Consider the following 144,179-nt stretch of genomic DNA (forward strand, 5'->3'; position numbering starts at 1 on the left):
AGAAACCAGTGATCAATGTAAAAGATCAGTGTGTGCAGTGTTATAGGTCCCTATAGGGGCTATAACACTGCAAAAAAAAGTGAATAAAGATCATTTAACCCCTTCCCTAATAAAAGTTTGAATCACCCCCCTTTTCCCATTTAAAAAAAACCCTGTGTAAATAAAAACAAACATATGTGGTATCGCCACGTGTGGAAATGTCCGAATTATAAAAATATATCGTTAATTAAACCGCACGGTCAATGGCGTACGCGCAAAAAAATTCCAAAGTCCAAAATAGTGCATTTTTGGTCACTTTTAATATCATGATCAATAAGTCCTATCAATGCAAAAATGGTACCCCATAAACTTCAGATCATGGCGCAAAAAATGAGCCCTCATATCGCTCCATACGCGTAAAAATAAAAAAGTTATAGGGGTCAGAAGATGACAATTTTAAACGTATACATTTTCCTGCATGTAGTTATGATTTTTCCAGAAATACGACAAAATCAAACCTATATTGGTAGGGTATCATTTTAATCGTATGGACGTACAGAATAAAGAGAATGCGTCATTTTTTCCAAAAAATGTACTGTGTAGAAACGGAAGCCCCCAAAAGTCACAAAATGGCGTTGAAAAAAAACCATTTGGTTTCACAATGAATTTTTGGGTAAAATGACTGACGTCAATACAAAATAGAATTGGTGGCGCAAAAAATAAGCCATCATATGGATTTTTAGGTGCAAAATTGAAAGAGTTAGGATTTTTTAAAGGTAAGGAGGAAAAAACGAAAATGCAAAAACGGAAAAACCCCGGGTCCTTAAGGGGTTAACTGAACATTTCCAATAACATTCCCAAGGTACAGCAGATAATCTGAGCAAAGTGGTGACATGTAGAAATGTAATTACATCTGACAGACAAAGGCCGTCCGGGCATGCTAGGAGTTGTAGTTTTGTAACAGCTGGAGGCACCCTGGTCGGGTAACACTGCTATAGGAGTAGTGTTGCTCGCGAATATTCGCAATACGAATTTTATTCGCGAATATCGCATATTTGCGGATTCGCGAATATAGCGCTATATATTCGTAATTACGAATATTCGTTTTTATTTTTCACAGTACACATCACAGTGATCATCCCTCTCTGCTTCCAGCTTGTGTGGTGTAAAGAAGGCTGTAATACTACTGTGTGAGACTGGTGTACGAATTTTCGCATATGCTAATTTTCGCATATGCGAATTTTCGTTTATGCAAATTTTGCAAAAATAAAACGCGAATAATACGAATATGCGAATTTAGCGAATATATGACGAATATTCCTCCATATATTCGCGAAATATCGCGAATTCGAATATGGCCTATGCCGCTCAACACTATATAGGAGGTGCAAAAATTGCTATTTCGCCCTTGCCCTGGTGGCTGACGGGGCCCCCTTTTTCATAAAAAAGGTGCACATGCTATATTAAAAAGTTTGCACAGGGTCACAGGAGCTCCTTCTGAATATCTCTGGGCTGAAATACAAAGAAACATGTGAACAAAATGTAACAATCGGTGAAATAAAAACAAACAACTCAAGAAGAAGAAGGAGAAGAAGAAGGAGAAGGGAGTTTATTTATATCAGACATTAAACAGTCAGGATGTGTCAAACAATAGAGCAGAAGGGAACACTGAGCAGAGATGTCTTCTGTAAACCCTCCTCCTCCTCCAAGGGAGGTACCAGAGATAATAGTAGGAGAGCAGCTTGTTCTGCCAGGACTGACACAGCCTGCACTTCATCCCCTACATACACATCACACAAGGAACCCTGAGACCATCACACAACCCTACAACACAACACACAAACGACTTACACCCTACAACACAACACAACACACAAACGACTTACACACTACAACACAACACACAAACGACTTACACACTACAACACAACACAACACACAAACGACTTACACACTACAACAACACACAAACGACTTACACAACACACAAACGACTTACACACTACAACACAACACACAAACGACTTACACACTACAACACAACACACAAACGACTTACACAACACACAAACGACTTACACACTACAACACAACACACAAACGACTTACACTCTACAACACAACACACAAACGACTTACACACTACAACACAACACACGAACGACTTACACTCTACAACACAACACACGAACGACTTACACACTGACTACAACTTCTTCTAAAGTTTCTAGAAGTTTTTCAAAAGTTTCTCAGAAAAAGTCTAAACTTTCCCACATAGTCATCAACCCATCAGAGGATGCCCAGGAGCCCCTGAGCCAAGCATGGAGCCCCTGGGAGAGCAGTGTAGCCCCCTGAGACCAGCTCGCAGGACCCAGTGGCTAGTAAGTGCCCTCGCCCATCACTACGGGCTGGACCAAGGGCTGGACAATGAGATCATCGTCTTGGCCACCGGCTTGGACCAGTACCTTCAGGAGGTCTTCCATCACCTGGACTGGCAGGCGCAGGGCACTATCTCCAGGGAAGAGTTCCGGACTCTGTGCAGGGTCCTGGGGCTGGAGCCCGGTATAGAGGAGTGTGAGGAGCTGCTGGAGGATCTCCCGGAGAGGGTCAGCTTTAGGCAGTTCCATGCCAGGCTGTGCGGGTACTTCAGCTCCAGAGCGGGCAGTGCCAGGCTGCCAGCGGGGCGGGAGAACGAGCAGATCCAGGACGAGGTCCGCCTGAGGAGCCCGCGGGTGTCAAGGAGGGAAAACCCCAGAAGTCGTGCAAGATCCGCGGGTGAAAACGAGCTCCTGAGGCTGCAGGATGAGAACCAGCATCTGAGACAAGTGCTGGAGGACCTGAAGGGGGCGCTCCAGAGCAGTGATGCCCGCTGCCTGGCATTGCAAGTAAGTGCCAGGGTTAGCAGGATAATTGGAGAGTGGGCCATAGCAGCAAGATCCAGCTTTTATGTGACATGTGTTGAGGTATATCAGTGTTTTCCAAACAGTGTGCCTCCAGCTGTTGCAAAACTACAACTCTCAGCATGCCTGGACAGCCGAAGGCTGTCCAGGCATGCTGGGAGTTGTAGTTTTACAACAGCTGGAAGCACACTGTTTGGAAAACACTGATGTATATCCTGACCACCTACAGCAGTAGTCTCTTAACTTTGCAAAACTACAACTCCCAGCGTACCCATACACCAGAAGGCTGTTCAGTTATGCTGGGTATCGTAGTTTAGCAACAGCTGGAGGCACACTGTTTGGAAAACACTGATGTATATCCTGACCACCTACAGCAGTAGTCTCCAAACTTTGCAAAACTACAAGTCCCAGCGTACCCGTACACCAGAAGGCTGTTCAGTTATGCTGGGTATCGTAGTTTAGCAACAGCTGGAAGCACACTGTTTGGAAAACACTGATTTATATCCTGCCCACCTACAGCAGTAGTCTCCAAACTGTGCAAAACTACAAGTCCCTGCGTGTCCGGACAGCCAAGGGCTATCCAGGCAGGCTGGGAGTTGTAGTTTTGCAACAGCTGAAGGCACACTGTTTGGAATACACTGATATATATATAACCTGACCACTTACACCAGTAATCTCTACACTATGCAAAACTACAGTTGTTGGCTGTCCAGGCATGCTGGGAGTTGTAGTTTTGCAACCGCTGGACATCCAGAGTTTTGAGACCACTGACCTGTGGATTGCTAATTTATAGGATTTTGTTTGTGGACTATTGTCTACTAACATTTGGACAACACATGCACCTATATTTTAATATTTGCATCAATGCTAGCCTATTTTAAAGCACTTTTTTTTTTACGTGCTGAAAGTTTTAGGGGTGACTGTGGCACTATCCCAGCATGTCACCACTATATCTTCCTTTTATTTTTAACAAGTTACTATTGTTGGGTGTCTGAACATTGACTAATGCCTGGAGCAGTGTTTCCCAACCAGGGTGCCTCCAGCTGTTGCAAAACTACAACTCCCAGCATGCCCGGACAGCCGTCCGGGCATGCTGGGAGTTGTAGTTTTGCAACAGCTGGAGGCACCCTGGTTGGGAAACACTGGCCTGTAGTCTTTAGTCTACAACAGTGTTTCCCAAGCTATTGTAAAACCACAACTCTCATCATATGCTGTAGACCAGCAGATGGAAAACTACATCTCCCATCATGCCCCCACAACCGCAGACCAGTGTTCCCCAACCTGTGGCTCTCTACTACAGTAAAACTACATCTCCCATCATGCATCCACAACTGCAGACTAGTGTTACCCAACCTGTGGCTCTCTACTACAGCAAAACTACATCTCCCATCATGCCCCCACAACCGCAGACCAGTGGTCCCCAACCTGTGGCTCTCTACTACAGCAAAACTACATCTCCCATCATGCCCCCACAACCGCAGACCAGTGGTCCCCAACCTGTGGCTGTCCAGAAGCTGTAAAACTACATCTCCCATCATGTCCTAACAACCTTAGACATGATGATGTGAAATATAGTTTTTCAGCAGTTGGAAAGCACTGGTCTGCAGCATTTTCTTCATCCCTAGTAAAGGGCATATGGTAAGGTGGTACCAGTGTCAGACTGGAATACCTTGAGAGACAACCCCACTTTAAACAATTACAGAGCAAGTGGTGGCGTAAACTCTCCAATTGTCATTGCACACACAAAAAACATGTCATCAATTTTAACTTAAAGGGTAGCTCCCATCATCCTTTTTTTTTTTTGCTAGGCCCCCCCCCCCCCCGCTACGGCACTAGCCCGTTCCCTCCTCTCCCCCCCGCCCCGCATACCCCGTTCCCTCATTACACTTGCAGTTACTGCAGAGTCCGGCAGCGGGCGTGCAGGGACAGCGGCGGCAACGAGGCGGCGGCGATGTGCGGGAGGAGTGGCCTCCCAGCCAGTGGCCGGGGAGCCAATGCGCTCGCTCCCGCCTGTCTGATTGACAGGCAGGGAGCGAGTGCAGCCTAACTGAAAAAGGACTGATTGCCACTCCAAGATCAGTCCTTTTTCAGTGGCCGGTTTTTAAATGTAAATTAAACCTTTTTAATGAAAAAAATAATAATAAAAGTATATTAGAGATATGTTGTAGTACATAAGTACTACAACATATCAAAAAATAAAGTTGGTGACAGTGCCCATTTAAAGGGTATTTGTAAAGTGACCCCCCATAAACAGATTTTATAGCGCACACAGATTCTGTAGCGCTGTACACTGTTCACTCAAATTGGTTCCCTTTCCCCATTTGGGCTCAAAATCTAAATTCCCCTATTAGAGTGTGGCCATGTTCACACAGCCAAAGTTTTCCGGGCAGACATTTCACAGACAGCGGATTCCGCAGAAAGAATAGACAAGCCAGTTCTGTCTGCAGATGCCGGATATGGGATGTTTTTGCCGTGGAAATTCTCCCAACTCTGCTGCAGCAAAATTCCATGCAGACATTCTGCCATGTGAAAATGGCCTGTCGAAGGAAATTGGAGTACGCAGAGGAAACACAGGAGAACATTCAGACTCATTGTAGATGTTGTCCTTGGTGGGATTTGTACCCAGGACCCCAGCACTAATCACTGAGCCACCGAGCCATGACTTATGGGCCACTCTCTTAAAGAGCGCCATTATCTTTAGAGACCAACCTCAAGAGCGTCAGTCCAGCCCTGTATGGGACTTATTTGGGAGACAGAATAGGACAAGTATAATTTCGGTAGTCATATTCTATACTAGTGTTTCATGCTTAAAGCGGTTCTCCGCCCCTAGACATCTTATCCCCTATCCGAAAATAGGGGATAAGGTATCTGATCGTGGGGATCCCGCCGCTATGGACCCTTGCGATCTCGGCTGCGACACCACAGACAACTGGTGCACGGAGGGAACTTCGCTCCATGCCGGATAACTGCCGATGCTCCGTGCCGGATAACTACCAAGCTCATGATGTCACGGCCGTGCCCCCTCAATGCAAGTCTATGGAAGGGGGCGTGACTGTGACATCACGAGCCTCCGGCGCTGCACCCGACGCTCTAAACGAACACCGGATGCAGCAGGGAGATCGTGGGGGGTCCCCAGCGGCGGGACCCCGGCGATCTGACATCTTATCCCCTATCCTTTGGATAGGGGATAAGATGTCTAGGGGTGGAGTACCCCTTTAAAGAGCCTTTTACACAGCTCATTAATTGTGTAGGCAGAGTCACATACAAGGGTACGCTGGATGGTTCATGACGCCCTCACATCATTGTTGAACAGACAAACACAGGGAGATGTGCGGCCAACTAACAATGATTTCTATGGCTGAATGATCCCAGCGATCAGCTGACAATAAAGTGATTGCCTGTTCATTGGCTGATCGCTGGGTTCAGCCCATAATTGACTCAATTCAACCTTCCTGTGAAAAATGTAAATGATGGAGTTCTAAATCCTTTTAACTATGGACACCAACAGTGACCAAAGGACTGCTTGACATAAAATGGGCTCTGCCATAATTTCCCTTGTTTTCATTTGAAAACCATATCTGCATGCTGCACTATTCCTATTGATTTGCAGAATTCCTGTTAGAGGCTTCAACTGGAGCCTCTGATTGTAGTGTGAACATAGCCTAAAGACATAGTATAACAAGAATGATTGGACTCAGAATTTAATGAACATTGGATGTCAAAGTGTAATTCCTGTTTCCTGGAACTTTTGCCATGTCATGGAGAAGTCTTTGGATGAAGGTTGGTTGTAGACTTTAATGTGTACAAATAGCCCATCATTACCTCTTCTGAGTGAATTTTGGACAGGCTTATTCATTAAGTGATTGGTCAGATGAAAACAGTTATTGGTAACTGAAGTTACACTGTAAGATTAGGGCTACATGGCAATCTCGGGTTGTTTGACCAAAAATTGGGCCGCCATGATTGTGTAACATCACGAATGGGGTGCGTTCCACAGTTTCAAGAAATCCATCCAAGATCGCATGTGTTGAGATCATGTCAGTCATTGCCATGTCAGCGACAATAGAATCTACTCTTGTAGAACGGCTGCCTTTTTCCATTTTCTCACAGAGAATGGGTCCCTAGTCTACGTGCTTTAATAGGGTATATTGATAGTGTTGTCTTTATGAAATAAACCCATTTAGTGTAAGGTTTATACACAAAAATGTAAAAACAAAGGCCAATGCTATTTAGATATCACTGCAGCCTTTTGGAAAAAGAGAAAGGATTTCAACAATTTATTTGGGTTCTTATTTGTTACTTTCAGTAACAAATGAAAACTTTGGTCCAGATAATCTCTATAAACTCCGAGAAGGAGAAAACAATATGTTTACAAACTTGTTTTGACAGCAGTTGTGTTGTATGGCTCATCTTATAGGGCATAACTAACTATAGGTGGTGCAGAGGGGGCATTTGCTTCTGTTACTAGCGCCTGAAGGACCCAAAAGATCTTTTTCCTATAAGAGTACACAATTACTATAAATAATGCCCTTTGAGACACGGCTACAGATTTTGCATTGAGACACAGTAGTTTCAGGTTACGTCTCTGCCTGGCATAACCTCTTGCATTATGCAATCTTTGGTCCTTATATAACAATATATGGAAATAAATTATATAGAATTTAAAGCTTAGCTGGTGAGATTATTACATAAAGTTATTTGATTTCAGATTGTGTTGGCAGAGAATGCTCCAAGTTGACCTGGTGCCCTTCTAGTGCTTCTTATTGTCAGCCCCCCCATCTTCTGACATCTGGATTGAATAGAATCTCAAGGCTCTTGACTGGTTTTTGCTTTATAGAGCTGTATTGCCAGTTTTAGGGTCAGGAGAATAAAACGTAGAGAAATTGTATTCCATATGGTACAGATTATATGCCGGAATACTGGCTCCGTACAGAAGAAGACAATTACTTGCAGTCACAATTCTGATATTGTAATAGTTTATGTGTTTACCATATGGAGGAAAAACCAGAAAATTCAAAGACAAAGCTAAACATGTGCAAAATCGAACCACACATATGGAATCTAGGAAACATTGTAATGAGCTGATAATGCAGCATATCTGCTGCTGTATATACTTGGCAAAGCATATTGTTACAGTGGGGCCTGGCCCAAATAGCACCTCTGAATTTAGTCTCTAAATACAAAGCACTATAGCTCACAGTACTTAAACAGTGTTGGTTTACAGTTGTGTTTGAAAGTTTGTGAACCCTTCAGAATTTCCTATATTTCTGCATAGATTTGACCTAAAACTACATCAGATTTTTACACAAGCCCTAAAACTAGATAACGAGAACCAAATCTAACAAATCAAAAATACCAGACTTGGTTGTTAATTGAGGAAAATTATCCAATATCACATGTCAATTGGACAGCTGGTATGAATTGGTGACCTGAAGTCTGTTCTTCAAAACACATTTATGGCACAAACAAAGGAGATTTCTGGGGACCTCAGAAAAAAAGATTTACTTATGCTCATTATGCTGAAAAAGGTTACAAAACTATGTCTAAAAATGTTTGACTCCTCCAATCCACAGTCAGATTGGAAACAAATGGAGGAAATTCAAGACCATTATTACCCTCCCCAGGAGTGGTTGACCAACAAAAATTATACCAAGAGCAAGGGGTAAAATAGTCTGCAAGGTTGCACAGGAACCCAAGTTAACCTTTAAGAAACAAAAGACCTTTCCCCCATTGTCTATCAACAGAAGGACACTGAACAACTATGATGTGCAAGGCAGGATTGCAGGGAGAAAGTAGCTGCTCTTGAAAAAGAACATTGTTGCCCATCTGCAGTTTGCTTAAGATCGCCTGGAGAAACCAGAAGACTATAAGAACAAAACTTTGTGGATAGATGAGACCAAAAGAGAGCTTTTTGGTTTAAATGAGAAACATTTTGTTAAAAGAAAACACTGCATTCAAGTGGTGTTAATTGCATGGGTTAGGCCTGAATTTAATGGAGATACCTGGTGGATGTTTTTTTATTTTTATCTATTGTGCCCAGGCTGAAAAAAAAAAAAACGAACTGTAACTCGCCTTCCGTCGCTCCCCCGATGTGCTGGTATAGTTTTTCTGTCTTCTGGGCCCTGTCTTCTTCCGCATTTTGGAGCCCTACGCGTCATACTGTGATCAGCTTACCACTGGTCTCAGCGATGTCCCGCCCCAGCCGGTAATACTCAGAGCATAGTGTTATTTAAGGAGCCTGGGCATCGCCTTCTCCCTGCTGCTTTGGCCTGTTACATGACACTGCGTTTAGCCTATCAACGATCGAGGCAAGCCATTGCGACCCCCGGCCAGGGGCCTCGGCATATAGCCTGCTAGGCTATGAAACCTTTACATCCCATGATCAAAGTCGATTGTGGGACCTAAAGCTAGATACTGTGTGGGCGCATAGTTGGTATTGCTGTTCCGGACCACTGCAAGGCAATCGCTTGGTCCCAATTAGCTTACATGATGGCTGGAGGGTCCCTACCTGCCTCTGTGCCATCTGATCTCAACTCTGCTGCTCCAGCCGGAGCAGCAGAGCTCAAATAGCAATCTAAGTAATACAGGTTAAAGTCCACTATGAGAACTAAAAAAAAAAGTATAACAAATAATAATGATAAAAAGGTAATACATGTGAATTAATCCCCCCTAATAAAAGTTTGACTCACCCCCTTTTCCCATTTTTCTAATAAAATAATGCAAACAAAAAAAAAATATGCGTAAACATATGTGGTGCGGAAATGTCTGAACAGTAAAATATAGTAAAATATAATATTTATTAAACCACATGGTAAATTGCATAGACATAAAAAAAAAAAAAAATTCAAGAATTGCTGATTTTTTATATACCATAAAAAATAAAAAATAAAAGCAATTAAAAAGTTCAATTGAAGAAAAAATGGTACCAATAAAAACAACAAATCACGGTGCAAAATAGGGGCCCTTACAAAGGTCCATATACAAATAAACAAAAGCGTCATTGAGGTCAAAATGGGACAACGTAAATTTTTTTTACAAAAAGTTATAATTTTTTTAAACTAATGAAATAAAACAAAACCGGGTATCGTTGTAATCTTTTGGACTTACAGAATAAAGATAACTTTATAATTTTACCGTGAAGTGTACTGCGTAAAAACTAAACCCCCTAAAATGCCTAATGGTATATTTTTTCAATTTTGCCGCACAAATACTTTTTTGGGCTTCACCATAAATTTTGTGGTAAAATGAGTGATGTCGTAGCAAAGAACAGTTAGTCCCACAAACAACAAGCCCTATAGACGGAAAATTGGAAGATTTATTGATTTTAAAGGGGTACTCTGCCCTTAGACATCTTATCCCCTATCCAAAGGATAGGGAATAAAATGTCAGATCGTCGGGGTCCCGCCGCTGGGGACCCCTGCAATATAGCAAGCAGCACCCACCTGTAACTGCTTCCGGAAGCGCTGGAGGATCTAAGGCTAATTCCTCCTGACCACTGGGACAGAAGATCGTGATGTCAGGACTCCGCCCCCATGTGACATCACTTCCCGCCCCCTCTGTACAAGTATATGGGAGGGGGCGTGACACACCCCCTCCCATAGACTTGCATTGAGGGGGCGGGACGTGACATCATACGGGGGAGGAGGCCTGACATCACGATCTTCTTCCGCATTTTATTTTATTTCCTATCCTTTGGATAGGGGATAAGATGTCTAGGGGCGGAGTACCCCTGTAAAATGCAAGGAGGAAAAAATGAAAAATAAAAATTGCTGCGTCATTAAAAGTTAAAGGGAACCAATCATCAGATTTTACCCTATATAACGCTTGGTAAAGCGTTATATAGGGTAAAATCTTTATTTTCACCATTCCCGGGGAACGCCCCTGCCCCCAGGGATGGTGAAGATATGAAGTTATAAACTAGTCACCGCCGCGGCCGTAAGTAGTCACCTGGGCAGGGAGCTCTTCTCATCTACTCCCGTTCTTCGGCCGGGAGCGACGCCCCCTCCGCTTGATTGATGGGCCGCGTCATCGCTCTGCTCCGTCTGTTCAGTGAGCGGAACAATGACGCGGCCCATCAATCAAGCGGAGGAGGCGTCACTGCCGGCCGAAGAACGGGAGTAGATGAGAAGAGCCCCGCCCAGGTGACTACTTACGGCGGCGGCGGTGACTAGTTTATAACTTCATATCTTCACCATCCCTGGGGGCAGGAGCGTCCCCCGGGGATGGTGAGGACAACAATTTTACCTTATATAACGCTTTGCCAAGCATTATATAGGGTAAAATCTGATGATTGGTTCCCTTTAAGAGTTAAAGAAAGGCTAACTAATCAGAATGTGCTACTCTAAACTAGGCCTGAGAACAAACAGTGCAGATGTAAATCCAGTATTATTAGTAAAACCCGGATGATACTGGGATATGAGTCCATAATAAGCAAAAAAACTAAACAAAAAAAACAATGCTAATCTAGCTATAAAATGAGGATCTTAGTTAAACAGTTTAAGTGAAAACACAGCACTTATTACATGTTTTATTGGAGAAAAGACTACAGCAATTTTCCAAGAATTACTACATCGTATTTCAGTAGTATTCCGTTTGCAATAAAAGGCCTTAGGCTTTAGCTGCACAATATAATGTAAGATTCATTGCATCTCTAAGTACAAGTACATTTTATTTTACAATAAATAAGACATGATGGGTATAAAATAACTAGAAAGTCAAAGGTAAATCAAGTCCACATTAAAAACATATTGGGCCTCATTTACTAAGCTGAAAATGACCAGTTTTGGTTTGGTTTTTCTAAGTTATTTTGGTGGATAGTGTCTGAGACAGTGTGCGACAGTGTGCACCAGGAAAATCCAACTAACCCGACAATGCACTGTGAAAAGCCAAAAAAGGGGCGCGGTCTGTCGCAGAGGGGACATGGCCGACCCAGAAAGGGGCCTGGTTTCACAACCCCACCTATTTACTATTGAATTCACAGAATCCTGTGGATAAATAACTGTAAATTTCAACCTAGAAAAAGCTGGTCAGAAAATGTTCCCGACTTTTCCCTACAGTATATAAAGAGGAATTCTGCAAGTCTGAAACAACTTTTCCCACTAGTAAAAACCCGACCCTCTTAGTAAATGAGGCCCATTATGTTATATGTCATTATACAGTCAACATCCTAACACTAGTGTGAACATGCCTCTAAATGACATACAGTATATATATATATATATATATATATATATATATATAAATACTGTGTGTGTATATATATATATATATATATATATATATATATATATACAGTGGTCCCTCAAGTTACATTATTAATTGGTTCCAGGATGACCATTGTATGTTGAGACCATAACTCTATGGAAACCTGGTAATTGGTTCTGAAGCCAAATGTCATAGAAAAATAGGAAAAAGTGAGGATTAAAGAAAAATAAGTAGATAACTAATACAGATAAAGCAAATGCTTACATATAAAAGTAAGAAAGAGCTGCTGGGAGCTGTAAAAAACTGTCTATGTAAAGGACGGGAGCTTCTTCAGGGTCCTGTACAGTACATACAGTGTCCTAAAAAAAGTAACATGGAGCTGCCCTCACCTGGAGCAGCTATCCCTGGCACAGGTAAAGAGTAGTACAGAACATGTAGTGCCTCCCTGTACTGTAGGGGGCGCTACCAGACAGCCAGTCAGTGCATGCACTTCAGTAATACAGTTGTTTTACCAGTAAAGTGCCCATTCTGATTGGTCAGTTCCTCCAGGCATTGACACAGCTTTTTATGCTTTATGTTTTTCTAGGTTGGCCTGTATAGAAGTCGTGCATCACAACCAACTGAGCTGACTGCTACCACTGCTAACAGAAGGGTTTTATCGGAGAGTTACACAGTGACAACCAGATGTGTCCAGAGAGAGATCAATGTGATACAGAGCACCGAAGATGGACAAATAGAGGAAGTGATCAAAGTGAAAAAAGACTTTGAAGAGAAGTTAAGCAAGACCCAGAAAGTTCTGGTTTACTTGGAGGAATCAAACCAGCAGCTGTTGAAAGAACAGGCAGAGATGAGAAGGAAGGTGGAAGACGCCCGTCAAGCAGTCCTGGCATCTTATAGTAAAGTGAAGGACTTGGAAGAGAAATCACGTAACGTTCCTGTTCTCCAGATGCATATAGACCAGCTTGAGACTCAACTACAGTATTATAGGTAAGTGAGAAAATCTCTATAATAATGGGTTAATGCAGGGGTTATCCTACCAGAGCAAGTTATGGAATATCATTATGAAAGACTATATATAACATACTACTAAGGCTAGGTTCACACAGCCGTTCTCTCCCGTCCCTCTAGTCTCCCGTCATTGCTGCTAAATTGACCATACTAACTAACGGATGCAAACTAATGCAAAAGGATGCCACCCCTAGACTCCACCCCTAGACAATTAATCCGCCATCCAAGGGATAGGGGATAAGATGTCTGATCGCGGAGGTCCCGCCGCTGGGGACCCCCGCAATATAGCATGCAGCACCCACCTGTATCTTCTTCCGGCAGCACTGGAGGTTCTGGCTCCCCACCACGGGAACGGAAGATCGTGACGTCACGACTCCGCCCCCATGTGACGTCCCCCTGTCACTTTTTTGTCATATTTACAGATCTGTAGGTGATCCCTTTGGTTGTTTTTCTGCACATTGCCACCTCCAACCAGGCACTTTCAATAGAACTAAAGCACTGCCCCATGTAGGTTTTCTGCATTATATTACTACTGTGGCCAATTCATTCTAGGAATTGGTGAGGTTAAAACCCCACAGATCAGTACGATATAGTATACAGATGTAGCAAGCCTTATCTTTATTCCTTGCATGTCAGGATAACATCCTAACTTCAGGAGTGCAGTACAATATCATAATAGGTAATAATAATATAATAGGCTAATCTTTAACATTACTCAATGACTGGCCTTATCTTGATCCATGATGCTTTAGGACAGTGGTCTTCAACCTGCGGACCTCCAGATGTTGCAAAACTACAACTCCCAGCATGCCCGGACAGCCAACGGCTGTCCTGGCATGCTGGGAGTTGTAGTTTTGCAACATCTGGAGGTCCACAGGTTGAAGATCACTGCTTTAGGATAATCCAAACACAACACAATAGTGTGTGTGGGCTTAAAGGGTACCTCTCATCAAAAAAACTTTTGATATATTATAGATTAATGTATGCAGAATAACTTTACAATTGCATGTTATTAAAAAATATGTTTCTTTCTATTTAATTTTCCACTTTGAAGAAATGACCACTAGGGGTCTCCCTACCAGTCCCGGCAGCAAGCATTTCAGACTCATGCTGGAGTCCTAAACACTACGAGCTGCCAGTCTGCTTTGTTCACAAAGGAGAACACTCAGAGCTGCCAGCCTGCTTTGTTCACAGCCTGTTTGGCTGTGAACAAAGCAGGCTGGCAGCTCTGAGTGTTTAGGACTCCAGCATGAGTCAGATATGCTTGCTGACAGGACTGATCGGGAAAAATACAATAGAAAGAAGCATATTTTTCATTAACATGCTATTGGAAAGTTATTCAACATTCATTAATCTAAAATATATCAAACGTTTATTTGATGAGAGGTACCCTTTAAAACACTCAACATAACCATCTTACAGCTGTACCTTATCTTTTTTTCAATATGTCACAACTTATTGTGGTGAAAAAATCTGTTATTAGGGTTATCTGGTTATAGTCCCTTACGCTGTCACTGTGAAGGTGCTGGTTTCCTCCCCCAACACCTTAAAATGTATTTTTCACATGTTGCACAACCCCTTTACAAAGTTATTCCCTTTAAAATGACAAAGGTCACCATGAAAAAATTATTCCTTCTGTCATGTTGATGAATAATTTTCTTCAGCTTTTTCTTAGTTATATTTGCTTTTGATAACCATTAGAGCTTCCACAGGGGTATTCATTTTGATTTTCAGGTTCCTGAAGGGAAAATCCCCCTAGTAGGGCTGTGCACATAGGCAGTAGGTTTGTGCACATAGGCAGCACTGGGTTAGGCATCCCTGCTGAGCATTTTCTTATATAAAATGAATGAATAGTGTGTAAGGCTCGCATGGTACTGTAAGGCCAGGTTCACACTTGAGAAGTTGCAAACCGAAAACTTCCGTCCAGAACTTCCGAGCGCTAGTACAGGGCAGGCATTGCCATCCATATAGACAGCAATGTATGTCGAGCAGAAATCCACGAGAACATCAAACAAGTCCAACTTTCTGGCGGAATTTTTCAAGTGAATTTTCTGTGTGAAAAGTCCGCCTCGAAAACTCTGCAGTGTGCACTGTGCATCGGAATCCCATTGCCAGCAATGGGACTCTTCTGCACTAGAATTTCTGAGTGGAATTCAAAACGGAATTCAGGTCACAAATTCCGTACTGTGAAAACAGCCTAAGGACTCTAGGAAGATTCCACTCAGATTCCTCTTGCAGCAGCCTCCCATTGATCTCAATGGGATTCTGCTGCTCTTTTCACACTTTATAAGTTCCACAACAGAACTTTTCATGAGGAGTTAGATTCTGTCAGAAGATTGAATAGAAGAGAATTTCTGTCTGTCAATGGGAGAGCACTTATGAATATCAGCGCTGAATCTGGGGGAACCACGGTGAAAACTCACCCTAGGGCTATTTCCACATGGCACAAAATCTGCGGAATGTCCACCCAGACAACATGGGCAGACATTCCGCACATTTCAATATTCCGGCGGTCTTAGGACTGCACATAAATGCGCCATCTCCATAGAAGGAAACGCATTTCCGAGCCTAATCCGCATAAACATTGAACAGGTTCATTGTTTCTGCTGACGCTGGAATCATTATTTCTGCCATTTATTTGCTGAGAACAAACAAACATGATGTAAGTAAGATGTGGCCTACATGATGGACGTCTAAGGCAGCAGACAATTTGTGCCTACAGGCTCCTGAGATGTAGATTTGGTTCTGCTCACCTAGTTATATCATGATATTGTGCCAAAAACCCAGAAATCCTAAAGACGACTAAAGGACTTCCTGTATTTACTGGTGATTTCTCAATTTTAGAGGAAAAATGCTGTTTATGTTTATGTATCGCAAATTGTGTGTTTCCTGATATTACCGAACACTAACTCAGGCTGGCTATTTCATAGGCATCAAAGAAAATACAAAAAAGTGCCACTAGCTAAATCTAGAAGGCTTTAAAACACCTCAATTAAGAACCATTATTAATGCTTTCTGGCTCTTTATGCCTATGGGAGTTAAAATGTTCTCAAGCAAAAGAAAGAAATCAATAACTGTTTTATCTGCAGCAGATTCCTGCCATGGGCGCCGCCGCCATAAAATTAATCTGTAAATTATAGCCTTACGCAAGGAGAGGCATTACACCTAAAGATGTGCTGTTTAAATGCGAAGAAATCCAAGAGTTGCTAAATGTAAAATATTTACGTAGCTGTGATATTCCTATGAGAGCTCCGCATGCTAAGAAATTAATTCTCTAAGGCAGTATTTACCAACCAGGGTGCCTTCAGCTGTTGCAAAACTACAACTCCCAGCATGCCCTAACAGCCTTTGGCTGAGTGATTCCATTCTGTGTCCTGACCTCCGTCTGCATTATAGCTTATTATTTTGACTGGACTGCCCTCACTTATTGTAAGTAGGGACCGTCACCATGGTTACGGACCCGCTACCTAGGGCGGGTAAGTAAGTAGGCAGGGATAGGGGGAGTGGGCGAGAATAGTGTGCACTCCTTCCCTGCCCAGTCGTGACAATTTAGCAGGCCTAAAATACCTGCATTGCCTTGTTCCTGCATTATGGAAGCTATGTCTGCTTTGGTGGAGCAAATGCAGGGCTTGACTTAGCTGGTCCATGATTTATCTGAAAGACCTCAGCAATATGAGTCTTCTCAGTCTCAGTCAGTATTAGTCCAGACCTTGATGTTTGATGTTTATCTCTATTTTATTGATTTTCAATAATAATACACAGTGTGCACAAAATAATACAGATCATACATAATGGTATTCCACCATTAAAATACACATTCATTCCCAAATACCCAACATATCACACTCTATCAACTACTCACATACTTAGTCCCTCCTCACTTCCTCCCCAACAGAAGGCTACTGTATCTATTCCTCAGATCACAAAATACTAGCGTTCAGGTATTCTAAACTCCCGCATTCTGAATTCTATCATTCTCACATTCTCCCTTCATATATATATTCTGACCTTTCAACAGTCCAACCTCTTCCCCTCCCCTCCTCATAGCTAATTTACTTTTTAGATCTGTATTTTCTTTAACCTCTCCATGCATAGTTCCCACATTTCATATTTCCTTAATTTATCTTTTGTTTTTTCCATTCTCTCTACCAATAGTCTTTGCATTGTAATTGATTGCTTAAGGGGTATCGTCACCTGGGTTATAGCTGGTATTTCTTGTTTTTTCCAAGCTCTTGCGACGGCATTCCTTGCCGCCGAAAGAACATGGAAAGTCAATATACTATCTATATGTGGGACATTTTCCAAGCCAAGTGAGAGAAGTACTAATCCTGGGCCCCAATTGATATTTGTATCTTCCCCTAGTATCTTCATCAATAACCCTAAAATTGTCCTCGACCACTTTTGTATCTTTTCACATTCCCACCAGATATGCATTAATGTCCCTCTCTCCTTTTTACATCGCCAACAGATTGGTGAGTTAGTAGGATTATATTTAACTAACTTATCAGGGGTTAGGTACCATCTGTATATTAATTTACGGGAAGCTTCTAAATGTCCTAGGCAATGTGAAGCTTTTGTTGGAGTCAAAAATATATTATGCCATATTTTATCTGGTATATAATACCCTAAATCTCTTTCCCATTCCTTTTGGTACCTCCATTTAACATGTACCTCTTTTAATTGTAAGGCTTTGTATGCTCTTGTTATTCCACCATCCCCCTCGTTAGACTTAAAGTATTTATCATATTTCTTTTCTTCTTTAACTTCTCCCCAAGTATAAGAGTTCATCCAATGCCGAATTTGAAGATGCTTAAAAAAATCTTTAGATTCTATTCCAAAAAGTTTAGATATTTTTTCAAATGGTATTAGTTGATCCTTCTCAGTAATATCACCCAAATTTACTATGCCTCTATTAATCCAATTGGAGAGGTCAGTCGCTGAAAGCAAATGTTGTAACATATCTATAGAGACATCGTTACAGTCTGGGGAACCAAGAATCTGATTTTTTAAGGCATATAGCCATACCTCTAATCCTGCTTTTAATGTTGCACTCCCATAGTTTATTACCTTTCCTGAAACTGCAGTTTCCCACAGTAACAGTCTTGGGATTTTGGTTTGACCTATTTCCATTTCTATTGGGACCCAGTGTCTATCCAGTTTATTCTGCCATATTTTCTGAACCTAAGATAGTAATGTCGCTTGATGGTAAAGATAAAGATCCGGGTACCCTAATCCCCCCTCCTCTATTGGCCTTGACAGAATTCGAGATGCAATTCTTGGTCTTTTCCCTTGCCAAACAAATCTCGAAATAATCGTCTGTAACGTTTTTATTTGAGTTTTAGGAAATCTAATAGGCAAATTCGGAAATAAATATATAATCTGGGGCAACAGTACCATCTTTATTATCGCTATCCTTCCCATCATGGATAAAGGCAATTTCAAATATCCTTTAATAGATGCATTGAGCCGGTGTTTAAGTGCTTCTAAATTTACTTTCACTAGCTTTTCTGGAGAAGCCATCAGTTTAAATATTTACCCAAATATACCAGGGATTCTGTTACCCATGAAAAGCAGTATTTCACTTGTAATTCTTGTCTCAATTCTTCGCTTATTTTTAAAGGGAGTATAACTGATTTGACAGTATTCATTTTATAGTAGCTTACTACTCCGTATTCCAACAAGACCTCTGTTACACCCTGTAGGGACTGAACCGGATCAGTACAGGAAATCAGAATATCGTCTGCAAAGAGAATTATCTGGTGTTCCTCCCCACCTACCTGGATGCCCCCTATTCCCACTGAGTCTCTAATTCGCTGTGCCAGTGGTTCAATTACTAAAACAAACAACAGAGGGGACAGGGGGCATCCTTGTCGTGTACCATTAGAAATATCAAATCCCCTGGATATAGCTCCAAATGAAAAAACCTTAGCTGTCGGGGACGAATATAAACCCATTATTGCTGATATCATTATAGAAAGGAACTTAAATTTCTCCAATACTGCCTTCAGATAGCCCCAATGCACACGGTCGAATGCCTTCTCCGCATCCAACCCTAGGAGGAGGGAGGGCATCCGACCGCGTGCCGCCTGCTTTATAATATTCAGGATTCTCCTGGTTCCATCAGATGTTTGACAACCTTTTATAAACCCAACCTGGTCCATATGTACCTGGTTAGGAAGAATACCCGACAGTCTAGCTGCCAGTACTTTTGCATATATTTTAATATCTCCATTTAAGAGAGAAATTGGTCTATAATTTTCTGGGTTCACGTGATCTTTTTCTTCTTTTGGAAGTGTTATTATTGTCGCCTCTAGCATTTCCTTCCTCACTGTACCCAATTATCTTATTTCATTAAACAATCTTGTAAGATGTTGACTTAAACTATCTTTGTGGGTCTTGTAGAGTTCATTTATTAAACCATCTGGTCCTGGTGCTTTAGATGATTTGAGAAGACTAATGTGTTTCTTTACTTCTTCCACCAAAAAAGATACCGAAAGGGCAATTTTTTCAGCTTCGGTTAGAGTTGGCAATTAAACTTTAGAGAGAAAACTCTCTACAAGTTCCCCAGTAGGCTGTACTGTATTTGAATCTCTATTCAGATTGTATAGACTCTCATAATATTTGACAAAAACCTCTACCATCCCTTTCGGATCGTAAACTCTTAAGCCAGATGGGGAAGTCATATAGGAGTCCCTCTCTGTCTATTTCTATTTTTAAGTTGTCTCGCCAAATATGCACCAGGTTTATTTGCCAACCAGTACTTATCTAATTTTTTTCCCTTAGTGCGTATTCAAATTTAAAGAGATCTATATTGTGTAGCTCTTGTGTAATATACCCAATACGTTTAACATTTTCTGCGGTGTGGTGTGCCTTATTTTTCCTGTGTAGCTCTGTAAGTTCCATCAGAAGTGATGTTTTAGTCTTGTTATATTCTTTTCTCTGATGAGCCATTTGACTTATTAAATGTCCTCTAAGTGAGGCTTTAAAGGCACACCACATCACAGATCTTGTAGATACCGACCCTTCATTTATCTGAAAAAAAGCCTCTATAAAAGATGCCGTGTCTATTGCATACTTTTCCCCCTGTACTATATTGGAATTCGCTCTCCAAATCCCTTGTGGCTTCATCATACTAGGTTTCCCTAATGTCAAAACAATTGGTGCATGGTCTGACCAAGATATTGTTTTAATTTCTGCAATAATTGTTTGCTCCAGGAGTACTCTATTTATGAGGAAGTAGTCTATTCTACTGTACGTTTTATGTACATGTGAAAAAAAATTTAAGTCTGCGTCAGTCGGGTGAAGCACTCTTAATATATCGTATAAATCCTGCTGTGACATTATTTTTGATATAGTTATAGGTTCTTTTAGAGGATTTCTTGCAGTGGAGTCTACTGATGGCCAGATGGTCTGATTAAAATCTCCCATTGTTACCGCTCTATCTCTACCAGAGAAAGCTGCTTTACGTATAATTGAGCATAGAAATTTATCCTGTTTATTATTGGGTGCATATATGCCAACAATTACATATTTTACGTTACTGATTAAACACTTCAAAATAATATATCTTACTTCCTTATCTGTCTCTATAGAGGGATTGTACTGGTACTGATTTGTTAATAGCTAAAGCTACTCCTCTCTTCTTTTGGGGTGGTGATGCGTGATAAATTATAGGGAATGATTTATTATATAGCCTAAAAGAGTCTTTTCCTCTAAGGTGTGTTTCTTGCAAACATAATATATCTGCTCTGAGGTCCTTTGCCTCCGCCCAGACCTTACTTCTTTTAAAAGCAGAATTTAGCCCTTTACAATTTAATGATACTAACCTTAATTCCATGGAGTGCTATACTGACTTTACTTGTTACACATTTCTTTCTTTCTATTGAGAGAGATGGATGGAAAGGTCAGAGTGAGGATCCACACATATACATTCTTCAACATCACCATTTTATTCCTGTCTGCTGTTCTTACATAGCCCAAACTTACATAACCCTTAGTAGCGTTTGATTTGTAACGCCAAACGGTATGTATGTCTTATATCTTCAGACATAGTTAGAAGTGGCTATACCGGCCTTGAGAAAGTAGTTCCACAGTGTTCAATTTTCAGTGTTCAATCCCTTCAACCCCTTCCCACAGTCCTCAAATCTACCCCACGTGAACTAACAACTTTATGCCTCTATTTTCCATAGTATTTAACATAGCCTCCCTGACCCTGAGCCTCCATGAGTAATATGCCGTCATCTTCTTCAGATTTTTTTTTAGACCTTATCCGAGTCGTGTACGGGTTTTTTGAGCAGGGGGCTTTGTTGAGCCGGGGAAGTGAGATCCGGGTTCCAAATAAAGTTTACTTAATTCCCATCTATGGATGCTGCGGTGAGCCGTGTAGGACCGGTAGTTCAGCGGAGCTTACACGCGCACCGCCATGCATGTCCAGCCAGTATTAGTCCAGACCTTGACTCAGAGGTTGCAAGATCAGGAGCAGTTAGTTTAGAGCTTGCTAGCCAGAATTCAGGAGCTGGAGTCCGCCCAAACTCAGGTGTCATTTGTTCTTCCTTCAGGTCCTGTGGAGCCACAAGTTAGTCTCCCTGACCGATTTTTTGATAACCGCAAAATGTCCAAAACCTTTTGTGAGAGCTGCAAATTGTACTTCAGGTTAAGGCCTTACACATCTGTTACTGAGGCCCAGAGAGTGGGTATTATGGGTTATGTCTCTTGTTCAAGGGGGTCCCCAGGAATGGGTATTTTCCCTTGGTCCCGATGCTCCGGAGTTGTCCTCAATAGTCGCCTTATTTGTGGGATTGGGTCTCTTGTACGCTGAACTGAACCATTAAAGCAAGGTCGCAGACCAGTAGAGGAATACTGTGCAGATTTTAGAAAGTGGTGCGTGGCTTCCTCGATCAAGCCATGACTTTAGCTGTGTGTTTGGATTGAGAATGCAAACGGGAGTGTTCTTCATCCTCTGTCTCTCCTGTCCTGCTTGATTCCTCCCCTGTCTCTAAATCTGTGCTAGAGGATGAACCTATGCAGCTAGGGTCCATTCGTACCCCGGAAGAACGCAGGAGGTTTAGCCAACTCTATGGCCTATGTTTTTACTGTGGAGACGACACTCATTTCATTAGATCCTGTGTTAAATGGTAATCGGGGTGGCCACTTGGGTGCACAGGTATGTCATGTCCCTCAGAGAACTACATCTGGCAAAGTTCTTCTGGGGGCATTGTTTCATTGTTTTAGAACCAGTTTTGCAGCAGCCTCTGACTAAATCTGTGCGTTGTGATATCTTAAGCAATAAATGTTTGGAGAATAATCATGGGGATTTGGAGTAAGAAAAGAGTGAAGAGGATTGTGAGGACACCAATGAGTGGTGTAACATTGAGGATGAGGATACTGATGTAGAAATTTATGATTCATCCGTACCTCTTTACTCTCAGATTGTGAAGGGTCCAGCCCTTCTAAAACGGGGAGGGGGACTGTCAGAACCTGTTGGGTTAAACGGTTCTGACAGTTCTCTCTGTTTTGGTTTTGGTTTGGGCTACGCCCGGCTGTCTAGACTGGCCAGCTGACCTGTTCTGGCTCCATATAAGCTGGCAATCTACTCCCAATCCTTGCCTGCTATAGAGTTCTGTGTACTCTCAGCTGGCATTTATATTGTATCTGTTATATCTGGCATTGTGATCCTTTGCCTCCGTGCTCTGACTCTTCTCCTGGCTTTGCGAATTGGCTTATCTGTAACCTTGTCACGATGCCGGCTGGCAGGTAGTGGATCCTCTGTGCCAGAGAGGGATTGGCGTGGACCGTGCTAGTGGACCGGTTCTAAGCCACTACAGGTTTTCACCAGAGCCCGCCGCAAAGCGGGATGGTCTTGCTGCGGCGGTAGTGACCAGGTCGTATCCACTAGCAACGGCTCACCTCTCTGGCTGCTGAAGATAGGCGCGGTACAAGGGAGTAGGCAGAAGCAAGGTCGGACGTAGCAGAAGGTCGGGGCAGGCAGCAAGGATCGTAGTCAGGGGCAACGGCAGAAGGTCTGGAACACAGGCTAGGAACACACAAGGAACGCTTTCACTGGCACAATGGCAACAAGATCCGGCAAGGGAGTGCAGGGGAAGTGAGGTGATATAGGGAAGTGCACAGGTGAAAACACTAATTGGAACCACTGCGCCAATCAGCGGCGCAGTGGCCCTTTAAATCGCAGAGACCCGGCGCGCGCGCGCCCTAGGGAGCGGGGCCGCGCGCGCCGGGACAGAACAGACGGAGAGCGAGTCAGGTAGGGGAGCCGGGGTGCGCATCGCGAGCGGGCGCTACCCGCATCGCGAATCGCATCCCGGCTGGCAGCGGAATCGCAGCGCCCCGGGTCAGAGGACGTGACCGGGGCGCTGCAGCGGGGAGAGTGAAGCGAGCGCTCCGGGGAGGAGCGGGGACCCGGAGCGCTCGGCGTAACAGTACCCCCCCCCTTGGGTCTCCCCCTCTTCTTAGAGCCTGAGAACCTGAGGAGCAGACTTTTGTCTAGGATGTTGTCCTCAGGTTCCCAGGATCTCTCTTCAGGACCACAACCCTCCCAGTCCACTAAAAAAAAATTTTTTCCTCTGACCTTTTTGGCAGCTAAGATTTCTTTGACCGAGAAGATGTCCGAGGAGCCGGAAACAGGAGTGGGAGGAACAGATTTGGGAGAAAAACGGTTGAGGATGAGTGGTTTGAGAAGAGAGACGTGAAAGGCATTAGGGATACGAAGAGAAGGAGGAAGAAGAAGTTTATAAGAGACAGGATTAATTTGAGACAAAATTTTGAAAGGACCAAGATAGCGTGGTCCCAACTTGTAGCTAGGGACACGGAAGCGGACATATTTAGCGGAGAGCCATACCTTGTCTCCAGGGGAAAAAACGGGAGGAGCTCTTCTTTTCTTATCCGCGAACTTCTTCATGCGTGATGAAGCCTGTAAGAGAGAATTTTGGGTCTCTCTCCATATGATGGAAAGGTCACGAGAAATTTCATCCACAGCGGGCAGACCAGAGGGCAAGGGGGTAGGGAGGGGAGGAAGAGGGTGACGGCCGTACACCACGAAAAATGGGGATTTGGAGGAAGACTCAGAGACCCTGAAGTTATACGAGAATTCAGCCCATGGGAGGAGATCTGCCCAGTCATCCTGGCGGGAGGAAACAAAATGTCGCAAATAATCACCCAAGATCTGGTTAATTCTTTCTACTTGTCCATTGGACTGGGGATGATATGCAGAAGAAAAATTTAATTTAATCTTGAGTTGTTTACAGAGAGCCCTCCAGAATTTGGATACGAATTGGACGCCTCTATCCGAGACAATCTGCGTAGGCAACCCGTGAAGACGAAAAATGTGTACAAAAAATTGTTTAGCCAACTGAGGCGCAGAAGGAAGACCAGGAAGAGGGATCAACGACCACCCAAATAACAGTGTTGCCACGGGAAGGGGGTAAATCAGTAATAAAATCCATACCAATCAGAGACCAAGGCTGTTCGGGGACAGGCAGAGGATGAAGAAAACCAGCGGGCTTCTGGCGAGGAGTCTTATCCCGGGCACAGATAGTGCAGGCTCGCACAAAGTCCACAACATCCGTCTCCAGAGTCGGCCACCAATAGAAGCGGGAGATGAGTTGCACAGATTTCTTGATACCCGCATGACCTGCGAGATGGGAGGAGTGGCCCCATTTGAGGATTCCGAGGCGTTGGCGAGGAGAAACAAAGGTCTTTCCTGGAGGAGTCTGCCTGATGGAGGCAGGAGAAGTGGAGATCAGGCAGTCAGGTGGAATGATGTGTTGCGGAGAGAGTTCAACTTCTGAGGCATCCGAGGAACGAGAGAGAGCATCGGCCCTAATGTTCTTATCGGCAGGACGAAAGTGAATCTCAAAATTAAATCGGGCAAAGAACAGAGACCACCGGGCCTGGCGAGGATTCAGCCGTTGGGCAGACTGGAGGTAGGAGAGGTTCTTGTGGTCGGTGTAGATAATAACAGGAGAACTTGATCCCTCCAGCAGATGCCTCCATTCCTCAAGTGCTAATTTAATGGCTAGAAGCTCTCGATCCCCGATGGAGTAGTTCCTCTCCGCTGGAGAGAAGGTCCTAGAGAAAAAACCACAAGTGACAGCATGCCCGGAATAATTTTTTTGTAGAAGAACAGCTCCAGCTCCCACTGAGGAGGCATCAACCTCCAATAGGAAGGGTTTGGAAGGGTCAGGTCTGGAGAGGACGGGAGCCGAAGAAAAGGCAGACTTGAGTCGTTTAAAGGCGTCTTCTGCTTGAGGAGGCCAGGACTTGGGATCAGCATTTTTTTTGGTTAAAGCCACGATAGGGGCCACAATGGTAGAAAAATGTGGAATAAATTGCCTGTAATAATTGGCGAACCCCAAAAGCGTTGGATAGCACGGAGTCCGGAGGGGCGTGGCCAATCTAAGACGGCAGAGAGTTTGTCTGGATCCATCTGTAGTCCCTGGCCAGAGACCAAATATCCTAGAAAAGGAAGAGATTGGCATTCAAACAGACATTTCTCAATTTTGGCATAGAGTTGGTTGTCACGAAGTCTCTGAAGAACCATACGGACATGCTGGCGGTGTTCTTCTAGATTGGCAGAAAAAATTAGGATATCGTCCAGATATACAACAACACAAGAGTATAACAGATCACGAAAAATTTCATTGACAAAGTCTTGGAAGACGGCAGGGGCGTTGCACAGGCCAAAGGGCATGACCAGATACTCAAAGTGTCCATCTCTGGTGTTAAATGCCGTTTTCCACTCGTCCCCCTCTCTGATGCGGATGAGGTTATAGGCGCCTCTTAAGTCCAATTTAGTAAAGATGTGGGCACCTTGGAGGCGATCAAAGAGTTCAGAGATGAGGGGTAAGGGGTAGCGGTTCTTAACCGTGATTTTATTAAGACCGCGGTAGTCAATGCAAGGGCGTAGGGAGCCATCTTTTTTGGACACAAAAAAAAATCCGGCTCCGGCAGGAGAGGAGGATTTACGGATAAAGCCCTTTTTTAGATTCTCCTGGACGTATTCGGACATGGCAAGAGTCTCTGGGGCAGAGAGAGGATAAATTCTGCCCCGGGGTGGAGTAGTACCCGGGAGGAGGTCGATAGGGCAATCATAAGGCCTGTGAGGAGGTAGAGTCTCAGCTTGTTTTTTGCAGAAAACATCCGCGAAGTCCATATAGGCCTTAGGGAGACCGGTTACTGGAGGAACCACAGAGTTACGGCAAGGGTTACTGGGAACCGGTTTTAGACAGTTCTTGGAACAAGAGGACCCCCAACTCTTGATCTCCCCAGTGGACCAATCCAGGGTTGGGGAATGAAGTTGAAGCCAGGGAAGTCCAAGGAGAATTTCCGAGGTGCAATTGGGGAGGACCAAAAGTTCAATCCTCTCATGATGAGATCCGATGCTCATAAGAAGGGGCTCCGTGCGGAAACGTATGGTACAGTCCAATCTTTCATTATTTACACAATTGATGTAGAGGGGTCTGGCGAGACTGGTCACGGGAATGTTGAACCTGTTGACGAGAGAGGCCAAAATAAAATTTCCTGCAGATCCAGAGTCCAAGAAGGCCACTGTAGAGAAGGAGAAGGCAGAGGCAGACATCCGCACAGGCACAGTAAGACGTGGAGAAGCAGAGTAGACATCAAGGACTGTCTCACCTTTGTGCGGAGTCAGCGTACGTCTTTCCAGGCGGGGAGGACGGATAGGACAATCCCTCAGGAAGTGTTCGGTACTAGCACAGTACAGGCAGAGGTTCTCCATACGGCGTCGTGTCCTCTCTTGAGGTGTCAGGCGAGACCGGTCGACCTGCATAGCCTCCACGGCGGGAGGCACAGGAACAGATTGCAGGGGACCAGAGGAGAGAGGAGCCGAGGAGAAGAAACGCCTCGTGCGAACAGAGTCCATATCTTGGCGGAGTTCCTGACGCCTTTCGGAAAAACGCATGTCAATGCGAGTGGCTAGGTGAATAAGTTCATGTAGATTAGCAGGAATTTCTCGTGCGGCCAGAACATCTTTAATGTTGCTGGATAGGCCTTTTTTGAAGGTCGCGCAGAGGGCCTCATTATTCCAGGACAATTCTGAAGCAAGAGTACGGAATTGTACGGCATACTCGCCAACGGAAGAATTACCCTGGACCAGGTTCAACAGGGCAGTCTCAGCAGAAGAGGCTCGGGCAGGTTCCTCAAAGACACTTCGGATTTCCGAGAAGAAGGAGTGTACAGAGGCAGTGACGGGGTCATTGCGGTCCCAGAGCGGTGTGGCCCATGACAGGGCTTTTCCGGACAGAAGGCTGACTACGAAAGCCACCTTAGACCTTTCAGTGGGAAACAGGTCCGACATCATCTCCAGATGCAGGGAACATTGGGAAAGAAAGCCACGGCAAAACTTAGAGTCCCCATCAAATTTATCCGGCAAGGATAAGCGTATCCCAGGAGCGGCCACTCGCTGCGGAGGAGGTGCAGGAGCTGGCGGAGGAGATGACTGCTGAAGCTGTGGTAGTAACTGTTGTAGCATAACGGTCAGTTGAGACAGCTGTTGGCCTTGTTGCGCTATCTGTTGTGACTGCTGGGCGACCACCGTGGTGAGGTCAGCGACAACTGGCAGAGGAACTTCAGCGGGATCCATGGCCGGATCTACTGTCACGATGCCGGCTGGCAGGTAGTGGATCCTCTGTGCCAGAGAGGGATTGGCGTGGACCGTGCTAGTGGACCGGTTCTAAGCCACTACAGGTTTTCACCAGAGCCCGCCGCAAAGCGGGATGGTCTTGCTGCGGCGGTAGTGACCAGGTCGTATCCACTAGCAACGGCTCACCTCTCTGGCTGCTGAAGATAGGCGCGGTACAAGGGAGTAGGCAGAAGCAAGGTCGGACGTAGCAGAAGGTCGGGGCAGGCAGCAAGGATCGTAGTCAGGGGCAACGGCAGAAGGTCTGGAACACAGGCTAGGAACACACAAGGAACGCTTTCACTGGCACAATGGCAACAAGATCCGGCAAGGGAGTGCAGGGGAAGTGAGGTGATATAGGGAAGTGCACAGGTGAAAACACTAATTGGAACCACTGCGCCAATCAGCGGCGCAGTGGCCCTTTAAATCGCAGAGACCAGGCGCGCGCGCGCCCTAGGGAGCGGGGCCGCGCGCGCCGGGACAGAACAGACGGAGAGCGAGTCAGGTAGAGGAGCCGGGGTGCGCATCGCGAGCGGGCGCTACCCGCATCGCGAATCGCATCCCGGCTGGCAGCGGAATCACAGCGCCCCGGGTCAGAGGACGTGACCGGGGCGCTGCAGCGGGGAGAGTGAAGCGAGCGCTCCGGGGAGGAGCGGGGACCCGGAGCGCTCGGCGTAACAAACCTCTTGGTATCGAATCGGACTGTGGACAGTGACTTATTGGGTGTATGTTTAGATATTTTTCTGTTAGTCTGAGTGATTACATTCTGTGTCCCAACCTCTGTCTGCATTATAGTTTATTATTTTGACTGGACTGCCCTCACTTATTGTACGTAGGGACCGTCACTGTGGTTATGGACCCGCTACCTAGGGCGAATACATAAGTAGACAGGGATAGGGGGAGTGGGAGAAAATAGTGTGCACTCCTTCCCTGCCCAGACTTCACAGTTATCCTGAAACTTTCCCCACAAAACTATATATCAATCTGCTCAGCTCCTCCCCAAACTTTGGCTAGTCATGTGATGCATTTGTTTGTTTTTTCAGCTGATAACAGACAAAAAAAAAAGAAAAAGCACATCCTGGCCAATATTATTTTTGGCAGACATAAGTCTACTGTCAGTCATCTTGAAGGATCATTCATGTGTAATTTACAGGTGATTTTTGACAACCTTTTTCTAATTTCTTAATAAAGAAAAATAAGTGGCACCGATACCTTGTGGACTCAGTCCCACGAGATGGATGGTGTAATACCAGGTCAGGTAACCAGCTTTATCCAGCCGCGGAGGTGCTAGGACAAATTCAATAGCTGTCAATAATGTACAAAACAAAGAGAAGACAGGCCGGAAGACCTGCATACCTATGCGTGAAACCGCCGGCAGTCGCCTCTGAGTGCCCCATGCTACCTTGACTACCTTACCGGAGGAGCAGCCGAGATGGGAGCCGATTGACCAGAACATGAGCGGTGAGTGCAGGATGCCTGTCTTCTCTTTGTTTTGTACTTTATCTCATTTCTATGTCATATATATTTAGGCTGAATTCACAGTGCGTTCCAGATTTCGTTTGGTGAGACCATTTGAAATGGCCAATGGACACTGACCGCCAGTAATAATAAAAGGTACACCACCAAACATATTAATCTTTGCATAATAACACAGTTAGGGCTGCTGAATCCCATTTGTAAGAGTTCCAGTTCCAGTTCTAATAGCATTCTGTGGTCATAGACAAAGGAGAAACAACATTTCTGCTCACCCCTCCTCGTTGTGTATTCCATAAGTCCGACTGGCCAGGTGCACATGGCGTAGCTGCTGTAAGCTTGATGAGATTGAACTGGAAAGATTCCAAATAGGAAAGATACCAGCACTCCAGTCTTTAGTCGGAAATATGTTAAAACATAAAGGCCTGTTTTTAGATCCCTAAAAATCATTTACAAAAAGGGGGAGATAAAAATACCACAGAAACCACTGACGCATTGATAAAGGGTCCCCCCCGAAATGCGCCACTGTTTTCCATGCTATTTTTTTTATCTCCCCACTTTTTGTACAAGATTATAAAGGATCTAAATAGAGCCTTCAAATTTTACTATATTTCCGACTGAAGACCGGAGTGCTGCTTTCTTTCCTGTTTGGAATCTTTCCTGTTCAGCCTTCTGTGGTGACATTAGTAAAAGCTAATTCTGATCTACTAAGACCCAACAATCCTATCATGCAATTGTTTGATTAAACAATTGATCGCTGTATGTAACAAACAATGTGAAAGTAGAATAGAGCCATTACCCAGTAGGAGTCACATATGACACTATATTAGGTTATCCAGACACATAAAATGTAATAGAAGCCTCCATTTGTATTCATCGCCGTATTAGCTTGTAATAAATGTGATTGCTGCATCAGATCCATACACTATACACAGACCATATGTTGCGTATCTGAAGATTAATACATGTTTGACTCCATGCGTTCACTTAGTGTCTGACTTCCAGGTCACATCTGCTCACTTGTGTAATTAACATCCCATTTCTTACAATTTTTTCGAGCTCAGTGAGAATGAATGGTGACGGCTTTGTTCTATAGATCACAGCCACATCCATCATCGGTATAATAACATGCTGCTTATGTTGGCAAGAACAAAATGAAAATCTTTCTGGGACACTATCCTAAAGACTAAATGTCAGTAATATACATATTATTTTGTGTTCTTTGTGCAAATACCTGGTCAATAATGCACTGTATATATTTGTGTTAGAATGAAAAGCAAATATGAAGCAAGATATTCAGGCTCCAGAGGAGAGCAGTGCCTAAGTGCCTATCTCTTCTCACTGGTGCTAAAGGAAAAGTGCTGGTAACTACCAATAGACTGGATTTTTAGGGGCCACCAGTAATACACTGCTCAAAAATATAAAGGGAACACTAAGATAACACATCCTAGATCTGAATGAATGAACTAATCGTATGAAATACTTTTGTCTTTACATAGTTGAATGTGCTGACAACAAAATCACACATAAATTATCAATGGAGATCAAATTTATCAACCCATGGAGGTCTGGATATAGTGTCACACTCAAAATCAAAGTGGAAAACCACACTACAGGCTGATCCAACTTTGATGTAATGTCCTTAAAACAAGTCAAAATGAGGCTCAGTAATGTAGGTGGCCTCCATGTGCCCGTATGACCTCCCTACAGCGCCTGGGCATGCTCCTGATGAGGTGGCGGGTGGTCTCCTAAAGGATGTCCTCCCAGACCTGGACTAAAGCCTCCGCCAACTCCTGGACAGTCTGTGGTGCAACGTGACATTGGTGGATGGAGCGAGACATGATGTCCCAGATGTGTTCAATCGGATTCAGGTCTTGGGAACGGGCGGGCCAGTCCATAGCATCAATGCCTTCCTCTTGCAGGAACTGCTGAAACACTCCAGCCGCATGAGGTTTAGCATTGTCTTGCATTAGAAGGAACCCAGGGCCAACTGCACCAGCATATGGTCTCACAAGGGGTCTGAGGATCTCATCTCGGTACCTAATGGCAGTCAGGCTACTTCTGGCAAGGACATGGAGGGCTGTGCAGCCCCCAAAGAAATGCCACCCCACACCATTACTGACCCACCGCCAAACCAGCCATGCTGGAGGATGTTGCAGGCAGCAGAACGTTTTCCTCAGCGTCTCCAGACTCTGTCATGTCTGTCACATGTGCTCAGTGTGAACCCGCTTTCATCTGTGAAGAGTACAGGGCGCCAGTGGTGAATTTGCCAATCTTGGTGTTCTCTGGAAATGCCAAACGTCCTGCATAGTGTTGGGCTGTAAGCACAACCCCCACATGTGGATGTCGGGCCCTCATACCACCCTCATGGAGTCTGTTTCTGACCATCTGAGTGGACACATGCACATTTGTGGCCTGCTGGAGGTCATTTTGCAGGGCTCTGGCAGTGCTCCTTCTGCTCTTCCTTGCACAAAGGCGGAGTTAGCGGTCCTGCTGCTGGGTTGTTGCCCTCCTATGGCCTCCTCCATGTCTCCTAATGTATTGGCCTGTCTCCTGGTAGCACCTCCATACTCTTTACACTATGCTGACAAACACAGCAAACCTTCTTGCCACAGCTCGCATTGATGTGCCATCCTGGATGAGCTGCACTACCCGAGCCACTTGTGTGAGTTGTAGACTCCATCTCATGCTACCACTCCACTAGAGTGAAAGCACCGCCAGTATTCAAAAGTGACCAAAGCATCAGCCAGGAAGCATAGGAACTGACAAGTGGTCTGTGGTCACAACCTGCAGAATAACCACTCCTTTATTGGGGTGTCTTGCTAATTGCCTATAATTTCCACCTGTTGTCTGTTCCATTTCCACAACAGCATGTGAAATTGATTGTCAATCAGTGTTGCTTCCTGAGTGGACAATGTGATTTCAAAGAAGTGTGATTGACTTGGAGTTATATTTGCCCTCATTTACTATTGCAAACCCGACATGTTTTGTCGGGTTGTGCGCCTGATTCTGTTGCATTGCGCCAGAAATTCTGTCTGCGCCAGATATTGCACCAGAATTTGTGCCAGAAACGAAAAAACCTGACTAACTCCCTATTTTGCAAAGAAAACCCGAAAATGGGGCGTGGCCGCTACGAAAAGGGGCATGGTCTCTGAAAAGGGGCGTGTTCCCGACATAAAACAAAAAAAAAAAAACAACATATTTACTAAGGTTTCCAAAGGAAATGTGGCGGATTTGAGCTGAGAAAAACACGACAGATCAGAGCATGTGTAAAAAAAGTAAAGTGTAGGGAAAGTGGAAAATGTAGGGAAACCTTAGTTAATACTGTGGAAAATAAATTGTAGGGAATTAAAACCCAGAAAGAAACCTACACAACACTCTTAGTAAATAAGGGCCAATGTGTTGTTTAAGTGTTCTCTTTATTGCTCACACATGGTAGATTTTTTTTAGCCTTGTTTGGATCAAGAGAAAAAAGACAATTACGGCAATTGTTTGTTGATATATTTTCACTTCTAAGGCTACGTTCACACTAGCGGATTTTCTGCTGCAGTCAACGGCCAGCAAAACCTGCAGCAGCAAACATACACACATGTGAATGTATCCTAAGGGTACGATCCCACATATGCTCATTGAAGAATATCCAGCGTATTTACCGCTGCGCAGCATGAAATACGCTGCACAAGTGCTACGTTGGACCGTACCCTAAAAGTGTTTCCCATAGTGCTGCCATTCAGATGGTGCCTGGTAGAGATGAGCAAATCAATCGGACGAATCCAAATTCATTCCAAATTTCATGAAAAATTAGATTCGGACTGAATCCGAACTTCGACTCGATTTGAAATGACAAATTTATTCATTCACTCCATTTTTTTATTACTCTAAAAAAAGTTAAATATATACGCACTCAGCAGTTCTACATTAAGGGAATCAGGATGCGGGGAAGGGAATCAGGATGCAGGTGTGTATTCAATTCCCTGAATATATATATACTATTGTATGCTACTAGTGGTCCCCAATTAGACCTATATACACCTCCTTTATGCAACGATATTTCCCAATGGTCACATCTACTGATACTGCGATATAATGCACATCACAAACTTCCAACACTCCATATACAGTCATGGCCGTAAATGTTGGCACCCCTGAAATTTTTCTAGAAAATGAAGTATTTCTCACAGAAAAGGATTGCAGTAACACACGTTTTGCTATACACGTTTATTCCCTTTGTGTGTATTCTAGAGAGAGGGAGGAAGGCGCCTCATGTGCGGGATCAGTAGATCTTGCAGGTGGGGGTAGGGGACGGTAATTCCCAAGCCGCTTACCAAAGTTGGTTGTGCGCCCACACACAACAAGGTTAAGAACAGAAGAGATATAGAAGAAGGTCCACTGCAGCCCTCCTGGGTAAGAGTAAAATCAAAACCGAATGACCAGGGAGTCAGGAGTTTGTCTGGCGCAGAGAGGAACCATCAGGCAGCCAAGTAAAATCAATGGATTTATTAGATGCAAAGCGTTTCGCTGCGCATGCGCAGCTTCATCAGGCATGACAGGGGAAGGCTGGTAACAGATATATATACCTCCAGGGATTAACCATTAGAGTACTTTTTGAAAGAGTTGTTACATAAAATTACATATCCACATATAAATGTGACATTGTATGAAAAATATGAAAAATATATAAATAGATACAAATAAATATAAATAGGCAAACAAAAGTCACAAAAATAATAATAAAACAACAATATAAAAGCACAATGCAATCTTATAAACATATATATATATATATAATATAATTATCGCATGTGGTGTGAATATAACACCACAAGCGACTCAAGGAATCACATCGCTTAGTTACCGGTGCGGCATTCAACAACGCAAGTTGGATATTATTTCAAAAAATGTATATGATATAAAGAGATATGGACCTATAAGATGTTATGTATATTAATTCAAAGGATAAAAAAAAAAATAATTTAATTGTATATCGCTGTCTTATTAAATAAAAAATAAATAATAAACAGTTCAGTAAACAGAATCGCAACTGACCAGAAGGGGATGTATGAACACTACTTGGAAAAAACTAAAAAAGATGAACTAGAATAACTAGTGCGGTATTGAATATAGCACCCGGCGAAAACGCAGGGTGTGAATATTCGTAAAGAGATCCAAATTTACAAACATTAAATAATTAAATAAAAAATACAGAGGTTTCTATATGCAGAAAGGAAGGGAAGAACAAAAAACGGAACTTGGATAATAAAACATAAGGAATAATAAATACACAGTGGGGCGCTCCAGGGTGAACAGCACAGAACGAACGAAAATTTTTTAATCAAGGTATAATATTTTGGAGATTAATCCATAGGAAAAAATGGAAAATTTTTAAACCCTAATTTATCAGATTATTTGACGGTATCGATACATTCATTAAAACCTTGAGGGTGCAAAGTATGTAGTTTGTGAATCCAGAATCCTTCTGAGGATTACCAATGGATTTTGGGTCACACTGTACAGCCTAGTGTCAGAAAGCTGGGTTTGCGTCCGAGATCTTCCAGCAGGACAATGACCCCAAACATACGTCAAAAAGCACCCAGAAATGGATGGCAACAAAGCGCTGGAGAGTTCTGAAGTGGCAGCAATGAGCCCAGATCTAAATCCCATTGAACACCTGTGGAGAGATCTTAAAATTGCTCCATTCCAATAAGAGAGACCTGGAGCAGTTTGCAAAGGAAGATTGGTCCAACATACCGGCTGAGAGGTGTAAGAAGCTTATTGATGGTTATAGGAAGCGACTGATTTCAGTAATTTTTTCCAAAGGGTGTGCAACCAAATATTAAGTTAAGGGTGCCAATAATTTTGTCCAGCCCATTTTTGGAGTGTGACATTATGTCCAATTTGCTTTTTTTTCCTTCCTTTTTTGGTTTAGTGTTACAGCAATCCTTTTCTGTGAGAAATACTTCATTTTCTAGAAAAATTTCAGGGGTGCCAACATTTACGGCCATGACTGTAGTATGCAAGGTATCAGTATTCACCTTATGTCCTGTGTTCGTGGCATTTTTCTCCAGTGCAGAAACGTCCTGGGAGATGACCTTGCTTGGAACGATCCTACGCTGGGGAAGGAAATTGCAATTTCTGAAACGCGTTAACTGCTTTTTTGACCTGTATCGGCAGCTGTTGTGACGTCACAAACAGTCGTAGGTCTCTGCAACTTACTATGGAACGGAATCAGCTAGTAGAAGACGCCGATCCTCCCAGCATTTGATCGTTCCAAGCAAGGTCATCTCCCAGGACATTTCTGTACCGGAGGAAAACGCCACGAACACAGGACATAAAGTGATTACTGATACCTCGCATACTATATGGAGTTCTAAAAACTAGCACCTAAGTAACTTGAAAGTTTGTGATGTGCATTATATCGCAGTATCAGTATATGGGACCATTGGGAAATATCGTTGCATAAAGGACACAGAATGCTTCACATTTCTCCCTGATTTCTTTATATTTAAATGCACTGTTAAAGTTGCACTGTGGTTTTAATTCTGTTTAACTGCAGTACTTTATTACTGTACTTTAGTACGTTAATATTTCATTTTAATAGTATGGGACTCAAAGATTGTGTTAAAGCACAGTTGTATCACAAAGGGTGGCCAGTAAGTATATTTCAGCTTTCTTTCCATCAAAACAACATGATGCAACATTGGGAGAGCACCAAGTGTCCGCAGCTGTGACCTCTGCTATGTTCTGTTTTAGCTAGAATAAAAGCTGAACTGTTATTCACATTCCGTACTGAAAAGAACATAGAATGTGTTATACTTTTCATTAAAATAAAATCAACATAGAAATATGTTTATGGTATTGTATTGTACTGTTATCATCTAAAGAGGTTCTGTAGACAAGCAAATAACATCTATCCTCCCCTTCTCCTGATGTAAATGTTAAAAATGTGGTAATAATATGACTGGATATATAAGCTGAGTATGTTAAATGGTTAATAAGTGCCTATATTATCTAATGTAATGTATATACTGTATGTCATTATGTGCCTTTACATGTTGTTACTAGGTCTTGTAACCAAGGAAGGTACCAGTGATCAGGTGACTTATAGGGTGACCCAGAGGACCCCTCCAGAGTCTCCCCCATAAAAACCCTGGAAGGAGCTAGCTAGGGAGTTCTAGTTTCAGTTTAAAGCATGCTGAGGAACAGTCAAGACCTGGAGAGAGTGTCTGGTGTCCTGAGGAGACCCAAGGCCGACCACGCAACCACGCTTCTAACAACCAAGTGCCCCACAGGTGAAAGTCAAAACCTGGTAAGCTACATACGAGCTGCAGCAAATTGTCCAAAATCCACTACAAGTCCCAGTGAGCCCTAAAGTCTCTGAAGTCACTGGTCACCTCCTTGGGCCTAACTGAGCTGTAAAGATTATTCCATCTGTCTGCCTCAGTAAAGCTGCCGTTGTTCCGTAACTTGGTGTCGGAGTCATTATTTGCCCCGTGCCTAGCCCAGGATCCAGCGGCCATACCTTTGGATGGTGTAGAGGTAAAACCACACCCTGGCATCACGAACACAAGGGGTTAATGCCATCTGTCTCTAGGGTAATAACAACTGCCCTTCATCACACCCTCACCACAACTTTTGGCGTCCTACGAACAGGATACGGGTGTTTGCCTTATGAAAAAGTACTTCCCCAGTCTGAACTGTGTCCAATATTGCAGAGTAAAATGCATGAGCATGCAACAAAGAGTGTACGGGACTGTCAGTGACATCTGTTTATTGCAGGGCGCTTTTGAAATAAAGGGAAGGTGAAGAAAAGTCTGCTGCCATTGTGAACCATAAAAAAATTGTGCCTGCCATGTGTAAAATACAGGCCGAAGTTATGTTGTGTAACAAGGTGCTGGCTGTACCTCTAAGAGTTGAAGATGTGCAGGAGAAGTGTGCAAAAAGGTCCTGCGTTGGTCCGCGTCCTGCCCCTGGGTGTGGAAACTATGTTGCTGTCCCGAGTCCTAAGTGGAACTTTAAAGATCCGCCCCATTGTTGCCGGGGAGCGTAAGTCAGCGCTGCACCGCTGACGTACTTCCGGCCGGCGACCATCTAGCAGTTCACTCTGAAAGAAGCAGTGCCGCTGGACCTCTTTAGTTTGCTGGAAGTCTGCAGAGAGAGCAACATGGCGGAAGACCAAGCACGAGGTCTGAGAGTCCTAAGATGGCGTCCAGCGCCCGAAAAGTTGCAGCGGCCACGGCACAGATGTTTCAGGAGTTGGCGGACAGGCTGCAGAAGATCTACAGTGGGGGCTGAAGACGCCTGCCTAAAAGTCCCGCTGCCCGATGATGACGAAGAGTGGCCAGTGACTCCGGCAGGCAGAACACTTGCATCATCCTGAAGAGCGTCGCTGGTGAGGCTATCCCCACACCATCGAACCTGGGGATCCTGAGCAGAAATCCACACGGAGGAATCGGAAGTGAGTACTCTGGCTGAGGCTGCTTTCTCTACCCCTCCATCTACCCCCAGCCCAGAGCCTGCCCCCCAGGTCCAGAAGCCCACACCATCCCCCCGGTCACCACCACTGTCCAGGTGGCTATTTGGCGATGATCTGCAACTCATCCAGTATATGAGACAGCACCTCCTACCCCTTCCAGGGAAAACGCATCCCCCAGTTCCGACAGCCCAGTCCGAGAGGGCTAAGTAAGAGGCCCAGTTGGCTGCCATAGTGGAAGAGATGAGGGGCACCTGACAAGAAGAGGAAGAATACTTGCCTGAGGTGCCTATCATGGCACCGAGATACCAGTCCAAATCATCTACAGATGTGCCCAGGCCTACTCCTGTTGCTGAGTAGGTTTGGCCTACTCACCGGGCACCGACTAAAGTGCCTCGGCCTACTCCTACTGAGGAGGAGGTGTGGCTGGCCCAACAGGCACCGACACCTTGCCCCCCAGTGGCCCAAGCTGCTGCTGTGCAAATGGTAGTCACTGTGAGTCCTACTATAACCGAGTCCACGTTGTCCCAAGTGAATTGGAACACTCATGTCAGTCCTTTGGAGGGGGCACAGCCCCGTGGTCCTCTTTACATGTCCCAGCCTAGGAAGCAGTCTGACAGGCGAGGCTGGTATGGGAAATTTCCAGGCTGACATTCCTTTGTGATAATTTTGTTTTCCATTAATTAGACAGATTTTGCTTTTGTGGGAGTACCACTGTTGTTTTCTAAGTTATGCAACGTTCAAGAAAAGGGCCTGGTGGACTAAACGAGAACTCTCGTAACCACTTTGTGTAAGTTTGTGGGCCCGGCTTAAGGCCATGATTCTTTACTACAGACTCCTCTGTACCAGAACTGTGGAGCGGTACTCCAGAACTATTTATAAAGTAATATATTGTTCATTCTTTTGCACATGTGAATGCAGTTATCATTATTGATGTAAAACTGTATTATCTGGGGGTCACCATGTAATAAAGTGTATATGTGGTAAGCTTAGTGGGTGCAGGGGGAATAGGGTGTAGCTGTGCAGTGATGAAAGGGTGTAGCATTAACCCTTAACTGTCGTGACGCCAATGTGAGGGTTCCTCTGCATATATATATCCTACCGCCACCCGTCCCAGGAACGATAGGGAGGAATAATGGATTGTCCACAAACAGAATTGTAGTAACTGGGAATAACTTTACTGCTGATTTTATGCAGGATGCAATCAGCAAACAGTCTTTACAAGAGAACCGGACATTAGGCTCCTAACAGGTTGGTTGGGACTTTGTAGGGAATAAGCTTTGAGGCTTGCTTTACGCTGTTCCACTGAATTTAGGGGTTTGCTTTAGGTTCAGTAGTCACGTAGAATAAGCTGAATTGGAGTTAGGTAGACTCACGGTTATCAAGAAGTTGAAGAGATAGGCTTCAGGCCTAATTTGTCATGTAGCTTTGCACAGAGCTCCGCTCGCTGTCATATCCCAGGGGAAAGAGAAAAGAGAGCAATGACTGGGTAACAGCGCCCTTATATCTGAAAGGGCAGGCTCAAAGCTTATTGGTTCCCCAACCTGTCAGTCCTATCACAAAGGATTGTGGTACATCACATGACTAAATCACATGACCTGGTAAAGGTCCTTAACTTTAGCATAACACATTTACTATAGATCACATGACCTAAGGTCCTGTAAGTAACCTTTATATTATTAAACATATTAAATATATACAATAAATCACATATTTATGAGGTGACTGAGGGTTATCCCAAGAGAATCCTAAAAGCACGAAGGAACTCTGACTATGGGGACTTACGACACAAGGTACAGGTACCATGTCCAGTACCGGGACACCACATATAAGTGTTTATACAAATGTCTAACGTGTATAATGTCCTCTCTACCCATGACAATTGTATAGGAGGTATCCTGACTCTATTAGGAGAAGCGTTTCTACTTAACTCACGGCCATGAAAATGTACAGAGAGTAGCACATAACGTGGCAGAGCTATTATGTATATGTTCTCTTGTGTTGTCAGAAAAATATATAACTGCTAGTCCTAATGTTATGGGGAGAAGTAGTTAAGCTGAAGGGCCACATTAGCACAGACATCAGGGTATAGAGCCTCAGGCAGCCTGATCCAAACCAAATATTCACCAAAAAGCATGATGCTTGATAAAGATCCGGATTGTGGATCGAAACGTTGCATCTCACTGATGGGTGAATAAACCTATTTCCTTTGGATTGAATCCCTGGAGTGCCGCTTCTTCTTTGTGTCTTTATCAACGGTGTGGGATCTTGAGTCGGACCCCTGTAGCCTGTGCACCCATTTAGGATTATAAGTCCTTCACTGTGCCTTACCTGATTTTCTTCAATTTTTTTCACCAAAAAGCAGTTGCATGACCAGAGAATCTCAAATGTATTTTCATCTCCATTCATGCCAGTTTTCAAATCCCCAAAGATGGAGCATGTAAGGATGTTGATTGTAATGCCCCATGGACTCTTTCCTAGTTCATCAGCCCTGTGAAGGACGTTGGTTCAAATGCCCAAGGAACTGTTCTGTTGTTTCATGGTCCCCAGTGGCCACTTTATAATCATCTGCCCTCCAGGACTGGGTGCGGAGGACGGCTGTTGTTAACAGGGGGAGTTTGGCCTAGTACAGGAGTTGCACCTCTGTACCCTTGCTGTCCTGTCTGGCGGACTCTATTGCAGTTGTCCCTGACCCCCCCCTCCCCCCTTTAAGCTGAGTATGTTAAATTGTTAATAAGCGCCTATATTATCTAATTTAATGTATATATGACATTATGTACCTTTAAGTGTTGTTACCAAGTCTTGTACCCAAGGAAGGTACCCGTGATCAGGTGACTTATAGGGTGACCTATAGGACCCCTCCAGAGTCTCCCCCATAAAAACCCATGATGAGCTAGCTAGGGAGTTCTAGTTTCAGTTTAGAGTATACTGATGAACAGTCAAGACCTGGAGAGAGTGTCTGGTGTCCTGAGGACCCAAGGCCGACCACGCAGCCACGCTTCTACCAACCAAGTGCCCCACAGGTAAAAGTCAAAATCTGGTAGGCTACATACGGGGTAATTCTGTCTAGTCAGTCCTAGTCAAGTCAGTCAAGATCAGTTTGCATAAAGTGAGCGTGGGCCTGCACCAAAATGGCCAAAATCCACTACAAGTCCCAGCGAGCCCAAACGTCTATGAAGTCACTGGTCACCTCCTTGGGCCTAACTGAGCTGTAAAGACTATTCCATCTGTCTGCCTCTGTAAAGCTGCCGTTGTTCGGTAACTTGGCATTGGAGTCATTATTTGCCCCATCCCTAGCCATACCTTCGGGTGGTGTAGAGGTAAAACCATGCCCTGGCATCACGAACACAAGGGGTTAATGCCATCTGCCCCTAGGGTAATAACATCTGCCCTCCATCACACCCTTACCACATATATATTAAAATTCATTCATGTAGACAGCATACCAAGGCTTATAGTACTCCACTGGTCTTCAGGGTTGTGTAGGTAAAATGCAGATCCTGAGATTCTGCCCCAAAAGATAGATGTATGTGTTAGGTATGTGTACCTTGTAAAGTAGACCCTTGGCACTGCTGTCAGTCTGGTACTGACTAAGGTGAGGACCCGTTACACATTAGACTTGTGTTGACCAGACCAGCCAATCCCAGCAGGACTGGTTGACCATCTGTTGTGTATGGGAGCCTCACAACTTTCCCCCAAAAGAGAAAAGGATCTTCTACCATAGTATTCACCATGAAGCCAGTTGGGTTACCAATATTTCATTGAGTTATCTTTCTATGTGTCTCATTCCCAAATGAATCAGAAAGAGTTTTGTTTACTGCTTCAGACTTAGAAAAGCTAAAACTGGGACTAGCCCTCTTTGTTCTGGGTATTCTAAAATGCTGTTCAGTGTGTATTGTATCCTATGCACTCCCTTGGCTTATAACAATCATGTTTATTTATTTCACATCATAGATAGCCTGGTGTAGGTTTTTTACCTACTGCTACTCTTTACTTTGACTTGTTTGGCTTCACTGTTGGTTTTAATACAATATTTGAAGCCATCTTTAGCAATAACATAGTTGGTTGATAGTTGTGAAGTTTGGTAACATAATTTCCTAGAAATGAAAAAAAAACAAAAAAAAACTATTTCACAATTATTGGTCATTGCTTTTTAAGGAAATATAGTACTTTTAGGTTTATGAGCAGGAACAATTTGGATAATTCCTTATAGGTTCTCTTCTAACCAGAATCACTACCGATCATAAAGGTATAGCATCTGGGAATAAACATGAGCTGTATTTAGAAATAGTTTTTGGCTTCCGCTTTCCCAATGCAAATAGGCTCCGCTATACATTTTGCATTTAAAATGCCTCCAATCTGAACTGATTTTTTTTTTTAGAAAAATGTCTAGGTAGACATGAGTAATGTCATGGCAGTAGTGTCCATGCTGTTTCTCTTTAGAATTTAAATATTCACTGTCAGATACAAAAACTTTTGATATGTTGTAAAGCATGTATAACCAATAGGTTTTTCAATTGCTTTCATTAGAAATTTCTGTATTTTATACTGAAAAAGCCAGTCAAACAACTGCCCCCCCTGCCTGCTTGGACACATACTAGTCCTGCTGTGTCCATGCGTCATCACCTATGTCATGGACACACTTCCTTGATTGACAGCTGTGAGCGCAGGGCTCACAGCTAGAGGAAAAATCCTCCCACTGTCAGCTTGTGTCCCGCTACTGTCAGTGAGGACAAGCTGGGAGTTGTAGTTTTGCTAATGCTAGGGGAGATGTGAGCAGACAGCATACAGGGGGAGGGGGCGGAGACCTGCATAGTGAGGCCACGCCCCTCTCTTTGAGAGGAATTCAGACTAGTGAGCTAAATTAAAAGTGTAATAAAAAAATTAATAAAGGTGCTAGACACATAACAAATAGATGTACATGGTCAGGATTAGGTACTGAGTGATATATTTAAAAAACATTTTTTTATTGGATCTGACGGGTACACTTTAAGCATTCATGCTTTTATCTGAAATGGATGGGTTTATAAAAATAGAGTGCCCAACACCTACAACTGTCTCGATTGTGCCATCCATAGCTGATACAGTGACCCCCCGACTTATGATGGCCCCGACATATGATCATTTCAACGTATGATGGCCTCTCAGAGCCCATCATATGCTGAAGGCAGCATCGACATATGATGCTGCTGTGTGTCGGGGCCATCGTACAAACAGCTATCTGACAGCGCTGACAACTTCAGCAACTGACAGATAGTTGTTTAATGTGCCCGTGTACCCCGTTCTGCCTCCTGTTACTCACATGCTGTCCTGCTAACTCACGGAGGCTTCCACTGTGAGCTCTGTGTAAGCCCCGCCCCCCAGTGCAGCCATAGCCAATAGCCTGCTGCATCTTGCTGCAGGCATCCAATGAGCTGCTGGCTGCCCTCCCCTTCCTTTCCTATAGAGCTGTAGTCGGCAGGATCGTAATGGAGGACATTCTGTCCCCCCTGAAGGTATTTAAAGAACTGTACAGTACTGTATGCAATGTCACACATCACATACAATACATATACACACTATACACCCCATACATCAATGTTTCCCTATCAGTGTGCCTTCAGCTGTTGCAAAACTATAACTCTCAGCATGCCCAGACAGTCAATGGCTGTACGTGCATGCTAGGAGTTGTAGTTGTACAACAGCTGGAGGCACCCTGGTTTGTTAAACACTCCCCATACACTCCACATACAGTGGTCATCCCAGAACCAATTAGCAGTTTCCCATAGAGATATGTATTCAACATACAATGGTTCCGAGGCCCCAGAACTAATTACCATTTTTACATAGACATATGTACTCTACATATGATGGTTTCAACATATGATGGTTCTCCTGGAACCAATTAATATCATATGTTGAGGGACCACTGTATATGTTGACAAGCTGTCAAAATGAGATGGTGACATATATATGTGTACGGACAGACACTGAACCCATGGACTAAATTGTCCAGAACATAGTCATACAGTGATTATGTTGGGGTTATTACCTTAACGGATACATTACATGTTTTTACATGGACTCAAAATTGTGCTTTTGAGTGCACATCATACACAAGTTTTGACTGCAAGTCATGCAGAGGTTTGGAAAATGACCTGAAAGTAGTCACTAGCTGACTAAATTAGAACTATTATAGTCAATGGGCCCCTCCCTTTCTGTGCACATCCCATCTTGACAGTTTGGCAATGTAAAAATAACATGGTATGGAAAGAAACAATGATGGCACTCACCACATATGGGGTGACAGCTGTACTTTATTCGGTGACCGGCAGACTACAGCATGGGGAGGAGGGACGCCAGGAGCGCGATAGCTATTTTGTGCACCAGGTGCACTTCTTCAGACCATGGATGGCACAATGGTGACCTGAACCAAGCCTTAGCCCAGTGTTTCCCAACCAGGGTGCCTCCAGCTGTTGCAAAACTACAACTCCCAGCATGCCCGGACAGCCTTTGGCTGTCCGGGCATGCTGGGAGTTGTAGTTTTGCAACAGTTGGAGGCACCCCGTTTGGGAAACAGTGCCTTAGCCCAAGGCTAGCAGTTTCTATTTTGTATTCTATACTTGTAGTTACAATATAATTTTTTATTAAATCATCGACGTGACCGGTGCATTAAAATAAATGAAGTGAAAAATACTTAGAACAGTAAATACAAGAGGTCCATGGGAAGAAAGAAAAATGTTGACACTTCAGATAAACATCATTCATTGGCTTGAATCGTGGCCTTTACCTGACCGATGAGAGGAAAGGTTTATATCCTGTTGCCTATATATATATATATATATATATATATATATATATAAAAAAGAACAAAGCCAGTGGAAGAAACAGCCGGGGCGCGGAGTATTGTTAGAGGGCAGTCACCAGCTGGAGACAGATCAAAATGCTCAGCTGTCTGTCCCTGCTTTTTATTATAACACAGTGCAAATGTTTCACAAAGGTTTTGCCAAGGAGAAGAGGCTTTTCTCTGTGTAACAATAAGTTTAGAGTCCGGAAAATGGCAGAGACCCTCGAGCTTTGGCCTAATTCTCTAGAGTGAGACAAGGGCCGCCAGAGAACGGGGAGCTGTTTGTCTCACCCCTCGACACTGCCAGACAATGGGGTGGAATAATGAGCCCTGACAGCTCCAAGGGTTACATTTAACTGGTTTCCTCTCTGTAACTACAATATAAAGTGGTGAGAACTGGTAGCATTTAGTTTATATGTTCCCTAGAAAAAAATTTTTATAAAAAAGTTTTGTAAAAGTTTACAAAAAGTGGGATGTTTGGCACATAAAACTAGAAGTCACTTTATACTTTAACCAAGAATTTAAAGGGGTTATCCAGGAAAATCCAGTTAAACAGATTTGTAAATTACTTCTATTAAAAAATCTTAATCCTTCAGTACTTATGAGCTTCTGAAGTTAAGGTTGTTCTTTTCTGTCAGAAGTGCTCTCTGATGACACGTGTCTCGGGAATCGCCCAGTTTAGAAGAGGTTTTCTATGGGGATTTGCTTCTAAACTGGGCGGTTCCCGAGACACGTGTCATCAGACTTAACTTCAGCAGCTCATAAGTACTGGAAGGATTAAGATTTTTTAATAGAAGTAATTTACAAATCTGTTTAACTTTCTGGAGCCAGTTGAGATATATATATATATATATATATATATATATATATATATATATATAAATATAAAAAAAAGTTTTTTCCTGGATAACCCCTTTAATGCCTGTACTGATACGGGCAGGTAAATCTCTGGTATCTGTACATGCGCTGAATGTGTTTGACTGCACCAGAAGTGGAGTCGGCCGTGGATATGCAAAACATGGTCACATAGCTAAATCATATGAATGCTGCCATCTTGTATTCTTTTTTACAATACTAGACTTTAGCCACTTTGTGGGCAATATGGGGCCTTTAATTTTAGTCTTGGTGTAAAGTATAAAGTAAGTTATGGTTGTATATTCGGAACATTACAGTTTATGTCCTGTAATACAAATAACAGGGTTTTCTGGGAAACCCTTCTGGGAAAATGGAAGGGTTTTCTGGGATTCATTTCATTGATGGCTTTTCCTCAGGATAATCCATCAATATCTCACCTGGGGGGTTCAACTCCCGGAAGCCTTCACAAATAACTGGTTGAAGGGGTGGCTGTTCTGTTCATTCAGTATTGGCTATACCTGATATTGTAGCTTGTGCAATTGACTTCAATTGGATGAACTTCAATACCAGTTATAAACTCTACTAATGGTATGGTAGTGTGCCTGGAGGGAGGTGAAAAGCTACCATAAGTAGATGGGCAAATTAGTCAGCTGACTGGCTGGAGTTGGACCCCACTGATCTTATGTTCATTCGCATCAATAAAATAATTCCTGAAAAAAAAAACACTTTAACACTGTCATGGCAGACCTGAGGCCTTCATTAGGCCCTTGGCTGCTATGAAAACCCATGGGCACCAAGCAATCTGGGTGCGAATGTGGAGAAGGAGCCACAGAAGCTCCTTACATGCTGTAGACACAATTTGACTGTGGCATGTAAGGAGTTAAACTACCATGGATGGAGGTAAAAAGGAGTGTCGGCAGTCATTAGGGGTTAATAAAAAAAATTCTGTTGTTTTGTTCCACAGCACCTATGAACAGTAAACGTCTCCACTGTTACATCAGACAGCAAACAAATTAAGTGTAATTATCTGGTCTTATACTTTCCTTTTTTGTTCCTTAATATACAATCTGAAGGAAATATGACTTAATGATCAGACTACGTAGACGTTGCTTGCGGTCTGTTACTATGGAGATGCACAGGTTGCATAAGAGAAGAGGTTGTCAGAAAAAAGTGTGGGGCCCAGGATAAGCCAGCCTAACATCATGTAATGTAGATAAATAAGAATTTCACTTGCCCAAACAGCTATTTCTTCCGATCCTCCCTATATACATGTATACTCCCCTCACCTTGACTCCTCTGGTAGTAGATTGTCTCCCTGAGAAATCCAGCATGACCCCATAAGGTTTAGATGGTTGTCTGATTCTGCTGAAATCAGTAGGTTTGGCCAACTTTAATCTCATGTGTATGGCCAGCTTTAGTATATAAGATAACAAATACAGTAGCTATCAGGTTTATTACAACAGGGGTATACTTATCAAAAGTCTGTTGGTGAAACTAACAGCATTTTGGGATGGCTCTTGTGCATTTTGAGGGTGCTCCGAGGCATTTAGCTTGATCTAGCTTAAAGGGGTACTCCGCTCCTAGATATCTTATTCCCTATCCAACGGATAGGGGAAAAGATGTCTGATTGCGGGGATCCCGACGCTGGGACCTCTGCATTCTCTGTGCAGCACCCAGCGTTAATTTAGAAAGCTGGGTGCGGGCAGCGGGGGTCGTGACATCACTGCAATGCCCCTTGTGATGTCACGCCATGCCCTCTCAATGCAGGTCTATGGGAGGGGGCTTGGCAGTGACAGTTTCTCTCTGTAAGTTTGTTAGTGCCCCTATTGATTCCACTTCTATATGTGTCCCAGGAGATCCACCATGCCCTACTGTTCCTTCTCACTGCCCTGTGTCCAGCTGTTAAACAAGCTGCAGCAGGAGCCTCCCCCCTCTGACACTGCATGCAGTAGGACAAAACAATAGTTAAGCCACGCCTCTTGGCTAAGTCCTGTCAACGTAGTTGTTCACCAATTAAAAAGGGAACAGATCAGTAGGACTGTTTGTTTCAGAAACATGCAGAACATCTTGCAGACTAACAGACAGTGAGGGAAACATTATCTCTAATTCACTTCAGGATTACTGTTTAAAAAAAAATCATTAATATGTGTAAAAATGAGTTATAAGGACGCTGCATCTAACTGGCGCATCAACATGTTTATCTTTATTAAAGTATTTTGTGAAAGGAGGCAATTTTAAATAGGATGCACTAATATGTGTCAGGGAACTGGAAACAATATTTATTGCAATTTTTAATAGATTAATTATGTAAAGCAAAAACTTTTATTGAAAAATGTATGTAGTGGTCCATCAAGGTGCTCTTAACCAACCGGGGCCATTCTCTTAATTTTGGATATTAAAAAATAATTTTTCCCTCTGGGGTTGGCTATTTTAAAAACAGCCCTAAATTGCCTCCATTTCAGCATAATCAGCTTGTAGAAGTAATATACACGCTGTGCTGAGGCCGGACTGACTGCAGGCAAGTGAGAACCTTTTTATGTCTCAATTTATGTTGTGAGCTATTAAACTTTGCAGCCCCACTTATATTATGGTAAAAGTCTGATCTGTAATAAACACAGGATGTGGCCTGTCTGTGGAGCCAGTAACTGCTAACATCTGGAATCTGTCCCACCACACTCCTGCTCTGAGCTCTTAGACCAGGTTGCAAAGAGATATGAGCAATGGGAGGAAAATCAGTATAAGGCTGGGTCTCCACTGAGTTTTTTGCAGTGGGTTTTTTTTTGTCCAAAAAAACGCCAGAAAAAACTCCAGAAAAACTACCCTGCGTTCTTGGCTATTTTTCTGGCGTTTTTTCTTGCGTTTGAGGCTTTATGTGGAAATAGCTTTTTTTTGCACTTTGGCGTTTTTTTGGTACCCTTTGTTGGGTACCAAAAAAAAAAAAAAAGGATGCTGTAGGGATGTAAAAAAAAAAGTATGTTTTTAATAATGTGTTTAATAAAGTGTATTTGTGTTTTTTTTTACTTTTTAACCTTTATTTTTTACATTTTTTAGGTAGTACTACTACTCCCATCATGGAACACACTGTTCCATGATAGGAGTAGTGGTACTTTGACTCACTGTCAGATCGCCCGGCTGTCACATTTGTCAGCCACGGCGATCCTCCTGTATACTGTATAGGCTGGCCGCTCTTCTCTGGTCCCTTGTACTGCTGTATATTTACTAATATTCATATTTCCCGCTGAGAAGTGATTGGCCAGAGGGTTCTAGCCAATCACAAATGTCTGGGAAATATGAATATTAGGACATATACGGCAGGGACCTTAGAAGAGCTGCCGGCCGGCTGCATCTATACTTTATGCAGGATGATCGCAGCTGATGTCTAGAGTGACATCAGCTGTGATCATTTCTACTACTACTCCCAACATGGAGCCCCTGTATCGCCCGTCATTACGCTCAGAGCGAACTCGCTCTGTGCTGTAATGATAGCGCAGTGCCGCAGCGCCGATCCCCGGGGTCCCCAGCAGCGGGACCGCATCGATCTAACATCTTATCCCCTATCCTAGGGGATAAGATGCCAGGGGCGGAGTACCCCTTTAAAGTTTTCTTCATGCTCCATGCAGGATCGCATAGAGGAGAACTGCATTAGTTCACTGTTCTCTTCACCTATCAGGTGCGCGAGGCCTCATGGACCTGGGGTAACTTACATAGATCCCTATGTTTATTACTACACATAGGACAAATCTAAATTGTCATAATACTTATCAGAACAAATACATGATGAATAACATCATTTTTGTTTTTTGCATTTATGGAATTAGGCAAAGTCAGGGCAATGGCTAAGGGTCCATTTTCTTCAGTGTGTCCCCGATCTGTTACCATCAATTTTAGAGGTCTCTTATGTGCAAGTTGTACATAACACCTGGCACTACTGAAAGGGGCCACAGGTACAATCAGAATTATCACCCCTGATCACTTAGGGTATGTTCAAACATCATATTTTTCGATAACAGAAAAAGACTGCAGGGGGGAGCTTTTGGTTATGTATTATTCTCAGCTTCCATTCTCTTCCTGAGCATTATGCTTGGAATAATAATGTCACTTATTCCTGCTTATTTAAAATGCAATTTAATAAACACATGTGCCGCAATTCCTGGCACCATAGAAAAGCATTATGCTGGGTCTCGCACTAGAGACGGCTGCTATGGGGATCAAGCGTGAAGCTACGTCTCATATGAATAGCGATATACAGCAGAGAGCGGAGAGAATGGCACCTCCTTCCGGAACTTAGGTGCCGAATTTGAAATCCATGTCAGTTTGAAAAATGACTATTGTGCACAGAGCTGCCAATAGTCATTTGTCATATTTTCATTACAGGTATGCTTTAGGCTAAGTTTCTGCTTGTTTTTTTCTGTCAGTTTTTGGAATACTGTCACTTCAGTTTCTGAGCCAAAGCCAGAAGAATATTCAAAAGGAATAGGACATATAAAGGAAGGACTTACACTTCTCCTCCCTTATGGATCCACTTCTGACTTCGGCTCAAAAACGGCAGTGGCAGTATTCCAAAAACTGCCAGAAAAAAAAACAAGTGAAAACTTAGCCTTAAAGTGTACCTGTCACTTAAAAAATACCTTTAAACATGTCCTAGAGACATATCCAAAGTTTTGATTGATTGACCGATTACTAGAATGAGGGGGGCTTCAGTCTCAGTCACGTGGCACAGAGGTGGGAGAGAATGCGCTTAGCATATTCGTCTGAGCCACCGATCCAAACTTGTGACATGTTTCTTCAACATGTCGAAAGTTTTTTTTTGAAATGACAGTGTCCATTTAAACAAATAGGCATCTTTTATTTGTACCCTGTATGATTGTATTATGAGGCCCCTAGGGTTACACCATTAGGATGGGTTCATACTACGGAATTTCCGGCAAGACTTCCGGGCGGAAATTGTGATTGCGACTCGGGCCAATGTCTGTGGAGCAGAATTTGCCTAAAGAATGGATAAGACCATTTTTATGGTGCCGGAAAATTCTTTAGTGTGCTCTGTGCAGTGAAATCCCATTGAAATATGTACAGTATTTCCATTTACTTTGAACCTGCTTTGGCTTAAAAAAATAAAAAAAATAAACCTCCTCCTCATGTAATCTCCTTACTACTGGGGTGACACTATGGTGCAGATTTCTTCACATACAACACAACAGCAGTGGCTGTGCAGGAATCATGTGACCTCCACTCAAGTCCTTCAGCCACCATTTCTTCTTTCCTGCACGGCTTAGCTCCCCGACCAACATATTACTGGTCACACGATGATGACATCATCATCAAAGGTTCTTCACCATCAGCATCTAGTGGCCAGATAATGGAGCCAGCACAGCCAGCTTTACAAAAAAAAAACTGTGGCCACAGGCGGCGCCCTAATCATGGGGTGCTCTAGGCAGTGGCCTAATCTGCCTATGGCTAGAGCCGGCCCTGCCCAGCATGCCTGGACAGCCAAAGGTTCTTGTAAGCTGGAGGCACACTGTTTGCAAAACACTGTTCCAAAGAATAGACATGCATATGTTCCACCCAATATCTGGTTATTAAAGGGTTACTCCTCTACCCAGCGTCCGGAACATTGAGTTCCGAACACTGTGTGCAGGCTTCCGTGTTCACGCTTGCCCCCTCGTGACGTGACGCCTGTCATGTGACGTCACGTCCCGCCCCTCAATTCAAGCCACCTTGTGACGTCACACCCCGTCATGTGACATCACGCACCGCCCCCTCAATGCAAGTCTATGGGAGGGGGCGGGGCGTGACATCACAAGGGGGCAGGCATGAACACGGAAGCCCACACACAGCGTTAGGAACTCAATGTTCCGAAAGCTGGGGAGCGGAGTAACCCTTTAAGTCTGCATGGCAGTGCATTGTAATGATATGCAGGCAGAGTGGAGGAAGACGAATTATGGACCTCAATTAGGGATTGCAGGGACATTTAGTTCTTGACACTGTTAAAACAAAAGTGATAAAAAATGTTCCCATACATGTAAAGCACTGTTTTCCGAATGGTGTGCCTCCAGCTGTTGCAAAACTACAACTCCCTTTATGCCTGGACAGCCAAGGGCCAGTGCAGCCAGGGCTGTCCAGGCATGATGGGAGTTGTAGTTTTGCAACAGCTGGAGGCACACTGTTTGGGAAAACGTTGTAAAGAATAGACATGTATTTGTGCTACCCAATATCCGGTAATGAAGTCTGCATGGCAGTGCATTGTAATGGCATGCAGGCAGAGCGGAGGTAGACGAGTTATGGACTTCAATTAGGGATTGCAGGGGCATTTAATTATTGCTCAGTGACAGACCAGACGGTAGAACTGTGTCACCGAAACCGAGGCGGGAGGAGATAAGTGGTGCCTTATTTGTGCACACGCAGCACTTCCAGCATCTGTGCCACTCACAGGGCTAATAAAACTTTGCTGACATCGATATTAAGCCAGGCATCAGTCTGCGCGCACCGCTCAATAGCCGTCCTTTAATTGCATTATTTGCTAAACAGTCCTGATAGATTTACTCATAAGCAATAATGAAGTCTTATCTCTAAGGCTAGGTTCAGACTACGGAATTTCCGCCGGAGTTTTCGCTTTGAAATTTCCGGCAGAAATTCCGCTAACTATAATGCATAGTGTAGTGAATGGTTTTCCGTTCACAAATTCACACTTCGGAATTTGTGAAGCGGTAAATCCGGATGAAAAATCCGCTAGAAAATTTCCGCCTGAAGAAAGGGGTTGCTCTTTCTTCAGGCGGAAATCCTAGCGGAACACATAGCATTCTATAGGAGACTGCAGTGTCCGCGCGGTCCTAGCGCCAACTAATTCAGTCGGCGCAAGCGGAACTCGGAATCTCTGGGCGGAAATTTTCTGCCCAGAAATTCCGTAGTCTGAACCTACCCTTACACTGTCACATATCAATATCTTCTATGGAGTCTAAGATAAAATATTGCACAGTGGGACAAGTACAAGTTCATACCTGGCTATACCTAATTGAAACATAATACAGTCTACATTCATTTACAGTCAGTTATACCTCCTCTTTTTATTTGCTAGGCACTGCGCAAATTTATTTTGGTATTGGACTAAGGCAAGGGCTACACTGTAACGGTTCGTTGCCCTGCAACAGTGTTTGCCAACCAGTGAGCCTCCAGCTGTTGCAAAATTACAACTCCCATCATGCTGGGAGTTGTAGTTTTGCAACAGCTGGAGGCAGACTGGTTGGGATGCAATGCCCTACAAATTTAACTATTGAGTGACAGCTGCAGTCCACAAATTTGCATGCAACTCGGCGTATTGCTTAAAGGGGTACTCCAGTGGAATTTTTTTTTTTTTTTTTTATCTACTGGTGCCAGAAAGTTAAACAGATTTGTAAATTACTTATAGATTATAGATTTGTAATACTTAAAAATCCTATTCCTTCCAGTATTTATCAGCTGCTGTATACTACAGAGGAAGTTAAAGGGGTACTCCACTGGAAAAAAAAATTATTAACTGGGGCAGAAAGTTAAACAGATGTGTAAATTAATTCTATTTAAAAATCGTAATCCTTCCAGTACTTATCAGCTGCTTTATAATTCAAAGGAAGTTCTTTTCTTTTTGAATTTCCGTTCTGCCTGACCACAGTGCTCTTTCCTGACACCACTGTCCATTTTAGGAACTGTTCAGAGTAGGAGCAAATACCCATAGAAAACCTATCCTGCTCTGGACAGTTCCTAAAATGGACAGAGGTGTCAGCAGAGAGCACTGGGGTCAGTTAGAAAGGAAATTCAAAACGAAAAGAACTTCCTGTGGATCACAACAGCAGCTGGTAAGTACTGGAAGGATTAAGATTTTTTAATAGAAGTAAGTTACAAATCTGTGCAACTTTCTGGCACCAGTTGATGTTGTCTAGTGGGGTACCCCTTTAAGTTGTTTTTTCCAGTTTGACCACAGTGCTCTCTGCTGATACCTCTGTCCATGTCAGGAACTGTCCAGAGTAGGAACAAATCCCCATAGCAAACCTATCCAGCTCTGGACAGTTCCTGACATTGAACTGAGGTGTCAGCAGAGAGCACTGTGACCAGACAGAAAATAATTACACAACTTTTTCAGGAGCATACAGCAGCTGATAAGTACTGGAAGGATTTTTTAATAGAAGCAATTTACAAATCTGTTTAACTTTCTGGAGCCACTAGATTTATAAAAAAAAATTGTTTCCCACCGGAGTACCCCTTTAAAATCAATCTTGTAGTGCTACAAAACGTTGCAGCCAAGCCCTGGCCTAATAATATGTCCAGATCATTTTCAAGATCTCTTCTTGCTGACAGTGAATACAAATTGAGCAAGGTGGAGAACTGACCAGAGCTCGTTCTTGTGATGAGGCCTACAGCTGTGCCAATAATAGATGACCACAATGTGGGTTTCCAGGTTCTAGATGTAGATAGTAAATGACTCCATAAACTGACAGCAACCAGAAATCATGATAATAAGGCCGCATTCAAATCTGTACGGAATTTTGCCTAAATTTATTACCCATTAACTTTAATGGGATTCAGCAATGTCATTCACACAGCAGATTTTCTGCTGCAGAATGATTGATGCATAGATTCCGAAGTCTGGTCAGCTGCGGAATCCCATTGAAGTCAGTGGAGCATGATTTATGCTGAATTCGTGCGGAATGCATGCAGATTCCAAGCGGAATCCGTGCAAACTTTGTTCAATCAAATAAAGTCTATCTTTTACTGAGCTACGGAATAATGTGGCATTTGTGCAGAATTTCCGCACAAATTTTGCACCAATTCAACACCAATTGCTCAAATGATAAAAAACTGCAGAATTCTCCAGAAAATCAATGCAGATGCAGAATTCATGCAGATGGGTGGAATTTCTGTTATGGGTATGTCTGTGCGAAATTTCCGTGTGGAACTCCACACAGACATTCTGCTGCAGAGTCCCTATGATTTCAATGGGTTTCTGCTGCACTGTTTACACAGCAGAATTTCTGCACTGGATGTTTCTGCCAAGGAAATTCCAATTGCGACGTCCGCAGAAAGAATAGACATGTCTATTCTTTCTGCAAATTCCGTAAGGAAATGCATTGGCATCCATGAGACATCGCATTTCTGAGCGGTCCTAATGCCCTCTGGATTAGTCAAATATGTGGAATTTCCTATGTGTTTTCCATGTGGACATTCTGCACATTTTCTGCCGTTTGAAACCAGGCAATGGAGGAACGTTAAGGCTAGGTTCAGACTACGGAATTTCCGCCTGCAATTTCACTTTGAAATTGCATTCGGAAATTCCGCTTACTAAAATGTATAGTGTCGTGAATGGTTTTCCGTTCACAAATTCACACTTCGGAATTTGTGAAGCGGAATTTGTGAACGGAAAATCCACTTGGAAATTTCCGCCTGAAGAAAGGCGTTGCTCTTTCTCCAGGCGGAAATCCGCGCGGAACACATTGCAGTATATTGGAGACTGCAGTGTCCGCGCGGTCCTAGTGCCGACTGATTCAGTCAGCGCTGGCCGCACTCGGAATCTCCGGGCGGAAATTTTCTGCCCGGAGATTCCGTAGTCTGAACCTTAAAGTTGTATAACCTTCACTAAGAATGAGCTTTAATTGGATTTTCTGAAAATTGTCTTCAAACTGGCTTAATATATTTGTCATCAGGGGCGGAATGACCTGCCTGTGCGATCGGACGTCGTCCGAGGGCCTGGCCGGGTTAAGGGTCCGCCGCTGCCGCTACTGAGGATCTGGGACACGCATGCATGTGACACATCACTCGTCAGGCTGACACCGGAGAGGAGAAGCGCAGCGCAGGACAGGTAAGTGTGTCTATTTGTGTGTGCATGTGTGTGTCTGTCTGTCTGTGTGTGTGTCTGTGTGTGCCTGTGTGTGTGTGTGTGTGTCGTGGGGGGGGGCACACGCAATGCTACCTAATGTGGGGAACATGCTACCTTCCTAATGTGGGGATACTGCTACCTTCCTATTGTGAGGAAACTGCTACCTTCCTAATGTGGGGAACATGCAACCTTCCTAATGTGGGGAAACCGCTACCTTCCTTATGTGGGGAACATGCAACCTTCCTAATGTGGGGAACATGCAACCTTCCTAATGTGGGGAAACCACTACCTTCCTAAAGTGGGGAACATGCTACCTTCCTAATGTGGGGAAACTGCTCCCTTCCTAATGTGGGGAACATGCAACCTTCCTAATGTGGGGAACATGCAACCTTCCTAATGTGGGGAAACTGCTACCTTCCTAAAGTGGGGAACATGCTACCTTCCTAATGTGGGGAAACTGCTACCTTCCTAATGTGGGGAACATGCTACCTTCCTAACGTGGGGACACTGCTACCTTCCTAATGTGGGGAACATGCTACCTTCCTAATGTGGGGAAACTGCTACCTTCCTAATGTGGGGAAACTGCAGCCTACCTAATGCTCACCCCCAGAAGTAGCACCCCCATCATCCGTCAGCTCATGCTTTTACCACAGGGAGTCGGGGGAATAGGTAGGGGGGTTGCTGGTGGATGATGGGGGTGCTACTGCTGGTGGGGGTTGTTGCTGGTTGATGATGAGGGGTGCATGATGGGGGAATTATATTTGAGGAGCGCATGATGGGGGAATTATATGTGAGGGGCGCATGATGGGGGCATTATATGTGAGGGGTGCATTATGAGGACATTATATGTGAGGGGCGCATGATGGGGGCATTATATGTGAGGGGCGTATGATGGGTGCATTATATGTAAGGGACATTGAGTTTGAGACCCCTGGCCTATACCTATGGGGAAGGGGGGGAGGTAACTCTGCCTATACCTATGGGGAAGGGGGAGTAACTTTGCCTATACTTATGGGGGAGGGGGTAACTCTGCCTATACATATGGGGGGGGGGGTAACTCTGACTATACCTATGGGGAAGAGGGGGGGGGGTAACTCTGCCTATACTTATGGGGAAAGGGGGGGAGGAGGGTTAACTCCGCCTATACCTATGGGGAAGAGGAGGGGGGTTACTCTGCCTATATCTATGGGGAGGGGGGTAACTCTGCCTATACTTGTGGGGAAAGGGGGTAACTCTGCCTATACCTATGTGGAAGAGGGGGGTTACTCTGCTTATACCTAGGGGGGGGGGGGTAACTCTGTCTATAACTATGGGGAAGGGGGGGGTGGGTAACTCTGCCTATACTTATGGGGAAGAGGGTGGGGGCAACTCTGCCTATACTTATGGGGAAAGGGGGAGAGAAGAGAAGTAATTCTGCCTATACCTATGGGGAAGAGGGGGGGTTACTCTGCCTATACCTATGGGGAGGGGGGGGGGGGTAACTCTGCCTATACCTATGGGGAAGAGGGGGGTGGGGTTACTCTGTCTATACCTATGGGGAAGAGGGGGGGGGGTGGATAACTCTGCCTATACTTATGGGGAAAGGGGGAGGGGAGGGGGGGTAACTCTGCCTATACCAATGGGGAAGGGGGGGGGGGATTCTGCCTATACCTATGGGGAACAGGGGGGAGGGGGGTAACTATGCCTATCCCTATGGGGAAAAGGGGGTTTAACTCTGCTTAAACCTATGGGGAATGGGGGGGGGGGGGGGGGTTCTGCTGCCTATACCTAAGGAGAAAGGGGGGTTAACTCTGTTCCTATACCTATTGGGAAGGGGGGTTAACTCTGCTTCCTATACCTATGGGGCTGGGGGTTAAGTCTGTTGCTGCCTAAACCTATGGGAAAAGGTGGGGGGGGGGGGCTAACGCTGCTGCCTATACCTTTGGGGAAGGGGGGTTAACTCTGCTGCCTATGCCTACAGGGAAGGGGAGGGGTAAACTCTGCTGTCTATACCTACAGGGAAGGGGGTTAACTCTGCTGCCTATACCTATGGGGAAGGGGGGGGGGCTACCTAACTTTATACCTGGATGCCTAACTATTTACCTACCAGGCTATCTAACTACCTACATACCCAGCCACCTATCTATGTACATACCTGGCCTTCATACATGGCTGCCTATTTACCTAGCTAGCCCCTTACCTACCTGGCTTGTCACCTACCTACATATCTGGCTTTCTGATCTACCTACCTAGTTACCTATTTACCTGGCTACCTACCTACCTGCCCTTTTACTGTGCACGACACCAAGGAAGGCATTATTACAGTTTGTGGGCCTATAGATGGAAAGATTGTGTAGAGGAGGGGAGAGCACTGGAAAAATGCAGAGCCTGACATGTTTGTCCTGCAGATGTTAAGAGATCCACATGGAAAGAGTCCCAAAATGTAACTGTCCTGCGTACAGCTGATATGTACTGCTATATGGTCCTGTATATAATCACTTATATTGTATACAGATCCTTTATAGTATACTGGTCTGTGTATAGTGGTTTTATTCAGTACAGTATGGCAGTATTATCCAGTTATTGTGTGGTGGTATATATTTATATTTTTTTGTTTATTGTGTGTGGAATTTGGGTGGAATAGGGACGAGGCAGAAGATTGACAAGCTGCAGAGCCTAGTAGGGTCCCTTGCCTTTTTTTGGTCCGGGGGCCCCGAGTGTTGTCAGTCGGCCCCTGTTTGTCATTCATCTTTAATTCTGGCACAGTTCTAGTGGTCTCCACATGACCAGTGAGGGACACCAGGGCGGCACTGCTGCGGCAGCAGAATCACAGAAGAGTAATTTTTATGTTATGCCAGGTCCAGCATGTAGATGAAAAAAAAAAAAATCACAAAAAAACACTTACATAAAACAGAAACACCATTTAGGGTCTATTCAGATGTACAGTCTACTGTGCATATTTGATATGCAGGATTTGAAGCTGCAGATTTTATGCTGTGAATTTCAATGTAAACTAAATAACTAAACACAGCTTCAAATCTGCAGCTTCAAATATGCACAGGATACTGTTCGTGTGAATACACCTTTAAAAGGTTTTCATACTTTCATAGTTAAGACAACTCCAGCTGAGTGTGCATGTTTTTTCAGTGGGGAGAGGCTGTCAGATCACTCGCTCCCCTGCAAAACCCTTCTGGCTTATCTTCCACAGGACCACAGTTCTAAAACATGCCCAGTTCTTTTGTTGTGTCCCAGCACCAAAGGCTGTCCTGTGGGCTTCAGACTTCCACGGGCAGACCTGTGGCACAGGAGTTGGGCCCCCTAAAGGACTGGTTATTATTGTCATTAAAGGGGTATTCCAGGAATTGTTTTTATTTGACTGTGCTACAGGGGCTGTAAAGTCAGTGTAGTTCATAATATAGTGTCTGTACCTGTGTGTGATGGTTTTCTCACAATTTTTATGTCATTTTCACCCCAATATTTATTTGTACCAGCATACAAAATGACTGTTGCCTCAGATTTTCCCAGGTTGCAGTGTGGCCGAGACCTGACTCACTAGTCAGCTGATGACAGGGAGCCTGTCTGCTTCAATGGGTGGAGCGATCGCTTGGTGGGAGAGAGATCAATCTGCAACTAATGCAACAGCTGTAGGCACCCTGATTGAAAACCACAGGTCTTTTGAATGGATGCAGCTCATTTATGTTTCAATGGGTGGGGTGGCTGATGAGTGGGATGGAGGAAAATGGAATTATGGGATTTGTAGACAAAAGAAGAAAACTGAAACAGGAAATACCAGTTCACAAAAAGCTAGCCACAGTGTTATGGTAATCTCACAACATAGCCATTTAGCCCCAAGACAAGCGCAGATCCTTCCTAAGCATGTCCATTACTGTCTGCCAGATACGTACTAAAATCACCTTATGGTGGAGAACCCCTTTAAGTTCAAGCACTTTATCAGATGTTTAATATATTTTCATAAGTTCTATGTTTTCTGTTATTTATATCTTTGTTATAGAGTGGAGCAGTGCAAGTCCATGTGACCCTGTATGCCCAATGGGAAACAATTAATTCTGAGCTATATAGAGTCGTAGGGGAGGAGTTATCCCAGTTCAGCCTAGAGGTGTGTTCTGAGCACAAGTGCGGTAAAGGTGTGAGTTGTTGTGTGGAGAAGCACTGAGGGAAGTCCAGAACAAATCTAATTTCAAGTCTAATCCAGTCATTCTGCAAGAATCACCCGCACGGAGGAAATTCAGACCTTGGCGGAGAAAGCTACAGGACCTTGTTAGAACCCTAGCGACCTGGAACAATATTCAGTCTTTTATCAAGTCCGTATTAATGTATTGGGTGAAAAGCACCACAAGTCACAGCAAGCAACAGTGATCCCAAGGGTTACACTGCATCCTATCCACTCTGCTCCATACTGTTGGTGTGTAATACTATCTGCACCCTGCTCAGTAAAAGGCAGTTATCTGTCACCTGACATCAGTGTGTTTCTTTACTCCCTGTGTCTGGCCCAGGAGAAACTGTCTCCAACCTCAGAAGGTGTATAGGCTAACGGTGCCCTGGCATCACGAAGGGATGAGGTATTTCTAAGCACCCTCATGGTTACCACACTTTTGCCCCCTGATAGGTTTGAGTGGGAGAGTTGAGAGTCCTCTAATGTTTACTTGGCCCATCTCACCTCAATTGGCAAACTCTGATGACATTTATTAATGGATTCTGTTGCACTTTGCAGATGTTTCTGCCATGGAAATGCCAATTCCGGAGTCCAAAGAAAAGAATAGACATGTCTAATTTTTCTGCGGAGCCCGCACGGAAATGCATCGCTATCTGTGAGATGACACATTTCTGAGCAGTCCTACTGCCCCCATGTTCTGCCGGCTCGTCTGTTGGTGGAATGTCTGCACAGAAATTTTCCATGTGGACATTCCACCGTCTGAACATAGCCTTACTCTTACTTTCTCTATTCAGAACACAGGAATGCTCAGCTGAGACAGCTGTTCATGTGAGAAAAGAATTGGTCAACTGAGCTGCCCCCCTATTACTGCCCCCCCCCCCCCCCCCTCATACCCGGATTGGCTTGATTGACAGGTCTCTTTCTGTTTGTTACGTTTGGCCTGGTGCGTGGACAGACTCTCTGATGCGTTTACGAGTTGATCTAGAAGGCAGGTCTGTCAGCCAGAAGCCCAGGACACTGCACACTTCCTCAAGGTTATGAAAGACTTTGAAAAATAGTTTAACTAATACACAACTTTAAGAAAGACAAGTAGCACAGATTCCTGTTTTTATTTTAATATTTTTTTTTAAATAGTGAATAATAGTTGATACAGATAACCTGTTAAGGTCCTCTCCCTGATATTACCGGTAAGACTCATTTCATACTGGGTCTTGTTGTGCACACTTACCATATGCTCCAGGATTGGTCAGGATTGGTCAGGATTGGTCATGGCGTTTGCATTAAACATATATGTTAACTAACGTTAATGTCTCATTTTGGCCTTTAGATGGTATCTGTTGGGGATTGCTGGGTGCATTAGTGCAGACTTCTGTGCTAACCTGTTGAGCTGGATCCATACAGTCATAATGGATGTGTTTTTGGCAATCTATTTGACAGAGAAAGTGCCATTAATGACAGATAAAGTGGCCTCTTTCACAGCTATGTGTCGGACATTCCGGAAACTGCGGGCCCTGGCATATTATGCGGTTGCTAGGACCGCACGGGAATGCGCCGTCTCATAGACGGCAATGCATTCCATGCAGAGTCCACAGACACAGAATTTGAACTTTCCACAGCAAAAACATTTGGAGCAGAAATTCCGCCGTGTGCACAGCGCAGCAGAAGCCCATTGAATTCAGTGGGACTCTGCTGCTGCGGAACCTCCGTGCAGAATTCCATGCAGAATTCCACACGGAAATTCAGAGGTGTGAACATAGCCTTAGAGGTATACATCGGGTCGTATCCCAACAAATATCTCCACAGGCACTGTCAGATAGACTGCAAAATCAACATAACAAAAAACATTTGGACCAGTGATCAGAACCTCTAAATGACAAATCTAGATGAAAATGCATACAACTTGTTTAAAGGAGTACTCCCCTGGAAAACATTTATTTATTTTTTAATCAACTGGTGACAGAAAGTTAAACATATGTGTAAATTACTTCTATTAAAAAATCTTAATCCTTCCAGGACTTATCAGCTGCTGTATACTATAGAGGAAGTTATTTTCTTTTTGAATTTTATTTCTGTCTGACCACAGTGCTCTCTGCTGCCACCTCTGTCCATTTTAACAACTGTCCGGAGCAGGATAGGTTTTCTATGGGGATTTGCTCCTACTCTGGACAGTTCCTAAAATGGACAGAGGTGTCAGCAGAGAGCACTGTTGTCAGACGGAAAGGAAATTCAAAAAGAAAATAACTTCCTCTGGAACATACAGCAGCGGATAAGTAACGGAAGGGTAAAGATTTTTAAATAGAAGTAATTTACAAATCTGTTTACCTTTCTAGCACCAGTTGATTTAAAAAATATATATTTTTCCAGTGGAGTACCCCTTTAAAACATTTTCACTGTCAGTAGATTCGATCAAGATGTTCACTAGAAATTGGACAAAAAACTATCTTTGCATGTTTTGTATCATTGTAAGAATTTTCCAATAGTAAATACATTTCAGGTTGTTTGCGCCAGCAGAAATCTTTGTATCTAGGCCAGATTGTGACTGCAGCTATATTATGTGATTAAAACTTGTTGGGCTTCCCAAGAAATACATAGGGTATAATCTGAATTCTTTTTTATTTATTTATTTATTTATTTATCACAGGTTAGAAAATTAATAAAGGAATCCTATTTCTATCCTGTTTTTAGTCTGAGATTTGGTACCGTGTTAGCTGAAGAAATGCAGGAGATACAGTGGGGCAAAAAAGTATTTAGTCAGCCACCAATTGTGCAAGTTCTCCCACTTAAAAAGATGAGAGGCCTGTAATTTTCATCATATGTTACCTCAACTATGAGAGACAGAATGAGAAAAATAATCCATAAAATCAGATTGTCTGATTTTTAAAGAATTTATTTGCAAGTTATGGTGGAAAATAAGTATTTGCTCAATAACAAAAATTCATCTCAATACTTTGTTATATACCATTTGTTGGCAATGACAGAGGTCAAACATTTTCTGTAACTCTTAAAAGGTTTTCACACAGTGTTGCTGGTATTTTGGCCCATTCTTCTATGCAAATCTCCTCTAGAGCAGTGATGTTTTGGGGCTGTTGCAGGGCAATACAGACTTTCAACTCCCTCCAAAGGTTTTCTATGGGGTTGAGATCTGGAGACTGGCTAGGCCACTCTAGGACCTTGAAATGCTTCTTAGAAAGCCACTCCTTTGTTTCCCAGGGGGTGTGTTTAGGATCATTGTCATGCTGAAAGACCCAGCCACATTTCATCTTCAATGCCCTTGCTGATGGAAGGAGGTTTTTCTCAAAATCTCGCAATACATGGCCCCATTCATTCTTTCCTTTACATCTTGGTCCCTTAGCAGAGAAACAGTCCCAAGGCATGTCTCCACCCACATACTTCACAGTAGGTATGGTGTTCTTTGGATGCAACTCAGCATTCTTTCTCCTCCAAACACAACGAGTTGAGCTTTTACCAAAATGTTCTACTTTGGTTTCATCTGACCACATGACTGTAATGTTTAACCCCTTAACGACGCAGGACGTATATTTACGTCCTGCGCCGGCTCCCGCGATATGAATCATATCATATGCATCATATCGCGTCGGTCCCGGCGCTCATCAACGGCCGGGACCCGCGGCTAATACCACACATCGCCGATCGTGGCGATGTGCGGTATTAACCCTTTAGAAGCGGCGGTCAAAGCTGACCGCCGCTTCTAAAGTGAAAGTGAAAGTGACCCGGCTACTCATTCGGGCTGTTCGGGACCGCCGCGGTGAAATCGCGGCATCCCGAACAGCTGACCTTACCTGCCTCCTCGGTGTCCGATCGGCGAATGACTGCTCCGTGCCTGAGATCCAGGCAGGAGCAGTCAAGCGCCGATAACACTGATCACAGGCGTGTTAATACACGCCTGTGATCTGTGTAGAAGATCAGTGTGTGCAGTGTTATAGGTCCCTATGGGACCTATAACACTGCAAAAAAAAAGTTAAAAAAAAGTGTTAATAAAGGTCATTTAACCCCTTCCCTAATAAAAGTTTGAATCACCCCCCTTTTCCCATAAAAAAAATAAAACAGTGTCAAAAAATAAATAAATAAACATATGTGGTATCACCGCGTGTGTAAATGTCCGAACTATAAAAATATATCATTAATTAAACCGCACGGTCAATGGCGTACGCGCAAAAAAATTCCAAAGTCCAAAAATGCGTATTTTGGTCACTTTTTATACCATTAAAAAATGAATAAAAAGTGATCAAAAAGTCCGATCAAAACAAAAATCATACCGATAAAAACTTCAGATCACGGTGCAAAAAATGAGTCCTCATACCGCCCTGTACGTGGAAAAATAAAAAAGTTATAGGGGTCAGAAGATTACATTTTTAAATGTATAAATTTTCCTGCATATAGTTATGATTTTATCCAGAAGTGCGACAAAATCAAACCTATATAAGTAGGGTATCATTTTAACCGTATGGACCTACAGAATAATGATAAGGTGTAATTTTTACCGAAATATGCACTGCGTAGAAGGCTCACCCTGCCGAGCTGTGCAAATTCCCACATAACAAGGATATGCGTTTTGACGTAGTGATATTGGTCTGCAGCCTTCCCAAAGATAATAGGAATATATGTAGCAAGCTTCAAGGGTACAGGAATACCGGCGCTGACAAAGAAGGGAACCAGGGTGGCAGAACCCAGCCTAAGAGAGTGAGACACATCCCCTCCACAAGGCAAGAAGACAAAGCAAGTGAGCAAGATATAAATGCTGTTTGTTAGGGATATATAGGTACATGATCAGGATTAGGTACTGAGTAACATCACTTTTTTTTTTTTTGTTTGTTTGTTTTTGGCACTTTGACAGGTACGCTTTAATAATACAGTGGCCCCCAGCATTCTCTGAGGACCTGTACAACCAACTGTTTTTATTTTTTATAGGGGAAAATTCAGTAAGGGTTTGTTCACATAGGGATTTATCCAATTAACTTTAATTGCAACAAATGTGCAGCAAATCTTCAGCATTTCAGTCCCTTGTGAACATACCCTGATAGGCTCATGCAGTTCATCCCCTGCAGTACCACAACAGAGCCCAGACAACATAGTACCAGTTGTGTGATATAACAGCAGTGCCCATACAGTAATCGCAATATAAAATCAGTTCCATATTACAAATGATGCCCAATAGAGCACATGTATACTTCAGTAGGTCACATAAATACCCGTTGGGAGTCTTTGCTCTTTTCGTAAGACTAGAAACTCCAAAGTATCACAAAGACATGGCATCTGTCTTGGTGTGGGGTTTCTCAAGGGCCACAAACTCTCCAAAAATAAATAATATGAAGAACAGCAGGAGAATGGCTTCACTGCAGCTTGTGAAATATGTTTCTGGCCCTCCGAACACCCAGTATGATAATCCAGAACCGTGAAGCATTACTACACAGCAGGAACATGATCTGCTGTGTTTCTGCCTTGGGTGCAGAAATATTGTGTCAGCTCTGTTCTTAAGAGAATATATTACAAGTCTTATTTTATTTTTTTTTCTCTCCAGTGATAACCAGGATTGCTGGAGTCCAACAGGATGTACATTTAATTAACAAAATGCTGTGTTCGCCAAGTAGTATCTCAGCAACTTGGCTCATTCATTACCCTGCACAAAAGGAAAAGGAAGACTAAATAGATCTTAAATATTATAATTAGGAGAAAGCAGATTTGCAGCCGGAGTAGAGGAGAGCAGCGAGCACGCAGCTAATTTCATGCTTGAGAGTCTGCAGCATAAACACAAAAATACACCAATATTACAGCCAGAGAATAAACCGTCATTACAGCTTTAAGTGAGAAAACATATTTCCCCGAGAGGCTTTAACATCCACAATAGAGCCGGCTAATCCTATTATGAAAATGGACATTTTCCGCATTAAAGCTTAGAAAGTTAAGGATGTAAATTGGACTTAACTTGGCTGTAAGTGATATCATTGACTCTTCTTTTCTAATAATTTCATTGGAAATAATAATAATTGAAAGAGATAAAAATACTGACTGCATCGAATGCCTGGTGTAACATGTCGAATGCCTGGTGTAACATGTGCGTGTATAACATTTCACCTGTGTACCTTACTAAGGTACCCATATACTTTTGACATGTGTCAGCCGAACTGCCCCAATTTTGATAACACATGAAGGCTAGGCTAAGAGTTCACACATAGGGTACGTTCACACGGGCGGATTTTTTTTGCAGGTTTTCCGCTGCGTATTTGAAAGGGGGAGGGTTCATCTCGGCTGTCCGCAGCAGATTTTCCACAGCGGAAATTCCACCGTGCAGAAAATCTGCTGCGGACAGCCGAGAAGAGCCCACCCACTTTCAAATACGCAGCGGAAAACCCGCAAAAAAATCCGCTCGTGTGAACGTATCCTTAGGAGGAGATCAGGAGAGATACCTGTTGGCTGATAGCCATCATATGTATATGGCAAGTTTAAAGGGGTACTCCGCCCCTCAACATGTTATCCCCGCTCCAACAGATGGGGGATAAAATGTGTGATCACGGGGGTCCCGCCGCTGGGTGCGGCACCCCAGACATCCGGTGCACGGAGTGAACTTCGCTCTGTGACGAATGACTGGCAATGCGGGGCGGAGGCCTGTGACATCACATAGTTACATAGTTACATAGTTAGTACGGTCGAAAAAAGACATTTGTCCATCAAGTTCAACCAGGGAATTAAGGGGTAGGGGTGTGGCGCGATATTGGGGAAGGGATGAGATTTTATATTTCTTCATAAGCATTAATGTTATTTTGTTCCAGAAATGTATCTAATTCTGTTTTAAAGCTGTTAATTGTTCCTGCTGTGACCAGTTCACGGTCATGCCCCGCTCGGGACATAATGGCCACGCCCCCTCAATGCAAGTCTATGGGAGGGTCTGTGATGCCCGTCACGCCGCCTCCCATAGACTTGCATTGAGGGGGCGTGACCGTGATGTCACGAGCGGGGCGGGGCCATGATGTCACAAGCCTCCAGCTCTGCACCCTATGCTCTAAACGCCAGGTGCAGCAGGGAGATTGCAGGGGTCCCCAATGGTGGGAACCCGCGATCAGACATCTTATTCCCTATCCTTTGCATAAGGGATAAAAGATGACTAGGGGCATGCATAGCATGTATAGCATGTTTAGCAAAATGTTATATTACATATCTATGTAATCTTATATATATGTCTTTAGAGAGGTTGGAGACTCAGAGGAGTGACAAAGAACTTTAATATAGGTAAATAAACTGAATAGTAGTAACCAATGCCAGGCAGCTGCTGCCAAGTCACATAAAATAATCAAAATAGACATGAACAAGAAGAACAAAGTTTTAAATGACTTGTTCAGAGGTAGACAAGGTAAAATAGGTTTACAGCATGTGACTCATCACTTACTAAACTAACTCCAAATGTGCCAGTTCTGGATTTGCATAAAAATGCAGTATCTGACTACTTGTCCTTGACTAGTCATAAGTGCTGTAAACCCATTATTGGGTAGGATTGCAGCTACTAAGTACAATTAAAGGAAAACTGTCAGCTTGCTCCCCCCCCCCCCCCCCCCCCGCACTAACCAGCGGTACTGGCTGATATTGCTGGAGATGCTGATCAGTTTAATGTCTACTGTGCCCGGATCTGCCTGGCCATTCTGCCGATATCTTTGTTTTTCCCTATATGCTAATGAAGTGCTAACTGGCACAGGTGGAGTAACTGGCACTCTGACGTCACTGCCGGCGGCGGCAGCGCCGCCCAGCTCATGAATATTCCTCCTCTCCCTCCGCCTCTCCCTCTTTTCCCAGCTCTATAATGAAGAGGGGAGAGGGGAGGAATATCGAAAAGCTGGGCGGTGCTGCGGCCCGCGGCAGGGACTTCAGACTGTCAGTTAACGCCGCCTGTGCCAGTTAGCACTTCATTAGCATATAGGGAAAAACGAAGATATCGGCAGAACGGCTGGGTGGATCCGGGCACAATAAGCATCAAACTGATCAGCATCCTCCGCAGTGATTGTCTGAGCCAGTACCGCTGGTTAGTGTGGGGGGAGCAACCTGACAGTTTTCCTTTAAAGGGATACTCCCCCCTAGACATCTTATCCCCTATCCATCACACATCGTCCCATTGACATGAATGGAGGAGGCGTTCTGAACATACTGTTTAGAATACCAGGTGCTGCATGTAGATCGTGGTGGGTCCCAGCAGTGACGGGTCCCTGTGATCTATGTTGCGACACCGCAGTCATCGGGTGCACGGAGCGAACTTCGCTCCACTCCTGCTGACTAGTGATGTGGTGCTGACGTCACGGGCACGCCCCCCTCGTGACATCACGTCCTCCCTCTCAATGCAAGTCATAGACTTGCATTGAGGGGGCGTGGCCGTGACATCACAAGGGGCATGGTCATGACGTCACAAGTGGCGGGACCCCTGCGATCAGACATCTTATCCCCTATCCTTTGGCTAGGGGATAAGATGTCTAGGGATGGAGGAGTACCTCTTTAAGCTGATATTCTGACAATAGACATAGAAGGCATGTATATGCAAGAAATGTCTGATAGGTAAGGATCCCATCTCTGAGACCCCCATCGTTTGAGCCTTGGAGGTTTAGGTTTGGGCATCTGGTAGTCTGGATCTCTGTTGTTTATATAGCTGGCACAGACCCTAATGGATTATAATTCTGGCTTACTAAACAAGGTAAGATCAGCATGACTGTAAAAGTTTACCAAAGTGAGAGGTACACTTAAAAGGGGAACTCCGGTGGAAAATTTTTTTAATTAAATCAACTGGTGCCAAAAAGTTAAACAAATTTGTAAATTACTTCTATTAAAAAATCTTAATCCTTCCAGTACTTATTAGCGGCTGTATACTACAGAGGAAATTCTTTTCTTTTTGGATTTCTTTTCTGTCTGTCCACAATGCTCTCTGTCCACAATGTTTTTCACCATAATACCCCTTTAAAGTTCCTCTGCAAGCATAAACGATCTGCATTTTCCGGCATCAGTACAATGACTTCCTCTCAGTCCTCGGTGATTAATGTGTTCTATTAATCACTACTTTCTGTATCTTTAATTGGTTAATTGGTTGACATTAAAAACTCCAGGCAAATTAATTTATCATGGGGTCACATTACCAGCAGACTCCGAAAACGCAATTGAGAACATAATTACTTAATGCATAAATTTAAGGAAAAAGGTGAAATGTCACCTTTTATCCAGATAATAAAGTTTGTAATATTGCAAACTAAGAACGAAAAACACCTACGGGGAAAAGAAAATGTGTTGCAATATTATTGTTCATGTAAACCCCGAGTAATTGATTGTATAGGACATCATTTATATCTAAATAATATTAAAAAGTTTAGTTAAATGCGTTGTTTAACCCAAGACAACCCCTTAATATGGGGAGCTTGCTAGACGCAGAAACTGTTGTAATGCATGGAGGCCATTCAGATGAACGGATGTTTTTTTTTTTTAAACAATAGGAGCCTATAGATGATGGATGCCACTGTATGGCATCTGTCACTGGCTTTATTGAATTGATACTTTAGTAACCTTGTCTGCCAGGAGACATTGAATGACCACTTATTTAAAAAATGGGTCCTTATTGGTGATGGATGCCAACGTATGACACCTCACAGCGTATGTATTAAGTTGAGGCCATAAAAAAGGGGTTGTCTCAGAAAAATTCTGAGTTTTAAGAGGGTGGTCTCTCAGGACCCTCATCTATTAGCCAGGGTATGCAAATGCTGCAGGAAAATAGGACAGGGGCTGATGCAGATTACAGTGCAACACCAAGTAATATGCACAGACACTGCTGGGTAGTATACCCAGTCTAAAATTCTTTGTATTTTATCCATTTAACAGATCTGTACATACTTCTCTTATTAATTGACACACCGGGCTTACCTGCCCGCGACAGCCCTGTGGTTAGTCTGCGCATGAGCTGTAAATGTGTACAACTACACACGCTCTGGGAGTCTGCAAGGGATTCCCAAGGTCTCATACTTACTGCGTGTGCACCTTTATACCCATGAATGGCGCATGCACAGTTTAACAGGGACGCCAGGGGCAGGCTAACCCTGTGTGTCATTAAAGGGAACCATTCATCAAAATTTACCGCCTGTAACCATAAGCAACACTTCAATTAACATTCAATAAGTGTTCTTACCATATTTCTATTGTCCTTAGTGATGCCCGCAATCTTAATAAAATAACATTATAAATCGTCCCACGCTGTATTCTAATTTCTCATAAGTAGTCCCCTGGGCAGTATGGCCATCTAAGTAGTCAGGGCTGTAATCACACCTCTTCCGTCCTAATCACGCCTACATAGGGGTGATTAACAGCCCGGGCATGGCGGCATCCTCCCCGTCTCCTCTGCAAGTCTCACGCAGGCCCAGAAGGATAGGACAATGGGCATGTGTACGGAGGATGCTCACAGCAGCATCTAAGCAGAGGAGTTGGTGTGAAGAGGCACAGGCACAACAGCGTAGAAAATACAGCCGTGTGCATGCTCAGAGTGCCCTTTAAATAAGAGAAGCAGGCATGACTTCGGTGAAGAGAGGCCTTGCGGCCTGGGTCCCGCCTCTCCAACACAGTCGAAAATTGCACATGTTTATGGATGTAAACCAACAAGTGTAACATGCACTTTTTAAGGTATTCTCTGATGAGAAAAAAGAAAAAAAGGAACAGAATCAAACTGGGCAAAAAAAAACAGTACTATAAAATATTCAAAATTAAGAGATTTGCAAGGCAATAAATGAATGTGTAGATGTCATAACAGTGGTTTTAGAGAGTCTTAAATAGACTTAAAATACACTTATTTGAATTAACTTGTTAAAAGAATTAAAGAAGGTGTCTGAAGGGAGCACTGATACCCTGTTGCTGCCATTCTGATGGTGCCCGGGCCCTTACTGATCTTCACTTACTGCCACGAAAGAAGTAGATGTCTGCTCAGACAATCACTGACTGCAGCGGTGACCGGCCTAGGCCAATAATTGGTAGTGCAAGCATTTTCTTCGATCGAGGAACCAGGAAATGGACCAGGAAGTGAAGTGAGGATCCGAATACCAGTGAGATGAGTACTGCCTTTTTATTCCTCCAGACACCTTCTTTAATTCTTTTAACTGGATTCACACAAGCATATTTTATGTCCCAGACTCTCTAAAACCACTGTTACGTTATCGATACATTCTTTTATTTTTAAATATGGATAGAAAAATGGACAATGAAAATAAAAAGTCACCTGAAATTCTAAAAAAATATGGTAATTACCAAAACCTTGATTTAAACAAAAGGTCATCTTCTGATGATACATTCCCTTTAAAGGGGTACTTCCCCCCTACACATCTTATCATAAGATGTCTGATCGGGAGGTCCCGCCGCTGGGACCCCGGCGATGTCCCTGCAGCACCCGGCGTTTGTTTAGAATGCCGGCTGCGGCACCGGAGGCTCGTGACTTCACGCCCACACCCCCTTGTGATGTCACGACCATGCCCCTTCAATGCAAGTCTGTGACTTGAATTGATAGGGAGGACGTGACTTCACGAGGGGACGTGGCCGTGATGTCAGCGCTGCATCGCTAGTCATTAGGCGCGGAGCAAAGTTCCCTCCGTGTACCCGATGACTGCGGTGCCGCAACAGAGATCACATGGGGGCCCAGCAGTGGGACCCCTGCGATCAGACATCTTATACCCTATCCTTTGGATAAAGATGTCTAGGGGCGGAGTACCCATTTAAAAGTGGGTAATTACATATCTACAAGGTAGGTGCCAGTGGTTTGATCAGGACAGTAGAGGTCCCCCGAGTGAATCAAGCGGCAACGCACATGCTAAGCTACCTCTCCATTCACATTCTTTGGGACTTCTGAACATAGCAGAGCTCAGAACCTAGCTGTGTCCAGAAATTTGGAGGCCAAATCAACAATTTGAACTGTTTTGTTCATGAAATTATTTTCAAGATTTGGGCAAGTCTATGTTTTAAAGTGTACCTGTCATTAACAAAAACTTTTTATATAATGTAGATAATACCATTATATATATATATATGTGTAATATACATTTGTAAAAAAAAATATGTATATTTATGTCCCTGCAGCTATTGTCTGTGTGTCTCTATGAGGAGTCCAAGTACAGGAAGTGAGGTCAGGACAAGCAGGGCTCTGTGCACTAAGGACAAGCAGGGCTCTGTACACTGAGGACAAGCAGGGCTCTGTACACTGAGGACAAGCAGGGCTCTGTGCAGTGAGGACAAGCAGGGCTCTGTACACTGAGGACAAGCAGGGCTCTGTGCAGTGAGGCTCTATGACATGCCCCCAGCTCACACATGAGGATGATTGACAAGTCAGGAGCCTGCACAGAGCCCTCCTTGTCCTATCCTCACTTCCTGTATTTGGACTCCTCATAGACACGCAGGCAATATCTGCAGGGATAGCACGTTTCCCCCCAAAAGATATACACATTTTTTAACCAATGTATATTACAAATATACATATCATGGTATTATCTAGATTATATAAAAGGTTTTTGTTGACAACAGGTACACTTTAATCTTTATATTCTTGTTTTTTGCTTGAGCTGAATATAGACTCTTTCTTCTGGCACTGGGTCACTAAACTAATTCAGTTGATCCCCCAGCCCTTCTTTACTTCTCTCTGTACACAACAGTTGTCCTTCTTTGTACCACTTGTGGTAGGTACTATCCACTGCAAAATCCTAAGACCAGCCGTTTTGGAGATTCTTTGACCCAGACTGGTTCTTGTACATTTAGCTGAAATTCTTACACATGCCCATTTTTCTTGCTTCCTACACATCAGCTCCAAGAACGGACCATGCTATCTTTAAAGGGGTACTCTGTTGCTAGACATCTTATCCCTTTTCCAAAGGATAGGGGATAAGCAGGGGCGGACTGCTGCTCGGGATCCAGGACACTTGTAACGGATACCCAGACAGAAAAGTGCTGCCTTTCAGGTCCGGCAGCTAAATTTTGCATATGAGCTGCAGGCTGCCGCACTCCAGTTCTAGCCTCCTGCCTCAAGTCCTATCCCCCAGCCCCAAGTTCTATCAGCTGGGGCAGGGACACTGCCTCTTTAAAACAGCAATGCTTTCTGGGACAGAAGTGCTGTGCGCTCGTCTGCTCCCTCCCCCGACGTGTCCCTGCCTCAGCTCCTGTGCTCCGCGCCGTCCTCTGAGGATTCTTAAAGGAAAAGTTCAGCCACGACCCCCGGACATTCCTGGACCTGGAGCCGCCTGGGCAGAGGAGAGAGCGAAAACAAGAGACACTGACCTGGTGAGACCCTGTGCCATGTGTCAGATGTCTGCAAAACTGTGTATTTAATCTATTAATGTGTGCAACTGTCTGCTGTGCTCTGTATCTAATCCTGTCATGTGTGATACTGTCTGCTGAGCTGTGTATCTGAGCCTTGTATCTAATCCTATTATGGATGATCTGTCTGCTGAGCTGCTGTATCTAAACTTTCCATGGGTGATACCATCTGCTGAGCTATGTGTGGTACTGTCTGCTGAGCCTATGTATCTAAATCTGTCATGTGCGATACTGTCTGCTGAACCTGCGTATCTAAATTCATTATGTGCAATACTGTCTGCTGAGCCTGTGTATCTAAATCTGTCATGTGTGATACTGTCTGCTGTGTCTGTGTATCTAAATCTGCCATGTGCGATACTTTCTGCTAAGCCTGTGTATCTAAATCTGTCATGTGTGACACTTTCTGCTAAGCCTGTGTATCTAAATCTGTCATGTGTGATACTGTCTGCTGAGCCTATGTATCTAAATCTGTCATGTGTGATACTGTCTGCTGATCCTGTGTATCTAATCCTATCATGTGTCATACTACTGCTGAGCTTTTGGATTATATATAATCCAAAAAACATTTTTTATTTTGTAAGTAGGGATGAGACATGAGGAGGGATTTGGGTGTAATGGGGGCGTGGCCAGGGCGGAGTCTTGCAGGGGGCCCTTGCCTTATTTGGTCCGGGTGTTAACAGTCCGCCCCTGGGGATAAGATGTCTGATTGCTGGGGTCCGGCTGCTGGGACCCCCATGATTTCGGTGCAGACACCCTGCATTCTGAACATTATGTTCAGGATGCTGGCTTTGGGCTGCCGTGGTCGTGATGTCATGCCACGTCCCCTCGTGATGTCATGCCACAACCTCTCCATTCATGTCTATAGGAGGGGGCGTAACCCTGGCCAGACGCCAGCGATAAGATGTCCAGCAATGGAGTACCCCTTTAAGTTTTCACAAAGATGTGACCGTCAAATTAATATATGTCTGTTTATTAGTAATCATTGGGGACACTTCCATATTCTTGGACAAGAGACAAATTAGCAAAGGTGCCTATATTTATTATAGTCATAAAGCTTGATGAAATGGAGTTATATTTAAAATGATGACAATTTACATATATAATTCATCTGATAAGTTATATATGGAATGCAAAATCCACCACATGAGTCTAAGAGCAGATGAATGTATTCATTCCCAAGTCATTTTGCAGACTATTAATTAAAATAAGGTCGTCAGTAAATGAGGAGCAATGAACCCGGTAATGAAGTGTGGAGAAGTTTGTTGCGGGTTCTAGAATGTTGCACTTATCTCGACAGTTCTGCGCTGGTCGCTCCATTAATTACCCTGTTAGGCGCATATTATTAACTGAGCACAGTGCGAGTGGAGCCGCAGCTACAGCATGAACCTTCTATACACATTGACTCGTTGTATGCTGGCGCAATTTCAGTTATATTTGAAAATGCAAAATATCCCAGTTCAGTTCTATTTTTATGTAGTTTCCTAGTAAACACTACGTATAGCTTCATAAACAGGTTGATAGAAACTGAAACTAATGAATATAAATATATATAAATCATTGTAAAGCTGTAAAAAGACTGTATGAACTATTAGGGTGAGTGATATATGTTTTTGTAATAGTTTTTGTGAGGTCTAGTGAAGGTGTTGTTTGTATACACTATACAGATAGACAGAAAAAGCGATCGGCACTCCCGATGTATTGGCCGGTGGATACTACGTGCACTGTGCTAAGGAGAGTCCCCCAATGCGTGTGGAACACCAATTGCCCGTCCTCAGTGCCTCTAACCCCCTATGGACAGCAGTCAAATGCAAATACAAGTTCATTTAGAAATGAAAAGAGAGGGGGGAGCACTCACGATGCCGGACTTCAATTACGGTGCAAACACTTCTTTATTTCAGGTGCGAGTCAACATGCAGGAGCTGGACGCCAGGAGATCCGCAGAAAAAGGTGTAATAATGAAACAGCGTTGGGGGGGGGGGGGGGGGGGATTTTGCAGGGCCTGCAGTAGGCTCTGGGACCACCTGCTCCCGCTTGGTACAACCTCATTACCGCTTGCGTTGCAAGATTTTAATTGGGTCCTGCAGGACCCATGGGATCCACTACCATTATTACAATTATACATGAATTTGGCTGGTGGAGTATCCTGGAATGTTTCTTTGGGTATCCCAATATGAGTTCTGTATGTCCTTCTGTTTTTAACATTTGTGTATATCTCTTTCTTCAGTTTTTGGTTTTAGTGTATGAACTCAGCATCAGTTTCCTGACCTTGCTCCTGCCTGATCCTTTGTTCCATATTTGCTTCTGTGTATGACAAGACACGAAATTCTATTTCTGACCACACTATTACGCTTCCTCCCCACAACCTAAGCCAGTATAGGGACTCATCTTTGTCTGATCCTTTGGTGCATCACAATGTTGTCTCATGGTCTGCTGGGCTAGCCACCACTGACACCAGGACCACCCTCAGAGGAAGCAACCAATAGCAGTAAAGAATAGATCCTCATAGGAAAGTGTTGTAGAGTAAAAACATAGGGGCTACTTAGACAATGACCTTGAGAAGGCACAAAGCCAAACCAGTTGGGTGGCACAGCATGTCCTCGCCTGTTACCCAGTTTTTTTTATTTAAAGCCTATGGACACCTTAAAATGCAGTTTGTTTGTTTGTTTTCTTTATTAATATCTTTTTTCTTCTGCAGAAAAAAATATTATTGAAGACTTATGGAGAAAATGTGTTTAGCACCATTAAAAGTATGGAATAAATAAATTGAGGCCCACAGCCTTTAAGAAAGGTTACATATTTTGATCTGACAGGTTCCATTCCGTCAGTGTTCCATCCTGGGGGGAACAGGTTGGAATTTGGGTCCCCATATGTTGGCAGCTTCAAAAATTATTTTGCCAGGTTGCCCCAGTGATGGCATAGCAATAGTAGAACTTAGTTCTAGAGTGACAACTAGGGATGAGCGAATCAAATCTGACAAATCCGAATTTGTTACGAATTTTATGAGAAATTCGATTTGTAACGAATGCGAATATCGCAGCGATTCGATTGCTTTATTTAACTCCATGTAGTGCGGTCCAGGCTCCAGGGCCCGGGCATCTAAAATGGTGGATCCACATGTGAGGACATGGGGCAAGGAATCCTGGGAAGGCGGGAACAAGGGTTGGCGGGATGACCCTGAATTACATCCACAATCACTATCAGCAGCCAGCCACCCCAGTGATGTCACAGCCCTATATAATCGGCAGCCATCTTGCGGCCAGTCACATCAGCATTCTATTACAGAAAGAGAGGGACAGACAGCAGTGTGTGTTACACAGAAAAGCATTTTTACAGCAGTGATTCACCTCTCAGTCACATCAGCGTTTTATTGCAGAGAAGGACAGAGAGCAGTGTGTGTTGCACAGAAAAGCTTTTTTATAGCAGCGATTCATCTCAAGACCAAATCCAGCCTAGAAGCACTGATAGGGAAGAGAGTGAGATTGAGAGAGAAAGTGCAATTTTGGGTGTAGTACACAAGTATGTAAGGCAAAGTGCCAGGACGTGCACAGAGGAGTGGCAGAGGCCTAAATTCATCAGGCAGAGGTCGCAGCAGACTAGGGGTGAGTGGCAGCAGGAGTCGCAGGGAGAGGCCTGAGCTCACGGTATCAGCCAGCGGTCTGTCTCGACCAGCAACCCATCTGCCGCCATCGATTGGTTAACACGGTCATCCACTTAATCACAAGTGACATCTGACATCCCCAGTCAACAGTTGGTGGGTTCCTCAGACACAACCCTCAGTTGGCATGGCCTGGGAGCAGTCCCTGGAGCCTCTGTCCTATGCTGTTCCCTCCCCAACAGAAGTATCTTATGCTGTGGGCTCAGCTGCACTATTTAGAGGACAGTCAGAAGCTACTGCTCAGCCAAGAAGTGGAGAAGACATCCCCCACTTCCTTGGCTGGGCGGACAAGTAGTGATGAGGAGAGTGACGTGGGAGGTGGTGTTGCGAGCGTACAGGCTCCTGAAGCAAACACTGTTGAGGAACCTGAGGATGACATCAGTGACGTGCAGACACAACTCGATGATGAGGAAGCCGATTGCACTTGGGAGCAGAAGGATCTTCATCATCATCAGGAGAAGAGGGTTGCAGGTTGCTTGTGAGACAGCAGCTGAGCCAGCAAGGTGGTAGCATGGTTGGCAGTCAGCATGGTGGCAGAAGTGGAAAGTCTGGAGCCAAACGTGCCCGGGAGGTAGTGGAACAGAGGTTCCTGGAGTCGGCGGCAGTAGCAGTCAAGTAGTGCAGACTGTTGGTGGGAAAATAAGCTACTCGGCGGTGTGGCAGTTTTTCATCAAGTATCCAGAGGATGTTAACCTGGCCACATGCAAGATGTGTCGGCAGAAGGTGAAGCGTGGCCAGGGTCCCAATGTTGGCACCACGGCTCCGCGTCAACATATGCACCGTCACCATAAAGCGCCTTGGAGAACCGTGGCTTCGATGTGGTGGTCCAGCTTGCTGCATCACCCAGTGACATGCTGCTCCCTGTTTCAGCCAGCCAAGGCTCCAGCACCTCAGCCATAGGGAGCTGTGTGTCATACCCATCTTCTGTTGCTCCAGATGCTCCTACTACTTCGAGTCAGTCATTCCGCCAACAATCCATAGACAAAGCCATGTCCAAGAGACAACAGTATGCGCCCACTCATCCAACGGCACAGAAGTTGAATGTGCTCCTGTCCAAGTTGCTGCTGCTGCAGTCTCTCCCTTTTCAAGTGGTGGACTCTGCACCTTTCAGAGAACTGATGGCTTGTGCCGAGTCGAGATGGAGAGTCCCAAGCCGTCATTTATTTGCGAAGAAAGCAGTACGAGCCCTGCATAATTTTGTGGAACAGAAGGTGGGCCAGTCCTTGAGCCTGTCGGTGTGTACAAAAGTGCATGGCAGTGCCGACGTGTGGAGCTGTAATTATGGTCAGGGACAATACTTATCCTTTACGGCCCACTTGGTGAATGTGGTTCCTGCACAGCCACAACAGCAACTTGGACAGGCCATGCCACTTCCGCCTCCACGTTCTCTGGCCGATGGTCCTGTGACAGTGTGCGATTCCACCTCCTTATCCTCCACGTGTCCTCAGCCTCCACTGCACGGACAAATCTCAGTGCCCCTCCAGCATACCATGTGTGCAGGGCCCGCCGGTGTCACGCTAAAAGTAAGAACTGCTTAAAGTAATTCATCAAAAAAACGAATCATGGCTTATTATTTTAGCGGACTCCAAAAACAATGGGAGGCTGCTGCACCAGAATTTACAAGCAGATTTTTTTTCTGCTGGATTCTGCTTGTAAATTCCTCCTTGTGAATAGGAATTTCTGAGTGAAATCCAGCTAAAAAATTCTGTTTGGAAATTCTGTTGCAGCAGAATTGTTTTCAATGGGATTCTGCTGCCCCGTGCACATGGTAGAGTTTCAACAGAATTGGCATATGAATTTTTCTACAGAATCCGCTTGGAAATGCAGGCAGGTCTTTTTTTTCTTTTTAATTGTGGACAATTCCTTTAAAGTTACTGATAATGTCATTTCTAGTCAAAAAAACTGTAATTTTTCAAAAGCAAACCTTATATCTGTAATGCTTTTTTTCTGCTGTGCATTGAAATGTGTAATTCAGGTTAATTTGTTTTCATTTGTGAAAGGATAAGTCCTGATTCAGGAGCCCACTGTGCGCAGTAATACAGCACGTACAAAAGAACACTTTACTTCAATGACATCAGAATGACTATTTACACACAATAGCGGAATCTGGGGAATAAGATCTTTTCTTGTGCACTGCAGTAGATCTCTTATTAGTTTCTGATCTAATATAACATCAAAGACAAATATAATTTTATCCGGATTTATCACAGCAACCTATTGCTGGCAGTAATGGATTTGCTAATTTGGTCGGTGAAATGACTTATCTGCCATGCACGCAGTGTAACAATGGCTCCAGGTTACACATAATTATTCGAAACATTTAGAGCTTTAGCTTGATATTGGAAATGTGGTTACTGGGATAATAGGAAACATCATTTTCACAGACTGTGGAGTTACAAAGTGCTAAAAATTCTGATACAGTTTTCAGTGTCATGCTGACTTTTCAGCTACTTTCAAAGATGAATACCAAAAGACTGAACCAGTTGAGTTTTACCCACACCACCTTGGGCCAGTGCCAGCATTCTTCTGGCGGCAGTAGAGGAGGGCCAGAGGGGCAGGGGTGTGAATGTGTGAGGAAGCATCCTGTCCAAAGCAGGAACATGAGACTTTCACTTATCATTTCGTCAATAAATTCAGGCAAGAAATAACAGTAGCCATTCTTTCCAGCAGGGAGGCACAAGATTAGAATGGTTTCCAAACTGTTTTAATTTCAGAGTTTTCAGGTTGCTATCCCTTCAACTCAGGCTATTCAGTTTTAGGCAGAACCCTCTTACCCAATCTCTTACTTAAAGGGGTATTCCAGGAAAAAAAATTCTTTTATATATCAATTGGCTCCAGAAAGTTAAACAGATTGGTAAATTACTTCTATTAAAAAAAGCAGAATGTTTAAGATCAAACCTCATTGGTTAAGCAGTTTGGAGGATTGGGAAAAGTTAAAAAGGGAAATAAATGAATTTTGGGCAGTCAACAAGGGCACGGCAGAGGTGGGCATAGTATGGTATGCCCTGAAAGCATTCATTAGAGGTCTGCTATATAGGGAGATCTGTAGGAAGAAGAGGGGTTCAGTTCAAAAGAAAAAGAGCTGGAGAAAGAAATCGCTAGGGCAGAGGTTGAGCTGTCTAGGGATGCCTCTGTTGACAACCTAAAAAAGCTAGGAAAAAAAAAACAGGATCTTAAACTATATTTAGAAGAAAAAGCCCTAAATCAGATTTTTTTTCAAACCCAAAAATTATATTATGAAGGGGGACGTCCAAATAAATTCTTGAGCCAACTTATAAGGAATCAGCAAAGGGGTAACTTTATAAAATCAATTAAGGATAAAGATCGCCTTCTTAGGTCCACTACAGAAGAAGTTGAAGCGAGTTTTTTTTTTTTTTTTTTCCAGAACTTTATGAGACAGAAGTGCAAAATTCTAAGGAGGATATTGATGAATTCTTCAAAAAAATCAAACTACTGAGATTAGGGGCCGCCCAGGGAGTAGAGTTGGATACCAAAATTCAGCTGCATGAGCTGGAGCAGGCCCTGAGATCCTTCTCTAGGAATACAGCTCCAGGGATGGATGGGCTCCCGTTTGAGATATACTGTAAACTGGGTAAGACATTGTTAGGGAAACTTCAAGAGGTTCTAGACGAATCCTGTAGACAGGGGTCCCTCCCACAGTCAATGCGGGAAGTAATGATGGTACTAATTCTGAAAAAGGGTAAAGACTCAAGCGAGATGGGTTCGTATAGACCCATCTCGCTTTTAAAAACAGACGCAAAAATCTTTGCTACGGTATTGACGTTGCGTCTGAAGGGAGTAATTGGGGACCTGGTGGGGAGAGATCAGGCTGGGTTTATGAAGAATAGGAACGGAATGGATAATATTAGGCGAGTCTATTCGGCCATTCAGCTCGGGGGGGGGGGGGGCGCTCCATCCTGTCACTAGACGCAGAAAAAGCGTTTGACAGGGTGGAGTGGGCCTTCATATGGAAGGCGTTGGAGCAGTTTGGGACTGAACTATGTAAATGATATTAAGCTGCTATATGATCACCCCAGGGCAAGAATTGAAATAAATGATACTATATCTAGCCAATTTACCCTCACCAGAGGCACAAGACAAGGGTGCCCCCTGTCACCTTTATTATTTCTTTTATTTATTGAACCTCTGGCTGTTTTCCTTAAAAATAATTCTCAATTCCAGGGTTTTGGCCCAGGAGGAGAAGAAGGGAAAATTGCATTATATGCGGATGATTTATTATTGTTTGTCAGGGATCCAAAGGCTCATTTGGTTGACATTATACAGGACATCCAGGAATTTGGTTGTATTTCAGGACTCTCAATCAACTGGAGAAAATCCTCATTATTGATTGTGGAAGGCATAGGCGAAGAAAGGTTTAGTGAATTAAAAGTAATAAAACATCCAGAGACCATGGAATACTTGGGGATCAGCATTAGTAGTAATCCCAAGGATTATATTAAGTTAAATCTAGCTCCACTGTTGGTAAAAATAAAAAAGAAAATTAATATTTGGTTAAAATTACCCCTGGGAATGTCGGATCGAATAGCACTAACTAAAATGGTGGTTCTACCGCAACTTTTATACTATTTAACAGCATCCCCGATAATTATAGGTGAAGTATGGTTCAGAAAAATAGATGGTTTGGTGAATATTTTAATTTGGGGCAGGAAAAAGGTTAGGATTAGATTAGACACATTCACTCTGCCTAGAGATAGGGGGGGTTAGGGGTTCCAAACTTTAGACTGTATTACTGGGCGGCTCAGCTATCACAGCTCACGGGTGATCAAGGTCAGTTGATGCATGACCTCTTAAAATTTAAATACAAGGTGAATAGGAAGCACGTGTTTGAAGTACTGGAAAATAATTTGAAATTTTATAAGAAGGATACAATTGGAGCACAGGCAAATTGGGTGTGGAGGAAAGTTAAAATTGTTTTAAACATTGTAAGAAGTGTGAAATTTACTCCTCTGTAGGAAAATAACAATTTGAAAGAGATAAGTAAAATTGAGCATTATGGTTTATGGTTAAGAAAGGGGATAGTATATGTTGAGCAAATGTTCAGTGAAGGGAAGCTAAAAAAATTCGAAGAACTGCGGAGTGAGTTTGGGTTAGAAGATAAATATAAATTTGGCTTCCTCCAACTAGAACATGCAGTAAAGTATACTGAGGATATAAGGGTTCTTAGTATCCAGAACCATTTGCTGATTGAATTGGTGGACGGGGGTAGGAAACTGGGGCTGTCTGCAAAAGAAGGATGAGACCACTTGGAAGGGTATGACAGCGAGTGTGGTCCAGATGTATGAAAATGAAAAACTTCAAACTTCTCAGTTTATGTGATTGCATAGACTATATTATACCCCTAAAGATCTATGCAAATGGAAAATCTGTGCCCATGCGGACTGCCCAAAATGTGGAAAGGTTGAAGCGAATCTGCTACATATGTTGTGGGAGTGCCCATATATAAATGATTTCTGGAATGAAATAAAAGAACTGATAAAAACTAAAATAGGTGTTAGTTTGGAGTGGAAACCAGGAGTCTCCCTGTTCGGTCTGATCCCTAAATTACCTGTGGTAAAAAAGAAGTTGATCTTAAATGCAAAGTCAAAGTATAGGGAGGTTGATTATAATGAGGAAATGGATTTCCAACAAAAACCCGAGTAGTTCAGAATGGAAGTTGGAGTTGCAAAGGGTCAAAGGTTTTGAAGAGGTTAAAAGCAAAAAGTCAGAAAAAATGTTTGATATATGGAAGAAAAAGTGGGAAATCTGGGATGCTGACAACTCGGATGTTTCTGGAATTTCTAGAGTGAGGTGAGGGTAAGATGAGAAGTATTTTTTTTTTTTTTTATTTTTTTTTTTTTTTTTTCCTTCCTGCCATGGTGGGTGGAGGGAGGGGAGGGTAACTAAAGGACTAAATAAATGCCTATGTATTTGTAATTTGTTGTACTGTATTTGTAAGAGCTTGTGTTTCTTTTTGTAAGCATTGAATAAAAACAATGAAATAAAAAAATAAAAAATCTTAATCCTTCCAATAAATATCAGCTGCTGAAGTTGAGTTGTTCTTTTCGGTCTGACAACAGTGCTCTCTGCTGACACCTCTGTCTGTCTCGGGAACTGCACAGAGCAGAATAGGCTTGCTATGGGGATTTGCTTCTACTATGGACAGTTCCCGAGACAGGTGTCATCAGAGAGAACTTAGACAGAAAAGAACAACTCAACTTCAGCAGCTCATAAGTACTGAAAGGATTAAGATTTTTTAATAGAAGTAATTTTCAAATCTGTTTAACTTTCTGGAGCCAGTTGATATATATAAAAAAGTTTTTTCCTGGATAACCCCTTTAAGCTATCTCTTAGATACTCTTATACAAGGCCCTCATCCCCAAACAGAATAGTTTCTGCATACAAACAAGAAGAACTGCTCAGTCTTTTATACACCAGCATCAGGTTCCCTGACCCAACACAGTCCAGGCTTGTTTCCCTCACAATGTGCAGTATCCGGGTCACTGTTTGGAAATCAGTATATGTAAGTCAAAACCAGGAGTGCAACCTAAACAGATAAACATGAGCCCCTTGACTAGGGGATATTATAGCTGCAGATACCTTATTGACCAACCCCCATAACCTCCCTTACTGCCTCCAAACCTCCCCCATAATGAAACAAGACAAGTTGTTGGTACAAAAAGGCCACAGCATCCCACTTTATTAAATTAACCAATTAAAACTGTTACGCCGAGCGCTCCGGGTCCCCGCTCCTCCCCGGAGCGCTCGCAGCATCCTCTCATTCGCAGCGCCCCGGTCAGACCTGCTGACCGGGTGCGCTGCAATATCACTCCCAGCCGGGATGCGATTCGCGACGCAGGAGGCGCCCGCTCGCGATGCGCATCCCGGCTCCCGTACCTGACCCGTTCCCCGTCTGTCTTGTCCCGGCGCGCGCGGCCCTGCTCCTTAGGGCGCGCACGCGCCGGGTCTCTGCTATTTAAAGGGCCACTGCGCCACTGATTGGCGCAGCAGGCCTAATCAGTGTTTTCACCTGTGCACTCCCTACTTATACCTCACTTCCCCTGCACTCCCTCGCCGGATCTTGTTGCCATTGTGCCAGTGAAAGCGTTCCCTTGTGTGTTCCTAGCCTGTGTTCCAGACCTCCTGCCGTTGCCCCTGACTACGATCCTTGCTGCCTGCCCTGACCTTCTGCTACGTCCGACCTTGCTCTTGTCTACTCCCTTGTACCGCGCTTATCTTCAGCAGTCAGAGAGGTTGAGCCGTTGCTGGTGGATACGACCTGGTTGCTACCGCCGCCGCAAGACCATCCCGCTTTGCGGCGGGCTCTGGTGAATACCAGTAGCAACTTAGAACCGGTCCACCAACACGGTCCACGCCAATCCCTCTCTGGCACAGAGGATCCACCTCCAGCCAGCCGAATCGTGACAAAAACATTGCAAACATAACAGTTGTATGAACATCATACATATAAACATAACCCAGAACATAACCCAGCACAACATATAAATTATTCAGAACGCAGGAGAAGAACCTGAAGGCACCGTTACTGCACCAAAATGGGTGGGGCTTCCCTTACTCCCAGCCGCATGGCACCTGCCCAGGAGCACCATTTGTGAAGCCCCCCAAAACTTCTTGTGCCCATGTCCACCTGGACTTCCCCATTGGGCTGGGAACCGCTCCCAGTCCACCTCCACACTCCATCCAATACGGCCCTCATGCCGTCCAATGATGCCTACAGATCCCTCTCCTGACCCTACTACTGCGACAAACAAAGATGAAAACAAAAAATTGGGCGGGTGGGCAGGCACTTTCTTCTGGCCACGCGCCGACTAACGCCCTCCCCCTGACCCTGATCTTTTTTACCCCCTTCTGACTCCTCCCCTTGCCCTGCTATTCACCCCAACTGTTAACCTCCCAGCTGCCTGTATAGACCCAGCCCCCTATAGCTGTGCCTACCTCACCTTCTCCTGCATAAACCCCCCAGCCATTAACCCTTACCTGGCATAATCCCCCTGTCATGTGCCCCTGCGGTCCCCTCCAGGGCTTCCTTGAAGGTTGTTTAGGAGAGATGGGCTGGAGATCCTGGGGAGGGATTTCACTCTGCACTATATGTAAAAACAAGGAGGCTGTAGAAGAGAAACTGAGCAAAAGTTCTCATAAAGACTTATGTGGAAAATGTTCAACTATAACAGGTTCAATGCAGTCATAAAAAAATTATGTTCATTATGTAAAATCTTTTACTTAGACTTCAGTTTGAATTATGGCTCCATTGCCTGGTTTTCTTTCAGCCGGCTTCAGGTGTGATTGTGGTTTTGGGCCATTTTCCAGTTATATCTCCAACAATGTACACTGTTGCCTGCTAACTCAGTTGTCCCTTTTAGCCTGCCTTCTTATATCTGCCACCATTTGAAGGACTGCAACCATGGATTAGATCACTCAGTTGTTCTGTCAAAGATGTATAGTGAGATTGAGAATGCGGAAGATGGGAAACTCGCCTATTGAAATGTTGCTTAAAAAGCTTTTCAGGCCTTATACAAAAAGGGGTTTTGAGGTCAAACATGTCAAAGTCACAATGTCTTCTATACACTTTCTGCATGACTGTGTTGAAATGAGCCCACACACATGCTCCAAGCATATATGAAAGTGTGCAGCAGAACATCTTAGGGTGCATTCACACCACGTTTTTGCAATACAGTTCCTGTATCAGGTTTTTGATGAAAAACTGATTCCTCAAAACTAAACTGTATGTAGAAAACGTGTGTAGAAATTTTAACCCGTTTACAGTTAAAAACCGTATACGGTTTAAAAAATGATGTCCGGTTGCATCCGTTTTTTAAGAAAAAAACGTATACGTTTTTAACTTTTCACTCCATTATGAATAAAGTTTCACTTGTTTGATTGAAATTCCAATAAAAAAAACTGTACAAAGTAAAAAACCGTATGGCGAAAACTGGATGGAACCGTACGCACATATGGTTCTGTACGGTTCCCATTGACTCCCATGTTAAAAAAAAAAAATGTATACGGTTTAATACAGCTTTTCACCTGGACCAATAACCATGTTAGGGCTGGTTCACGTAATGTTTTCTCCCATACGGGAGCGCATACGGCAGGGGGAGCTAAAACCTTGCGCTCCCGTATGCTTTCGTATGCTCTCCCGTATGTAATTCATTTCAATGAGCCGGCCGGAGTGAAACGTTCGGTCCGGTCGGCTAATTTTTGCGCTGTATGCGCTTTTACCCCGGACCTAAAACTGTGGTCAACCATGGTTTTAGGTCCGGCTGTAAAAGCGCATACGGCGCAAAAATAAGCCGACCGGACCGAATGTTTCACTGCGCATACAGAGAGGTTTTAGCTCTCTCCTGCCGTATGCACTCCCGTATGGGAGAAAATGTGATGTGAACCCAGCCTTATTTACGCTACGGTTTGGGGTACGGGAAAAAAAACTGACAAAACCGTACAGGATGCAAAACGGACACAACCTGATGCATGTTTTGGCATACGGTTTTCAATACGGTTCCAAACGGTTTTCACATAGAAAACGTATATGGGAACTGTATTGCAAAAACGTGGTGTGAATGCACCCTTACAGTGCATTTACCCAATTTTCATGTATCTTTCAAAGGGAGTTTTACCTACAAAGAGTACTGCCTGACTTATGGCAACGTTCACCTGTTTGTCATATGCCTGAGGTAGCCTGACAATAAAACATCAAATGTATCCGAAATGTGGACTTTGTATGTGCTGGAAGCGGAGTAGAATGTTAGGCAAATGTTGAGATACGCTCAGTTACATTGGGGGAGATTTATCAAAACCTGTCCTGAGGCAAAGTTGGCCAGTTGCCCATAGCAACCAATCAGGTCGCTACTTTCATTTTTAACAAGGCCTCTGCAAAATGAAAGAAGCGATCTGATTGGTTGCTATGGGCAACTGGGCAACTTTTCCTCTGCACAGGTTTTGATAAATCTCCCCCATTGTTTCTATATACACTTTTAATATGCAATATTTTATAAAATTTTAATTCAAATTCATCTTCTAGAACAGTGGTCTTCAACCTGCGGACCTCCAGATGTTGCAAAACTACAACTCCCAGCATGCCCGGACAGCCAACGGCTGTCCGGGCATGCTGGGAGTTGTAGTTTTGCAACATCTGGAGGTCCACAGGTTGAAGACCCCTTTTCTAGAAGATATTTAAAGGGGTTATCCAGGAAAAAAAATTTTTTTATATATCAACTGGCTCCAGAAAGTTAAACAGATTTGTAAATGACTTCTATTAAAAAAAATCTTAATCCTTTCAGTACTTATGAGCTTCTGAAGTTGAGTTGTTCCTTTCTGTCTAAGTGCTCTCTGATGACACATGTCTCGGGAACCGCCCAGTTTAGAAGAGGTTTGCTATGGGGATTTTCTTCTAAACTGGGCGGTTCCCGAGACAGGTGTCATCAGAGAGCACTTAGACAGAAAAGAACAACTCAACTTCAGAAGCTCATAAGTACTGAAAGGATTAAGATTTTTTAATAGAAGTAATTTACAAATCTGTTTAACTTTCTGGAGCCAGTTGATATATATAAAAAAGTTTTTTCCTGGAATACCCCTTTAATACATTTTATAAATTGTTTGGTCTTTTCTCTAAAAAAAATGAAGAACCAAGCCTATTATTTCTGCATTAAATCCAGTTACAGCTGTATTATCACTCAGAATTTTCGCACACATTGATTCTGACACCATTTTCCCGAACACAAAAGAAGGGGGGGATGAATGAGTTCTGTTTAAAGATCTCCATAGAAACCTATTCTGCAAACCCCCCAACCCTACCAGACAGGATTCATTCTCTGGTTCTCCGTCAATTCCTTCACTGTCTACTATGATCTTTGCCTAAAGGAAGCACAACTCTGACTTTTAAGCCCTTTGAATCCCTGTAGAACATACAATAAATACAGAATTACGTTCGCCAGCGCACGGCTTCCATGAGATTGACATTGGTTATTTGTATCACTCACAGTCTGCTTTAGGGTGCAGCCCCCGCTGTGTATGGTTATTAGGTCTCCTGTAATACAGATGTTTCAGTCACCTTCAAGTCCTTGCGTTGTCTTGTGATGATGACATTTGGCAGTCGTCACACCTTGTTACTTACAATAAATTGTGGAACAGGTGTCAAGGTAATGAATATGATAAACGTGATAAATTATTTGTTTTCTGCACAACTTTATATTCTGTCAAAGCAAATCGAAATTTCTCTCCTTGTTCCCCGGAGGCCTCTCCAGATGAAGGGATTTATGTCCGATTTTGGTTGATCTTTTACAAACTGGCAGCAGATGTTAGATTAAAGACTTTTTTCTCCCAGAGACTCCTCCATTGTCTCTTTCTGGCCCTTTGTAGTGATGCATAATCAGTATTGTGTTATCTTGTCATTGAGAAATAGCCAAGTGCTGAACTTTCTGTTGTCACAGTCCTGTCTGCCGGCCATGGAAATATTGATATTTTTAACATGAAGAATAGTTTTCTTTTTGTAGCTGCTGCTCCAGTGGAAAACATTTTTTTTAAATCATCTGGTGCCAGAAAGTTAAACAGATTTCTAAATCACTTCTATTAAAAAATCTTAATCCTTCCAATACTTTTTAGGGGCTGTATACTAAAGAGAAATCAAAAAAAGAAATGCATTTCCTCTGATGTCATGACCACAGTGCTCTCTGCTGACCTCTGCTGTCCATTTTAGGAACTGTCCAGAGCAGGAGAAAATCCCCATAGCAAACATATGCTGCTCTGGACAGTTCCTAAAATGGACAGCAAAGGTCAGCAGAGAGCATTGTGGTCATGACATCAGAGGAAATGCATTTCTATTTTGGATTTTTTTTTTTAGTATACAGCCATTAAAAAGTACTGGAAGGATTAAAAATGTTTTAATAGAAGGGATTTACAAATCTGTTTAACTTTCTGGCACCAGTTAAACAGTTTTCCATGGGAGTACCCCTTTAAGAGTCATTTTTTTTTTTTAAATCAACCATTGTATCCCTCAGGGATCACTGAAAGGAAGTTTCACCAGGGACACTTGGCCATTGTTATCAATTGCCGTCCATACAGCTACCCGATTCCTAGTAGTCCAGGCCTCCCCTGTGACAGATGAGAACAGAAGGGCTGTCAATGGTCCGTGCAGAGCTACAATACAACATCATGGCGATTGCACTAACACCAGATGAAGCTAGTCTATGTGCCTCACATCACCCATTGGTTTTTAGGAGTTAGAGCTACTGATAGATTTGCATTGTGGATGATAAGCTTTATTCCACACTCTACCATTGCCCTACCTCATATTAGAAGGAGTATTTGCAAAATGGCATTTCTGTCAAGCAGTTTTCTCAGTGTTCTTTTCCCTTGTGTGCTGGAGTCTGGGATAGGTTAGGGGGCAATCCTGCTAGAAAGAATATGTAGGAGAATTGAATAAGAAACGGTTTAGTAGACTGAGCCTACAGACGATGACTTATGTAAGAAGGAAACAATGACCCCTTTAAGATAAAAAACTTGGCCGCTATATGAAAGGCCTCATGTTTGCTTACCTCCTCCACACCCTTTTCATAACCCTTTGGACAAACCTTTTGATGTTTACTCATAATAAAGTTACTCCGTAGAGGGGAGACCTAAATAGGTGCTCACTATTCAAGTATAAAAGAGATGGGACCAGCCAAGGCTAGGTCACTCATTCTTTAGTGGCCACTTGGTTGACCTTTATGGTATGCTTAGCACAGTGTGTTTTTTATGGGGATCACACACCTCCCCCCATTGCACAATGCTTTGATCTACTGATTCATGTATCATCATTTACTGGTAGTGGCAATTCCATAGTATAGATAGTGATATAGGAATCTTATGTACATATTTATATTGTCTTATTGAAGGTCAGAAGAAAGTATGATGAACCTGACAAAACTGGAGCAACATGTCACGAATTCAAAGCCATACCTATCACTTGTCAGAACAGAACACAGATCGCCTGCTGAGGATACCCATGCTGATCACAATGGTATGTTGCACTTTTCATGCCCACAGTTTACTACTAAATGTTTGTTAAGAGTTAAGATGTAGGAAAAAATAGGTATCTTATTGATGTCATCGGGCCCAAACTGGGACCAAGAAAAGGTCAGATCACCTCAATTCAAGTGGCTTTCCGTCTGTTGCAAAGCTACAACTGCCCTCCCTTTTTCCTTCTCCAGACCTCTCTGTGTTCCCCAGAACCCTTTGTCCTCCTCCAGACACCTACGCCCTGCAGACCCCTCTGTCTCCCCAGACCCCTTTGTCCTTCACCAGACGACCATGTTCCCCTAGACCCCTCTGTCCCCTTTTCCTTTAAACCCCACTGTCCCCCAGACATCTTTTTCAGAGTCCTCTGCCCCCCAGACTATTCTATCCCCCCAAACTCCTCTGTCCCTCAGGCCTGATCTGTCCCCTCCTCCAAACTCCTCTGCCCCCCTTACAGACCACTATGTCCCCCCCAGACCCCTCTTTCAGACCCAGATGTCCCTCCCTGAACCCTCTTTCCACAACCACCCCTCCCCAGGAAGCGCCCGATGGCCAGTCCGGCCCTGGATGTCACATTAGTGTAACATACTTGGAAATTGGTAGCTAACCGTGTCAATAAACTTAAATAAGGGATGAGCTGCAATACCTGTCACTGCCAATAAACAAGTATGGTGCTATTTTTGGGAAAACACAGACCCTCTTACTCATTCTATACCACCTAATTAGGTGTGGCCCAGATATATACTTTGCACAAGAGATGCAATTATACTTTAAACCTTAACCAGTACATACTGGAGCAGATTTATTAAGACTGGTGTTTTTTATGCCACTCCAGAACTGAAGAACATTAAACTTTTTGGAAAAGTGGCATGAGCAGTACAAAAAAAAAAAAATAAATAAAAAAGGCCAGCACAAAGCGGTTAATAAATTTGACTAGTCTGTACCTTTGACAGAATGTATTATGTAATAGTATCACTGCCCTAAGCCCATATTCAATTGAGTTAAAGATATATTCCATGGCTTATTTGGATTTCTTGACATTAACACATTGTGAATGGAATATTTATTTGAAAATGTGTTATTGTAGCAGAAGATCAGATATTTCGCTCTGTGGAAGGCCAAGCAGCATCTGATGAAGAGGAGGACAAGTGGGCAGGGAACCCGTCAGATGCAGTGCAAGGGATTTTATCCAGCATCTCATGCTGTGCAAGCGGGTATGTCACCTACAACATAAGACAACAGATGATGCACACCACTAACCTTTTGTTACACAGACGAAGGCTTTGTCAGTTCTAGTTATTGAAGAGCATAAAATACAGTTGAATAGTGAGACTGAAAAAAGACTCAAGCTCAACTTATTTGTGTGTTTTTAATTGGTGCATATTCACCGAATGGCCAGATTATTGGAGACATACATTAAAGGGGTACTCCACCCCTAGACATCTTATCCCCTATCCAAAGCATAGGGGATAAGATGTCTGATCACGGGGTCTTGCCACTGGGGTCCCCCACGATCTCCCTGCGGCACCCGACGTTCGTTTAGAGCGCCAGGTGCAGTGCCGAAGGCTTGTGACGTCAAGGCCACACCCGCTCGTGACAACATGACCACGCCCCCTCAATGCAAGTCTATAGGAGGGGGCGTGACGGACGTCACACCCCCTCCCATAGACTTACTTTGAGGGGACGTGGCCAAGAGGCCACAAGCGGGGTGTGACTGTGCCCCTCACATCCGGCACGGAGCAAAGTTTGCTCTTTGCACCAGATGTCTGGAGTGCCTCAGCCGAGATCAGACATCTTATTACATTAGACCTCCTTGCAAAACTGCAGCAATTCATTGCGCCCACCCCTTCCTCCCCTGGCAGATGCACATGCCCGTACTATGCCCCACTCTTTTTCCTGATTTGGAAAATACATGTGAGCATAGACTAAACACAGACAAGCATTTTTGTGCCCAGATGGTTGGGGGCTGCACAGAATGGCACCACATGCCACATGTTGCTCCGGGCTGCAGGTTGTGCATCTCTGCTCCGATAGAAGTGTATTATTGTAACAGAGATACTACAATAATCTGCCTCATTACAAGTTTGAGACGTAGAAGATCAATACTACGTGTAGGTTTTCTTTTAAATACTGAGATTTTTTTAGTATATACGTATTATTGACAAATAAATTCTACATTTTACAGTTCTATATATATAATAAAAAAAGGACTTTTTTACATTTTTACATAAAAATATGGTATTACAATACTTTCATCATTTTAAGCATTTCATCTGTTCTTCAGAAAAGTTCACATTTCCATGAATTCCCAGTATCTATACATAAGTCACATCTTTTGCCTGAAACCTGAAGATGTACAGTATATATGCTTATATTAATGTACCAGAATGATTGTTTTATTATGCAAAAGTTCTGTACGTCTATCTGACATGAGTTAAAATTCAGCAATAAAAAGTATTGTGAAGTGTCTTACACTCACCTGGAATTTTATCATTTCAGGTGCGATGACAGGAGGATATGGAAGCTCTTGACTGATATTGTTGGAAGCGATATTATTGATCCCAGGGATGTCCCTTCCTTATTGGTGGAAAGGATCTCCAAACTGACTGAAGAGCTGACAGCTAAAGAGCAGGAAATGAGGGATCTAGAAATGCTGATGGAAGAGGTAAGTATACCACAGCAGTATCTGGTGATCCATCCAGAGGGGACTACAGAAGGTGTCACTATATCTATCTACATCTAACCACAACCAGCTGGGACAGTGCTCACAATGTGTTACCAAGACCAGGAGTCATTAGCAGGAGGCAATTTAGTTCTATTAAAGGAAAAATAAAAGGAAAAAAAATGATTTTCAATTGGGTAATGCGAATGTTATGTGAATGTTCTGTAGCATTCATATAAGACCCTTTGTAACACCATGCAACCAATACAATTTGTTTACAACATATAATTGTCTGTGACTTAAATAGGAATTTTTTGAATATCTACTGTTAAAGTATTAACTTTATTGATCAAAAATAATCTTTATTTACATCTGATATAAACTAGCCCTTGGATAGCTGATAGTTATTTGCCCAGTTATGACCACTGTCACTTGTATTTTGAATTAAGGTACTTAAAGGGGTACTCCACCCCTAGACATCTTATCCCCTATTCAAAGGATAGGGGATAAGATGTCTGATTACGGGGGTCCCGCTGCTGGGGACCCCTGCGATCTCCCTGCTGCACCCGGCGTTCGTTTAGAGCGTCGGGTGCAGCGCCGGAGGCTCGTGGGGGCATGGTGGTGACATCATGAGTGGGGCGTGACCATGATGTCACAAACCTCTGCCCCGCATCACCAGTCATCCAGCATGGAGCAAAGTTCGCTCCGTGCACCTGATGTCTGGGGTGCCGCAGCCGAGATCACGGGGGTCCCCAGTGGTGGGACCCCAGAGATCAGACATCTTATCCCCTATCCTTTGGAGAGGGGATAAGATGTCTAGGGGCGGAGTACCCCTTTAATATATTCTAAACAGTGCTCCAATCTAAAGCATCCTATTTGAATTATCTTATCTTCTGGATGTATCGGTGCCCTCCACCCCCACACTTAAAAGAACTCAGCTTAAAGGAAAACTGTCAGCTTTCTCCCCCCCGCACTAACCAGCAGTACTGGCTGGTAGTGCGGGGGACGCTGATCAGTTTGGTCCTTACCGTGCCCGGATCCGCCGCGCCATTCGGCCATAATCTTCTATTTTTGGAATATGCAAATGAGGTGCTAACTGCCACTGGCCGGGCTAACTGGCACTCTGACGTCAGTGCCACCTTCCACAGCGCAGCTCATTAATATTCCTCCCCTCCCTCCGCCTCTCCCTCTTCTCCCCACTCTGTAATGAAGAGAGAGGGGAGGAATATTGATGAGCTGGGCAGCACTGTGGCAGGCGGCACTGACATCAGAGTGCCAGTTAGCCCGGCCGGTGCCAGTTAGCACCTCATTTGCATATTCTGAAAATAGAAGATTACGGCCAAACGGCGCGGCGGATCCAGGCACGGCAAGGACCAAACTGATCAGCATCCCCCGCACTACCAGCCAGTACTGCTGGTTAGTGTGGGGTGAGAAAGCTGACAGTTTGCCTTTAAAAAATTGTGCAATTGGCTTCTAGGGCTCATAGGATGTAGTGATAAACCTACAGGAGCCGACATGGGGAGACATGTTTTGAAAATTATAGGTTTGTAAAAATTGTTTAAAAGTTAAATGTTCGTCAGCAACATTTGCAAATTCAGTTTAAAAAATATCCAGCTATACTTTTTTCTTTTACCAAAATGATATTTCCAGTACAGAGTTTGTTGAGGCATATTGAGGGACTGCCATTGAAACCCAAAATTGAAACCTTCAGCAGTGGCCCCCAACTAGTGGCTCAGAAGCCACATGTGGTTAACATCTCCCTGCTGTTTGGCTTGTCATAGCATTTCTAAGTATGTGTAAACATAATTGACACTGTAGCATATTTATCCTAACCACAGGACAGTGCCCGTTTGGAATGGTATAATACTATTGTCAAAGTTAGAGTCGAAATATGTATCAACAGTGTTTACTAATTTATGACTTGTCTCTCCACATTCAACATATATTGTATCTCCACCACTATTAGTTAATGTGGCTTCTGACCATCACTCAAAGTTATGGGTGTTTTGCAAGGTTTGGGACATCAGCACAGACCCACATCAATAACTGTTCTCTATTCTGGGTCTCTATTGGTTACAACTTAATCAGTAACCATTGATTTCTATGGGGGTCATAAAATGCTGGTTATGAGGGTCTTAACTTCCATACTGCATACTGCTTTGCGCTGTGTACAAACCTTATGCTCTTCTTTTTCTAGATCAAGGGACCATTCATTGATGAACTGGAAAGGAAAATGGAGGAGATTGAGTTACTTAGAATAGACCTTCAGATGCTGGAGACAGAGAGGGTCCGCCTATCCTTAGTGGAGGAAAAACTTCTTGATGTTTTACAGCTTCTTCATCAACTGAGGAATCTGGTAAGAAATTGGTCATTTTAGGTAAATAGTAAAATTTTGTTTCATCAGAGCAATCACTTTTTAGAATAAAATAGTTTCAGTGATTGAAAAGGTATTCATCTTATAAGGTAAGGTTATATTGGTAGAATAAGTCATCACTCTGGCACCATACAATTTCTGAGAATAAAGGTACCATAGCACTGGGTAAGCACTGCTTGCCCTTCACTGTTGATCACCTGTTTGTATAGAACTACAGAGTGGCACAATTGAATAGGACCAGGGGCGGACTGACCGGCCGTTCCGTTCGGATGTAAAGGGCCCGCTGCTGCTGGGGATCCAGGACACTTGTAACGGATACCCAGACAGAAAAGCGCTGCCTTTCAGGTCCGGCAGCTAAATTTTGCCTATGAGCTGCAGGCTGCCGCACTCCAGTTCTAGCCTCCGGCCCCAAGTCCTATCCCCCGGCCCCAAGTTCTATCAGCTGGGGTAGGGACACTGCCTCTTTAAAACAGCAATGCTTTCTGGGACAGAAGTGCTGTGCGCTCGTCTGCTCCCTCCCCCGACGTGTCCCTGCCTCAGCTCCTGTGCTCCGCGCCGTCCTCTGAGGATTCTTAAAGGAAAAGTTCAGCCACGACCCCGGACATTCCTGGACCTGGAGCCGCCTGGGCAGAGGAGAGAGTGAAGACAAGAATCACTGACCTGGTGAGACCCTGTGCCATGTGTCATATGTCTGCAAAACTGTGTATTTCATCTTTTAATGTGTGCAACTGTCTGCTGTGTCTGTGTTTCTAAATCCGTTATGTGCGATACTGTCTGCTGAGTCTGTGTATCTAAATCTGTCATGTGCGATACTTTCTGCTAAGCCTGTGTATCTAAATCTGTCACGTGTGATACTGTCTGCTGAGCCTATGTATCTAAATCTGTCATGTGTGATACTGTCTGCTGAGCCTATGTATCTAAATCTGTCATGTGTGATACTGTCTGCTGACCCTGTGTATCTAATCTTTCCATGGAATTGGTATAGGTCACAGCAAAAAGTATGCAGACTCCCAATTTCAAAAAAGGCTGTGGTCTTTATTTAGGTCATCAGCAATGCAACGTTTCGGCTATAGTGTATACTATACTATACTATAGCCGAAACGTTGCATTGCTGATGACCTAAATAAAGACCACAGCCTTTTTTGAAATTGGGAGTCTGCATACTTTTTGCTGTGACCTATACCAATTGGATGTTCTATATCTGGACTGGTTATCCGGATGGTCACGGGCATAAGAGCAGGGACTAGTGCTGTCTTCCTCCTTGGACGTAATCTTTCCATCTTTCCATGGGTAATAATATCTGCTGAGCTATGTGTGATACTGTCTGCTGAGCCTGTGTTTCTAAATCCGTTATGTGCGATACTGTCTGCTGAGTCTGTGTATCTAAATCTGTTATGTGCGATACTGTCTGCTGAGTCTGTGTATCTAAATCTATCATGTGCGATACTTTCTGCTAAGCCTGTGTATCTAAATCTGTCACGTGTGATACTGTCTGCTGAGCCTATGTATCTAAATCTGTCATGTGTGATACTGTCTGCTGACCCTGTGTATCTAATCCTATCATGTGTCATACTACTGCTGAGCTCGGGGCTGTACTGGCCATTAAGCGATAGAGGCCATGTGAGATAGGCCACAATAAGGGGCCCTGAGCGGAGGAAGAGGGAGCAGAGGAGTCAGGAGGGTTTAGGGGTATGATGGGGTCAGAGGGGTCTGGAGGAGGAGGGGACAGAAGGGTCTGAAGGAGGACACAGTGGTCTCGGGACAGTGGGGTCTGGAGGAGGAGGGGACAGAAGGGTCTGAAGGAGGACACAGTGGTCTCGGGACAGAAGGGTCTGGAGGAGGACACAGTGGTCTTGGGACAGAGGTGTCTAGAGGAGGACACAGTGGTCTTGGGACAGAGGGGTCTGGCGGAGGGCACAGTGGTCTCGGGACAGAGGGGTCTGGAGGAGGACACAGTGGTCTCGGGACAGAGGGGTTTGGAGGAGGACACAGTGGTCTCGGGACAGAGGGGTCTGCCGGAGGGCACAGTGGTCTCGGGACAGAGGGGTCTGGAGGAGGACACAGTGGTCTCGGGACAGAGGGGTCTGGAGGAGGACACAGTGTTCTCAGGACAGAGGGGTCTGGAGGAGGACACAGTGGTCTTGGGACAGATGGGTCTGGAGGAGGACACAGTGGTCTCGGGACAGAGGGGTTTGGAGGAGGACACAGTGGTCTCGGGACAGAGGGATCTGGCGGAGGGCACAGTGGTCTCGGGACAGAGGGGTCTGGAGGAGGACACAATGGTCTCGGGACAGAGGGGTCTGGAGGAGGACACAGTGGTCTGGGGGATAGAGAGGTCTGAAGGAGGATTTAGGGGTCTGGGGGGGGGGGTCTGGAGGAGGATTTAGGGGTGCAGGGGACAGATGGGTCTGTAAGGGGTATATTTAGGGGGCACAGTATCTGGCAGGGTTATAATGATTATTGTCTTCTTATGGAGGATGAGGATCTGCGGACAAAGTGACTAACCTATGATGTGCTTGTGTCAGAATCATACACAAAAAATCCCCAGGGTAGGTCAGGCACCACAGTAATACAACAAAATTCAAAAAACCCAGGGCAAAAGCCCTGGGCACAAGATTCCTTTTAGAAAAAAAAAACCTATAATGTATGTTAAAATGTAACTTTTATTGGATTATAGTTTAAAATAAGGGATTGACTAATAGTTTAAAATTAAGGCAATACTGCTCCAGACATCAAACACTCATAATGGGATAAACCCATATATAATTGGTCACTAGGGGTCTGCAGTACCCCTACTACTGGACTTGGTATGCAAATTTAAAATACACAATTTGCCTAGTAGAGGACGGCAAATTGTGTATTTTAAATTGGCATACCAAGTCCAGTAGTAGGGGTACTGCAGACCCCTAGTGACCAATTATATATGGGTTTATCCCATTATGAGTGTAGTGGACACTATTATGTTTAAAGAGTCTCTTGTATGGTACAGCTATGTACTGAGCACACAGTCTATGTACTACTATACTATTATACTCTAGCAGCACATTGTGTGACATTATTATATCCTGGCAGCACAGTGTGTGACATTATTATATCCTGGCAGCACAGTGTGTGACATTATTATATCCTGGCAGCACAGTGTGTGACATTATTATATCCTGGCAGCACAGTGTGTGACATTATTATATCCACAATTGGTGGAGGTCTGCACTTCCCTAGTTTGGTGGTGCACGTGGATGGATCACGCCCAGAACATAGAAGAGAAGTAATCTCAACACTCACCATATGTTCAATGATATGCAATAAACTACCTTGAATAAATGGTTAGTGCTGGAATTACTTCTCTACTATTATTATATCTATGCAGCACAGTGTGGGGCACTGTTAAATCCTGGTGGCATATAGAGTATGTAGCATTTTATAATTGCCCCCCACCCCTTCTTTTGTGCTAAGGATGTTAGGGACCCGCTACGTACAGGTGGCCATGATGTGGCTAGCGGGCTTGTACTTCATGATCATCAAGTACACTAATGACCCATTATATACATTTACATAATACATTTAGCTGAGGATCACTGTGCATGTTGTAGATGTATGACCATTTCTGATTTTTTTTCTCTATTTGAATTCACACACACATTTTATATATATATATATATATATATATATATATATATATATAGTGAGAAGGTGAAAGGTATGGCGGTTGATGGGCCATATGTGTCACCAAGGTTCCTGGCCATGGTGAGGTAAGAGCCGGTAATTTTCCAGTGTCTGTGCTGCCCACAATCCAGGCCGGCTTTTGTTGACCTTAAAGCTAGGCTGCCTCACCAGCTGCGGGGGATTTTGCTAGTTGCAGCAGACAGTGCCAGAGAAAGCTGTGTGTAGAGTCCTTCCCTCTGGTAGCTCCAAGAGAGGAAGCTGCTGGACAGCCTAGCTGGAGGACTGGAAAAGAGGTGCTTGACTCCGCCTGGCGTGAACTCAGGTGTGAACAAACACCTAAGGATTACAGGTGGACTTTTATTATGTTTTCCTTTGTTCTACATTTAAAGACTGTCTGCCGTGTGCTGTGTGTGAATAAAACACTGAACTTTAATTTGAAATGCGCTGTCTCCTTGCCTCTATACTGCAACCGTACCTGTTTGCAAGAGCGAGTCATCACATTTGGTGGAGGATGCGGGGAGGATGCGGGCAACGCTTTGAGGTCAACAGGCAGTTAAACCCAGGAGGTCCCCACCCTTACCCAGGTGGCTAGAAAACCCCAAAAGTCCCTGGGAGGTGTTCCCCAAAGGCCCCGCCCCATTGCTATGTTGGGGGTGTCAGCAACTGGGACATGTTAGGGCCAACTGTCCCAAGCGGGAAGAGCCCATGGACACAGACTATGCACTCCGGCCGTCCCTGTATGCCCAGAGACTGTGTAGAGTGGGTAATCCCAGGGCAGGAGACTTAGGTCACCTCCTCCAGGTGGAGCTGGAGGTGGCGTGTCGTGGAGGCATTGTTGGACTCGGGTAGCATGGTGACCCTGGTGAGGTCCAATCTGGTGCTGCACGTGGACTACACAGGACGACAGGTGGGGGTTTTATGTATCCACGGGGACTTAAAAGACTACCCCAATGCCCTGGTGACCATGACAACCCCAAACGGCCGATGGACTCATGAGTAGTGTTGCTCGCGAATATTCGCAATTCGAATTTTATTCGCGAATATCGCATATTCGCGAATTCGCGAATATTCGCGAATATAGCGCTATATATTCGTAATTACGAATATTCGTTTTTTTTTTTTCCACAGTACACATCACAGTAATCATCCCTCTCTGCTTCCAGCTTATGTGGTGTAAGAAGGCTCTAATACTACTGTGTGAGACTGGTGTGCGAATTTTCACGTATGTGAAAATTTGCTGTGGTAATTTTCGCATATGCGAATTTTCGCTTATGCTAATTTTTGTATATGAAAATTTTTGCATATGTTAATTTTCGCACACGCGAATATTTGCATATGCGAAAATAAAACGAGAATATTACAAATATGCGAATATTCGCGAATATGACGAATATTCGTCCATATATTCGCGAATATTCGCGAATTCGAATATGGCCTATGCCGCTCAACACTACTCATGAGATGGCCGTGGCTACAAAGCTTCCCCACAAAATGATTATTGGGAGGGACTTTCCAGGATTTGTGTCTTTGTGGCCCCAGATAAGAGTTCCCCAGACCTTTGAGGCAGAGGTGTCCCCAATAGACTGGCCCTACTCAGGGGTGACCCCAGTACCCTGGGATCCTGACACCGAAGCAACCACGGTTGGGGTGACCACTCCTACAGTGGAAGAGACGGAATCATCTCCCACTGCAAGTAATGGTGAGAGATGTGGAGGATCTGCCGTCAGGTCCTGAGTTGGCAGACCTCAATGTCTCCAGAGAAAATTTCGGTACAGCACAGCACCAACACCCGACATTTTCTCGGGCCTGGGAAAATGTCTTAATTGTGGAAGGTGCACCACAACAATCGGGGGCCAAGACTGTATACACCCGCTTTGTGATCCACCAGGGGATGCTGTACTGGGTAAATCAGGTCCGGGGTGAGAACATGGAACAGATGGTGGTCCCCAAAGAATATCGGAGATTGGTATTAGAGTTAGCCCATCAACATGTTCTAGGTGGGCACCGGGGCCAGCAGAAGACGCAGGACCGAATTTTGCAATGCTTTTACTGACCCAGTGTGTATAAAGAGGTCAAGAGTTACTGTGAATCTTGCCCAACCTGTCAAATAACTAGCCACCAGCCACATTACCGTAGTTCGTTGTTCCTGCTCCCGATTATCGAGGTTCCATTTGAATGGATTGCTATGGATCTGGTAGGCCCGTTGCCGAAAACCGCTAGGGGGCACCAACACATCCTGGTAGTCCTGGACTTCGCAACTCAGTGTCCTGAGGTGCTACCTCTGCGACATACCTCGGCCAGACTCATAGCTAAGGAGTTAATGGAGATGTTTTCCCGAGTGGGCTTACCCAAAGAGGTGTTGACTGACCAGGGCAAAACATACATTTATTGTAATTGTTTTTGACATCATGGCAGACAGTATATAAAACAAGAAATCTTCATATAAAGGTAGTCCTTAGCATAAGTAAATAATGTAAGCATGTCCATAAATCTTGTCTCACCAGCTGGGATATCTTCCAGTATGGTGGATCCATCTTGAAATGTCTTTTTTAACCCCTTAAGGACCAAGCCCATTTTCACCTTAAGGACCAGAGCATTTTTTGCACATCTGACCACTGTCACTTTAAGCATTAATAACTCTGGGAAGCTTTTACTTATGCATTTGATTCAAAGAAAATTTTTATAAGACGCACTTTTTCTTCCTCAAAACTGGGGGGGAAAAGTTGGTGCGTCTTATACGGCGAATACCTGCGGCCATCAATGGCCGGGACCCGCCGCTAATACAGGACATCACCGATCGCGGTGATGCCCTGTATAAACCCTTCAGACGCGGCGATCACAGCTGACCGCCGCGTCTGAAGCGAAAATAACACTAACCCGGCTGCTCAGCCGGGCTGTTCGGGACCACCGCGGTGAAATGTCGGCGTCCCGAACAGCTTACAGGACACCGGGAGGGACCTTACCTGCCTCCTCGGTGTCTTCTCCGTGCCGGGATCCCCTGCGCTCTCCTTCGACGTCATCACGTCGTCGCGCACGCCGTCATCCAATAGGAGAGGCGTGCGTAGCGGCGTGATGACTGCTACGTGATAATGGCGACGGAGAGCGTGGATCCCGGGGAAGAAGAAGTCGGGGACACCACGGGGATGCGGCGACAGCGATGGAGCGACATCCAGGGCATCGGTGACGGGTCCGGAGCGGCGGGGACATGTGAGTACTACCTCTAATACCAGTGGTCTTCAACCTGCGGACCTCCAGATGTTGCAAAACTACAACTCCCAGCATGCCCAGACAGTCAACGGCTGTCCGGGCATGCTGGGAGTTGTAGTTTTGCCACATCTGGAGGTCCGCAGGTTGAAGACCACTGTTGGGTTCAGAATCTTAATTTTTTTAGATTTGGCACCTATAAATTGACGCCGGTGCGTCCTATAGGGCGAAAAATACAGTATTCTACTTTAACATAGTGGTAAAATTTCTACTTTCCAAAATGTCATGAAAAATTTGAAAATTTAGCATTTTTCTAACTTTGAAGCACTCTGCTTGTAAGGAAAATAGACATTCCAATTGAATTTTATATTGATTCACATATACAATATGTCTACTTTATGTTTGCATCATGAAGTTGACATGTTTTTACTTTTGGAAGACACCAGAGGGCTTCAAAGTTCAGCAGCAATTTTCTAATTTTTCACGAAATTTTCAAAATCGGAATTTTTCAGGGACCAGTTCAGTTTTGAAGTGTTTTTGAGGGGCCTTCATATTAGAAATACCCCATTATAGAAACTGCACCCCTCAAAGTATTCAAAATTACATTCAGAAAGTTTGTTAACCCTTTAGGTGTTTCACAGGAATAGCAGCAAAGTGAAGGAGAAAATTCAAAATCTTCATTTTTTACACTCGCATGTTCTTGTAGACCCAGTTTTTGAATTTTTACAAGGGGTAATAGGAGAAAAAGCCCCCCAAAATGTGTAACCCAATTTCTCTCGAGTATGGAAATACCTCATATGTGTATGTCAAGTGTTCGGCGGGTGCAGTAGAGGGCTAAGAAGGGAAGGAACGACAATGGGATTTTGGAGAGTAAATTTTGCTGAAATGTTTTTTTTGGGGGGCATGTCACATCTAGGAAGCCCCTATGGTGCCAGAACAGCAACCCCCCCCCCCCACATGGCATACTACTTTGGAAACTACACCCCTCAAGGCAGGTAACAAGGGGTCCAGTGAGCCTTAACACCCAACAGGTGTTTGATGACTTTTCCTTAAAGTCGGATGTGTAAATGAAAAAGTGCAGATTTTTTCCCAAATTTACCATTTTTACACTGCACCCCTTATTACATTACATGAGGGGTGTAGTTTCCAAAATGGAGTCATATGTGGGTCCATTGTTATGGCACTATGGGGGCTTTGTAAACACACGTGGCCTTCAATTCCAGATAAATTTTCTCTCCAAAACCCAATGGAGCTCCTTCTCTTCTGAGCATTGTAGTTCGCTCGCAGAGCACTTTACATCCACATATGGGGTATTTATATAGAATATATATAGAAGAAATCGGGTTACAAATTTGGGGGCGGGGCTTTTTTCCTATTTTCCCTTGTGAAAATAGGAAAATGAAAATGAAAAATTTAGGGTTAGTAAAAAAATTATATATATATTTTTCATTTTCCCATCCAACTTAAACAAACATTCATCAAACACCTGTGGGGTGGTAAGGCTCACTATACCCCTTGTTACGTTCCATGAGGGGTGTAGTTTCCAAAATGGGGTCACCGGTGGGCATTTATTCTTTTGCATTTATGTCAGAACCCAGGGGTCAAGTCCTGGGAAAAAAAAGTGTGGTAACTCACCCAAGATTTCAACTTAAGGGCTGGTCCAGCAGGACTCCTGCTAATGAGAACAGTGATCTTGCTGTGGAAAAAGTGCAGGAACTCAGTTCTCACGTGTTCCTGTACGACTTGAGCCCTGTCAGAGCCGCTGTAAAATCAGCCACCCCTGTGCAAATCACCAATTTAGGCCTCAAATGTACATAGTGCGCTCTCACTCCTGAGCCTTGTGCGTCCGCAGAACATTTTACGCCAACATATGGGGTATTTCCGTACTCAGGAGAAATTGCGTTACAAATTTTGGGGGTCTTTTTATCCTTTTACCTCTTGTGAAAATAAAAAGTATGGGGCAACACCAGCATGTTAGTGTAACATTTTTTTTTTTTACACTAACAGGCTGGTGTAGACCCCAATGTTTCCATTTCATAAGGGGTAAAAGGAGAAAAAGCCCCCTAAAATTTGTAGTGCAATTGCTCCCGAGTACATAAATATCCCATTTGTGGCCCTAAACTGTTACCTTGAAATACAACAGGGCTCCGAAGTGAGAGAGCGCCATGGGCATTTGAGGACTAGATTAGGGATTTCCAAACAGGGTGCCTCCAGCTGTTGCTAAACTCCCAGGATACCTGGACAGTCAGTGGCTGTCCGGAAATGCAGGGAGTTGTTGTTTTGCAACAGCTGGAGGCGTTTTGGAAACACTACCGTATGATACTCTTTTCATTTTTATTGGGGGGGGGGGGGGGGGGACAGTGTAAGGGGGTGTATATGTAGTGTTTTACCCTTTATTATGTGTCAGTGTAGTGTTTTAAGGGTACATTCGCACTGGCGGGGGTTTACCGCTAGGAGTTTGTGCTGCAGCAAATTTTCTGCAGCTCACTGTAAACCCGCCCGTGTGAATGTACCCTGGAAACCTCCTGCTGTTTCAAAACTACAACTCCTAGCATGCACTGACAGACTGTCCTTGCTGGGAGTTGTACTTTTGCAACAGCTGGAGGCACACTGGTTGGAAATCCAACCAGTGTGCCCCCAGATGTTGCAAAACTACAACTCGCTGGAATGTACTGATCGCCGAAGGCCATGCTGGGAGATGTAGTTATGTAACAGCTGGAGGTACGCAACTACAACTCCCAGCATGCCGAGACAGCTGTTTTCTGTTTGGGCATGCTTGGAGTTGTAGTTTTGCACGATCTGAAGGGCCACAGTTTAGAGACCACTGCACAGTGATCTCCACACTCTGGCCCTCCAGATGTTGCAAAACTACAAATACCAGCATGCCCAGACAGCAAACAGGCATCCTCTGCTGCCTGCTGCCGATCGCCGATGGTAAGTGGACCTCCGGCGCCGGTCACCGCCGGTTCCCCTGCTCTGCCCAGTCTACAGTGGGTGGGCAGAGGGGGGGGGGGGGGGGGGAACCGAACTTTAACCCACCTGCCCCCGATCTGCTAATGCTCGGTCGCTTCTGTGATAGGAGGGGGTGGCAATCCTGCCACCTCACTTCTATCCCTTCAGGGGGGTTGTGGGTGTCTTGGACAACCCCGATCCCCCTTATTTTCCTGGTCACTGTAGACCCATATGACCTGGAATCGCCGCAAATTGCCGGTGTGAATTTACCGGCGATTTGCAGCGATTGCCGACATGGAGGGGGGGGGGGGGGGTCCCTGGGCATTGTCACGGGATGCCTGCTGAATGGTTTGAGCAGGCATCCCGTTCCGGTAAAAATCCAATAAATCCTATTATGAACATACCATGGACTTCACATTTTGAGATATTGTATAATAAATTCCTTAAGTTTTTCCAGAAAACAGTGAAAAGAAAGGACAAACAGAAAGAAGAAAGTCATTGAAAGCTAACATGGGTGCTGGATCAAAAAGGAAATGGTGCCAAGACTGTGTAAACTAAACTTTAACTTGGGAAAGGCTGACGATATAATGTGTATGGTAAATCCTCGACTCTCCCTCTGATAAAAAGTATGTCATTTTTCAATATCACATAATAACCAAGGTTATTAAGTACATGCCACATGCTCACAAGTTGTCAAAGGATATCATGTCTATAGATAGACAACATGACACACTATAAACTATTGGTTCTTAAGTACCAGGGCGTCAGGGCGTACCTGTACGCCTGTGGTCCCTAAGTGGTTAAGATGGCCGCCTCTGTTAGCTTCCTCTAGCTATCCTACTTGTGCTGGAGGGCTGTACAGGACTTCCTTGGAGATCCTCGTCCGTTCCTCCCTCTATCCTGGCTTTCTCTGTAGCAACTTATGCTCAAATGATGGGTGTGTCCATCATGATTGAAGGTGTGTCCTTTATAAATGTGGGCGTGTTTATCCTAATTGATCATGTGTCTACTATCCATACATATACAAATATGGTTAATTAAAAGTAGCAAAGCAAAACAGCAGCACTCCGATTTAGATGAAAGCGTGTCAGGCTTTATTCATCAATGAATAAAGTCTGACACGCTTTCATCTAAATCGGAGTGTTGCTGTTTTGCTTTGCTGCCTGTTTGTGGGGGCTCTTGACCTGGGTGTGCGGTCCTTTTTGTTGAACTCGTTTATTAAAAGTATATATCTCCTTCTAGTGGGTTGGCTGAATATATATATTTAACTAAGCTCTACAAATATGGCACTCAGCGTGACTATTCTCCTGCTACATGTATACTGAAATAGTATATAGTGTGTCATGTTGTCTATCTATAGACATGATATCCTTTGACAACTGGTGAGCACGTGGCATGTACTTAATAACCTTGGTTATTATGTGATATATATATATATATATATATATATATATATATATACAATATCTCAAAATGTGAAGTCCATGGTATGTTCATAATAGGATTTATTGGATTTTTCTCAATTATGAAGCCTACTTGTACTTGTGCTGAACACTCACAATAGCCACTGTCAGGGCAAAGAATTGAAGATCACATTCCTGCATGCTTTCTTACATCCCACATACAAAATGACATTTGAAGCAGCATTCAGTAGAGAATTGCAGGTTTCCAGGACATATAGAAGCAGTGTCAGCCTTTTAGATATAAGGCTCATTAGATAGCTGTCCAGCCGACAGCTACTGTATCTCTTCCCTCCCATACTCGCCGAACATGCATTTGTTTTCAGTGGCTAAAATTATGAGGCCTTTAAGTGCAGTGTAATCTCGGGATAATGACAGTGTTATCTACTGCCATATACCGCTGCTAGGGAATTATTTTACCATATAACAAAAGAATCAAGATGGTGAAATCCAGCTGCCTGATCCTTCTATCCCCCAACATTACCTGTTGGGAGGACAGCTGGTCTCACCAAAATTGTAAGGTTTATCTAATGGGTATGGCCAATTTAAGAATTTTAAAGCTGGAATCACACTTGGCTTGTATTTCAGTTTTTTGAGCCAAGAAAAAGAAACATATAAATGAAACATCTTGATTCTTTTTTTTAACCTATGTCAGATACGTACCTTGCCCATCTTAAATGCTGCCTCTGTCCTCAGAGCCACAGCTTTCTTCATCATCAGGACAATGGGTGACACAGCCATTGGCCTATCAGAAGGGTTGGGCCAATCATCTGCAATGCCGGCAGTTACTATATCCTGTGCCTGTGATAGTTGTTCATGCCATACACTAGCATTCTTGTTTATTGTATCTTTTGTATCCTGACCTGTGTATCCTGACCTCTGCCTGTGACCTGACCATCTCTTTGCTTGCTGATTTTGTACTTCAATGCTCTCTAGAGTTGACCTCTACCTGTCCTGACTCTTCCTTTTGTTTGTGATTTTGTAATAAGCTGTCCTCTTGGTTTCTGACTTCTGACTTGTCCCTGGTTTACCCCTTGTCTGATTTTTTTTTACTGTCTCTGCTTGTGTGTTGCTGACCATGCCTGTCTGACCCTCCTGAAGCCTTGTGCACCACTGTTTAGTTGACTGCAATGATCCCTACCTTAGACGTGACAATCTACATATATGTTTGGCTCAAACACTTCCACAAATACTGCATGTGTGATTTTGCCCAATGATAGAATTACTAAAAAATTAAGAAATACCAGAATATCAGAATATGAAATGAATGGACTTCTTCCATTTAAGCTTGCTGACTCTGTTGACCCCAGTTTGTCATTCATTAGCATTTTATAGATTTTCATAGTCTCTCATCAAGAATAATTCAGATATTGTGGCGTTCCCCCGCCTCCCTCCGCTTTGAATTCTAGTCATTCTCTTTGAATATGTATGTGTGTGATTCTCTAGAAGCGCTGAGTCGGAAATAAATATTTTTCTTTTAAATACAAGTAATGACTACAGAATCCTAAGACAATGGCAGACCATTTACCACCAGGACACGCTGTCAATACAGTGTTATCTCAGTCTTATCCTTTCTCCAGGACGTTTCATGGAAATGAGACTTTACTTAATGGGCACTACAAATTATACTGTTTTAATACCGCTCTATATGCAGAAGGCTTGTTGACATTGACAATCATTCAGTAATCCATTCTCCTTACTGACAAATACATTTACATAATATATGTAGATAGTTTTCATATTTGTAGCTGTGTACTTAAAAATTAGAGAACAAGTTAACTACACGTAGTGGCAGTAGACATTGTCCATCCTTAGCTGTAAGAAAAAAAATAATGTATCATTACTATAACTAGCCTAAAGCTGGCCAAACACATAGATAGGGCGACCAAAATGGCTGTTTTGCCATTTCTATTTACCATCATTTGATGGCCAGAACAGTCATTTACCATGGCCTACAGCAGACTAATCTCCCCTAAAGATCAGCAGCCATGTTGGATTTTTTCACCCATTGGCCAGTTTAGTCTGGCATGTTGCTGGCAGGATTGTCTGTATAAATTATCCGATAGACCAGTGATCTTCAATCTGTGGACCTCCAGATGTTGCAAAACTACAACCCCCAGTGTAGACGATTTGTCACATTGTGGCCAACATCCCTTGGGTATAGCAAGCTTCAAATAATGTCAGGTAGGTATTTACAGATGTAGCCAGCCTTATCTTGATCCCTGGCACATTAGTTTAAATTATTCGGACTTCAGGAATACAGTACAATATTAGAAAATGTTATGCAAACCTATGTTTGACCTAACTCCTCAATTACTGTCCTAATCCTGATCCTTGGTCCATTAGGATATCCTGACACAACACATAACTCTGTTGAGTTAACACATGCAAGATATAGTTCATAGTACAACCATTAATAGAGTCGGGTTTAAGCTATAACATACATATAATAGTGACAGCCATAAAATGTCTTCAGGCATGTCCACACTCAGTGATAGGTTCAATATCCCAAAGTAGCCCATGAGAGTTTAAAATTTTTTTTTTTTAAGGACAGTGTGGTATCCCGGCACCGTATTTCATACTGTGCCTTAGTCCCTAGGATTGTCGGGGTTCGCTTCCCTAATTAACCCCTAGTCACCCCTTGGTAACTTGATATTTGTAAATATTATCTATATAAATATATGTATATGGTCTTACTTACTGGTCATGTGACGGTTCAGAACTCTATGGTTTGCTAAAGGACTTTTGGTGGTTCTAGTCAGGTAATCACCCACAATCCATTGTAACGGTGAGTGACAGCTGATATGGACCAATCCAAAACGGCCAGCCCCTGCCCATATAAGGGAGCTGCGCCATTTTGTCGCTCTCTTGGGTTGCTGACTCTGGACGAGGTAGGACCTCCGCAGCTTTCAAGACAATTACTAGGCCAAAGCCTTGCGGCCTAGGCCTGCGCTAGAGATGGATAGTTCTTACAATTCCCCGCTATCTCCGCAGGATCTCTGGACCTAATCTAACCCCTAAATCCAGGGGATCTATGCAAATACAATCCTCCTAATCTTAAGAGAACTTTCCGGTCCTAAGCAACTGTCAGTCACTGCTGTGCTGTCTATATAGACTCTGTTATCTGGACTGTTACCGATACTGCATGTACAGAAAATCTTCAGTAAAGTTCCTGCAAGTTTTAAGTTCCGCTCTGCTGTGGACAATCCATTTATTTTACAACTCACCTATCGCTCTTGGGAAGCATCACTACAGAATTTTAACCCTCACCCTGGCGTCACGAGTGACAAGGGTTAAATTAACCCCTCATATACTACAGCAACACCCCAACTACCCTACACCCCCACCAGGCTATCACAACAGCAGGGGAAGCACTTTTATTGTGGCAAGACCCAGTGTCTAATTAGATCACTACATATCTGCTCAGCTACATGCTAAGTTTTGCAGCAATCCAACATTTCTATCAGGCTGCATTATTTTTTATAATATATCATATTTTCTATAATATATATATAGGTTAAAAAGCCTTTCCCTAAGCAGTCCTCTGGGAAGGGAAACTATACTTACCTAGTCCCAGTTTTCCCATCTGTAATTATACCCCTTCAGTGTGATTGACAGCCCGGGCATTGCTTAGGGAGCGGAGCGGAGATGCAGACGCTCAATCATGCTGAGGGGCCGTGATTACAGCTGGGAAGACTAGAACTAGATAAGTACAACTCCCTGTCCAGGGGACTACTTAAGAGGATGGCGAGGAGACTCTTTACCTTATATCCTCACCATCCCTGCGGGCAGAAACGTCCCCCAGGGATGATGAGTATAAAGATTTTACCATATATAACGTGCTGCTACGCGTTATACCGTATATACTAGAGTATAAGCCGACCCGAATATAAGCCGAGGCCCCTAATTTCACCCCAAAAACCCAGGAAAAGTTATTGACTCGACTATAAGCCTAGGGTGGGAAATACATCATCCCTCCCCCCCCCGTCTTCATCCCCCTCTTCATCATCCCACCCCCCCTTCATCATCTCCGCCTGTCAATCCTTTTCAGTGGTCTTCAGCCTGCGGACCTCCAGATGTTGCAAAACTACAACCCCCAGCATGCCCGGACAGCCATCGGCTGAAACATCTGGAGGTCCGCAGGTTGAAGACCACTGCGGCCTTCGTCATCATCCAGACCCCTCCTTTAGTTTTCTACTTGCCTCCCCTCGTGGGGAAGGAAGGGTGAGCTGATCCGGGCCATCTATGCTGCAGGGACCGTCCGGTGGGGAGGGTTAGTCGTTCCGGGCTGTCCATCTTCACCGGAAGGCCCTCTTCTCTGCTCCGGGCTCGGCCCCGGACTAGTGACGTTGCCTTGACGACAACGCACAGGGATGTTCATGCGCAGGGACGTCCCTATGTGTCGTCGTCAAGGCAATGTCACTAGTCCGGGGCGGAGAAGAGGGCCTCCCGGTGAAGATGGACAGCCCGGAACGACTAACCCTTCCCACCGGACAGTCTCTGCAGCATAGATGGCCCGGACCAGCTCACCCTCCCTTCCCACCGAGGGGAGGTCAGTAGAAAACTAAAGGAGGGTTCTGGATGATGACGAAGGGATTGACAGGCGGAGAGCTCACTTGAGTATAAGCCGAGGGGGCCGTGTTCAGCACGAAAAATCGTGCTGAAAAACTCGGCTTATACTCGAGTAAATACGGTATTTAGTAAAATCACATGATTGGTTCCTTTTTAAACCCAGGACCCTTCCACTGGGAGGCAAGAGTGCTACAGGCTATGTCTACAAGCATTGAAAACCTGATAAGAAAATAACTTACAAAAGTGTCAACAGAGCCGTGCGTTGCCTTCTGTATTAGCTACCTTGTATTTTATTGAATGCGTATGTGATATCTGTGCTGCCATAAATCAAGAAATTAACAAATCAGCAAAACGTTCTGTAATATCATAACAAGCTGCAGTTCATTTAGTTCCAGATAAAACTACATCTCTGATAAGACTATATGGAGTAATGTATGCAGTGCTCATTATATGGTGCATATGCCATTGTGTAATATTGCCATAAATCAACACATTGTTATTTGCATTTTGTGTCTGCTTTGCATTCTGTGCGCCGCCAGTGATGGATTGTCACAGGTCACTCATTTCACTTTTAACTGTTTATCGTAGGCAATACCCCATCAGGAACTGGGAAGAGTTCTACTTAATACCCTGGAGAGATGTAGAGAGCCGCAGCATGGTAAGAAGATATATATATATATATATATATATATATATATATATATATATATATATTTGTATAGATGATTTACCTAGTCTTAATGTGCTGAAAATAACAATTCTGAGCTGGACAGATATAGTCATCTTTTTTAATGATAGTGAGGGACATTTATCAATGTTCGCTTATGTATTCTTTTTTTTAGTAATTTTTTCCTTACTATTTTTTTGCTTATGTGTGACTTATTTATCAACTGGTTTCAGCCTGTTAATAATTTTCTTTCACGTAAGCAATTTTTCCTTTTTTACTTTGGTAGTAGCTTTTTCTGCTCCAGGTTTGAGCTGGAGTAAATTTAGTCAATTTTTAACGCTGTTGCGACTTTTGTTTGCGCAGTTGCGACTTTCGCAGTTAATAAATACCTGACTACCCGTAGTCCATTTTAAAATCATTACTACGTAGTTAATTTTTGGAAAACTTGCTTTTCTCGCTTTCCAGTCAAAATGTCGCATGAAAAATCGCGTAGTCGCAGTTGCGACAATTTTGCGACAATTATAGTAAAGAAAACCTGACTAAACCCGTTGATAAATGTCCATAACTATGATTAAGGTATCCGGGCTGACTGTATACATGGCAGTAGTTGCATTAGGAAGGATATATTGTAGCTGTACTCTAGGAGTTCTGTCTTTTTTGGCTGTGCTACATTGTAAAGTGCTGTGCAGTTACAGAAATGACAATTCCCTAAAATAATACTAAAGTAAGGCTAAGCTAATGCTATGTTATTGGTGTTCTGCCCTCAGCATAAAGGATAAACCTGTTCATAGCCTAATAGGTTATAATGGGCCATTAAGAGTGCTCTTTTGGATATATATATATATATATATATATATGTATATATATTTTATATATATATATATATATATATCTTTATATATATATATATATATATATATATATATATTGGTGGTATGCATTGAGAAACTATTTATCTAACTGTATAGACTGTTTTTTTTTTTTTAAATTAAACTAAATAACTATTATTTTTTGTCACCCTAGGGGTCGCTTGTATGAACCCATTTTAAAGCACTGTTGTCTGTCACTGTTACATGAATAGTAGCTCATAGGCAGAAGCTTGTGGCAGACCCGGAGGCCTTTCTTAGACCCTTGGCTGACATAATAAAGCAATAGCTCAATGCAATTGAGAGACCATAAAGAGGGAGGTCCCTTTCTCTGTCAGACACCCAAAGATCAGTGTTTCCCAACCAAGGGGCCTCCAGCTATTGCAAAACTACAACCCTCAGCATGCCCGGACAGCCAAAGGCTGTCCGGGCATGCTGGGGGTTGTAGTTTTGCAACAGCTGTAGGCCCCCCTGGTTGGGAAATACTGCCCTAGATGCTGTGGTTGCTATTGACTGCAGCATCTAAGCGGTTGAATTGGAGCCAGGACATAGCATTGTACTCTTCTTCTGAAGTACGGCCATAAAAATGGTGGCGCTTCAGAAGAAGTCTAATGTGTTTCATGAGGGTTGTTAAAGGCGCTATCCAGAGATAGGAAAACTGAGCTGATTTCTTCCAAAAAAACTGTGCCACCCCTGTCCTTTGGTTGTATATGGTATTACAACTTGGCTCCATTCACTTTCAAGGGGTACTCCACTGGAAAACATATTTTTTTTAAATCAACTGGTGCCAGAAAGTTAAATATATATGTAAATTACTTCCATTTAAAAATAATCCTTCCAGTACTTATCAGCTTCTATATGCTCCACAGGAGGTTCTTTTCTTTTTGAATTTCCTTTCTGTCTGACCACAGTGCTCTCTGCTGACACCTCTGTCCATTTTAGGAACTGTCCAGAGCAGGAACAAATCCCCATAGAAAACTTCTCCTGCTCTGGACAGTTCCTAAAATGGACAGAGGTGTCAGCAGAGAGCACTGTGGTCAGACAGAAAGGAAATTCCAAAAGAAAAGAACTTCCTGTGGAGCATATAGCAGCTGATAAATACTGGAAGGATTAAGATTTTTAAATAGAAGTAATTTACAAATCTATTTAACTTTCTGACATCGGTTGATTTAAAAAAAAAAAAAAAAAAAGGTTTTCCAGTGGAGTACCTCTTTAATGAAAGTTAGCTGAGGACAGGTGGGGTGCTGTTTTTGGAAGAAACAAGCTCTTTTTTTTCTGTTCCTGGATAACCCCATCAGCTACCTGAGATTAAATGTAAACTGTCCTACTACCCTTAATATGCACGTAGATGTTGTAAGTTTTCTAGATATTGGTCACACTGCCCATTACCCTGGCAATCCTCCCAAAAATTGACATAGCCTAATGCAATACTGCCTCTTGGGTAGATAGGCACAGTGACATCTCTGACAAGCACCAATGCTAAGATGGGCTATACCATTTTCTTACGTAGCCAAGTGCATCCTGACAGTTTCATAAATTTTCCCCTATAGCATTAGGGGGTTGAATGTTTTTCACCAATCAATGAATTTTTCTTAGAAAAAACGTAACATGAAATGTAAACCAGTAACCAGTAGTCACTAATGTAAACGCTATAAAACCGTCTCCTATTCATGTTATATTTTTAAGGGAAGGAACATATCTTTGACGTCTTGGACACATTATACCATGAATTATCCGTCTGTGAATTACTTCACCACCATAATGAAGAAGACAGCGGGCAGTCCTTGGCTGGCTCCCTAGTTATATCTTGTTGAGCAACAGCGCCATCTATGGGTGGTCCAGAGCAATGCATCTTAGATGAATGTGTGATTCGCTAGACATACTTTGTACATTTTATCAAGCCAATTGGGTGACAAGGAGAAGCGACACTAATCCATCTCCTGCAAGCTGCCTTTCAGTATCTGAATCCCGCAGTGCTGGAGCAAAGCACTCTGGGAAGAGCCAAACAAATCAGCATGAAACCTTTTCATTGGTAGACGCAGATAAAAACATTTATACCTGCAGAGGCTCCAAGTGCCTGAAAAGAGTCCATCAGTCAGCGCCGCCAGTGGATGTCATAAGGAGGACGAGTGACAGTAAATTAGAATATATTCCAAAATTAAAATGAAAATAAAGCTATAAAAATGACAGATTTGCCCAGACTAGGAGCGTCTAGCGGACAGCAAAGCTAATAAACTTACGGTTCACAAATCTACACATCCAGGGCTAACGCCGAATGATGTATGATGTCTGATGAAAAGATCAATAAATCTTACAAATCGCTCTGTAAGGAACTAAGCTGATGGAGCAATGAAATGATAAGATTCTAGATCACTATAGGCTACACAGCGCATTTGTTACTCCTCTGTGAACGATTCCGTGATATACGTACTAATGCATAGAAGATTATTGTGTGAAATGGTAAATTAGTTAAAAGATGGGGGGGGGGGGGGGGGGAAACAATATGGGCCTGTCACTCTGGAGGACCTGACACATACATATTTTACTTGTTTTTGTGTGATACTTGTTTTTCTCCTGAGGTGGCGCTGCAGGAGAATTGAATACAGTGATCCCTCAACCTACAATGGCCTCAACATACAATAGTTTCAACATACAATGGTCCAGAAAAGACCATTGTAAGTTGAAACCAGACTCAACATACAATGCTACAGATAGTCTAGATCTGTGAAACTTGTCAATGATGGAAGAACTGACCAATCACAATGGGCATTCACTGGTAAAACCCCTGTATTACTGAAGTGTATGCACTGACTGGTGTCTGGTAGCGCCCCCTACTGTCCAGGGAGGTATTACACGATCTGTACATTTTACCTGTACCAGGGTTACCTGCTCCTTTGGACACCATATTACTTTTTTTTAGGACATTGCATGTACTGTACAGAAGCTCCTGTCCTCTACATAGACCAGTGTTTCCCAAGCAGGGTGCCCCCAGCTGTTGCAAAACTACAACTCCCAGCATGCCCGGACAGCCGTTGGCTGTCCGGGCATGCTGGGAGTTGTAGTTTTGCAACAGCTGGGGGCACCCTGTATGGGAAACACTGACATAGACAGTGATTACAGCTCCCAGCAGATCTTTATTACTTTTATATGTAAGGACTTGCTTTATCTGTATTAGTTATCTACTTATTTTCTTTAATCCTCAATTTTTTCCTATTTTATGATGACATTTTGGGGGCTTCAGAACCAATTACCAGGTTTCCATAGAGTTCTGGTCTCAACATACAATGGTTTCAACATACAATGGTCGTCCCAGAACCAATTAATATTGTAACTTGAGGGACCACTGTACCTTCTGCCTAGTTTGTTCACATAAGTGACTGGTGAAGGTTTCAGCAGCAGAAAACCCTGTGATCAACTTACGGTTCTGGAACTCTTATAAGAAAGAGTGATTGTTCTAAGTAGACAATCTGCTTAAGGCTAGAAACACACGCTGCAGATATGTTGCAGATTTTCTGCATCAGAAAATCAGCCATAGGCAGAAGTAAATCCAGGTAGATAGAGAAACCTAAAGGAAAGTGTTATATTCCCCTTCCAGCTGGATCCAATTATGCCTTTAACTTATTTTCTGCTGCAGAAAATCTGCAGCATATCTGCAACTAGTGGCCCTACCCTAAGGCCGCGTTCACACGGCAGAAATTCCGTGCGGACTGCTGCTTGAAATGTCCACACGGAATTTCCACTGCAGCAGAGTCCTGTTGAATTCAACAGGAATCTTCTGCTCCGTGCACACGGCAGAATTTCTATGCCAGATGTTTCCGGCACGGAAATTCCTTTTGCCGTGTCCGCACAAAGAATGAACGCCATAATGCATAACCGTCTATGAGACGGCACAAGTGTGGTCCTAGCAGAATATGCTGGCGCCCCGCACTGTACGGAATGTCCTCACGGAGATTTTCTGTGCGGACATTTCGCTGTGTGGCCTAAGACCTCATTTACACGGCAGAATTTCTGCACTGAATTCTGCATAATAATTCTGCATGAATTTATAGCCAATACACTTCAATGGGATTCTGCTGTCCCATTCACATAGCAGAATTTCTGCTGCAGAATTTATGCTGCAGGAATCCCAATGAAATGTATTGGCTATAAATTCATGCAGAATTTGGCGCTGAAATTCTGCCTTGTGAATCTGGCCTAAAGGGGTTTTCCAGGACTATATGACTGATACCCTATCCATTGGATAAGCCATCAGTCATTAATAAGGGATGTGCCAACACACGGCAACAATACTGCCACTGATAAGCTGTTAGTACCGGAGTACCCCTTTAAGGATGGTTAAAGCAGTATTCCAGGAAAAAACTTTTTTTTTAATATATATATCAACTGGTTCCAGAAAGTTAAACAGATTTGTAAATTACTTCTATTAAAAAATCTTAATCCTTTCAGTACTTATGAGCTTCTGAAGTTAAGGTTGTTCTTTTCTGTCTAAGTAATCTCTGATGACACGTGTCTCGGGAAACGCCCAGTTTAGAAGCAAATTCCTATAGCAAACCTCTTCTAAACTGGGTGGTTCCCGAGACACGTGTCATCAGAGATTACTTAGACAGAAAAGAACAACCTAAACTTCAGAAGCTCATAAGTACTGAAAGGATTAAGATTTTTTAATAGAAGTAATTTACAAATCTGTTTAACTTTCTGGAGCCAGTTGATATATATAAAAAAGTTTTTTTTCCTGGAATACCCCTTTAACAGAAGTGTAATGTTCTACTGTAGCTACCAGAAGTGTTAAAGGAGTACTTCATTGCAGTAAACTTATCCCATAGCCAAGGCATAGGGGATACGTTTTATATCGGGGGCAGAGGTGTAGCTTGTAGCTTCTGGGCCCCGATGCAAAATCTGTAACAGGGCCCCATATGCCAATTAAAATACTGGTCTCTTATGGGGCAGATGTGCTTTGGGGCCTCCTTAGCCACCAGGGCCCCGGTGCGACTGCTACCTCTACTACCTCTATAGCAGTGGTCTTAAGCCTGCGGACCTCCAGCCGTTGGCTGTCCGGGCATGCTGGGAGTTGTAGTTTTGCAACATCTGGAGGTCCGCAGGTTGAAGACCACTGCTCTATAGCTATGCCCCTGATCGCGGGGGTCCGACTGCACAGCATCATGTTGAATTTTTTTTGTTGTTGCAGATTTAGTTGTGAACTATTTAAACTAAAAACAAACAAAAACACAGGACAGATCTACTATGGAGAATGCAGCAGAATTCTGGTACAATTTTGCGCTAAAGGGGTCTAACAAAGGGGTATGGCTTGGGCAAGAGGGGTTATAACTTTGGTAATAAGACATGACTTTAAGATGTGACTTAAAGGGGTACTCCGGTGAAAACCTTTTTTCTTTTAAATCAACTGGTGGCAGAAAGTTAAACATATTTGTAAGTTACTTCTATTAAAAAAATCTTAATCCTTCCAGTACTTATTAGCTGCTGAATGCTACAGAGGAAATTCCTTTCTTTTTGGAACACTGATGACATCACGAGCACAGTGCTCTCTGCTGACATCTCTGTCCATTTTAGCAACCATGTATAGCAGATGTATGCTAAGGGCAGCATGGTGGCTCAGTGGTTAGCACTGCTGCCTTGCAGTGCTGGGGAATTGGGTTCAAATCCCACTAAGGACAACAATAAATATAGAGTTATTGTTATTATTATAAGGTCAGCAGAGAGAACTGTGCTCGTGATGTCATCAGAGAGCATTCCAAAAAGAAAAGTATTTCCTCTGTAGTATTCAGCAGCTAATAAGTACAGGAAGGATTAAGATTTTTTAATAGAAGTAATTTTGAAATATGTTTAACTTTCTGCCACCAGTTGATTTAAAAGAAAAAAGGTTTTCACCGGAGTACACCTTTAAGCTCCAAAATTGTGCCAGAATTCTGATGTAAGACTCTGACATAGTTTAAGCCAACTTTGACTACGTTCCCACACAGTACTTTTGGCTGGTTTCTAAAAACATTTTTGTTCTATGGTTTGACAGTCAAGCCTTGAAATAGTGATGCATCAGTGTGGATTGAAATCACCACATACACACCTTTCATGTTTAATGGATATTAAAATTGATGTAAATGGCAAGGTTCTCCGTTAAAGTGTACCTATCACTTTAAAAAAAAACTTTGATTGGTTAAGGTCTGAGTGTTTAGACCCCGACTGATCACTAGAATGAGTGGAGAGAGGGGCATGCTGCTAAGCGCTTCTCTCCCTGCTCTTTGTGATTGTGACCAAGACAGTCCATAGACCAATGTTTTCCAAACAGGGTGCCTCCAGCTGTTGCAAAACTACAACTCTCATCATGCCCGGACAGCCTTTGCTGTCCTGGCTTGCTGGGAGTTGTAGTTTTGCAACAGCTGGAGGCACCCTGGAAACACTGGCATAGACTTTCAATAGGAGTCTGTCTCGGTCACGTGGCACAGAACTGGGAGAGAACAAACTTAATCACGCACTTCTCCCCGCTTATTCTAGCGATTGTTTGGGGTCTGAACACCCAGACTCCAACCGATCAAAACTCAAAAGTTTTTTTTAAAGTGACGGTGCGCATTTGATTAAACTTTAGCTGATTACTCCCAACAACATTCCCAAGGTACAACAGATAATCTGAGCAAAGTGGTGACATGTAGAAATGTATAGACATCTGACAGATGGTTAGATTAGACTGTATATGCAGATTAGATTCGATAGAACTTGATATTTTAATTAAAAAAAGGTTAATAATAAAGAATGCTTTTTTATTCCAGTTTCTTTTACCCCCTGCAGGTATTTACAATAAAAAAATAATTTACTTATTGGTTTTCTTATCATGAGACATGTCTTAGAATGTTTGATCAGCTTGAAGCTTGGCACTTATCCTATTACCATCCTATGCGGGTCTATTTATATATAGGCTTCCAGCGGTGAGAGGAAATACAATACAAATGAGAGTAACATACGATGGTAATTGGTTCCAAATCAACCACCGTTACGTGAATTTATCGTATGTTGAGGGATCCGTGCATTAATAAAAGACAAAGTTATACTCACGTGTCCCCGCCGCTCCGGACCGTCACCGCTGCCCTGGATCGTCGCTCTCCATCGCGTCACCGCGCACGCCACCCCTATTCCCATATTGGATGACGGGACGGCGTGTGCGGTGACGTGATGACGACGAAGGAGAGTGACGGCCATGCAGCTGAGCATGAAGAGGACGGTCCAGAGCAGCGGGGACAGATGAGTGACACTCACAGGGGCACACGAGGCACATTAAACGGCTATCGGGCGGCAGCTGAAGCGGTCTGCGCTGCCGGATAGCCGTTTATGCGATGGCCCTGACAAAAGCATCGCATGCTGATGCTGCCTACAACATACGAGGGCCTCTGAGAGGCCATCGTATGTTGAAATGATCGTATGTCGGGGCCATTGTAAGTTGGGGGATCACTGTATGCAAAATTTTCAGCTTGAGTTATTATGTCCCTTGTATACAATAAATTATCTTGTTTTCTTTTCCTTTGGACCATTCAACGAGTTATAATTTTATAAAGTATAATTTGTTTAATGATAGATTACATTTTAACCCATACAACTTATGTGAGCCGATAAATGATCATTCCCTGCTAGAATTCATACTATTTTATATGTTAAAGGGGTTCTCCACCATAAAGTGATTTTAGTACTTATCTGCCAGACAGTAATGGACATGCTTAGGAAGGATCTGCACTTGTCTTTGGGCTAAATGGTTGTGTTGTGAGTCCACCACCTGCTGATTTCTTTTTATGAAGTGGCTATTTCCTGTTGGAATTCCCTCCCTCCAACTACAAGTCCCAGGATCCCTTGTTTGTAAGTTTGAGGTCACTTTTCTTCTGCCCACACATCAGCCACCCCACCCATTAATGCACAGGTGAGCAGCCTACCATGCTTTGCTGTGAACAAAAAAAACTGTGTTTTCAAACCAGGGTGCCTTCAGCTGTTGCAAAATGACAATTCACTTGAGAATGATCACCTTTCCCCCCCCAGTGGTCGCTCCATCCATTGAAGCAGACAGGCTCCCTTTGAACACCTGACTCATGATGTAATGTCTAGGGCCGCACTGCAACCTGAGAAAACCTGAGACAACACTCATTTTGTATGCTGATAAAAATAAACATCGGGGCAAAGATCACATAAGAATTGCGAGACCAGCCATCAAACACAGGGACAGACACTATATTATGAACTACACTAACTTTAGCATAGTCAAATCAAAAAAATCAAAAAAATCCAGGAATACCCCTTTAAGCTATCAATCCCATAAGCATAATATAATGGTAGACCTACTGTGATATGATCACTTGCCAATTGCCACTTTAACAAAGCTTACTGTAAGAAGAAAAAAATAAATAATCTGCCGAGTAGTGTGTACATCATTTGCACTGAAATCAGCAAAACGACTACAGATTTCTCCACTGATGTGTTTTAAAGTATCAAAATGAACAGTTGAGAACATAGGTCTAATTCTCTAAGGCTATGTCCACATTGTGTAATTTCCAAGCGGAATTTCCTCGGAATGTTCCACTCGGAAACTCCGCTGCAGCAGAGTCCTATTGATTTCAATGGGATTCTGCTGCACTGTGCACACGGTGGAATTTCCGCGGCATAAACCCTGAGTTCGGTGACTACAGAAGCTTTGAACCATTTTAAAGTTCTGCAGATTCCTCTCTGAAATGCTTTGCCGAAGATGGCGCACTTCTGAGCAGTCCTAGTACCGCTGAATAATGTAAATGTGCAGAATGTCCGCACGTATTTTTGGACATTCCGCATATTTTCAGCCATGTGAACATAGCTTAATTCTACCCCCTTCCTTCTGCAGAGAACTCACAATGTAGCAACATAAATGGACTTAGCAATACAGGGCCAGACTCTGCTTCTCTTCTTTACTCCTAAAAGAGGAACACAGAACATCACATTATGTAGTGATACCCACATTGAGCGACCATTGTCCCAGACACCTTACTCTCTCTTGGTGTTGACTCCATACAGATAGATGTAAGAGGACTGTCAGTTTCTATGTTAAAGGGGTATTCCAGCAATTTTTTTATTTGACTATTCTACAGGGGCTGTAAAGTTAGTGTAGTTCATAATATAGTGTCTGTACCTGTGTGTGACGGTTTTCTCACAATTTTCTGTGATTTTTCACCCCACCATTTATTTTTAACAGCATAAAAAATGACTGTTGTCTCGGATTTTTCCCAGGTTGCAATGCAGCCGAGACCTGACTCACTAGTCAGCTGATGACAGGGACCCTGTCTGCTTCAATGGGATCAATCTGCAACTAATGCAACAGCTGTAGGCACCCTGATTGAAAACCACAGGTCTTTTGTTTCAATGGGTTGGGTGGCTGATGTGTGGGAGGGAGGAAAAGGGCATTGTGGGATTTGTAGTCAAAAAAACATAAGTCAAACAGGAAATACAAGTTCACAAAAAGCTAGCCACAGTGTTATGGTAATCTCATGACTTAGCCATTTAGCCCCAAGACAAGCGCAGATCCTTCCTAAGCATGTCCATTACTGTCTGCCAGGTACGTACTAAAATCACCTTATGGTGGAGAACCCCTTTAAGTTTATCTTGATTGGTGTAAGGTCATGGAGCTGGGAAAGTTCCTCTCAGACCTTGGCAGATCTGTCCAATGGGATCTCCTCTGCGGTGCGCCCTCTGGCGGGGGCCTTGTTAAATAGTGGAACCGAGACCAATTTAAATTGGTTGCAGTTGAAGACTGCTGCTGTGGTAGTTCCTAAGGGAAGGCACTTTCTCATATCTCTAAATGATGTTAATAGCTGCCACTTCATAATAATAATATAGTACATATGAAATAGAAAAATATATAAAAAACATATAGAAGAAAGGAACAGATTAGAAAATAACATGTTTCACTTGGAGTATTGTGCGCAGTACTGGAGACCATATCTCCAAAGGATATAGCCAGCACAACTACCAAATACAAGGGTGCTCAGTGCTGTGGCAAATACAAAGTATACAAAAAAGAAGTTTGCAGCAGCACTCTTGGTCAAAAATAGAGGCTCTTAGCGCACTTTTTGATCAAAACATGTTCCCCATCCACCATGATGAGGTGGCCTCACTTTGTATGGGACCCTAACACGCTCACGCTGCTCACCTCTGCTGAGCATATGTTTATAAAACCTCCTAAGAACAGGGAGGGGTGCACAGCTAAAAAGGGTGACACTCCATCTAACTTGCATGCTACTGTGACAGATACAAAGTATACCAAAAGAAAGTTGCAGCAGCACTCTTGATCAAAAAGTGTGCTAAGAGCCTCCATTTTTGACCAAGAGTGCTGCTGCAACTTTCTTTTTGTATACTCCAGAAGGATAGAGATTTTTTTGGAGAGAGTTCATAGAAGATGCTAAACTAGTACAAGAATTGCAGAATAAAACTTACCAGGAAAAGTTAAAGGACCTTAATATAAGGGATTAGATGTCTGATTGTGGGGGTCCCGCTGCTGGGGATCCCCTGCGATCTCGGCTGCAGCCCCCCATGACTGGCGATGCAGGGCGGAGGCTCGTGACATCACGGTCACGCCCCGCTCGCCATGCCCCCTCCCATAGACTTGCATTGAGGGGGGTGGCTGTGACATCACGAGTGAGGCACGGCTGTGACTTCATGAGCCTCCGGTGCTGCACCCGACACTAGGGATAGGGATAAGATGCCTAGGGGTGGAGTACCCCTTTAACATGTATAGAATAAAGACGAGACAGAGGGGATATGATAGAAACTTTTAAATATACAATGGGAATCAACACGGTAAAGGAGGAGAGCATATTTAAAAGAAGGAAAACTACCACAAGAGGATATAGTTTTAAATTAGAGGGGCAAAGGTTTCTGCAGTAATATCAGGAAGTATTACATTACTGAGAGAGTAGTAGATGCATGGAATAGCCTTCCTGCAGAAGTGGTCCCTGCAAATACAGTGAAGGAGTTTACACATGCATGGGATAAGCATAAGGCTATCCTTCATATATGATAGGGCCAGGGACTATTCATAGTATTATTGGGCACACAAGATGGGCCAAATGGTTCTTATCTGCCGACACATTCTATGTTTCAGCGTCTGGTTCTAATGGGTAAAAGAAATATGTAGGTGATTCATTGATTGTTTAATATTGTATAACAGATCTTTATATTATTAAACACCAGCCATGAACACAGTTGGCCAAAGACCAAGGTGCACCATGTCCGTAAACCCTTTTTACACTGGCAGTGATGGCGCGCCATGTTAAGTAGTAGTAGTTTCTCAAAGCTGCCATTGTGCTGTATGTTCTAGCCCATATGTGACGTAGATCATGCGAAACAGTTTTGCATTCGCATTTACATTCCGCTCAGCTCCTCTCTAATTCCCGGGCGGTGTCATGTCAATGAGCTGTAATTTGTATATATGTGATCGGAAGTGTTGTGCACTTTGTGCATCTAATTTCCTATATGGAAGTAATGAAATAATTCCCTGTTTATCTGCTTTGTGAATACTCCAAGGACTGTTAGGAAGACTTTTCATTAATATGCAGGTACTGAGCAGAATGTTAAAAGACTTTAATACTGTAGTGCAAATTATGAAAGTGTGTATGTAGTTATTTATTCCGTCTACTCCCCAGCACACTGACCCCCTGTGTTTTATCTGTGGGGGTAATGGTGTGAGAAAAATAGAAGCCATGAGTGTTTTTTTTAGCTGGTTTTGGATGATCACACTTGTAGCGGCGAGTTATAACTTTTCAGTTTGGTAGGGGGGATATTGTGGTCCTAACTGGAGCAAGAATGTCTGTCATCTTTACTGCTGAGTAGAAAGTCACAATAGAAAGTTCAGTAAAGCTGATCATACACATTAGGTAAGTATAAGCTGAACCCACCTACAGTGTCTTGCATAAGAATTCACTCCCTTGGACTTTTCTACATTTTGTCATAATATAATCACTGATTCAACTGTATTTCATTGTGATTTTATGTAATGGGCCAAGACAAAATAGTCCAATATTTGGAAGTGGGAGATGGGAGATATTATATGGTTTTAACTAGAGATGAGCAAATTTTTTAAAAATTCGATTCGGCCGATTCACCAAATAAAAAAATAAAAAAAATCGATTTGATCCGAATAAATTGTCCGTGAATTTTTTTAAATTAGTAATGTATTTTAATGATGTGTTTAAGAAAGTGTGTGTTTCACTTTTTTTTCTCAATTTATTTTAAAAATTTTTTTAGGTAGTAATACTACTCCCAGCATGGAATAGACTGTTCTATGATGGGAGTAGTAGCACCTGTGCTAATAGACAGACTGCCCCGGGTGTCATGTATAGATGCGGGCGGCTTTCTCACATCTAGATAGGACGATCGCATCAGGTGTCAGGAGTGACACCCGGGCGATCTGACTATTAGCACAGGTACTACTACTCCCATCATGGAACAGTCTGTGATCTGCCTGCTGTGATCTGTCCTTAAAGGGGTACTCCCCTCCAAAGGATAGGGGATAAGATGTCTGATCGCGGGGGTCCCGCCGCTGGGGACCCCCGCAATATAGCATGCGGCACCCACCTGTTTCTGCTCCGGAAGCGCTGGAGGGTCTGGGTCCCGACCATGGGAACGGGAGTTTGTGATGTCACGACTCCGCCCCCATGTGACGTCACGCCCAGTCCCCTCAATGCAAGTCTATGGAAGGGGGGTGTATAAAAAATTATAAAGCCACCAAAAAAAAAAATAAAAAAAAAATGTTAATGTTAATTTTTAAACAGGGATCAATTTATGTGGGTGGGTGGGCAGGGACCTAAAAGTGTAGCCAACAATAATAAAAATGTAGAAAGGGGCCATTTAAATGTAAAAATAATATATTTTTTATAATTCATTTTTTTTAAATTTTTTTTATTAGTAATGTACAGTGACCCCCCAACCTACGATTGCCCCGACATATGATCAAATCGACATACGATGGCCTCTCAGAGGCCATCGCATATCGATGTCAGTATCGACATACAATGCTTTTTTATGTCGGGGCCATCGCATTAAGTGCTATCCCGCAGCGCCAAATGCTTAAGCTGCTGCTGGATAGCAGCTTAATGTTCCCCGTGTGGTGCGGTAAGTATTACTTACCCCTCCACGATGCTCCGGGGTGCCCTCCGGGTCCAGCGCTGGTCTTCCGGTGTCTTCTCGGCCCTCTCTGATGACGTCAATACGCTGCTGCGCACGTCATCCAATAGGAATGGCGTACGCAGCGGCGTAATGACGTCGCTACGCAGGCCCAGTAAGGCCTTGCGGAAGAAAGCAGAGGACCGGAGAAGACAGCAGAGGACCAGAGAAGACAGCGGAGGACCGGAGAAGACAAGGAGAGCCCAGCGGAGGCCCGGGATCACCATCGGGAGCGGCGGGGACAGGTGAGTACAGCTTCCTATACTTTACATTGCACGAATCCCTCAACATACGATGGATTCGACAAACGATGGCTCGTTTGGAACAAATTACCATCGTATGTTGAGGGACCACTGTATTTTAATATTGTGTTTAATGAAGTGTGTGTATATGTGTGTTTCACTTTTTTTTTCTCTATTTAAATTTTTTTTTTTTTTTTTACATTTTTAGGTAGTTCTACTACTCCCAGCATGTAGCAGACTGGTGTCACTACTGAAACCCGATGCGATTGTCCTTTCTATTGCAGAGATGGAGCGGCTTTCTCCTGCGCTCCCATCTCTGCACTGTACTCCGTCAGGCCAGTGATGTGAATAGAATTCACATCACTTATTCATATTTCCTGCAGAGAGCTGTGATTGGCCAGATGGTTCGAGCCACTCACAGCTCTATACGGCATATACTCATACTACAGTGGGACCAGAGAAGTGCGGCCAGCCGCCCGCATCTATACATTATACAGGACGATTGCATCGAGAGTTAGAAGTAACACCCACTGCGATCTTTCTATTAATGCAGGTATCACTTTGACAATATCACTTTGACAATCCAAGCAGGAATGAACGGGCATGGTGCCCACTCGTAGCGATTGGGGGGGAGGTTATCTCAGCATCTGGACCTTTACCTAAAAAGTCACTGTGACACATCAGTAGCTTTTGAAGTTATAGGTATTTTTTCAAACACAGACTTGTCCTTTTTATACATAAAGGCCCTCATTTACTAAGAGTGTTGTGTAGGTTTATTTGTGGGTTTTAATTCCCTACAATTTATTTCACACGGTATTTACTAAGGATTCCCTACATTTTTCACTTTCCCTACACTTTGCTTTTTTTTACACATGGTCTGATCTGTCGGGTTTCCTCAGCTCAAATCCACCAAATTTTATGTGGAAACCTTAGTAAATATGTTGTTTTTTTGTGAAAATGTCGGGAACACGCCCCTTTTCGGAGACCATGCCCCCTTTTCTCAGCGACCACGCCCCTTTTTGGGTATTCTTAGCAAAATGGAGAGTTAGTCTGGGTTTTTTCAATTCTGGCGCACATTCTGGGGCAAAATCTGGGCAGACAGAATTTCTGGCGCAATGCGACAGAATCTGGCGCACAACCCAACAAAACATGTCAGGTTTGCAATAGTAAATGAGGGCCATAATTGCGGTTGTTGTACATGAACTTTTGCAATCCACATTCAGATCAGAACAAACAAGTCACAAAAATGTCCGCACCAAATTGGACTTGTATGAATATACTTTAAAAGTCAAGAAAACATCCAGTGAACCAAAAATAAACTAAGAAAATATAAGTTACATTTCCCATATTTGGTTGTCTTAGTCTTAGTTGGGTTATCTTTGGGTTTGTACACTGAATGATAACTGATCACCAATCCCCGGTGGCTTCTAAGCATAATGTTACTTTAAATTTCAAAAAGTAAATTTTCACCATAGAAAGTAAAAGCTCAGCATAAAACTTTTATAGCTGACATTAGGGGAGCAGCTCTGGTCCCTAGGTAACTAAAAACAATGGCTGTACTTTTTGAGTCCCAGATGATTTAACACAAACAGCCGGGCCTCTCAGTCTTCCTTAGACTTCTTACTGTGTTGGCAGCCAGGGATTTAGGGATTTCTACCAAGCAGATTGATCGCATTGATTAATTGTCTCCACTATTCTCTTCTGTCCTAGAATATTGAACAATCCAACTTGCTGCCTGTTTAAACAGAATTAATGTCAAAGTTAAAGTGCACCATACAGGACATGTGTACTATACTATGAAAGCCCCCCACCAGGCAAACTGATAATGTGCACGAGTCTCTAACGTATTAAAGGGGTACTCTGCCGGAAAACATCTTATCCCCTATCCAAAGAATAGAGGATAAGATTTCTAATCGCGGGGTCCCGCTCCGGTGCACAGAGCCAACTCCGCTCCGTGCTGGATGACTGGTGACTGCAGCCACCACGCCCCCCTCCATTCATGTCTATGGGAGGAGGCATTATGACTGATACAAGTAATAGTGTTGATATACTTACATTTAGCTCAAATAGGCTATTTGTCAATGATCCCATATAAAAACATACCCCAGTAGCAGTTTGCCCTACATGAGGTTGTTATCTAGTTACAGCCTGCGCCCATTGGTGCATCCTCTGGTACTCAGGTGGACCAATCTGACTCTGTGTTTTTCTTTTTATTGGAATATAACAATAAACCAACTAGGTGGTCACTAATACCCTATATTCCCAAACACTAACCATAAGTTAAAAGGTAAAAACTTTATTTAAAAACCACACAGATTTTAAAATACGGTAGTGAGCACTGCTTGGAACTATGTGCCAACTGGTATATGGAAATGACCACGGCCATAAGCCATTATAAGTGTTCAAAGTGGGGCAAAAGAGTATTTAGTCAGCCACCAATCGTGCAAGTTCTCCCACTTAAAAAGATGAGAGAGGCCTGTAATTTTCATCATAGATATACCTCAACTATGAGAGACATAAAGAGAAATAAATTCCATAAAATCACATTGTCTGATTTTTAAAGAATATATTTGCAAATTATGGTGGAAAATAAGTATTTGGTCACCCACAAAAAGCAAGATTTTTGACTCTCACAGACCTGTAACTTCTTCTTTAAGAGTCTCCTCTGTCCTCTGTACTCGTTACCTGTATTAATGGTACCTGTTTGAACTTGTTATCAGTATAAAAGACACCTGTCCACAACCTCAAACAGTCATACTTCAAACTCCACTATAGCCAAGACCAAAGAGCTGTCAAAGGACACCAGAAACAAAATTGTAGACCTGCACCAGGCTGGTAAGACTGAATCTGCAATAGGCAAGCAGCTTGGTGTGAAGAAATCAACTGTGGGAGCAATTATAAGAAAATGGAAAATATAATCTCCCTCGATCTTGAGCTCCATGCAAGATCTCACCCCATGGTGTCAAAATGATAACAAGATTGGTGAGAAAAAATCCCAGAACCACACGGGGGGATCTAGTGAATGACCTGCAGAGAGGTGGGACAAAAGTAACAAAGGCTACCATCAGTAACACACTACGTCACCAGGGACTCAAATCATGCAGTGCCAGATTAACCCCTTCCTGCTATATGAGAGGGCTCCTGCGATAGAACGCGGGGTCACGCGCTGACCCCGCATCATATCGCGTCGGTCCCGGCTGCTATCAATGGCCGGGGACCGCGGCTAATACCGGACATCACCGATCGCGGTGATGCCCGGTATTAACCCTTCAGTATTAACCCTAAGTGAAAGTAAACTGTGCCGGTTAACTCAGTGGAGCTGTTCGGGATGAAATTGCGGTGTCCCGAACAGGTTGCTGAGCAGCTGGAGGGTCCCTATCTGCCTCCTCACTGTCCAATCTCCAAATGACTGCTCCGTCCCTGCGATCCAGGCAGGAGTAGTCGAGCGGCGATAACACTGATCAATGCCCGGCTATTGCCAGGCAGTGATCAGGGTAAAAGATCAGTGTGTGCAGTGTTATAGCCCCCTATGGAAGCTATAACACTGCAAAAAAAAAAAAAAAAAAAGTGAAAATAAAGTGTTAATAAAGATAATTTAACCCCTTCCATAATAAAAGTCAGAATCACCCCCCTTTTCCCAATTAAAAAATAAAACTGTGTAAATAAAAATAAACATATGTGGTATCGCCGCGTGTGTAAATTTCCAAACTATAAAAATATAATAGTAATTAAACCGCACGGTCTATGGCGTACACGTAAAAAAAAAATCCAAATTCCAAAATATCATATTTTTGGTCACTTTTTATACCATAAAAAAGTGAATAAAAAGCTATCAAAAAGTCCGATCAAAACAAAAATGATACCAATAAAAACATCAGATCACGGTGCTTTAAATGAGCCCTCCTACTTCCCCATAAAAAGGTATAGGGGTCAGAAAAGGACTTTTTTTTCAAGGTATACATTTTCCTGCATGTAGTTATGATTTTTTCCAGAAGTATGACAAAATCAAACCTATATAAGTAGGGTATCATTTTAACCGTAAGGACCTACAGAATAAAGTGAAGGTGGAATTTTTACCGGAAAATGCACTGCGTAGAAACGGAAGCCCCCAAAAGTTACAAAATTGCATTTTTTTCCCATTTCGCCATGGATTTTTGGGTAAAATGAATAATGTCACAGCAAAGTAGAATTGGTGGCACAAAAAATAAGCCATAATATGGATTTTTAAGTGCAAAATTTTTTTTTGCTTGCGGTCGGGAAACCGCATACAGCCGAAAAAGCAGCCGACCGGAGGCTGCGGTTCACTCCGGTCGGCTCATAGACATACATTAACTACGGTTTCCGAATACGGCTGAGTGCGGGCGCCGCGATTAAGCCCCGCCCACCCCTCCTCCCAGCCGTATACGGGAACCGTAATGACAAACCGTAGTGTGAACCCAGCCTTACACAGTAGAGACTAACAAGCAAAATGCAGTTCAACTGAGCATGCTTGATGGCCTTAGTGGATGCTCTAAGATAGCCAAAACCAAGGGCATTACAAATAATTATATCTATCTCTTAAACAGTACAAGGGAGATTTATGAAAACCTGTGCAGAGGAAAAGTTGCTGAGTTGCCCATAGCAACCAATCAGATCGCTTCTTTCATTTTGCAGAGGCCTTGTTAAAAATTAGAGAAGCGAGCTGATTGGTTGCTATGGGCAACTGGGCAACTTTTCCTCTGCACAGGTTTTGATAAATCTCCCCCTACATTTTTAGAAATGCTTTTTCATTGAATATATGTTTCATTTCACACAATGCATTAGTTAAGAGCTATTTATCTTTGTAGTAAACCCCCTTTGAGGGTCTTCTCACAGTTGGCAAAGTTAAAGGATGGGAGGGAGGGTTTGGTGGCAAGTGGTGTCCTAGAGTGCTCCCTATGAGGACAGACACTCTCCACTTCCTCATGGATCCTCTAGGCTTACTTAACTGAACTGCCCTGAAAAGTTTTAAAACTCCTTCTCCTCCTCACACTAGAACTTTCTACAAGTTCTCAGAAAGAGAGGAACGGAGTGCTCTGAAATTGCTGGGGGTTCCAGCAGTTGGAACCACCACAATAAGACACTTATACCCTATCCTATGACTAGGGACACGTTATTTTTTTTATAACCGGACAATCCCTTCAAGGCTAAAAATCCATGTGTGGGATGGGGACCTCTCTCAAACCAACCATTAGACTCATGGACAATCCTGATGCTGTGGCAGGACTTGTTAGTGTCCTAATTGGTATGGGGACCCATAGTGGTGGGATTTTCAGGAGCCATTTTCTTTATTAAAGGTCTTAAATTTCATCAGTAACAACGTATAAAAAGGTTTTGGCTCTGACAGTGCCCATTTACGGACATCAAGTTTTTTTGTTCTTGAACTTTTGTTTTTTTCCTTCTCATCTTCTAATAGCCATATGCCATGTCCTCTTCTGACCCCTATTTTTCTGCTATATGACATTGGACTTTAAACATTAATCATTTTCATTAACATTATATTTTAATAGTTTGAACATTTACGCACACAATGATATCAAATAGGGTTCTGTTTATTTATTTTGGTTTAAATTAGTTAAAAATGGGAAAAGAAGGTGAGTCAAACTTTTGTTAGGGAAGGGGCTTATTCATAATTTTTTTTATATGAACAAGACTAAATATGATAATAAATATATGTCACGATGCCGGCTGGCAGGAGGTGGATCCTCTGTGCCAGAGAGGGATAGCGAGGACCGTGCTAGTGGACCGGTTCTAAGACACTACTGGTTTTCACCAGAGCCCGCCGCAAAGCGGGATGGTCTTGCTGCGGCGGTAGTGACCAGGTCGTATCCACTAGCAACGGCTCACCTCTCTGGCTGCTGAAGATAGGCGAGGTACAAGGGAGTAGGCAGAAGCAAAGTCGGACGTAGCAGAAGGTCGGGGGCAGGCGGCAAGGTTCGTAGTCAGGGGAGATAGCAGAAGTTCTGGTACACAGGCTTTAAACACACAAAACGCTTTCACTAGGCACAAGGGCAACAAGATCCGGCAAGGAAGTGCATGGGAGGAGGTTAGATATAGTCAGGGACCAGGTGGAAGCCAATTAAGCTAATTGGGCCAGGCACCAATCATTGGTGCACTGGCCCTTTAAGTCTCAGGGAGCTGGCGCGCGCGCGCCCTAGAGAGCGGAGCCGCGCGCGCCAGCACATGACAGCAGGGGACGGGAACGGGTAAGTGACCTGGGATGCGATTTGCGAGCGGGCGCGTCCCGCTGTGCGAATCGCATCCCCAACGGCCATGACAGAGCAGCGCTCCCGGTCAGCGGGACTGACCGGGGAGCTGCAGGGAGAAAGACGCCGTGAGCGCTCCGGGGAGGAGCGGGGGCCCGGAGCGCTAGGCGTAACAGTACCCCCCCCCCTTAGGTCTCCCCTTCTCTTTGTCCGGTAACTGCCTCCCCTGGGATGAGGACACCGGGAAAGGATGGAGGGATTCCTCAACGGCAGGCAGAACAGCAGGAGTAGGAATGGGGAGAGAGGGCAGAGGGCGAGACCTGGCACGGGGCAGTGTGACACCAGGACGAGGGCCATGAGGGGACACAGAGGCTTGCCTGATGGGACTGGGAGGGGGGGAGAGGCATTTCCTGTGGCAGGCAGAGTCCTTAATGACCTTAGGGGGACCGGATACAGGAGGAACCACAGGGTCACGGCAGGGAGTACTGGGAACCGGTTGAAGGCAGTCCTTGGAACAAGAGGGACCCCAACTCTTGATCTCCCCAGTGGACCAATCCAGGGTTGGGGAATGGTGTTGAAGCCAGGGTAGTCCAAGGAGAACTTCAGAAGTGCAATTAGGAAGGACAAAAAATACAATTTCCTCGTGATGAGGTCCGATGCACATTAGGAGGGGCTCCGTGCGGTAACGCATGGTGCAATCCAACCTGGCTCCGTTGACCGCGGAAATGTGGAGTGGCTTGACAAGACGGGTCACCGGAATGCGGAATTTATTCACTAAGGACTCCCGAATAAAATTCCCAGAAGCTCCAGAGTCCAGGCAGGCCACGGCTGAGAGGGGAGAGCTGGCTGAAGTAGAAATCCGAACAGGCACCGTGAGACGTGGAGAAGCCGACTTAGCATCAAGAGACGCCACACCCACGAGAGCTGGGTGCGAGCGTGCGTTTCCCAGACGTAGAGGACGGATTGGGCAATCCACCAAAAAATGTTCAGTACTGGCACAGTACAGACAAAGATTCTCTTCCTTACGGCGATTCCTCTCTTCCAGGGTCAGGCGAGACCGATCCACTTGCATGGCCTCCTCGGCGGGAGGCCTAGGCGCAGATTGCAGTGGAGACTGTGGGAGAGGAGTCCAGAGATCTAAGTCTTTTTCCTGGCGGAGCTCTTGATGCCTCTCAGAAAAACGCATGTCAATGCGAGTGGCTAGATGAATGAGTTCATGCAGGTTAGCAGGAGTCTCTCGTGCGGCCAGAACATCTTTAATGTTGCTGGATAGGCCTTTTTTAAAGGTCGCGCAGAGGGCCTCATTATTCCAGGAAAGTTCAGAAGCAAGAGTACGGAATTGTATGGCGTACTCGCCAACGGAAGAATTACCCTGGACCAGGTTCAGCAGGGCAGTCTCAGCAGAAGAGGCTCGGGCAGGTTCCTCAAAGACACTTCGAATTTCCGAGAAGAAGGAGTGTACAGAGGCAGTGACGGGGTCATTGCGGTCCCAGAGCGGTGTGGCCCATGACAGGGCTTTTCCAGACAGAAGGCTGACTACGAAAGCCACCTTAGACCTTTCAGTAGGAAACTGGTCCGACATCATCTCCATGTGCAGGGAACATTGCGAAAGAAAGCCACGGCAAAACTTAGAGTCCCCATTAAATTTGTCCGGCAAGGACAGGCGGAGGCTAGGAGTGGCCACTCGCTGCGGAAGGGGTGCAGGAGCTGGCGGAGGAGATGATTGCTGCTGAAGTTGCGACTGAAGTTGCTGCACAATGGTGAATACTTCCGACAGCTGGTGGGTTAGATGGGCGATCTGTCGGGATTGCTGGGCGACCACCGTGGTGATATCAGAGATATAAGGCAGAGGGACGTCAGCGGGATCCATGGCCGGATCTACTGTCACGATGCCGGCTGGCAGGAGGTGGATCCTCTGTGCCAGAGAGGGATAGCGAGGACCGTGCTAGTGGACCGGTTCTAAGACACTACTGGTTTTCACCAGAGCCCGCCGCAAAGCGGGATGGTCTTGCTGCGGCGGTAGTGACCAGGTCGTATCCACTAGCAACGGCTCACCTCTCTGGCTGCTGAAGATAGGCGAGGTACAAGGGAGTAGGCAGAAGCAAAGTCGGACGTAGCAGAAGGTCGGGGGCAGGCGGCAAGGTTCGTAGTCAGGGGAGATAGCAGAAGTTCTGGTACACAGGCTTTAAACACACAAAACGCTTTCACTAGGCACAAGGGCAACAAGATCCGGCAAGGAAGTGCATGGGAGGAGGTTAGATATAGTCAGGGACCAGGTGGAAGCCAATTAAGCTAATTGGGCCAGGCACCAATCATTGGTGCACTGGCCCTTTAAGTCTCAGGGAGCTGGCGCGCGCGCGCCCTAGAGAGCGGAGCCGCGCGCGCCAGCACATGACAGCAGGGGACGGGAACGGGTAAGTGACCTGGGATGCGATTCGCGAGCGGGCGCGTCCCGCTGTGCGAATCGCATCCCCAACGGCCATGACAGAGCAGCGCTCCCGGTCAGCGGGACTGACCGGGGAGCTGCAGGGAGAAAGACGCCGTGAGCGCTCCGGGGAGGAGCGGGGGCCCGGAGCGCTAGGCGTAACAATATACAGCAGACAAAACCAGTAGCTGCAGGGGATGAACAGGTTAACTGAATGTCAGAACACTAAACGGGTCAGGAAGTAAAGAGCACTGTTCACACTGGACTCAGAACAGGGAACACACTAGACACCCACTCAAAGCATGGAGGGACATCAATACCATAGCCAAATAAGCTTCTAGTTAATGGGCACACTCCACAGTAATGGATACTAGCCTAGGAGGAAACAGAAATCCGAAATACAAGCAAACATGGTTACAAACACAAGACTAACTCACTTCTAGATAGACAGAAAGTTCAGAACACTATTCTATATTAGGAGATCTAGGTTCAAACAAGGTCAAAACAGGACTGACAAAACGCACAGTGTGACACAAAGCATATGCAGAACGAACAATAAAAGAATCCTAAAACACAACAAAGGTACTAAAACAAAACAGGCTAAAATCTATATATCAAACAGGACAGTAAACCATCGTCAAATTTCAGGAAATGTGCTCAGACAGACAAAAGCTAAGGTGCATCATGAACAAGACATGGTCAGAGTACTGGTCTAATTACCAGCCCAGAACATCACCTAAAGAGGCCTTAGATGTCCTCCCAGTGCTTAAGCCAGTAAGGTTAACTCTTCCCATCCAAGGGAGAATTAACAAAGAAACTGTTCAGACACAAATCTAATGTCTGAACAGGACCCAAAGCAGAGAATACAAAATACAGATAAATTGACATTACACAGCCAAACTAGTCTAGGTCTGGGTTTTGCAAGAACATCATCACCTAGCTGTGCTCCTGCTAGGTATATATACACCTAGGCCTAGGCTTAATCATGTTCAAGAAAAAGCCTACTTCAAGCAAGTCACTGCCCTATTCTAGTTGTGAGTTCCATGCGGTATGCACAGTAATTACAACACTGTACAGAGTTTGGAGGTCATCTTCTGTCAATGCTGTGAAGGCAACATACTTAAATCTTTAGCTCCAAGAAGGAGTATCGTTTTAGTCAGAGGAGAATGACGCTGAACAAGGGTCCCTCTGCATACACTTATCTCTTCAGTGACATACGGTTGGAGTTAGTGCTATAAGGCTTATCACCTCACAGTAGTTTCCTTCATCCATAATAGTACAAGTATTTGCACCGTGGTAAGCCAACCTGTGCAGGCCATTCACAAGTATAAGCTAATTGGAGTGTATCCTGTCTGTAATTGTATCTACATTATTTACCATTTTTGTTTTGATGAGAGTTTTTTTTATCGCTTTTTATTTTATTTTTTTTCTGCTAAATATGAAGTGACCAGAAATCAGCATTAAAATATAATTTTAATGAAAACGATTAATGTTTAAATTAATCGTTTTCATTAAAATTATATTTTAATAGTCAGACATTTACGCATTCGACGATATCAAATATGTTTATGTGTATTTATTATTTATTTTGATTTAAATTAAGAAAAAATGGGAAAAGAGGATGAGTCAAACTTTTGTTAGGGAGCACTCTCAGAGGAATTTTTAATTTCCAACGGCACCAGACAGGGGTGCCCCCTTTCCCCTCTAATTTTTACCCTTGTTATGGAGCCTTTTGCCCAAATGATCTGATCCTCAAAACTGATAAAAGGTGTTCAGGTTGGGAACAAAGATCACAAAATTGGTGGTTGCAGATGAAATTATTTTGTCTATTGTGTCCCCAGCACGCTCCTTGAGAGAAATAATGGATATGCTCCAAAAATTTTGTAAACAAGCTACTACAAAGTTAATGCAGGGAAGTCATTAGTTCTGGGTTTAGCAATTCCATCTGATATGAAGGCTAAATTACAAAAAGAAGATCCTTTTAAATGGACTGATGTACAATTGCCCTACTCAGGGATCACACTAACTGCCCCACTATCTAATTTGGTAGGCTGTAACTACGACATTTGGTTCTCCTCTCTCAAAAGAGAGGGGGAAAAATACAGGAAGCTGCCCATCTCTTGGCTAGGGAGAATCTCCATGACAAAGATGACACTCTTGCCTAAAATCCTATATTTTTTTCGGAACTTACCAATCCAGCTGCCATATACATTATATTTGGAAGGGGGTAAAGGTCAGAGTGTCCTCAAAAATCATGTGTCTGCCCATAGAGAGAGGAGGTCTAGGATGTCCGGATCTGTTCAATTATTATCAGGCTACCATACTGGACCAGACCCACAATTTGTGGATAGGTGACAATTCAAATAGTGGGTTGATATTGAGACAGCCGAAAGCTCACCATCTTCTTTTAAAAACATACTGTGGAGCAATTGCCTTTCATCCTTACATTAAGAATCTCTGCTCCCTACAGCTAAAGCAGTAATACAACTTTGGTCTCTTCCTAAGATTTCACAATTGCTGCCACTATCTCTGGGAGACTTACCCTTAGAGGTTATACAGCTACAAATCCCCTATCTAGGTCTCTCAGAGTGGCAACGCAGGGGTATCTCCAAGCTTTCAGATGTTTCAGATTCTTCAGGCTTACTATCGTTTGCTAACATCGTAGCTAAATTTAAGTACTTGCAAATTAGACATCACATAAACTCCATTCAATTGTTTCCATTGACCACAAATCCCCTTCACAGTTCCTGTTTTTTCTCTCCACTTACATCACAGAAGGGTATTTCGCGAGCATATATAGCACTTTCACCTAACTCTGATATTCTTTTGCGCTGTTACAAATGGGAGAGGGACTTGGGAAGAACTTTTCCTTTGGCTCAGTGGGAAGGAGCATATAGATTGAGTACAGAGGTTTCCCATCGCATTTCACATTTAGAGATATCAAGGAAGCTGCTGTGCCGTTGGCATATTACTCCATATAAACTCTCTAGAATGTACATGGGCTGCTCAGACTTATGCTGGAGATGCGATCAGGAAGTAGGTACCCTTCTGCATATATGGTGGGACAGTGCTGTCATTAAACCATTATGGGACCAGATCTTTACACTCCTTTGTACAATTATAGGTGCACCCTTTCAATGGGGACCAGAAATAGCCATGTTACATATGGGTATAAAGGATGAAAATACATCAATTAAAACTATATTAGTGCATATCCTCTCAGTCACAAAATCAAAAATAGCAAATAAATGGAAAACCAAAGAATTCCCTAATGTAAAATAAATCCTTAACGAAACCCACTCTAATTGCTTAATGGAGAGATCTATTGCCATAGCAAATAATCGGTTAAATTATTTCAATCTTGCTTGGAGCAAATGGTTTGAGTTTAGGCCACTTACGTAAAATTCGATTAGTCTTGCCCTCTAGGGGACAGGGTGAAATAATGACAGGAGGAAAAAGGCTTATAACCGTAAGAGACTGGACAAGTGAAATGTTAGGATAATTAATAAATTACTAAAACATTTATTAACCCAGATAAGGAATAGTTAGCTTATTAATATTTGTTATTTAAATAAAAAAAGTCTTCCCTTTTCTTCCCCTCTTTTTCGATTACTGTATTTTTGTTTTTGTTTTTGTTATTTCCTTGTCTGTGTTTTTGTTTTTTCTCCCTGTATATATGTAAAAAGAACAATAAAAAAAACTAACAATTAAATTTTTTTACGTTTTATTCACAATTTTTCAGTCCCCATAGAAGACTATTACATGCAATCTTACGATTGCATACACTGAACAATGCTCCTTCATAGAACAGCATTGGTGAGTATTATCAGTGCTCCATTATTGCTGGCTGTTGAGTCTGCCTGCAGTGAACAGGACGGACGTAAGTAAGGCCCCTTTCTCACTACCGGTATTCCCCGTCAAATACAGCCGTCAAACTCCCTTTTTTTTGCAATTTGACAGCCATAATTTTGACGGGTCATAACGGCCTATTTTTCTCCGGCTATTCTCGATCCTGAAATAACGGGCTTCACACTGCCGAACAAAAATGGCAGTGGAAATGTAGCCTAAGAGACTTCCACCTGTCCTCTTCACTAATCGGGACCCGACAATTTTGATGCAGTGGCCCTGATGAGCTCCCTGAGATAACCAGCAACACTTTTTCCCAAATGTCCAACATTAACCTTTTAGACACTGCGATTAAAGGGTTGATGCCGAAAATCAGCCCTATCGATGATGTCCAGAATTAGATGTGGGTCCTGGTCCTGAGCTCGCTTCATACAACATGAATGGGACAAGGTCATACATTTACACCCAATGTCCTGGAGGGGTTAATGTATGAGAGATTTGTTTTTTTTCTGATACAGAAGCCCCAAGTATCCTTTATATAATTAAAATCTAATATGTTGGCTACCTGCAGCCATCACAGGAGGGAGCCTAGAAACCTTCTGCATATTGTATCCTAATTAATTTTAATGTATAAACAGCATGTATTAAATGTCTAGCCTTCTTCTAGTGAAGAATTTACTATGTATATGTTTTTAGAACTGTAGTTCAGAAATTAAAGCTCCAGCACTATAAAAATATATCAAGACCTAATCGGCTTATTAAAAGCTATTTAAAGGGCTTGTCCAGCATTAAAGAAACAGCTGATTTCTTCAAAAACCTGCACCACTTTTGTCTACAGGTGGGTGTGGTTTTGCAGCTCAGTTCCATTAAAGTAAGCATAGCCAAGTTGCAATACTACACACAACCTACGTACAGGTGTGTTGCTATTTTTGGAAGAAATTAGCTTACATTTACTTAAATACCTTATTGCAGAATAATGTATATGTCTTCTATCTGTGGGATGTAATGCCCTCAAAATCACTGCTGTAGCCTCACAGTTGCGACCAGAAATTGCAAAACCTGGATAGGATTGGGATAACTCTGATCCCAGCCTCTTAACAAATGAGATGCTGTGGCATATGATAGGTTAGACAGAGAAATAGGGCTCCTTTTTGACCCCATTGGTGTCTTTCATGGACATTTATGTCACGGGTCGGCAGGCAGGAGGTGGATCCTCTGTGTCAGAGAGGGTTTGGCGTGGACCGTGTCGGTGGACCGGTTCTAAGTAGCTACTGGTTTTCACCAGAGCCCGCCGCAAAGCGGGATGGTCTTGCAGCGGCGGTAGCAACCAGGTCGTATCCACCGGCAACGGCTCAACCTCTCTGACTGCTGAGATAGGCATGGTACAAGGGATAAGGCAAGAGCAAGGTCGGACGTAGCAGAAGGTCAGGGCAGGCAGCAAGGATCGTAGTCAGGGGCAACGGCAGGAGGTCTGGAACACAGGCTAGGAACACTCAAGGAAAGGCTTTCTCTGGCACAAGGGCAACAAGATCCGGCAAGGGAGTGCAGGGGAAGTGAGGTATAAGTAGGGAGTGCACAGGTGGAAACTAATCAGGCTAATTGGGCCAGGCACCAATCATTGGTGCACTGGCCCTTTAAGTCTCAGAGAGCTGGCGCGCGCGCGCCCTAGAGAGCGGAGCCGCGCGCGCCAGCACATGACAGCAGGGGACCGGGACGGGTAAGTGACTTGGGATGCGATTCGCGAGCGGGCGCGTCTCGCTGTGCGAATCGCATCCCCGACGGCCATGTCAGTGCAGCGCTCCCGGTCAGCGGGACTGACCGGGGCGCTGCAGGGAGAGAGACGCCGTGAGCGCTCCGGGGAGGAGAGGGGACCCGGAGCGCTCGGCGTAACAGTACCCCCCCCCTTGGGTCTCCCCCTCTTCTTGGAGCCTGAGAACCTGAGGATAAGACTTTTGTCCAGGATGTTGTCCTCAGGTTCCCAAGATCTCTCCTCTGAGCACTCAACTACAAAGGGTCCAAGATAACGTGGTCCCAGATTAAAACTGGGGACACGGAAGCGGATATACTTGGTGGAGAGCCACACAAAAACAGGAGGAGTTCTTCTTTTTTCTTCGGCAAGCTTCTTCACCCTGGATGAGGCTAGTATGAGGGATTTTAGAGTCTTTTTCCAGATGGTGGCGAAGCCCCGGGAAACCACATCAACAGCGGGCACACAAGAAGGCGTGGGGGTGGGGAGGGAAGAGGGTCAAGCTTGGCACGGGGCAGAGTGTTAACAGGACGGGGGCTGTGAGGAGGAGACACAGCATAGTCCAGATAGGCCTTGGGGAGACCAGGTAAAGGGGGAGACACAGAGGTTTGACTGACGGGACTGGGAGCAGACGTGAGGCATTTTCTGTGGCAAGAAGCACCCCAGCTCATGATCTCCCCGGTGGTCCAGACAAGGGTAGAGGAGTGGCGTTGGAGCCATGGCAGACCGAGGAGGACTTCGGAGGAGCATTTGGGCAAAACAAAAAGTTCCATGCTCAAGAGCAGGGGTTCTGTGCGGTAACGCACAGTGCAGTATAGAAGTAAATCTTCTTTCTTTCTGCGGCGAGTCCTCTCTTCAGGGGTCAGGCGAGACCAATCCACTTGCATAGCCTCCTCGGCGGGAGGCACAGGGGTGGATTGCAAAGGATACTGTGAGAGAGGTGCTCCGAGCGGTGTGGCACATGGCAGGGCCTTCCCAGGCAGGAGACCACGGCAGAGTCTAGAGTCCCCATCAAATTTGTCCGGCAGGGACAAGCAGGGGTTAGGAGCGGCCGGATCTACTGTCACGGGTCGGCAGGCAGGAGGTGGATCCTCTGTGTCAGAGAGGGTTTGGCGTGGACCGTGTCGGTGGACCGGTTCTAAGTAGCTACTGGTTTTCACCAGAGCCCGCCGCAAAGCGGGATGGTCTTGCAGCGGCGGTAGCAACCAGGTCGTATCCACCGGCAACGGCTCTGACTGCTGAGATAGGCATGGTACAAGGGATAAGGCAAGAGCAAGGTTGGACGTAGCAGAAGGTCAGGGCAGGCAGCAAGGATCGTAGTCAGGGGCAACGGCAGGAGGTCTGGAACACAGGCTAGGAACACTCAAGGAAAGGCTTTCTCTGGCACAAGGGCAACAAGATCTGGCAAGGGAGTGCAGGGGAAGTGAGGTATAAGTAGGGAGTGCACAGGTGGAAACTAATCAGGCTAATTGGGCCAGGCACCAATCATTGGTGCACTGGCCCTTTAAGTCTCAGAGAGCTGGCGCGCGCGCGCCCTAGAGAGCGGAGCCGCGCGCGCCAGCACATGACAGCAGGGGACCGGGACGGGTAAGTGACTTGGGATGCGATTCGCGAGCGGGCGCGTCCCGCTGTGCGAATCGCATCCCCGACGGCCATGTCAGTGCAGCGCTCCCGGTCAGCGGGACTGACCGGGGCGATGCAGGGAGAGAGACGCCGTGAGCGCTCCGGGGAGGAGCGGGGACCCGGAGCGCTCGGCGTAACAATTTACAGGCCATCCAAAGAGTTGCTATGGCAATCAAGGGCCTTACAAAGGCATTAAAGGCCTGCAATGGCTATATGCCAAATGAACGATGCTGGTACTTTAATGTTCTGTGTATCAGTGATTAGAAAATTGAATAACATTTTTTTAAAGTTTACTAAAGCATGAACATCAATAGGAAACACAGCATGGGTAGTGAAAATAAAAGAGAAGCATAACATACAATACATAACATACATAACAAACACATATGTATCGATGGTGGTTATCTATATATAAATAATGAGTTGGGCACCGTGTCAGGACTTTTAGTCCCTTTAGGATGGATTTTCACTTGTGTGCTAAGCTCCAGAACCCGACCTACTTCCCAAATTGAAAAGTAAAAATCCAAAAAGGAGGCGGCACTCCAAGCAAGTCCAAGCCAAAAAAGTGGATTTATTCACCCATCTGACATACAATGGTAGCTACGTTTTACAACAGAGCCTTTTTCAAGCATGGTGGTTATCTATGTTTCCTCTTCTATGCGCATGTTCCCAACAGTGAAACTTGTCCTGAAGGTCTCACACATCATTTCATGAAGTGTTAACACAGTCCATCTGAACTGATGCGTCAGGAGCAAAAAGATGATGTCATCCTGTACACCGGCTGGCAATAACAGGTATGGAGGAGGCATTTGGGCTGCAACTAGTACTAGAAGCTTAGTCTGGGGACGTGATCTAAACCGGGTCCTGGCTGGTACATAAGTATGCCCTTACAGCCAGTCCTAGCTACTCCTATATGACCTAGGACTGGCTGTAAGGGCATACTTATGTACCAGCCAGACCCGGTTTAGATCACGTCCCCAGACTAAGCTTCTTAGCTAAATTGCTTTGGGTTACAGGGATCACTGAATTCAAGTTTCTGTGGGTTTAGTGCAATACTCTTTTTATGTATTTTACTTGGTAGGGGTTCTGAGGTACCTATATTTAATATACAGATATGCAATTATGCACAGTGCACTTTGTATAGAATGATCAACTTAGTGGTGGCTTGATTAATTTGTAACATATACTTAACCTCAGTATGATCTTTGCTTGTAGTTTTTTCTCCTTTTTTTATATGTGTTTGTTATATATTCTCAAAGATTTATGTAGTATTCATTTACTATTCATTGTCTGTGCTTCCATGGTGTTCGTGCGTTGTTAGTAAGCAAGCAGTTGGTAAAATGTTTGATGGGGATATGTATCACTGAGGCTTCAGTGACATAAGACTGGAGTTTGTGTCCAGGTCTTGGGGGTGACTGAAGGTCATTCCCATACATGTTCTGGTGGTGTGTTGGAGTCCTGAAACTGATGTCTCAGGTGTGTGAGCACTGCCAGAGAGCAGCAGAAAGGAACTACCCTAAAGCAAATTAGCTTGTCTGTGATATGTTGGATACTGATACACTACACCCGAAAGGCTAACTTTGGGACTGAATGGGCCAAGTTTTGAATGGGAAGCTCAGAATTTTATTTTTATGTAAAGAATCTGATGTGAAGGATGATTACATTTATTTTATATTGCATATTGCAAGTGGAACCTATTGCTTTTTCGGAATTATTACAAAAAAAAACAAGACTATTGAACTACTGTTTAAGGATTCCTGTAATATACTGTATATGTGTATATGCAAAAACAATGATGAAATTGCCTTTTCCCCATTTTAGCCCTCTAAAAGATTTAATAAAAAGCTAAATAATTAAAAGTTAATCATGAACTTTTATGTATCTCAAATAGGGTCTCTAGTACAACCTCCTCTCTAATACAAGCCATTTAGTTCTAGTGTGGCTCAGGCCAGCAAAGTGTAAACATCCTGTCACGAAAGGGGCCAAGGAGAAGTGAGCCCTAAAGCTGCCCCTATGGCCACTCCCCCTGCCTAATTGCCCATCAACCCTAAACGACAGATCAACAACTTGGATCTGGTCCCTTCCTTGCGCTAAAGCGCATGGGCATCAAAGTCAACAAAACAAATGGAACTATACAAAGTCAGGAACATAACGGGAATACAACAAAGCAACAAACAGATAATACAAGGCAAGATTTAGCATACTAACATACAGTTCAAAAACCAGAATCAAGATTAATGGCAGATATGATAATATGAACAAGACTAAATCTGAGAATAAATAAAAAGAAGACAAAACCAGTAGCTGTAGGGGATGGACAGGTTAACTGAATGTCAGAACACTAAACTGGTCAGGAAATAAAGAACACTTCACACTGGACTCAGAACAGAGAACACACAAGATGCCCACTCCAAGCATGGGGGGGGGGGGCATCAATACCAAAGCCATATAAGCTTCAAGCTAATGGGCACACTCTACAGTAAAGGATACTAGCCTAGAAGTTAACAGAAATCCTAAATACAAGCAAACAGGGTTGGTTACAAGGTTACAAACACAAGACTAACTGACTCCTAGATAGACAGACTAGCTCAAAGCTCAGAACAGGATTCTATCCTAGGAGATTCAGGATCAAACTCAAAACAGGACTGACAAAACGCACAGTATGAACACGGACTAAGGAAACACAAAGCATATGCAGAACGAACAATAAAAGAATCCTAAAACCCGACAAAGGTACTAAAAGAAAGCAGGCTAAAATCTATATATCAAACAGGACAGTAAACCATCGTTAAATTTCAGGAAATGTGCTCAGACAGACAAAAGCTAAGGTGCATCATAAATAAGACATGTTCAGAGTACAGGTCCAATTGCCAGCCCAGGAAAGCACCTGAAGAAGCTGAAGAAGATATCCTCCCAGTGCTAAAGTCAGTAACGTTAATTCTTCCCATCCATGGGAGAATTAACAAAGAAACTGTTCAGACATTAGGTTTGTGTCTGAACCGTTTCTTTGTTAATTCTCCCCTGGATGGGAAGAATTAACGTTAGTGACACTATTCTTACACCAGATATGAGTAGCACTGGTGTAACACTGTGCCCTTGCAGGCCCATAAACGCACTTGTGTGATGGAAAGTGA

At 43.8% G+C, this 144,179-nt stretch overlaps 1 protein-coding gene across 1 annotated transcript; it reads left to right on the forward strand.

The window, feature by feature from the left end:
* Positions 1-1,589: 1,589 nt before the first annotated feature.
* On the forward strand, positions 1,590-114,746 carry EFCC1 (EF-hand and coiled-coil domain containing 1). The gene is made up of 8 exons (XM_056524215.1): positions 1,590-2,864; positions 12,670-13,070; positions 89,222-89,346; positions 90,430-90,556; positions 91,842-92,007; positions 94,202-94,360; positions 110,818-110,887; positions 113,449-114,746. The coding sequence occupies exons 1-8, from the start codon at positions 2,301-2,303 to the stop codon at positions 113,574-113,576; spliced, it is 1,740 nt and encodes a 579-aa protein (XP_056380190.1). The 5' UTR covers positions 1,590-2,300; the 3' UTR covers positions 113,577-114,746.
* The last annotated feature ends 29,433 nt before the right edge of the window (positions 114,747-144,179 follow it).

This window comes from Hyla sarda, chromosome 6 (genome assembly GCF_029499605.1).
Source record: "Hyla sarda isolate aHylSar1 chromosome 6, aHylSar1.hap1, whole genome shotgun sequence".
NCBI lineage: Eukaryota > Metazoa > Chordata > Amphibia > Anura > Hylidae > Hyla > Hyla sarda.

What these genes read in the sequence shown, in the direction of transcription:
- EFCC1 (XM_056524215.1), top strand. Translation starts at nt 2,301, where the DNA reads ATGGAGCCCCTGGGAGAGCAGTGTAGCCCCCTGAGACCAGCTCGCAGG. An exon ending in ATCTCATGCTGTGCAAGCGG is followed by an intron (nt 90,557 to 91,841) that starts GTATGTCACCTA and finishes TTATCATTTCAG; the next exon opens with GTGCGATGACAGGAGGATAT. An exon ending in TAGAAATGCTGATGGAAGAG is followed by an intron (nt 92,008 to 94,201) that starts GTAAGTATACCA and finishes TTCTTTTTCTAG; the next exon opens with ATCAAGGGACCATTCATTGA.